The sequence below is a fragment of the Solea solea genome, chromosome 12, assembly GCF_958295425.1.
Source record: "Solea solea chromosome 12, fSolSol10.1, whole genome shotgun sequence".
Lineage (NCBI taxonomy): Eukaryota > Metazoa > Chordata > Actinopteri > Pleuronectiformes > Soleidae > Solea > Solea solea.
The window spans coordinates 14,723,332-14,846,680 of NC_081145.1; the positions used below are offsets into that span (position 1 = coordinate 14,723,332).

A 123,349-nucleotide genomic window follows, 5' to 3' on the forward strand; every position below is an offset into this window, starting at 1 on the left:
TATCAGTAATTTCCTCGCTGTACATCCTTGATGGTTTCTCTGGGAACAAATCAATATTGTGCTATAATTGAGCGATGAGGGTGAGAAGTGTGAACAGCCTAATCATAATTAAGGAGCAGGTTTGCTGAACACGAGGGTGAACTAAGCCTCTGTAAGATAAACAATGTCAGCGAGCGATACCGCACCACGAGGCTTTGTTACAGCTTCCCCGCGATGTCTAAACTTTTGCGAGAAACCAACCAAAAGAAAGTTAAAGATCGGAAAATCTCAAGTAAAGCGCACAGTAAAGGAAACTCTCCACTGAGTAAGTGTTTATGCATCATGGGTAAGGTTGTGGAATCAAAAGAATAATAGCATCTTCCCGTAACCTGTAATATTACTGCATACACATTATTAAGGCCATAATTAATCCAAATATTCACTTCCAAAGTCTGCAACGTGATTCACACGAACTTCAGGAACCACTTAAACAGGAAGCAGGTGCTCCCTCAAAATCCACCTGCTGGCACTTAAAGCAATCACATATAAACAAGCTCGTACTTAATGACTCCTTTCTATTTGTCTCTCACAAGCACACACACACACACACACACACACACACGCAACACAAAAGCAACTTTAATGTAGTGGAAGAAAAGTGGCAAACAGATTTGCATCACTACGCCACATTATCTGACGGCACCCTGAAGTGATTTGTTTTATGCACGTTTGGCCTTGAAGTTAGTGTAGCAGGTTGTCAGCGATGATAGAATTGAGGTAAATGGCGTCGACTGAGAAAACAACAACTTTGCTGAGGTCCCCACTTTGAGTTGGGAGAAGGGGAAGTGCTTAACGCAAAAAAAAAGGGTAATTTTAATTGTATCGATTCAGCCATACAAATGTAGAATTCTCTTCAGAAGTGTGCGAGTCAGCAGAGTCTCTGTCTCCTAATGCAGCCAAAAGGAGCTAGTTTATTTTGTAAAACCCCTCAACCCAGGGAGACAGCGCACAATCAGAGGACGGGCTTTTAGTTTTGCATGATCCAACACAATGCTGTGAATTTCTCCGACAGAGGAATGTGCAGATTGTTCAAAGCCCTGTTTTAATATGATCAGCATTGCAAAACGCAAACAGGAAGATAAATATGAATTGTTGAACTTGCAACTTCTTGTCATTTGTCAGGTGGGGAACAGCGAAAGGGGCCCTTTCTGCTCTTTTAATAGCTGAAAAGCAGTTCTTTGTGACGGAACAAATGAGGGAGCTTCAAAGATGCATTATCAGAAAATAAACCTTGCCAGGGAAAAATGAGAAAGGATGGACAAATAACCTTCAATTATTATTACCTCAAGCTAAAAACTCCTTGTGTTGCAGAAAAGGAGAGTGAAAAACATAATCATAAAATGCACTGGCTGTTTGAGAGCGACTTACATGCCAATAAACTGCCTTTGTTCAATTGCACATAATTAGTCAACTGGATCTTTGATCATGAATAGTTTATTGTTCACACACAATCATCAAAAACTAATGCCCTACAGTATGTGGCTGCCTGCTCATTCATTTATAAACAAGCAATCAACAGCTACCAGCAGTCACAGTGTAATCACATCTTATTAACTACTATTAAATCTAGTAAAAAGAAAAACAATTAGGAGAAATAACAAAGAAAGTATATACTGACATTAAGACACGTCAGAAGTTAGGATGAAAACGGCACAGTCACTGTCAAATTCAGTTATTCATACTACACTTTAATATGACAGCACTTAAAGGTCCAGTGTGTAAGATTAAGCTAAAAATGATTCTAATTCGGCACAAAGTAAGGATAAAGGAATTATACTTAAGTGTTCCTTCCCCCAGAATGAGCCTTTTATAATTATATCAGGAGCCGGGTCAGCTCTACAGATGCCGCCATTTTGGATCACCGCATTTTTACAATAACCCACAATGGACACACTAAACAGGTCAACTTAAGGTCATATAGTTTCTACAACACACTTGGAAGGATAGCGCGAGGTGAGGGATGTTCAACGTCACTCACACACTGTACCTTTAATAGTTTAATAATTAATTTCTCTTCATAATGAGTTCATACGTATTTACTTAACATAACTTATGCAGCGTCACTGGTACACATGGATGCACCACCGCTACTATTTAATTTAGACAGTGTAGATTTGTCACATTGTTTTAAAAGCAGCGGATTTAAAACATAAAAACATGGACATTATACTATTAAGCCTTCTTTGTGTTGATTTTCTGGATTCGTGCACGCGTTTGTATTTCCGTACTAAACACACCACATGGGCTTGCAGAAGTGGTTGTGCGTGTGATGTTAAAAGACAGTGTCTTTGTTCACACTTTGTAAGGCTGCCCAACATTGACATGTCGTAGAAGGCAGGGCCGGTCGGATGGGGATGGTCATTTCCCAGGTGGGTCTGGGCACACTGTGAGGGATGGGCCCTGTGTGGCTGTCACAAGACATTACAAGACGGCACACACTGCTCCGCGCACACCGCCAGCCCATGAAGATGATCACATTTGATACACAGATGACATTCTATCCCTGCTGTGACAACACGGGCTCATTTTTCTGCCGTGACATCCATTGCTGTGTGGGTGTTATTCAAGTCAAATCTATCATTTTAATGGAGAAGTAGTCAGACCTGAGGATTATTTGAGGGATAAATATATCATCGCCTCTTCGTTCGGTATCGACCGAGCGTCATTGTGCCATGACTGACTCTGCTTTCAAGACGAATGCCTTAAGATCCCAGAAAACATCCGTAGATGCGATAGGCCGCCCCATATGATGTGAACAATCATTTGCTGTGCAATCGTTTGCATAGGCTTTAATAACAGGCTCTTTAACATAACCACAGAGGTATAATGAGCGGGGTAATTATGCTATCCTAAGTGGGTACAAAGAAACAATAGGCCCATCAATTAAAAATCCTCAGGACTGCTCTTGTTTAGTGCCACGAGTGTAACAAAGTGAATTGTCCGATGTGATTTTTACATTTTGTAAATGTCTTAAGCACAGTCGATCTGACGAAACTCCAGTTTTCCAGTAACCAGAGCACAGGGGCACAATGGCGTATTCCAGCATATTGCTTAAACCACGGCCTATGAAAGCACCACTAATTGCATCTGGGATTTGGTTATCCAATCCCACAGTGCATTGCAGACGGGCGAGGATCAGGGGGGTGAATTAGAAGATGGCGGGGTGAAGCCTCTGCTTGCTGAAGCCTTGACAGTGCTTTGTACGGAATGATTGTTCTCCAGACAGCCGATGGAGGTAGCAGTGCATGCAGAGTTGTTTGAAAGCCCAAAAGGATATGCGGCTGCATCATCAAAGTCCAGCAAGTCTTCCATGTGTCAGGGAGAGATTAAGCTCTTCCAGAGAGGGCAACGCCTCTGATCACTCTATTCAATCGATGGGATTTGAATAAAGGAATAAAAGATCAGGCATTGTGTATCTGGGTGCTGTGCAACCACTCGATAGGATGAAGGCATGTTAGAGCTGTAACAGTGACAGACGCCATCAATCACAAGTTCCCTACACTAGTTAGATAAAGTTGATATTAGCCCTAAATAGGACACATCTGTTTGTTGCTGCACACACTCTGACTTTAATTAATTCTCAAGTCATTTTATTTTTAGGCGCAGGGTTTTTTTTATTTGTTGCTGCTCCTGTACATGTGCACGAAAAATGTAAATTGCATCCTTCCTTTGCTCACAGTGAGGGGCTCACAGACACTGTGATGCCACAAATTAAGCACAGACACACAAGTTCACTCGCACAGCAGAGCACACACGGACACACAAGCACAACACAAACACTATGAAAGTCACTATGCAAACAAACTTTGGTCTGGTGGTCTGCTGGTGGTGGTGGTGTTGGCTGATTGCTCTGTCATTGCCCAGTGTCTCCTCCACAGCCTGTGTCAGAAAATAGCTTCCTTTCTGCACTTTTCAAGAGAGAATGAGTCTATTCCCTGGAAATTGAGTTCAAGGGCAGGTCTGTGCTAACCAGAGAGACACACTCTCACCAAGACCTTGGCTTCAGGTCCTGGAAATGGCCTTGCACGTTTATGACCGATCTGAACACGTACAATGTAATGACCAGGAGCCCTGACTCCCCCACATCAGGCTGAGGTGTAATAATCCAATTCAGACTGTCCTTGCCATCCACCACTAATTGTTCTGACCGTCGCCCCCATTGCATTCGAAAAAAGCGTTTAGTTTTCACGAGCCGCAGTGTGTTTTATCGTCTCAACCGACACTCACATTTTTCCCTCCGTATCGTATTGCCTTTCTTAACCTTATCCTCCCCTCTTTTCACTCATCATGTCCCACAGTAGGGCATAATTACTAGAATCATTTGCCTGGCTTTGTGCTCCTATTATTAGCCAGACATTTAGAGCCCTCACCCTGGTCAGATGGTCAATGCTTGGGGGCAAAATGTCACACTACATGGGCACAAAAGGTAGCCAAACAGTGCCTAGTAAGGACCAGGTGCCAGTGCACTAATACCATTTGGCGACCAATCACTATTGTGGCGCGCTGTGCTTGTTGATACACTACATTAATTGCTAGTGGTTTCAAGCAACCATCTTAATTTAAGCACCCTTAGCCAAGGTGTGTGCACTCTGTTGTGCACGGGAAGCCATCGTGACAGTTTTCAAGATGAGTTATTTTGTATCCTTGAATGACTCCGATGAAGACACAATAACAGGGAGGAGAAAATGTGTCTGCAGCCCACATAAAAGATTATGCAGCAACAAAGTTGTAACATCATTACGATGGCTTTTCATCATTATGCAGCATAAGAGATAAGGCCTTTTCTGTAAAAATTGTTTTAAAATAAATATTCTTGGCAATGAAGCAAGCCTCTTTAATGATGTTTTGAAACTTAGTGTTCACTGAAAAGAATTTATTTGATTGGGATTTTTGACATCCAGTTTTGTCTTTCATTCCTCCGTTGTTAACATGCATCTACAGAACAATTGGTACTAACTTTGTGTCCAATGAGGCGCCAGTGATTCCAAACCAGTGGCACTAATGAAGCATGTCTATTTGTTTATTTGTTACAAATGAATTTAATCATACCATATCTATTAGAGCCACATGAATGAGAGTTGTTTTTTCCCCTCGATCCATCTATTATTTAATGAACAACTGAATAAACTTCTCTAAATGGGAAGAGAAGTGAATATTATAAATTAAACACTCCCCGTCAACATCAAATAGCTGTTTGTCCAACAAGCAGTCCACAGTCGGGCCGCAACTAACAATTATCTTCATAATCGATTCATCTGTCGATTATTGTCTTGATTAATAAAGCAATCTTTGGGTCCTTAAAAGGTAAGAATGCTATGATGGTCTCAAATGTCACATCATCCACAAACCCAAATGATGGTTTTAATGATTTCTTTGTTTATATGAAGCAAAAAAATGGAAAATATTCACTTTTAAGAAGCTGCAAAAACAAACATTCAAACCAATTAAGAAATGGATTGTTGACTAATCATTGCAGCCCTCGTTCAAAGTTCAAACCAGATTAAGTTGTGGAAAAAGGTCAGTCTCTGTGTGAAAAATGCAGCAGTGATTGGCCATGTGATTGCAAAAAAAGTTTAAATGACAGTCTATAGTAGGGTAAATCTACCTCTCACGTTAATAATAATGTCAATAAAAAGTGAATGGTCTCAACCCGCAAGTTTCGGGTATTCTTCGATAGCACATCCGGTCAATTCTGTGAATTACGTTCCCATGTAGTGGATTATAGATGATAAACTATGACACATTATGAGATTGACAGCTGGTATCATCTAATAGCGGTCTGGTTGCAGGTGACATCTTTGAATTTCCAGCTGCAGAACCTCAACATGGCACGAGTCAAATCCCAAATCTCAAGGCTTCAAAATGGGAGATCAGATTCTTATGAGACGTCATCACTGGTTGCCACTCTCACAGAAATCATTACTTTAAATGACACCTGGGATAAGTAGTACAGTGTCAGAATAAAGCACCGTAATTGATTTATTGGTTTGCTTTTTTAGAGGTTAGGTTTGATTTTCCCAACCCGGGGAGTAAAGAGGATGAAGGCCTCTCAGGGTATGGGTCAGGCCTCCTGCAGCAGCAGCTTGCCTCCTGGATAAGAGGAGCAGAGCCCAGTCTCTTTACTTACAGCCCGCTGGAGCAAAAGGTCGATGCACACCTGAACCCTCCCCAGCACTCAGTGGGCCGGCGGACCCAGCAACACACAGGACAGATGACCTGCTTTGACCTCTCCTTTGCTCTGGGCCCCTGGGACTCCCGCCAATAAGCCGAGGGAGCACTCACAACCTCTCTGTTAGCACACCCTGGCCCCTCATCACCTCGGCTAGTGTTCAAAAACACACACATGCGTGCGCACACACAAACACACATGGTACAATGTACACATAAACAAAGGCACACACTCAGACATTATACAGGGCATCACATACAGCCCCATGCAAACACAATCTGTCACACACAGCCATGTAGTGCATCTCGACCCTCTCGCCTGTGTGTCTCTCAGACGCTCTCTCTCTCCCCCTCCTCCTCATCCAGTCATGTGTGTCAGGTTGGTGCTCTGCATTAAACTGGTGCACATCTCCATCTGGTGGACAGAGCTTGTGTCATTGTGAAGACAAAAACACTGCGAAGCAAATGTTCACAAGTCAGACAGGGGGACCGATACGTGTTTGTGTTTGTGTTTGTGACACATTCGACTTCAATATTGCTTCTCACAAAGTCGGCAACGGCAACGACGAATGTATTTTCCGTGTGCGCGCGGCAAGAGACGCTGTAAACAAAATATGTTCACTTGTGAAAGAGTGTGTCCACATCCACAGACTGCCAGGGTCAAAGAGGCAACAGGGTGACTTTATCTTGAATGTCACTTTGTTTTTGGTTGGTTAGGCAGTGCCCTCTCTTGGATTGGCTTCTCGGTTGAAGGCACAGGTGAGGCCCACAGAGGAGTCGCCCCCTCTCTCAACTGCATTTCCTCTGCTAAAACAGCCCTACATTTTAATATGCAACATCTGTGCCGGGAGAGCCTTCCAAAATGGCTGCTCCTTGGAGGATGACGGTAGAGTCTGCTCAAACTTGGGGTTGGGGCATTTGGTACTGCAAGGTTCTGCACAGATGTTAGCATTCACAATGTCACTCTGTCCTTTGCTTCAGTACCCAGGGAGGTCTATTTTAAGGGAGGGTGGTGTGTTTTTCTTCCTTAGTTCCCTGAGATCACTTTATCTGTAACCATGAATGTAACAATCCTACATAGACTTGTTCAACTAAAGTGGGACTGCTGTCTCTAATCACCAAGGTATGAAGGAGCTTTCTGCTTGTTCATTTATCATTTCCTTTGGTACTAATTCATGGCAGCTTTCTATAAAGATGTGTTTACAGTACGTACACATTAAAAAAAAAGATAGAATTCGATAAGGATACCAAGACAAAGCCACCGTTTTCTTTCTAACCAGTTGTACTTGTATTAGAGAAACATTAGCTCAGTAACACTGTTACAACCCTAACTCGTTGGGAAGGGGAAATAACATAAATTACCAGATGGAATTGGTTTGGCAAAAATTAGGTGGTTTTATTAACACGGAGGGTAAACTTAGAATAAATCAATTACAATAAACCTAGGGAGGAGGTGGCTATTCCCAAAATCAAAATACCAAAAACACATCAAAATCAAAACACCAAACTGGGAATAGCACCCCTAAGTCCGATTTACCAGGGACAGGGTTTAGTACCAAACAAAACACCGGCTCAGGGCCGTCAACTTAGAATACACACACACTTAAAACCAAAAGGAATATCTCAAATCAAAATCTGGCGCGCAGGCCGAGCCAAAGTGGCTAACAAACAAACTAGTATTCACAGTAGTCAAAACTCACAAATATCGAAGTGAATAATCAAGAGCAGATACAAAATCAGAGCAACAAAGGGGTCAACTGTTCACTTGGAAGCACAGTGCCCGCGAGTGAATCTCTGCTGCTGGTTCTTAACAGGTGTGATGGTGAACGAGCTGAGGCAGGATTGGTTTAGGTGAAGCTGGAGCCGGGTGACCCAATCACAGTGCAGGGGACAGGCAGGCCGAGGCAGGCAGGTGACTTGGTGGAGGAAGACCAGGCAGGAACCAGAGCCACCAATCAGGAGCAAGGGCTGGCACATGTCTTCTGCATACTAACACATGACAGACACTGGTGGCAGGGCGTCACAGCCAAGGGCCGTGACACCCCCCCCCTTAAACTCAAACTAGCAAGTTTGTCAACACTAACCAAAATATGACATACACACAAGATACTTACGCTCTGGACAGGGCATCGGCAAACATGTTTTCAGACCCTTTCTTATGCTGTATATTTAAGGGGAAATCTTGTACGAGGAGAGCCCACCGCATTAGACGCTGATTATGATTATACATGCGCGACAAAAACACAAGTGGGTTATGATCGGTGTAGACGAGAACTGGCGAAGGACTGGACCCAACATATACCTCGAAGTGTTGTAGCGCGAGTAGCAAAGCGAGGGTTTCTTTTTCGATGGTGGAATAGTTAGCTTGGTATTTATTGAACTTATGTGAATAATAGCTGACAGGGTGATCTATTCCTTGCGCATCTTCCTGGAACAGCACAGCACCGGCCCCGACAGCGCTGGCGTCAACTTCTAGTTTAAAAGGTCGAGAGAGATCAGGAGCAGCGAGAACAGGAGCATGGCAGAGGAGTGACATAACACTGTCAAAAGCATTTTGACACTCCTGAGTCCATTTAAAATCGACCTTCGGGCTGAGCAGAGAGGTAAGAGGGTAAACGACTGTGGAGAAATTGCGGCAGAAATTTCGGTAATAACCCACCATTCCTAAAAATCTGCGCAGCTCACGCCTGGTGGTGGGAACGTGGTAACGAGTGATGGCTTCTACTTTGGCATCCACAGGTCGTACCTGGCCCTGACCCACTTGATGTCCCAAATAAATCACTGTAGCTTTCCCAAACTCGCACTTTGCCAGATTGAGGGTGAGAGAAGCTTGTGCCAGACGTGTAAATACTTGTCTTAATATTTTCATGTGTTCATCCCAAGTGGAAGTGTACACAACGAGATCATCTAAATATGCACTGCAGTTAGGGATGTCACCCAGGACCTGGTTTACTAGGCGCTGGAAGGTGGCTGGAGCATTACATAGGCCAAATGCCATGACATTGTATTGTAAGAACTGATCAGGTGTCACAAAAGCAGATATTTCCGAAGCGCGTTTGGTGAGAGGGACTTGCCAATACCCTTTCAATAAATCCAACTTACTAACATAATTCGCATTCCCCACATTATCCACACAGTCCTCCATCCTAGGTAAAGGATATGAGTCGGGGACTGTCACAGAATTTACTTTGCGAAAATCCGTTACAAAGCGAGATGAACCATCAGATTTAGCTTCTAACAGGCAGGGTGAGCTCCACGCGCTTGAACTGGGTTTCGCCAAACCGTGCTGTAAAAGATAATCAGTTTCTTTTTTCATTAGAGCACGTTTTACGGGGTTGATGCGGTATGAGTGCTGCTTTATGGGTTTTGCATCCTTCACATCTATGTCATGCTGTATGAGAGTGGTCTGCGTGGGAACATTACTAAGCAGACATCTGAACTCTGTCACTAAGTTAACCACATCATTCTGCTGGTCGAGAGACAGGTGGGAGAGTTTTGTTGGCAAGACTTCTAACATTTCGGTGTTGGGCAGTCGCGCACTTTGCGCAGCGGGGTGAGGTGGACGCAACCCATCCTCATTAACGGGAGCGTCAACAGACTCTGTTGGGCTTCTCACTACCGCGGGTGCACAGAAAACAAGTGGAGGTGGCAGTTTAACGGACTCAAACGGTGCAGTCTCTCGAGAATGGTACAGTTTTAGCATATTAATGTGACAGACTCGGGATTTACGCCGTCTGTCAGGTGTGCCGATGACATAGTCATATTCGTTAAGACGCTTGAGGACATCATAGGGGCCTGAAAACTTTGCAGAGAGAGCTGAACCTAATACCGGGAGTAAAACGAGGACCTTATCCCCGATTCGAAACTCACGCTTCGTGGCGGTCTGATCATAGCGTTTTTTCATGCCCACTTGAGAACGAGTCAGACATTGTTTGGCAACAGCATTAGCTCGAAGCAAACGTTCACGGAAATGACTGACATACTCTGCCACTGTTTTATCCGCCGACGCTGCAGACAGCAACAGGAATCGCTCCTTTAGTGCTCTGAGCGGTCCACGCGGAGTGTGACCGAAAACGAGCTCAGCCGGACTAAAACCGAGCGATTCCTGCACAGCCTCTCTGGCAGCGAATAGCATAAATGGGACACCCTCATCCCAGCTCTTCCCTGTCTCTAAACAATACTTACGCAGCATGGACTTTAGTGTCTGATGCCACCGCTCCAGTGCGCCCTGAGACTCTGGATGATAAGCGCTTGACACAATGTGTTGGACATTTAATGTTTTAACCACCTCTTTAAAAAGCCGCGATTGAAAATTTGTGCCCTGATCAGTTTGAATGACTTTTGGGAGTCCGAAAGTAGAAAAAAACTTAGTTAGCGCCTTGATAACATGGTTAGTGGTTATTTGGCGCAATGGAACAGCTTCGGGAAATCTGGTTGCAGCACACATGATGGTTAACAAATATTGATTACCAGATTTTGACTTAGGGAGAGGGCCAACACAGTCAACGATGACGCGGTCAAAGGGTTCGGTTACGGGAATAGGATGCAGTGGGGCAGGTGGTATAGTCTGATTAGGTTTCCCGGTGACTTGACAGATGTGACAACTACGACAGAAGCGAGAGACATCCTGTTTTAATCCTGGCCAGAAAAAATGTTGTAACAGGAGCCGATAGGTTTTTGTAACGCCAAGGTGTCCGGACCACTGGCTCTCGTGTGCTAATGACAAGACTTGCTGTCGGTAACAAACTGGAATTACGATTTGGTTTACGGAGTTCCAGTCTGAAGTATCATCACTGGAAGGTGACCACCTACGCATTAGTATGCCTTGATCCATAAAATAAGCTACTTTATCCCGGTTAACCTGCTCCGTACTTACCACACTAGCAAAACACTTCTGCAATGTTGGGTCAGTCTTTTGCGCAGCACCCAACCGATCACGGGTGACAGGGAAAGCAGTACCATCAGCAGGTGGAGGTTGCGGAGCAGGGGGCTTTAACGCTTCCGCCTGCAGAGCGTGAGGTGTGTCAACATCCACCTGTTGAGTCATCTGGGTGTCATCTGAAAAAGCGGACATCATCACAGTGTCATTCAGAGAAATTTCAGGACATTTTTGCAATTGTGCCCGAGTGATTACACAAGCGGGATACAGACCAGAGGATGACGTTGGCTGCTCGACTAGGTCAGGGATATCTAGCACCTCCAAGGCAGGGGTCACTTTACCACCAGCCATATCATTTCCCATTAACATGATAATGCCTTTTATGGGCAAAGCAGGACAAACAGCAACAGGAAAGGTACCTGTTATTAAAGGTGACTCGATATATATACGATGCATCGGCCTAGGGATATAACCCATTTCTATGCCACGCAATGCAATACTGTATCCACACGAGGATTGCTCTGAGAACGGCAACGCACTGGCCAAAATCACCGACTGTGAAGCACCGGTGTCGCGCAAGATGGATATTTGGCTCTTGTCAGTGGACTCTCCTGTCAAGGAAACATTCCCTTTAAAAATAAAAGGGTTGAAGCACAGATCAGGTTTTTCAATGGCGCAGGGAGTGAAGACATGGCGACGGGTCTCTGACTGGATTAAACCACTCCCTTTTGGTGGAGCAGAAGTTTCCTGGTTTTTACGCTTCAGGGTCAAACAGTCTGCAATGACATGTCCAGTGCGGTGACAATAAAAACACTCTCTACTTTCCTTCTGGAGACTGGAGTTTTTAACAGTAAACCGAGGCTCAGCTGATACAGCTTTGGGTCTCTCACCGGCTGCAGTGGAAGATGTTTTGTGGATTAACACATATTCATCAGCTAGAACTGCTGCTGAGGTGAGTGATGTTACTTTTTGTTCATTTAGGTACACCACAATGCGTTCAGGTAGACAGGTTTTAAACTCTTCCAACAGAAGGAGTTCCCGTAACGAAGTAAATGTATCTGCTTTACAGGCTGTACACCACTTATCTAATAAGGTAGATTTCTCCCGAGCAAACTCAACATAAGTCTGGGAGGCTATTTTCCTTTTTTGTCGAAACCTTTGGCGGTAAGCCTCGGGAACCAGCTCATAGGCTTGCAAAATGGCAATTTTCACATTTTCATAGTTAAGACTCTGTTCAAGGGGAAGTGCAGCCACAATCTCTTGAGCTTTTCCCTGCAGTCTACATTGAATTAACAGAGTCCAAACTTCAGGCGGCCACCGTAACGCCGTAGCAATACGTTCAAAAGCTGCAAAGTATGAATCAACCTCACTCTCCCGAAATGTTGGCACCAAGGACACATGCTTGGTAACGTCAAAACTATCAGTGGATGACAGGGGATAAGAATGAGGCGCCGCTACTCGACCAGCAGGTGCGACCTGAGCCTGAGATTGTAACTCTAGCTGACGCAACCGTATGGCTTTGTCGGCTTCAATCTCTAGCTTTCGAATTTCCAGCTGTCTGTCCTGAGCTTCCTTTCTTTCCTGAGCTTCGATCTGTAGGCGGGCAAGGCGTACCTTTAGCCGCGCCACATCACGAGAGCTAGAACTACCACTGAGGGTAAGAGCATCGAAGCGAGGAAGCGTGAACGGAGTGTCCCCCCGTGCACCTTCGTCATCACCTCCTCCGACCTCAGGAGTAGGCGGTACTTTTCCCACCTTAAGGCTACCCACATTGCCTGCTTGGGCGCCATCATGAAGCTCAGCTGACACCGGCAACGCACCAGAGCTGTAGGATAAGCGGATCACGCCCAGCTTCACCAAGTGATCCACTACTTGAGCTTTAAGCTCCTTTTTAGCAATTTGCTTCGGGAGGTCGAGGTTATAATGACTCACAATTTGCACTAAATCACACTTTCGACATTTATCAATTTGATCCAAAGAAGGATCAACCAAAAAACTTTCTAAACTAAAACTGTATCTGGACTCAGCTGCCATTTTTACCCACACACACTATTTAATTATCTATAAATTTACCCACCAATTAATTAATACAATTTTTGCTTCCTTTTTTTTTCAAATCCCGGACGAGCCCCCACTTATGTTACAACCCTAACTCGTTGGGAAGGGGAAATAACATAAATTACCAGATGGAATTGGTTTGGCAAAAATTAGGTGGTTTTATTAACACGGAGGGTAAACTTAGAATAAATCAATTACAATAAACCTAGGGAGGAGGTGGCTATTCCCAAAATCAAAATACCAAAAACACATCAAAATCAAAACACCAAACTGGGAATAGCACCCCTAAGTCCGATTTACCAGGGACAGGGTTTAGTACCAAACAAAACACCGGCTCAGGGCCGTCAACTTAGAATACACACACACTTAAAACCAAAAGGAATATCTCAAATCAAAATCTGGCGCGCAGGCCGAGCCAAAGTGGCTAACAAACAAACTAGTATTCACAGTAGTCAAAACTCACAAATATCGAAGTGAATAATCAAGAGCAGATACAAAATCAGAGCAACAAAGGGGTCAACTGTTCACTTGGAAGCACAGTGCCCGCGAGTGAATCTCTGCTGCTGGTTCTTAACAGGTGTGATGGTGAACGAGCTGAGGCAGGATTGGTTTAGGTGAAGCTGGAGCCGGGTGACCCAATCACAGTGCAGGGGACAGGCAGGCCGAGGCAGGCAGGTGACTTGGTGGAGGAAGACCAGGCAGGAACCAGAGCCACCAATCAGGAGCAAGGGCTGGCACATGTCTTCTGCATACTAACACATGACAGACACTGGTGGCAGGGCGTCACAGCCAAGGGCCGTGACAAACACAGAGCTGTGTTTGTGCTGTGCTTTCACAGAGAATTGGGAATATTTTCTGAGCCGAGATGCCATGACCTAAAGGCTGCTTGTCAGTTGGATTATTCAAGTGATTCACAAACACGACTCAAGACAAGACTGCTGAGAACCAGTGAGGGACAGAAAGGACCGAAAGGGAGGGAAAGCAAAAGAAAGGAGAGGGACATGTAGGGTGCCTAATGCATCGCTTACACAAAGATGTTCATATTTAATGCTCATCATGGAGGCAGGGTTTGAGCATGGAAGACGCTTCTGCTATTTTCCCACACCCCTTGAGCCAAGTCCTTGTGACAGCCCTCCACTGCATCCCGGCAAATTATCCGCATGAGCTGCAGCGAACAAAAACAGCCCAGTGCGGGGGAAGTGAGGCCCAGCCTCAGCTCCACTCCTGTGATGGGAAGACACGTCACTTTGCATCAGCTCCAACCCTCCAAACCACATCATCTGCAAGTGAGGAGAACAAGACCGCTCTGTAGGGGGAGGACAATTGAAGACAACAGGGCCAATAACAAGAGGAGAGGAGAGGAGAGGAGAGGAGAGGAGAGAAGAGAAGAGAAGAGAAGAGAAGAGAAGAGAAGAGAAGAGAAGAGAAGAGAAGAGAAGAGAAGAGACACCTGCTCTCTAAGTGCAATTAAACAAGTAATCAGAGGAATACAAACAAATAGAACCATGATATCAATTTCTATAAAATATTTGATCCAAATGATTAAACATAGCTCTGAATTTTAAACTGCAGTGTGACAAATGAATCACTTAGATTTGCTAAGTGAACACAGTTTTCCCCTGAGCACAACCGTACAATAGATGTGGGGGGAAAAAAACATAATTAGATAAGCAATAAAAAAACTGCACCTCATATGCAATGTGTGTTCTTTTATTCTATGCTAATAATAAACTCTCACTACAGACATCTGATCCTCAATCATGCCGCTTCCACTTTGATGCAAAGCAGTTAAACAGAGTCACGGCACTCTCTGCTGGACAATGCTAAACTTGCAAGACCTGTAATCTGCTGAAGGCTTTTTTTTTTCCTTTTCTTTTTCCTTTTTGCCTAACTGGGTACTACCGGATTTTAGATGTTTAGAAAAGTACAGATGCTTGTGGCCTCTTTCTCAAGGATATTTTCCGACGGCCAAGGAGAGCTGAGAAAAATTGAGTAACACCAAAATAAACCTGTCTTCCAAGATGCATGTGCTCCAAGCCTAAATTGGCCTATTTAAAGGCATAACCATGGACAGCCTTTGAATAATATTGACTTGCAAAGTATGCTGAGGTCAAGGACAGGAAGCTAGACCATGCTTGTTGGCACATCAGTGGTGGAAAGTAAACCAGATACATTTAGGACTGGTGCAAAGAAAAGAAGAAGAAAAAAATAAAGTAAAGAACTCGGCTGTTTTTGCTACACTCTAAATGACAGACTTTGTTAAGCAGGAAACAGGACAAAACAGAAGAGACATCACTTATTTATGTGTGGTATCAAGCAATATTGTAATGCAATTGCTAAGAATGAATTATATTATTTAATTATATTTAATTAAACAGCATTGTCATCTGTCTGTTACTTTCATTGCACGGCGCCGCTATTTTTGCAACCTCATGAAATCACGAGACGATAAAACTATTGCAGCCAGATCAGCTGTGGGATCTGTTACAGTACAGTACGTGCTTGTGTTTTGCCTTAGGTCATGTTGTTTCGGATTTGACACGAGTTGATAAAGTTCATTATATTGTATAATGTTAGTGCAATGGTAAAAAAAAAAAAGCTAAGCTGTGGAGGAAAATATGGATGTCTACATCAACATTTACTGTACATGACGTGTTTGTTGTCCATTAGCCCGTCATCATTTTACTCTACTAAAAACCTAATACTTCCGCACTGGTCTGATATTTCTTGAACACACACACAGAGAGAGTTCATGCAGGCTGTCTCTCTGAATCATTGCTCTCTTGCTGCAAACCACTCTGTACAGCCGAGCACACTATCCATATTCATGTGATTTTTGCCGGAAGGCATTGGTGTCTACTAAAAATAGCATGGTGAGAGAAAGGGTCTCACACTGTGTGTTCTAATATTCACGAGCCCAGTCGCGGTGATTGGTTGTAAACATGCGTCTCTTTGCCGAGAACGTACTTCATGTTGATGAGTGAACACCTTTTTATTGGATGTGTGTTTATATCGTGTAAATCATTCATTTCTTATTGCTCGGTAGAGAGATGGATGGATTGTTGCATTTGTCGAAATGCTACGTATGTATATGTGTGTCATGTACATTAAAGTTTGTTTTCAATAGATGTGAAAGCCATAACTTAATTAATTACATTTAATTGTTTTGTGGCAGTGAGAGAGTATATTAAACATCTAAATTCATGAGCCACACTGGGCTTCCACAAAGACAAAATCTGGATGAACTGTGGTGGTATCACCAGCAGATGGCAGCAAACGTTAAGATAGTGTGCAAACAACCACATCATCAGAGTTGGTTGTGCTCCTGACATCTTCAGCATGGTTTAAACCATCATTATTGACATCAACTGGCCATTTAGTGAGCATACAATCTCCCACCCAAATAAATCAATTCATTCCCAATATATTTAATTTATTTCTTCACTATACTATGAGTAAAATATCCTACTTTAAGCGTGATTCTTGATCACACTAGTGTACTCAAATGTTCCTCCAAACACTGGTGAGGTTTTTAAACCTGTAGAAATGAGTAACAGAACATCCTGTGCTAAATTTAGGGGTTATTTGCCATTCAGCCAAAAACGTCACATACAGGTCTTCTCGGAAAACAAAAAGGAAACGTGTGTTAAATTGTATGCAGGTCTGAACTAATGGGCTAAGGGTGCAGGTCATTTCCGTTTTGAAGAAATAAAAAAAGGCTGCGGTGCCCCAGGCTATAGATTTAACTTCACACAAACAGGACACGGAAACTGTGACAGTGTGTCTCTGAGCCCGAGACGATAAGGAGGGGGCTGTGTAGATGTGCATTAGTCAAGGACCTCTCAAATCAAAGACGGACCAGGTAGACATACATTCATTCATATCACTGCAAACATGTGCCTGAGTTAAGGTAAAAACTACACTACAATATCCCATTGACAAAAGGTCACCTGCAAAAGGTTCAACCATGTGGAACTTACCATTACGACCTGTACCATTTAACACCTGATCTCTGACAACAAGGGGAGAATTCTTCCTTAGTTTATGCAGAAATACTGCAGACGATGGGGTCACCCTGTTACATGCCGTCTACACAGTGCGCAAAAGATTATATATCAGAGAGCATCTCCTTACCGGCCTTGTAGAAATTCAAGATTCATACTGGTAAATGAATCAAGAAATACATTAAGAAACGCATGTTGCCATGTTAACACCTCCTTAGACACCGAAAGGGGTTTTGCTTTTCTAATATTGTCATCACTAGTAGGGCAAATTTCTACCTACAGTATGTGAGCAAAGTTTTAACATCGATATAATGGCCTTTTTAGGGCATGTTGGCTGCAACTCCGCATTTCAAAATGACCCTATATGTATATATGTATATATTTATAGGGTATATATATTAATGTCATATCTTGTCATCTGCACAACTGACCCTAGTCCAGTCAGACATAAACCACAAACACACGTGTACGCCGTCTGCACAGTAGTCCTAACACGCTGACATGTGGACCAACACATGCTGTTCCACATGGTGTGAAACACAAAACCTGCTGAAATCTAAGGGCTGTGGCCTTTGAGGCTCACACATTCAATAGAATGCATGAGGCTTGAGGCGTGATGTATCTCACAGAGCGAAATTGGACACAATCATTCACCAATAAAATCAATTAAGGCTTTGATCACAGTGGCAAATTAGTGATTCAGTAAGCTTTAAGTAGATTAGGATAATTATATTGCAAATCAAAACATGTTTTCTCCCCTCACTTGGCAATGTGAGAGCAGAGCAGAAGAGCAAATGAAGCAAAGAATCATCCAACACTGCACAGATAAAGGACAATGAGATGATGTGGGTCCACAGTGTAGAGACCAAGTCTGCAATGACATCAGCGTCAGATATGTTTTGGTTTACATCATCAGTGTCAGCTCGCTGTTGTGAAATAAATGCGGATTTCTTTCAATTATAACCGATTTATTTTGACTTGTTGCTGCCAATACATAAAAAGATAATACCCCAGAACGAAAGTGTGATAAAATACAAAAACCTGATATTAAGAATTATACTTTAAAGTAATAGTTGGAAGCCAATTCATATTGAACAGATTTCTGACTAAGAAAATAGACACAATGTGCATGTGTTTATCCTTGAGAGACATCACTTCCCACAGGTTATACAGTGCAAAGATAATTCTTCTTCCCCAACTTCCAGGTTGCATAGTGGTAGCTCATCAGATAGTCCACAATCTATGGTGGCATTAAGTTCAAGATGTATACAGTTACAGACCAGGCCTGTCCCATTAAGATGGTTGTGAAGAAGTTACATGGACTGAAATAAAAACTGCCAAATTTACCAAAATGTTGTGATTTGTGTAATCCTGCACTCGGAGAGCACAGACCTCTCCCATAGTTTTCTCAGAAGCGTAATTCCTAATTCCTTCAAGCATGTTTTTCATGCTTCAGATTCAGATTTCTAACAAACATATATATATATATATATATATGTTTGTTAGAAATCTGACTAAAAAGACTAAAAAACAAGTTCTATGTATGAATATATATTTATATATACATTAAAATTATTATTTATTTTATTATTTTTACTTTTAAGTAATAGTTCAGTTAGATCAACATTTCAATCCACACTCCATACCAGATGGTGGCGGTAATGTACCAAATCGTTTTTTGCCAACCGCCATTAAACCTCAGAAAAGAAAGAAGAAGAACACACGTGCTCGTCTTCACGCAGGTGTTTTTCAATCAGCTGATGACCGCTGATTGCTTCCTCCTCCTCTCCTTATTTAAGCTTCCTCCAGCCAACAGTTCCGGGATGTTACTTTGAAGAGAAGCTGCACGAGCCATGGAACGAAAAAAACAGACGCGAAAAAAGTGTCGCTGCTTAACTACTGAAGCAGTAGTTCCGGGAGAAGGGGAACTTGTGGCGGTAATGCAACAACCGCCATAAAACCTCAAAAAAGGAGGAGAGCGAAGAAAAAAAGAAAACTACCGCGGCGTGACGTCAGACGCCGAAACGGCGGCCACGTGCATCAGCTGCAGCAAGGCCCTCCAGGATGGCGTGTTCGACCGGGTCCAGATTGGTGGTCTGTCCAGAATGGTGAGTTACTTATGTCAAGTTATCTTAATGGTGACTCTGTTTGGTCAATTTTCTTTATCTGAATTGACAGCCGTTTTGTCTGGTTACAGCAGTTAAATCATTGGTTTAAATGGGGCTGCAACTAATTTCTATTTTCATTAACCTGTGATTTATGTTAATGTTTAGTCCATAAAATGTTAAATGTTGTTCACTGTTTCTAAATTCACTTATATTCTTAAATTATTTGGTTTCAATGATTGATGAAACTCAAACACTTAAACCAATCCATTATCAAAATAGACAAGACTAAAACAAGTTAAAATGGCTGCTTTGCTATGTTAACTCACTGTTCCATTCGCGGTCATTACTATTGGGTTTTTCACTGGAAAGACTTATTTGTTGTTTTGTTAAATATTTAAAAACAGATTCAGGGTTATACATGTCTTTTATAATTCTAAACTTTTAATGCAGTCTTTAAATAAAAACTTTTTCCTTTTTTTTTTTAAAGGAACAACCTGCTTCCTGCTCACGGAGACCTGGTCGGACCCGCCATATACAAAAGCCTGAGGCTGTCAAAAAAAGGTGAGTGACACCTTCAGAGATAATTTACTACATCATTCAAAATGTTATGGCTAATTTTCATAATGTATTTAACTGATGTATATATCATGTATATCAAGTTGTATGTGTTTTTAAAGAGTGTGGCTGTATGAGGGACTGACATTTCTATACTTGAACTTAAAAGGCATTCCTTAAATCTTAATCAACTTTATTCTACATCACTTGTGATTATGTTAATTTCTTTGTTTCACTGTTAGAGTAGAATTTGTGCTGGCAGCAATGTTTTCACTGAAAGTGAGTCTTTATATCTCAGGCTGGGTGAACCATGTCTGTACCTCATACAAACACATTCTAGAACACCTTACCTAGTTATTTTACACCTGTAACAATATGAACTTGAACATTGTCAAGGCTGGAGACTGGACTCAAACATTTTTTTGTTTGTTTTTTTTTTTTTTCCCCCAGATTGATCTTCATGAAGCTCGTCAAATAGTAGGTTTCCTGATTTAATTCTGGGTGGCCGCTGTGTCCCCACTCTTTCTTGGCCGCCGTGCCTACACCTCTCTGCATTGTCCAACATGGACAGAAAGGACATGGCCACGTTCTTGCTATTCTCCATTCTTCCATCTGTCAAATAGCTGAGGGTTGTACATGGGGCATTTGCCACAGGTTGGTTTTGTATGTTCCTGTCCACTTTATTGGGTGGTCTGATCTGGTCCTTGTTAGTTATATTTTTCTGGAACTGCTGAGCGAGTGATTTAAAAGAATGAGGTGACTGATGGAGTGTTTGAAATTCTCTCTCTGAATGAACAGGTTGTGTGTGACTGAGATACCTGGATTGAATAGTTAAGATGGTCTGAGAATATGATTATGTTCAGCAGTTCACATTAAAGTAGATATGGTTTCTTGAAAGGCTTAGATGCTTGATAAGTTATAATGCACTAACATTTCCTTTTTAGGTCCGTCTACAAAGGGTGAGTCCATATTTTTTTATTCCTCTATGGAGGCGTTTTCTTGCCTTGCCACCCTTAAATACTTTTACTTTCCAACTGATTCTTAAGACGGTAAGTTACACGCAGGCCGCGGGCCATCGCTCTTCCGGCCGCCGTGTCGATCTGTCGTGGCTCTCTTGCCTTTCCTTACTTCTACAAGGAAAAACAAATATCAACTTCAACCGTTTTCTTCAGCACTAAAATATAGTGATATTGGAGGACCAGATCTTAAATGAGGTTTAAATGGATGTTGGTGTACAGTTAAAGCTAGATGGTAGGAATAAAATGAAGGTTGTGCCTTGTACACTCTGTCACAAGGCTTAGACTTCTTGGCCGCTGTGCCTTTTTTTTTTTCCTCTTTTCCATCGTGGCCATTAATCTACCGTTAGCCCTAGAACGTTAAAATAGATTACCTGGCTTGGATGGCAGCCCTGCCATTGCCTTTATATGGCCATACGTCCCTTAATGCAAGTAGGCCGTGATTGCTAACTGTGCCCGCGCCTTCGTGGTCTACTTGTGTTATTGTATGTGTGGCCTTGCGCGTATAGTCATTTTACATAGGCAAACATGGGTGCCTTCCGTGTCCATGCACAGTAAGTGAACTAACCTGTACTTTTCTTCTAGCATCAGTCAAGAGGAGCACCGACATCACTGCATGTCCACCCTAATTAGATTGCGTTTTAGTTTAAACTAACTTTAGTTTCTTGCTTGGCCGCCGTGCCATTAGGTGTGTGTGTGTGTGTGTGTGTGTGTGTGTGTGTGTGTGTGTGTGTGTGTGTGTGTGTGTGTGTGTGTGTGTGTGTGTGTGTGTGTGTGCGTGTGCGTGTGTGTGCCGTTAATCTGACCTTGACTGACGTTAATCTGACCTTTGGACCAAGACTAACACTCCAATTGACTTCACTGCATCAGAAAGGGGAACAAAATTTATGCTGCAAGATGCACACCAATTAGACAACAAGCAAATTCAAATTCCTTCTGAAACAGGTAAAATTTTTATCTTTCAGCTAAGTATTAAAGGCCTTTGCCACATGATCTTTGTGGGTAAATCGTGTCCACTCAATTTATAAAGTAAATTTGCATCTAAACATTTACAATGCCTGACACAATGGCATTACAATGTATTTTTTTGTTTTGCGTTACTGAGTGGAAAGGCCTTTATTTACACAATGACGCATGCCAAGACTGCTGTCATGGCATGTGTCACTGTCTCTCTCTCGCTGTTCTGTCTGTCTCTCTCTCTCTCGCTGTTCTGTCTGTCTCTCTCTCTCTCTCGCTGTTCTGTCTGTCTCTCTCTCTCTCGCTGGCCTGTCTGTCCTTTGTCTGTCTGGTGTCTCTGTCTCTCTGTCTGTTTATCTTGCTGTCAGTCTGTCTTGTGTGTCTGGTCTCCGTCTGTCTGTCCTGTGTCAGATTTAGTCACTTTTTTAGTCTCAACTTAAATGGATGATTTTAAAGTTGATTTGTCTTGAGGCGTCTGATTTCTGCAGGAAATTATGGTACCTTATTTTGAAATGGCTTTAATTTAAAAATGTAATTTTGGTCTTGAATCTCATTTATCATAGTTGCAACTTGGACTGTTGACAAAGGTGGAAGCTGATGAATCATGTAGTAAATGCATGAAAGTTTACTGTAGCTTGTTTAGAGTTCTTTCAAAGTGCTGTAAAAGTGTAGTAATTGATTATGATGAGCGAGACCAGGTCTTCCTTTATTCTCAACTAGAAATAGCTTTGATAAGATAACTGGTTCCTGATTTGATTATGAAGCTAAACATTTGATTTATATGCAAGTGTAGTCACATTAGATTGTAGGTGTTATTCAGCCCATGGATAATATTATGATATATTTTAAATCTGGCATTTGTTGACACACTTTTAATATCCATTTAAGTCTTAAACTTTACACACTGCCATCAGCCTTTGTAGTCACTAACTGAAATAGAATTCAATATTAATGCTGACTTGTCTCACTCTGCCAAGTTTATTTCCCTCTAAAGGAGTTGAACCTTTTTGTGTTCATAGTCTTTTTGCGCGTCATGTTGGGAGGCCTCCCAGCAGGGGATTTTTATCTTCCCCTGCAAAACTATGCGTTACTCGCCTTAGGGATGCAGGGCTATCCTGCATAGTTTCTTTCAAGAATTAGATTGTAGGTTGCAGGATTAGAGCGCGTTTCTTTTCTTTAGGAGGACACAAACCTGGCAGAGAGACAACTCGGATTATTTAAGTGAAAGTTGCACCAAATATTCTAACTTTATCTTTTGATATGACTTGAAATAAAACCTTTATTCTGTGGGCTGAATTCAGACAGAATTTGGCTTTATGTTAAAGATTGTTGTGTAAGTACCCTCTTGTAGCAGGAGTGAGCAGCTGCAGCTTTTTAATTTATTTTTCGTTATTTGATTTGTTTCTTGGATTGACTTGGTGTCTGGAGCTTTGTGGTTAACAGTGATCATGTAAACGTGTAAACACAAATGGTCGTTTGCCTCTTATTTGCGAAGCTGGCAGCTGGTTGATATGATAGGACATTATGGCTTGCCCAAAATGGGATTTTTGATAGAGCATAGGGTTAACACCTCACCATGCACTAGGTATTTAAGCAACCAAGTGTCTGTAGTCCGTTATTACCCATGACTTTCTTTCAAATTTCGCAATTTAGGCAGCTTGTAGAATCATTAGGAAGATGCTTAATCCCAATGTCTTGGTTGGTTGCATGAGAAACTGCTATCGCTTAGATGTGTTGGCGAAGTTCCTCCTCTGATTTTTGTAGACTTGTCCTAAAGTTTCTCTCCGCTTTAACTCTTGTTGAGCTATGCATTAAATGATTCCTCCAACTTGTCTCCATATCAATTTTTTTCTCCCTGCAGCCTTCCACCACCCACTGCTGCTGTTGCATCTGCTAAAGGTAGCTGTATCCTGATTCACTGCGTCTTCATGTGTTGGGTAAGAAGTGTCATTAGACTACTGACAATGTAAACACCTTTTAAATGCTTGAACTAATTTACCCAAATGGTTCATCAGTTTAGGACAGAAAATCATTGAATTTCTTGGGGTCAGTAACCTGACCTCTAAATGTTTGGGAAACCATGCAAAAGATCGTGAGCTCTCTGCATGACCCAACAGCATCGATGTTTGAGTGATTTAAGTGCTCAGTTTTTAAATCAGTCAAGATTTTATGAGCTGGGTCTTCTTCACACAACAGAGAACAAGGTAAATTGAGTCGACTCGTAACATGGTAAGGCATATTGTCCTTCCCCTTCTTCTCTGTGTGTGTGAGGAAATCTGGCCACGGATCCTGACTGAGTGGCATACCATGGCTGTGCAGTTCCCAAAATCAGATAAGGATCCATCTGATTTTGTGACTCAGCCTGTCATGATATGCATTTATCTTCCTCTGAAACAAAGGATTGGAATGGACAGGTTTGTAGTGTAAGTCACATCACATCACTTGTAGATGGTGAAGCATTTGTTTAAATTGGAGTCAAGCATTTTCAGGTGTCTGCTTTGTCAATACTCTGGTGCCACGTCTTGCTAAACACATGAGAAGCTCTGAATTGTGAAACTGCTGCCTCTTGCAGATGTTACAACAGCAATGGCTGTTGAAAGGCTGCAGGGAGAGAAAAGGAGATCTGAGGACAGGAAAGTGGAATTGATTTCATGTTTAGCAAAATGAGGGTTTCAGCAGAGGACCTTTTTGTGGCAAGGCTACAGAATCAGAAGGAACGTTTGTCTGGGCAACTGGGAGATTTACAGTTTTTCATCCAGCCAACCAAGACATTGGGGTTAACATCATCCCAAATGGCTGGCAACGATTGCTTGTAACTGTCAGTGTAGGACAGGAAAGGCAGGTATAGGTTAGGGAGGGCATCCATCGGTGAGCTCTGACTGGATGTGAGGACCTGTCACACTTGACCAGGTGAGCTACCTGAAGATTTGTCATTTGTTTACTTCTTTTTTTTTTTCTTGTGACTTATCAAATTCTTCCTTGTTTTGAAGAGATGAAGGCTGCAGCACATTCCTGGATCAGAGGACTCCATGTTGGACACCACAGCCTGGAGAAGTCCCGTCCTGCATGGCTGCGGTGATGACCTCGCCCAAGATGAACCGACCCTTCTACGACGAGGACTTTGCCCAATATGAACCGACCTTTTCCGCCTCTTTTCCACAGAAGTCTTCAGGTACGTTCTTTCAGATGGTACTCAATATGTTTAATCCATATTTACTTAATACTTAAGTTTGCTGACTCTTATTTATTTATTTTTTTTTTTGTTAGATGTTGGACCTTGCCAAACTGGTCACATGCCTCAATGGCTGCTACGTCACTCTGCCCAACCGGACATGGTCACCGAGATTTTTTAATTTTTTTTAAATGGACTTTAACCCCCCTGTCCCCACTGACCCACAACCACACGACAAAACACTTTACATGTGATGCATCACCAGACTAAAATACAGACACTGCTACTTTCAGCCTGTAATGTTTGACATTGAAAACTTGTATTTATTGCCTTCTTTATATAAGTAAAAGTTTTGTTCTTAACTTTATGGTTGACTTGTATTTTTTCTGTGATTCTGTGATGAATGTTATTTTGACAAGTTAGTGCTTTGAACTTAAAGATGTGGAATTCTTTGAAAATGAATTGCACTGATCTGTTACTGTAGACTTGGCACCTTTTGACACTGCTCCAAGTGTTCAGTTGATCTTAACCAGAAAACTCAAACCCTATATGGATTTGTACAAGGTTTTAAAGGGAATATAATAAATTGGACTCTAAAGCATGGAATGCTATAGTGGATGGTGATGCTGCTACTTGCACCCATTTCACAACTTCCTTACTTCTAGCCACTAACACTAAATATGGCTGTTGCATAAAAATATGCCACTGAACATTAGACTACTTTGCTTGAAAAAGCCTTCTTTTAACTGCAGATGTATTCTTACTATTTTATTTCATCTGGTGTTTCATTTTATCTTTTAATTCTGTCTTTACCATTTTATGCTTAAAGGTTTTATTTTTGTACTATGGAAAACACTTTGTAGAGTTGTTTTGAAAAGTGCTATTCAATTAGTTATTTGAACAGTGTTGCAGTACCATTAACAACAGCAGCAATATGAGCAGCCACACATGCAATGCTAAGATTTCTGACTGCCTCAGCCTCAGGTATGTGATGTGATGAATCACAGCCAGATAACGCTCCACACATTAGTGCAGGAAAATATTCAGCAGTTTAATAAAACACCAAACACAAGTGTGAGGCACAGATGTACAAGATGTTTCCCACAGTAAAGATCAGACCTGGGACAACCGAGCGGTCGACAAAGAAGTCAGTGGCTTGTGGCAAGCTGCAAACACTGATGACCCAAGATGGAGAGCGGCGAGGAGACGATTCTTCCAGTCTCAGCATCCAGTGCATCATGAATTCGACAGGAAGTAGAGATGACCGACATTTTAGTTGTGTGATGACGCTTTTGTGGAGAAGGAGGCTGATTATTTTTTTTTTTTTTTTCTAATCAATTCACCAGTCAATTATTTTTTTCGATTCCTTGGACCAGAAAATGTTGATCATTGTTTCTCAAACCTGGAAATTATGTTCTCAAATGTCTTGTTTTGTCCACAAAATGAATTAGTTTGAATGATTTGTGTTATATCGAACAAAGAAATTTAAGTACCACAAGCGGTACTAGTTATTTTCAGTGCTAATTATTCTAATATATCTATGTCACGTGATCCACTGACTCCAACTCATAATGCCACATTGTATTACCACTCCAGATGCCCAGGTTGTCTTTTCCAAGTGATGGTCTCCTCTGAGTTGTCTGACAGGCTCAGGATTGTGCTGTCATTGCACGGCTTGGATGATGTTGGAGTGAAAGTCACTCGTTTCCATGTGGCTCCACAAATTGGTATAGCCCCTCCCGTTTTAGTTTGAGCGTCGCTCTGAGGTTAGAAGCACGTATGCATGATTTTAGATTTTACCTTACATCTTACAGATAGATTGTAGTCAGGGCTGCACAGTCACAGGCATAGAGATCACAGCTGCTTTTATCAATAGAGAAAATGTAATGCACTAACATTTGGAAGCACATCCCCATTCAAATGAATATCGAGGCAGAGGCAAGCGCTGGGTCCCGAAATGGCAAACCTAACTTGAAAAAGAAAATATAACGTGTGTGACACAGTATAGAGAATTTGGTGTTCAAAGTTGCTATTATTCTGTGAAACACAACTTGGAATATGCACATTATTGAACTGCATTTTATTTTTATAACTCCAAACACCTTCCTTACAAAAAAGAATAAATGAAATGTATTAAGTGCAAAGGCAGCCAGTTCTTCACATCGTATTTATTGCAGCCGTCTCTGACTTTGGCTGCCGAGGAAAAACCGTGTATATGTTATCTTGAAAGTGCAGTCTTGGTGAACATCAGCCTTCTCCACTCACTGACAGTTGTGACTCACTCGCACTGACTGACGCTGCACTTCACCCTTGCTCTGTATCAGTCGGTTGCCCAGTAAAGCAGTTTGGCAAACAAAGAGCCATCACCTAGCTCCACTGTTTACTCTCAGTTAAATATTGTCATCCATGGTGCGTTATAATATTAACAGCCCTTTTGTAAATCATATGACACTGTGTGTCCACGTATCCATGATGCGGCCTTATATAATGTCATTATACACTAGAGTGAAAGACATCTTTCAACGCTTTCCTATTGGTGAAGCCTACTTTTAACACATTTAAGCATCACTAAATTACCACAGGTCTCTTGTTTTACTATGTATTATTTGTACTTATTTACTCATGTTCTACTGCTTTATCCTCCACACGAGGGTCACGGGAGGCTGGAGCCAATCCTAGCTGATGTAGGGTACACTCACGACAAACACACAGAGACAAACAACCATTCACTCTCACATTCAATGAAGAGTGTCCACTTCATTTAATTACCAAATTGCATGTATGAGGAAGCCAAAGTACCCGGCGAGAACCCACGCGCACACAGGGGAGGACATGCAAACTCCACACAAAAAGACCCTTGATCAAACTGGTATTCAAACCGGTGACCTTCCATTCTGTGAGGCAACAATTCTAGCTACTGCCACACCGTGCGGGCCCGGACTATTTTTAGTGCTGCAAAATTATAATTAAAATGTATTTATACGTTCTTCAAAATGAAAGCTTTATAGCCTGTGTATGTTTTAAATTAGACTTAGAATATCTCAAAGTCAAGGATGAACAAAGTTAAGCTCCTTTGTGGTTTGGATGTTAGCTGTGTAAGTGGATCACAGAAAGTAGGACAGTAAAAATGACACAGACAGTCCTAGTTGTGTCTCGGAGCTGCTCCCACCGAGGGACCCTGATCAAGCACCAGACTGTATATGGACTGGACAGACAAAAAGTAGTGTATAATGGCCACATTATGACAAAGCATTGTCATTGTTGTTTGCAATTCACCCTCTTAATAATCATAAAAATGTAAGTGAAAGTGTCTCAAGAGTTCAATTTCATTCAAGATGTTTCAATCACACATAATGATGATAATAACACATTTGATTGAATCTGAATATTATGACTCATAGGTTATTCCTGTTGCTCTTTTAATGTTTTAAATGTGAAACAAACTAGTGTAAAATAATGTTATATTAAATGCATCCTGAATGTGTGTTTGTAGCAGAGCAGGTTGTATTCACAACACAATGCACACCTTGTCCCTCACTTCCCCGTTGACGCACAGAAAGGATGTATGTCTATTGACGGCTGGCTTTTGGATGCAAGTGGGAACACGACTGAAACGAAGACGCATCTGAATCAAACAGACAGGGACAGCCTATCAACTTAGGGTGTCGAAATAAAAGCATCTCACACATGAAAGGCAGTATCTCCATGGTTTCCCCTGGAGCTGGGCCCTGTTGCCATGGGAATGGAAGGTGCTATTGGAAGAGGGAAAAACATAGGAAGACAAGCAGGGGGGACTGTGTCATCTTTCCATTTACCAAATATGACTAGAGTTTAGACATGCAATAATTCTCCTACCATTGCAGACTTGTTTGTTTATATAATAAGACCTTCTTTAAAGGTAATTTCCTAACCAGCTTTAGTTATTTTAAGAATAATTGTCAATTTCTTAACATTAATCAAACACATTTAGTGACATGTGTCCCTTGCCACTTTACAGATGAGCTGTACTGTGTGCCTAACTATGTAATGTCTATTCAAACAATATAAAAAACCATGTCCTGATTGGTCCTAATGTAATTAACCATGCCATCAGCATGTGCCTGTTCCTGAGTGTGGTTAGTCATTAGGGGGGTAACTGGCGAGGGGAACACGCACAAATGACGTGTTACACGAGGCCTGATGATGAATTTTTATTAGCCATTACCTCTAACTGTCATACTGTCCAGATTCTCAATAACCAAGCATCGATGCTTGTGTGAGTAATTGCTTTCCAGAGCCAGACAATCACGGTGCTCAGAGGGCTCTCAGTGCTGAGTCTCAGCACCTACACACACACACGCACACACACGTACACACACGTACACACCAGAGTTGTACAAGCTCAAACAAAGTATCGTAAGTCTGATCAGATGTGAGGAAGTCTCACCTACAGTGTGTTTGGTTGTTATGTACCAAACAGGTCACGGTTGGACTGAGCTCCACACAGAGCTTGGGTTGATTGAGTAGGTGGTGTAACATGGGGCAGGTGCACGGTCTCAGTGATTAGTCTGCTACATGCAGACACAGCATCGTTTGTTCTTTGCCTTTTGTAAACTGTGGATGGCTGTACAGATAACAACTATGTTAGGCGGCGGGTCACGTAAAGTTGACTTTGTGCCATAATTAAAATGACACAAGGAGAAAGGATGACCTAAATATTCAGTCGGAGACGAATGCCAATAAAGTAGGTCATATCATCAAATCAGGTATGTTGTGTTATTAGATACAACTGACACAAAGAAAGCATCGTCGGCCATTGTCAGGATGTGGGTGTATTGATTGTGTGTGTCTCAGTTTGTGTCAGATCTTGTCATGGCTACATCATGTGATGCGTCCTCACACACGCTCATGACGCAGGTATTGTATAGCCTTCTCATTACTTCCACCTATCTGGTATTAAAGCTGAGCACCAAGGGCAGAGTTTACCAGGATTTAAGTGGGGGTCATAAATCGCAATGACAGCCCTGAAACAACACACTCATCATCATCATCACGGAAAGGTTTTGATCCCTTAACTCAATACTTACATACTTACAATACATACTACAACTTTGTGTGCTGTAGTGAAAATAGGATAGAAAAATCCTGCAGTTTTTTTTATTTATATCACATTGTGTGTGTGTGTGTGTGTGTGTGTTTAAAAAAAAATCAATGCACGTACATGTACATATATACAGACGTTTTATTTTGTTTCTGTGTAGGTAAAAGTTGACAGGAATATTGTCAACAGGGGAGAAATAACTTAATGTTAGAGGATTTATGTCAGTCACCCATTGAACATACAGTCAGATTAGGTCACACCTATCATTTGGGGCAGATAGTGTCACTGCTCACTAAATAAATGAATAAGGGAACACTTAATTTTTGAGTAATTTTAAATCCAGCCTTATAAGGGTTGGTGATTTTGGTGTGGTTGGATATTTTTTTTTTTTCAAATCATTTTGAACAAAAAATTATCAAAAAGGATTTAGATGTGTGATTCAAGTGTTACCCAGTAGATATTATACTGAGAATATGGGGGGGGGGGGGGGGGGGGGGAGTGACAGTGGTGGTTTAAAAAGTCAGGTAAAAACACTCACTCTCACACACCATGATTTACTTCCTCTTTAGTTTCTAGAGGCCACTTATAAATATGTATTCCCAGAAAAGGCCAGTCCTGAGGCTGTTTTAGTTTGATGCATCATTGCCCAGTTTAGGCAACTAGCCTGAGGCTCACCTGATGGCAGGCTAGCTGGATGAATTGCAGCGAGAGATGGATAATAAAGTTCAATGGAGGTGTGCTGGCTTTTGTCATTCCAAATCCAAAACAGATTTTACCCTGAGCACATGAGCGGGTGGAGTACATGGCCCCACTCTTGTCTACGCAGGTCAACAGTGACATTTATGTTGTTTTTTAGGGGGTAGCCACAGTATTAGAGCCTGGTAAAACACGATAAGGAAGCCGGTTTGAACACACGCAACTCATTTACGTGGAAATCTGCTGGGAAATAGACGAATGAGATACGGGCACAGGAAGGAGATGGTGTTCATTTCTGAGTTAAAAACTAAATATTTTCATTTTAAGAAACAAGAAAACAGCGGTTTGACTAACGAGTTGCGTCGAGGTGAATTTGTGAAATTGATTATGTTGAAATCCAGTTGTTGGCAATATCAGCTCGCTGCCTGCTGCATGCATGGGCAAATGCACTGGGGTGAAAGAGAGTAACCAGGCAACTGCTTTCGGACACTTGAGATCAAGCCAGCGCACTTCCTCTGTTGTGCTTTTATATTCACGATGGGCAGCTCTTAGGGAGACGACAGTGTTTCCTACAGATAATATTAAATCACTTTAAGTCGTTAGTAGAGTACAAAACACTGCACCACACCCCCACATATACACTATGTACTTTCATTTCCAACGTGTTGATGTGTATGTCTTTATATTATCAGTATTTTAGACTTGTCACTGCTTATTTATTTGATGCTTTTATTCATGAAAGTAGAGCAGTAAAAAAAATCCTCTCAGTGGTTGACCAGCAAGGGGGAATCACAGGTAATTCTTATTTATTACAGGGTGTTTCACAGCTAAGTCAACACTCAGTACAAGAGTGTCAAACACTATCAGCCTCCTTACAGGATCTGGGAACACATCCTGCATGGAGAGGGCTATTGTTAAAAAAAATGTGGGTTGCCTGAGTGCGATTTGTGTCGGTTTTTCTGTCGGCGACATGAGATTACAGAAACATAATACCCTTATTTCCATCCAAACAACATGGATGAGATTGCAGGTCTTTGTGGCAGCGCTGGATATTTAGCACAAACTAAAAGTGGATCACAAGCTAAATTTGTCCAGAGGCTTGTCTCGGCGGCACAATACCAACTGTAAAATCTCATAAAACATTTGCATTATAAAGCGTGCGTCATTATTGCGCCATTGAAAGCCAATCTCCACAGCAGCTTTATGTTGTTGGCAGCGATATCTATTTATACAGTATTCATGAACTCTTCCCATCTCATCATTTTACTGTATGATGTTTTGTTTCTCGCCGCTGCATAACCAGCAGTTGTCCCCCCCATCAGAGCTTTTTCTGAGCCCTGAGAAACCTATTAATCTTTAACTAAGAGTCATCGTGGCAGCCGGTGCTTTTAAGCCTGATCTTTATTGCAGCAAGCAGCAGGATAAACTTGCCTGGAGTCCACATTAAGAGCTGCTGCTCTGTTCACTTGTGCAAACATGTATGTATACTGTGTGTGTGTGTGTGTTTTTTTTTCCTTTCTCTTTTTTTTTGACTTCACCATAAATAGAGTTTGTTTGGCTTTGTAGACGTCAGAAATACAGGCCTGTTTAATCTTTATTTGTTCATTTTTAAGCATCTGAATTATATCCTGGATGATGATATTTTCAATCAGAGCTGTGGATTGTATTATTGTGACTCAAAAGAGTAAAATCATTTTTTGAATGAAAACATGAAAATAACTGCTGTTCAACTAGCTTTAGTTTAAATATAACACCATGTGTTTGTATCATAGTGCGTGTCATTGTATCTGCTCTGTGTCATAGCTGATTAAAATGAAGCATACGCTGAAAACTCCCCTCTAAGGTTTCTGGTTCCTAATGATATTTTTTAATCAGTGTAAAGGTCAGAAAAAAAAAAAACAACAGGCTTAGGAGAAATATGAGATGGTGGCTGTCTCACTCCAGCTGATGTTGCAGCCATACTGACACATCAGTGGCTAAATTGGTCTTTTAACATTTTATGTTTTTGTTTAAGAGCTAAAGTAATTCACTTCTTGGTAATGTTGTGTTTATTTGGCCAAATAGGTTCCACTGCTCTGGCTATTTATTGAGAAACCTATAAAAGACAAACAGCCTTAGTGTTTTTTCATAATTTATTAATTATAAAATCGTTACAATACAAAAATGAAAATAAATAATTCAGTTCATAAATAGCATGATAAGGAAGTACTTAGGCTCAGAGGGTCACAATGCTAGAAAGTGGCAAGTCACAATCCCCGAGCAGATAGTCTCTTTTCAGGGTGGACATTTTGTTCACCACTTTAAAGCGAAGGGACCGCTGGCTGAGGTTTTCCTCGGAGATACCATCAAAGAAGAAATCCTCGTTGAAGATCGGATTGCGGCTCTTTCTGATGACTGTGCTGCGCTGCTTCTGGACTTTTCCGGGGATCAGACAGAGGCTGACGCTGCAGTTGATAATCTTTGGATCTACAGGGAGAGGATAGAGGCCCTCGGCACTGATCAGTCGGACGCGTAGTCTTTGGTTATCCGAGCAGTACTCTGCTGAGAGTCTCAGGCTGCCATCTTTCCCTATGGGCACCATTCTTTCTTTCATGACTTTCTCTCTGTTCAGAGTCAAGTCCATGGGGAAGATGCTGGGTGGTGCCAGGCTGTATTTGCTGGGCAGGCCTTCAACTAAGCCCTCTGACGCTCTCCTCATCACATTGGGGCTGTTGTCTGTGGAGCTGCCTTCATCTGTAGATAGGGAATTGTTCCTGGACACCATTGCCTTCCTCATGTTTCTTGACAACAGTAGTTCATGACTTAGTGCTTTGAAGAGGGAAGACTTCGCAGGACACCTGGTTAGCAATGGTGAACTGAAAGGAGAGGATTCCGTGGAGGAAGTGGTATCGCTGTCCAGAGCAGTCTGCCAGCTCAGGGTGTAGCATCTCGGGGAAAGCCTGGAGGTCAGGGTGTTCAGACCAAGAGAGGACGGAGAGGAGGAAGGTGAGATGGAGGGAGAGACTCTGGAGCACATGCTGGATCGACTCCTAGGCAGCAGCAGTGGAGATGAACCTGGATCAGAGTGGAAGAGTGACTCCTTCCTCCTGGTGTGGGGGCTCTCCAGTAAAGTGCAAAAGCCATAGCAGGTCTGGGCTTTGGCCAGGTGTGGAAGGGACAAGGCCGCCTGACTCAGGGGATCTGCATTAGTGGTCTCCTCGTCACTGCAGCCGTCATAGGGGCTCTCATCCACACTCTCCACCTGGATGATGTGTGGGTTGAGCGGTTCGTGGTGTGTCACCTCTATTTCAGGGCTGGCCCTCTCACATGGCGACACTTTGATAACACGAGGGGCTCTGCTTTGCTCCGTATTCTTTGTCTCCTGCAGAGATGGGATGGTCGGGGGAATGCAGAACTCTGGGATGTTATCGGGGGTGATGACATTAGGACAGAGGAAAATCCGCTTGGGCTTTTCGCCAAACATGATGTCACCGATTTTAAAGCTGAGTTCGGCTGATGGGACGGGCAGGTTAGATCTCTCCACTGACACACGGATCTTCTCCACCACCCACATGGGTCAACTGGCAGAAATGATGAATCTCTGTCGAATAAAAAGAACAACTCTATGAAGTATTGTATGGCGTTCTGAATTAAAATACATACATAAATCGACTGCTAAAAATAAGGTTAGGAGGATTGTCTTACCTTATATTATGAGGAGTTGAATAAACCACAAAGTTCTCCCAAACAGGGAGCAACAGGTTGTTGTGCAAAATCTCTGAGGGTCTTCTGACAGGAGGTGGAGGCTCTCTCTTGTCAAGTGAGGCACATCTGTGGCTTTTTGAGAGACGCAGGCAGTTTAAATGAAGCAGGAAACCAGTGAAACTAGCACACGCCCCCTGTTCTGCTCCATCATGATCCTCCTTCTTTCCTTGGTCACTGGTTCCCATGGAAATATCTAAAACACAACAGAGCTCAGTGGCCCTGTGTTAGCCATCGAGATAAGTTCACTTCCACATGACTGAAGAACTGTTTTCAAACAAGTGGCAGGCTTTTAATCCACGTGTTTGTTTTTTCATGTATTTAGGTGTGACCCTGTTCTGTGACGATAAAAAAAAAGGTGATAAAAAAGAATCTCTTTTTAAACATTTGAAGAGCGAGTGGCTGATAAAGCAAGTCTCTATCTAAAAGGTGAAAACAATGTTAATATCTGTTTTTTTTGTTGATCTATCTATCTAAGTATGTGAGTTCTTGCTCATCATAATTTGGGAATCTTTGTATCACTGCCTCATTGCGTCACTTGGAAAGTTGTTATCACTTCATTCACATTGGTGTGTATATATCTGGTAACCTTTCAATTATCAGGCTCTTAACTTGGATTTTGAAATGATGCTTTGTAGAGATGAACAATAGATACTTCATATATGTCATGGGTTTTTGCAACTTATTTACTTAGAAGATTCGTCAACCTTCTTTGAAACATTTTAATGTCAGTGCTACCCTCTTGTGGTGGATCACGGAGCAGCTCTATTATGACTAAATCACACCTGGCAGAATGGCAGGTATAAGTTCTGTAAGCGTGCAGTGAGAAATGATAAGGATTTTTTGTTGTCATTCCAAGAAACCTTTTAAAATACACTTGGATCCAACTGACAAAAGAGTCACTTCTGTTGCTTTTATACATTTTGAATACTACCACAACAAGGACAGGTAGGCCTGTTCCACACGGACGAGTGACGCGTTGGAAAATGCTGCGCATAGGACAAGGTTCAAGTGGAGTAACTCGGTTACCATGTGTCACCAAATAATCAAGCGCAAAGTGATGTCAGTGCTAACAATAAACCAGGAAAGTGTCCTCAATGGGGTCTTCTCAGAAATGTTTTCCAAAACTGTTCCAGCCACATCTATTATTCAAGTGCATGTCTGGTTCATTGGGAAACAGGATTGCAGGAATGTGATGAATGTGAAGTCAATTATTAATATGGAATGTAAAGAAAAGCAAATATGAACTCTCATCAACACCATGAAAACCATCAATACAGTTATACGAGATACATGTATTTATCCATAAGTGTCTTTACCCAAAATGTGTGAGTACGTTACTGAATATTAAGCAAAAGTATTTTGAGATCTCTTACTATATTGTCAGTGTTCTGTTCATGCTCTTGAATGATGCTTGATAATCTCCTCTAGGGGGCAGTATATGTCTAGAAAACAACCACTGCAAACTGAAAGGGAGGTGTGTTCTACATTAAATACAGGCTTCTTAATTACATAAAACGACTGCAAATGTGTAGATAATCTCTTTCATATAGTGAATTCAATATATGATGAATGCGCTCATTATTCATTTCAGCTTGACCTCTCTGACCTTCCAGCAGAAACACATCCACCCACCCATACATACACGGCCATGTTGCCTGTTCCCTGCATGGTGCTGTGTAATTAATGAGCCCAGGGTTTACCCATCTAAACACCAGTATTAATCTACCACTCATATTGATTCTAGCCTAATAATGATATATTTGTGTATGTGTTCCGGCTCCGCTGTTAAATGTAGGACTCCTCTCACAGTTTTGATTCTAAATGGTGAAGAGTGCATTAATATAAACAGCAAAACAGGAGTTTTTATAGCATTTTAATAAAGAAACACCTTAACATAATGTGTCTTTAATGGGGGGATGAAATGAAACTAAATGACAATATTTAATGCGTTATCTGCTGCTTATCTTGTTAACGGTCGCAGAGGGAAAGATCTTAAACTAATCCGAGTTAATATCGGGCAAAAGGATGTATAGACTTTCCACTGAGTATAACAATCCCTCACATATTCAGCGATGAGAAACCGACCTAAAATACTGACATACACACAGTTAAACTGTGATTTGGACTAATGGCATTCCTGTTGTGAGCCAATGATACTAAGCACCACAATAATGGCCCCGCAATATTTCATTTTGAATCATTTATAATATGTTACTTCAGTTTGGTTTGAAAAGACACACATTTGGTTAATGTATTTATTTCATTTGAAAAAAATTAGTTCACTTGAGGTTCACATTCATAGATGGACATTTTTTTGAGTTATACTATCACCATTTAATCACTGTCTACATGGGCCCTGCGCTGTGTTTCTTCTTTATGCAGCCATAGAAAACTATTAACAAGATACTTGTGTTTGAATAGGAGATGGGAGTATATTCTTAAACACGAAACAATATCTAGTGCTCTGTGTTTATGTTCTTTTGTAGGAAGTCTGTTTAACTTAAATCAGTTCATTTTATTTAATGTAAAAAAAAGCTGCTCCCCCAGAGTATTTCAAGCTGTAGTGCGTAAATTAATACTAGACTACAAGAAATGTCTGTTAGATTAGTTCAAACGATGCTGATTTAGACACAACGCTCTCTGTATGGCTCAGTGGGGTTTAGATCTAGTGTCCACCAGCGACATTCCCGCTCTGCACACAGGAAGTGAGTTATTTTATGGCAAGGCAGATGACGGCAATGGCAACCTTGCACGAGTACAATTAGAAGGGTGTACAGAGGTTGGATTATGACAACAATGACATTACCTGCTCAACAAAAAGAACACTTTCTTGTCCCTGTGCGGTTGCTGTATAATAATACACACACACACGATCCCTGCAGGTCTGATAGTATTGCTTGATAGACCCCAAGGACACAGCACACAATTTTTTTTTTTTCATTGTTTCTGTTTCAAGGCAAAAATAATAAAATCCACAACAACAAACATGATCAATAGCTACACAGTGCCGCTTTTAAAGCCCCATTAGTCACTTCATCCCAGTGCCAGGTCTGATTATACAGCTGTATTAAGTTATAACTTTGGCTAAATATACTGTATCAGGATATTTCTGCCTTTGCATTTGATTTCATCCAGTGAGTCATCTACTCATTTATGTACATGTGTATTTATTTGAGTGCATGTGGCATCCGTGTTGTGTGGAACACAGCAGGTGCACTTGACTGCACACATTCAAAAGGGTTCAGCTCATTCATCGAAATGCCCCCTTTATTGTGAGTTCATCTGTATGTGCGTCCGTGCGTTTAGTACACAGGGTGCTTATTAGGCCTGGTTAAAAAACAAAAAGTCACTGTTTTAGCATTAAAACCTCTGCTGCTATTGTGGGGATGACACAGCTGTGTGATTATCAGACACCGCGGGTGAGTGTGACGCTGCTTCCTTTTTCGGCGCATAGATATGAGACGATTTTTTTCTCCCCCCTCTCTCTTCTACCATCTCTCTCTCTCTCTCTCTCTCTCTCTTCTCCCACCTCTCTCTCTCTCTCCCTCTCCACTGTACGATAAACGAGGAGGGGCTTGATGCCGTGGAGGAGGCAGGCAGGCAGGCAGGCAGGCAGAGCTGACCCGCTTTGCGGTGTGTGTCGCCAATCCTACATCCCAGTCCGCCTGCATGCATTAACGAGCGCCGGACATCATCAGGTAGGATTCCGACTTTATTTCCGTGTAAGTTGTGTTTGTTTGCTCCTTAAAACGCCGCGCCTGCTGCTGCTGCTGCTGCTGGAGGTGCTGTGCAAACGCCCCCCCCCCCCCCCTCCCCACACCACCCCCCCCCCCTCCCCACACCACCCCCCCTTTTTTAATCACACTCACTACGAGGAGGCGGACTCGGTGTGGGCTCAGCAGGGGCGCTGAAAACATTTCATATGTAGACCTTTTCTCATGGTTGGTGTGATGTGCTCCATCCCTCGGACGCCAGGGTCGGTCAAGCCTCATCTGGTGCCTTGTTATCATCAGCCACTCAAGTCTCTTTCCTCGCCTGATAATGTGACTGACTGCTTTTGACATTGACAGATAAGAGGTGAAGAACAAGATGGATTGACCTACTTGTTTGGCATTGCTGCTGCTGCTGCTGCTGCATTTCTGGTAAATGTTTGTGATTTTGAAATGAGCAACTAATACCGTAATGCCCGCCTCTGTGATGAAATGTGCTGTACAGTAACTTGGACTTGACCTGAATGTTCTTGGATCTGCTCTAAAGCTAGCACACATGATGTGAGACTGTAAAAAAAAAAAAAAGGGCAGGCAGGGATGAAGCCTAACCGCCAATTGGTTGGTTTCCATTAGCCTGTTTTTATGTATGTTTTCAATTTGTGCACAAACAAAAACCCCCCAATGAAAATCTTGAAATATCATTAAAGGTTTTTAAAGGAAGGGAGAAAGTAATTGAAAATAAGTGCAATGAAAACAGGGAATAAAGCACGACCTAGATCCAATGTGTTACATTTAAGTGGTTTATTTGCACAAAAATAGTAAAATGGTCTTGTAGCCTTAGAATAAGCCTTTTACAGGTAATGTTTAGGCAAGGCTCCATTTTACGTAGGCCGCCATCTCACACTGCAATGTTTCTACAGCAGGTTGAACAAACAGATCTTGTGTTTTGCTCTTTGGAGGAAAAAAAACGTCCCGCTTTCACGAAGTAGAGCGACATCCTTTCTGGTCTGCTAGGGCCACCATCATTCTGATGCACGTGGGGAAAGCAAGGGCTAAACGAATGAGTCCATCGTTTGTTACGATTTGTAGTCTCCACCAATCATAAAATGTCACCTTGCATTTCAGGTATGTGTGCACTGATGGAAACACCAATAGCTCGGTTTCCATGGCAATAAATTGCAAAGGAAACCTAGCTTCTGGTTTGCAATAAATGTGGGCACCGTAGACGGATGACAGTTTATAATGGCCAGTTTGGTTTAGGGTTGTTTTCTTTGCAATCCTCTTTCCTGGGGATAAAAGCGATATTTTCCAAGAGGAAATCATTTGTCACGAAACCTGTCTTGTGTGCCGAGATCAGAGGACACACTCACCTGGCTATGGATCTTTTACTGTCTCCAAGACACCAGCAGGGAGGCTGTGCTTGCTCCCAATGAAGGACATATCTGCTTAACAGGCAGCCTCTCCTGCCTCACACGCGTGCGTCTGTGCTGCACTTGTGAAGACGTACTTTATGAGCTGTGACATGTGCTTGTTTCACACAGGAAAGGCCCAGTAAATGTTGTTCCAGCCCAGTACCTGAGTGCATTCTTTTGAGGAGCAACTGTGCAAGAACTGGGCTCACTCACTCATGTCAAACCACACGATAGATTCATATTATTCTCTTTTGACATCCAAGGAAGGACGCTTTTGGCTGCAATGGACAACTGTTTGAAATATTAAAAACGCCGCTGTGTGAAGCAGCTGACAGTTTATTGTGAGAGGCATCTTTAAAAGTGAGGGTCAAATCAAGGAAACTTTACTTACTTGGATGATGTAACCAAAGGTCATGCTGCCTCTTTAAAGCTTTATACAGCAAGGCACGGCTGACGCACACAGGGATTGAGGCTGACTGGGAGTACCCTACCCGTAGAAATGTACTCCCTAATGGTACTATAAGGTACCAGTCAGTGCGGGGTGAAAACATTCATCGCATGCACAATAGGAAATGTTATATGAGCTCCTGCATAGTGTATCTAAAAGCACAACGATGGCGAAAAAACTGCTAATATTGGATCACCATGCAGGATGTTTAGTTTCTCTTAGGGAGTTTATATCATTGATACAGGACAGTAGGTTCTCTCTCTCTTTTTGTTGATGTCAGTCAAGTAAATGCTGACGATTAAGTAAGGGGTGGGAATCACAGGGTACCTCACGATACCGATAATATCACGATACTGTGATCATTCATTTATTGCGATACAATCATATAGCGTTACATCACGATATCTGTCTAATTGAAGAAAACAACGTCCGTGACGGGTTAAAAGTGCAGGATTTCTCTATGTATTCACCACATAGAGAATAAAGTGGATAAGGTGTATGTGTTGAACATGGATGAGGCGTCTCGTGACGTAGCTTTCTCCGCCCATTATCCCGCTGTAAACTCCCTCTTCCGCCCAAGTTTCGTGACGCCTGTTTACTTTGGATCGCCTTCATTTATTAGTTAAAATGTGGATATTTGTATCGATGATCGTATAGCACGAGGAAGGGCGGCGGTTTATATGGCACCAAATTGTTATTTTGACCCATCCCTACTATCTAGTGAGCGCACATTACTCTAGTCTCACATGTGAGCAGGTTGGATGTTGACGGTTAATCAGACATCACCACTTTTACATGCTATACTTAGCTTTAGATGTAATGGACGGAGGTCTTTGTTGTACCTTTTAATAGGACCAAATCTGTGCAATTCATTAGAGCTGCAACTAACGATTATTTTCATAATCGATTAATCTGTCGATTATTTTCTCGATTAATCGTTTCGTGTTCTGAATATGAGAAAACCTTAAAAAGGTTGATCGGTGTTCGTCAAACCCGGAAATGATGATGTTCTCAAATGATTGACTTTTGTTATCCAGATCAAAGAAAATCTTCACATTTAAGAAGCTTAAACGATCGCAAATCTTGTTTTAATCATGAAAAAAAGCTTCAAACCGATTATTCGATTATCAAAATAGTTGTCGATTCATTTAGCAATCGATTAATAATCGATTAATCGTTTCAGCTCTACAATTTATCACACATGTTGACACCCCACCATCATGCAAACATGTTCGTGTTTAAGCTTATTGTGGGCAGGTTTCAGTGTGTCCGTCTTAAAATGATTGATGCAATAATGAATGCGAACGCTTATTTATAAAATAATATATAGTTATAAACAGGTAAAGTGTGATATGGATCTAGATACAGATTTTATTGCTGGCTATGCTTGGAGGAATTTTTAATGACAATAGAAAAACCGGTCCCCTATATGCCTTGCTTTTACTGTTTGTTTTGTTCTTTTTTTCACTGGGACAACTTGATTTGTGGCACCTAAGAAGTATATTATTCTGAATCCAAAACAGTGCAGAGAAAAGCATTCACTTAGGATCTATTGTATTTTTCTGGCAGGGCTGCTTATTATGACACGAGCTTCTGCAGCATCTTAATGATAGTGATCGAACGGAACCGCTAGGAACACAAAAGTTGTTGCCCCATTAAATAAATAAAAGGTTTGCTGAATGCCCAACTGTCAACATATACGAATAGAGAATATTTGTCAGTGCTGGACAGGCTTCATGAATCACAAACACCTTTCTCTGATGAATGCTTTTGTGTTTTGACTAGCCATGACAGATTGCCTGGTAGTGTGTGTGTGTGCATATAATGAATCGATCTGTCTTTTTTGAGTCTCTGGATGGACAGAGTTTATGTAAAAGAAAGGGTACATAACATCGGGGCATTCAGATTTATCATTTTGTGGGAATACTGAAGATGCGCAGATCTTAAGCTCGGGAAAATTTGCACAACTTTGACAGTCTTTACCGATTTTTGAAAAGACTTGGAGCACACGCTAACCGACTGGTTTCAACAGATTTCTTTATAACCTGATGAGGGATCACGCGCTAAATGATTTGTCAAACCAAAGGAAGTCAACTGAACACATCACGCTCTCGCGAAAGACGGTTTGTTGTTGTTTGTGCAGCTATCTGCTCTGAGAAGAAAAGGCATGTATGGGTGAAGTCATGGAGGAGTCGATGTTGGCGTCGTCGTTCAGATATTCCCGCTACTTCCTGTGTCCCGCCCACTCTTTTTCATTGGCTGTTGGCAGCATGTGTTTGCAGTTGGGTCGGTAATCAGTACACACTACATCGAGTCCGCTCAAAAAATGCTTGGTTGACTGCGACTGAGGTCGGGTCGGGTCTTTTACCATCAAACACTTGTCAATCTGAGTCTTTAGCCCTATCATACTAACAGACCTTTGTGCCAACTAGCCATGTTGACTGCCCCCATCTAGTGCCGACTAGTGCAGACTCTGTCCAACTGTGAATCGTGGGTAAAACTGGGCAAATATTGTGTCCTGTGAGTACCCAGCTTTAGCTGTTATTCACTGCACCCGTTGGTTCACGATATTCACGAGCCCTTTGTTTGCTTATGTTTTATACAATAGTAAAGGCACCCCTTAAGAATCGACAAGCCCCACAGTTCACTGATAAAATGAGATCACATCTCCACCAAAGTCGCAAGCTCACATGCAGTATTCATCTGCCAGTGGCAGCTGATAAAGACTTGCTGTTTTATCAAACACAACACGACCCAAGGTTATGAAACCAAGATTGGCCGGTTTGTAATGTATGTGCCAAATGAATCTTAAACCCTTAGAAGTCGATGATATTGTCTTTTTTTTTTGAGTCTCGTGAAATATTAAATACTGCTATTTCCCGATGCAGTGGTAATTAAAGCTAAGCACTTTTTAAATGGTGCCCCTTTTCCCACTCATTGCCTGCTATTGAGGAGGCCATTACCGCCGTGATTCTATATTATGGGAGGCTATTACGGTTATCTCTGCTACAACAAGTTAAGTTCACACTTTCAGCACCTAATTTACCGGGAATCACAAGTTTTAAACATGACCTTGACACGCGCTGCACTTTTAGTCCGTGTTAATTCACACCCTGCAAACCAGAGAAAGACTTTTTTTTAGCAGTACAATAAATAAAAAGTGTCATGCCATTCCATTACATATTTTGACCTACAAAGTGTGGAAGTCAAATTGTCAACTTTATTCCTGGGCTGTTCATTTCGTTAGAGCGTGATTTTCCTGTCAGCTGTTACAGTTGCTCCGTCATCGGGAATACGTTCCTGGACGGAATTCCCCAGGAAATGTTGGGAGTTGAAGGGAGGGAACGCTTTCAGGGCTTTTCAAGTTACTCCAGAGTGTGATTGTTGAACCATATTTAATGCATGAGTGTGTGGGAGGTGGAAACTAAAACACACCCCATGCTGTCACCGTGACCCTGCCTTTGTTTTTTTGCCTGTAACAAGGAAACACAGCAGAGCTCTCCTAGGTTTCTTTTGTTATTTGTTTTTTTTGCAGCGCTGTCTCTGTGATCACAGGCTCTTTAGGGCCTGGCTCGCCTCCAGAGCTGTTGCTATTGAACAAGAGGTGGATGCATAGGTTCCCTGCCGTCAATCTGAAAATCGTTTCAGATACATATATATATATATAAATATATATTATTATTATTTTATTTTTTTTTCCCTTATGTGTTTTCACGTTTAAACTAAGGCTGTCCTCAATTGTAAAGAAATATTCAACTGAATCAGATTCCCTACATTTATCTACAGTATCTGCTCTCATGTGGCATGTTAGTGGAAAATAATTTAGTTTTGCTGGTTTTAATTTGCATCATAATTACTAATGTGTAAAGCAGCTGCTTTTAGAGTCAAAGTAGACCTATCTGCTGAGTAGAGAGACCCGGTACTCGAGGCCTTACAGCGTTTATTATTATGATTATACGGACGGTAACACAAACAACTGTATACTTTCCTCACAAAGCTTGGCAGTGGAGAGTGATATAGTGCTTTCAATGTGCATGAGGTCTAAACTAATGGACTGTGCCACTGATGGGTATGCCCACTCAAAAAAAAAAAGTGGGTCATACTAAGTAGATTCCAGCAGAAGCGGTGGAACAGCCTGTGGCACTCCTCATCAGTAGGTCAAACGAGATGCCGCTTTGAAGAAGAAGCGGTTGACAGGTCTGACCTTCACTTTCAAGCACACGGTACACACTTCCAAATCGGGTTAGTGGCATAAGACAGAAGTTGTGTGATTTAGTCTGAACCAGTCTTTGGCTGCTCTTAAATTGTTGAATATTCGTTTTTTTCTGCTCTCTGTATGCGTCTGTGTTTCGATGGGGGTTTTAATACCTGAATAGCATCAGAGGGAAAAAAATGATTGTCTGCTGTCGTGTGAAGGCCTTTACTGGTTTTCATCTTGTTGTAGTAAATTCAAGTAAATTCTACTTTCGACAGGATGTTCCTGCTGGAAAAGACATGAAATCGTCTGATTTGTTTTTTTTAGAGAAAGAATGACCAGGTTTCTCGAGGAATATGACCCCCTCTCTCTGAGGTAAAGTGATTATCTGTGGGGAAAGATCATGTGACAGCTGTGCTAAGAGTCATGTGATATACAGCCTCCTCTGGAAAGGGAGAGTAGCTGAACTAATACTGTTTTTGTCTCGGCTTTATCCGTTTCCTTGTGTCTCTAAGTCTAAGCGACGATAAGAATCTGTGTGATTTTTTTCTTTTTCTTTTTCCACCCGAGTACAAGCAAAGCTCATGTACTCTACAATCTTCAGTGCCCACTTTGGATTTAAATGGTCACGTTATCTGTGGAATACACTCTCTGTTCAGTTAAAATGGCTGCTCAGTGTATTGTCACTCTGTTGTAACCTGCCCAGCTTTTTTTTTTGACTCTATTGTGGACACTTTTCTGTATCGAGCTGCCAGAAACTTTGTCTTTGTTGAGAAGAGCGGATGAGGTCACACTCTGCAAAAGGAGACTGCAAACATATGTGGTCTTGTTTTGCAGTCACTGTCTCTTGTGACTTATTATATTATCTGTTGAAATTCTTATGAATTGCTTCATTCATAATAGGAACTTTGGAGCTATAATTAGTTCACAGAGTTCACTGTGTATGTTGAGAGCTTTAGTATACAGTACTACCACTGTATGATTTTTTTTTTTTTGGGGGGGGGAGTGGCTAGTATCACACAGCAAACACATTAGAGGTGTAGTTTCAAAGGCTCTTGTGATTTTGCCGCCCTCATCAGCATGCTGGGAGTCCTTTTCTTTGGCAGGGGGTCTCTCAGGAACGCCACAGGATCCAGAGGTCAATGACAGCGGGGCAGAGATCCTAGTGATTGAGCTTCTCGCCATTGATCCTCATCAATGATACATCACAGCCAAATGCAGCGGAGTGGTGGGGTCTCTGCACCACAGCACAGGGAAGACATTTATCGTCCGATGAGCTGAGTCATATTTGACTGAGTCTGAAATGAAGCCAGTTGGTGTGTTTAGTGTCCATGATGATGGGAGATGTTTAGAGGATTGCATCGTTTTCTTTGGACCGTGAGAGTAAAGGCGAGCCACACTGGGGGGGGCGGAGCTGAGAATGAATAACAGACAGATAAAGTAAACACAATCATATTGCTGTGGATTTTAGTTTTTTGGTGGAGCTGATGAAGCCAGTGGTGTCACATCAGGGTTAATTGAGGGCCAGTGGGTCCTTTGCGTGTACAGCAGCTGTTAGGCAGATTTTGTGACTGCCTCGGGGAAAGGACTCTCCTGTCTGAAGAGTAGCACTGAAATTACTGCCATCCTCTGCCTTGATCCTCTGCAGACGGTGAGGGTTGCTGACCGAGCGAGAACTCCCTCTCTCGCTCCCTCTCTCCCCCCCCTCTCGTGCTTTCGCTGCTCTCCTCTCAGGCTCACAGCTATGTAGTGTCAGCACCTTGAGCCTCAAAGCAAAAAAACAACAACTGTGGACGGCTTTGCTCTGCTCTCTGACACATTCATGTCGAAATGATTTCGTATTGGCCTGGCCGAAGTGCATTTAGCAACTGGAAGCTGTACTGTATAAGCGATTGTGTTTTCTTAGCCTTGTATACTCAGCTTGTCAGCAGTGCAGTGACCTTGTGTTAAGGGCAGAGAGAATCTCTGGTTACCCTCAGTGGAAGGTAATGGCTATAGGATTACATCCATTGCTCTGTTTTTGGAAATTGAATGATTAAGTTGACTCAGGAGTTTGTAGGGATGCTCATATAAATGCTTTTTTAAGATGATCATTGGCGGGGTGGCGGGGGGAGAGTAAATTTAGATTTAGCATAGCCCAGATATATACGCCTCCTGTTCAGAATCATGGTGAAGAAGAACTTTGTATTTCACCAGTCGTGTGAATTCTTAAACTGAAAACAGAACTGTCTCTTCAGCATGCTCTTTATTACCCGATATTAACCGTATTAATGCCAGTTACACAGATGGATCTTCCAAAATGTAGTGACAGGTTGTCAGCTTATTATTGTTAAGGCTGCACTACTAAACCTTTTTTTAATTTTTTTTATTTAACTGCAGCAGATAATTGTTTTCAGTGGAAAAAAACACACACAAAAACTATTTTTGATCATGATGGATCATTTAACTGCTGAAGAGCCTCTCTCTCTCTCTCTCTCTCGCTCTCTCTCTCTCTCTCTCTCTCTCTCTCTCTCGCATACAGTCATAAGGTGATTGCAAAGAACAAAACGGAGTTAAAAGGGATGGAGGAGACTGGTATCAATTTCCCGTGGCATATAAAAGTCTCCAAGATTTGTAAATAGGCAGCTCATATGTTGGCGGTAAGAACATAATTAGGTGATAATATGCTCATGTTGTGTTTACGGCTTGACCCCACACCGCCAAAGAGAAGACTCCGTATCTGTCAGACATGTGGTTTGCACTGGTGGAATATAAATGTAATTATTTTATTTAGGCTGCTTATGATTTTCTAGGCTGTTGCAACATGTGGGAACGTTTTGAACTCCCTTTGTGAAGTGAATGTATAAAGTATTGCTTGTCAGATCTCACTTGACTATTACAGATTGCAGCCCTTTTAAGATGCTGGAGAGTCTTTGAAGGACAAACGCTTGCCAAAGGTTCCCAGTTAATTATAGTTCATGTAGTAACATTTTGTGTTATAGGATAACAGTTGCATCTGTCCGCCCTCATAAATGTGTTGATGCAACCCGAGCCCGCGTGCTGATCCTCTGAATCGAATGCGACATTAATTCTTGGAGTTCTTCTTCAATTTAAGTCACGGTGGGTTCGTGATTGGTCTTCTGTCAGAACAAAAACTACAGTTTAATCTTTCCTCAGAGCAGATTCTAATTTAATCTATCTCAATATATATATATATATATATATATATAAACAATATTTTACCATACCATACGTCTTAGCCTTCAGTAATAACTAAATAATGCTGTGGAGAAAAGTAGGTATGTTTACGTCATCCGATCTCGACAGATGATGAAAGACGGCACATTTGCACAGTCGACAAAGACAGCCAGTACCGGCTGTTTACCTTCATTATGCTCTCTGATTTAAGTCTGTTGTGACACCTGCTTATGAACCTGTGCAGTGCTGTGCAACCGTTATTCGATAGAGTTATGGTGTTATTTACGGAGGCCCTGTTGAGTTCACGTCGCAGCTCTGAATCTGAATGTCGGAGTCGGCGAACCACCCGAACAAGTGGCCATCATTTTGTTGATCATGATGTCCTGCCTGTTGTATACGCAGCATGAAATGAATGGACGCCGCTATAAATAGGGCAAATCTGCATGTGCTTGCATGTGGTCCATGCAAGCTTCCCCGTGCACTTATGCTGAATGAGTCGGTCAAAGTGCACTATCTGGACTTCTGATAAATGATTGAAATATTAATTGGATACACCGGTGGCTGTGCAGTCATTGGCTCAGTTGCTTTGATTAGTAAAGTTATATCCTGACGCTTTTTTTTTTAAGCATATTTAACTTCAGTTAAAGAAGTTTTGATCATTTCTATCAGTGCAGCTGGCATAGGCGAAAGGGAACGCTGTTAATTTGGATTAACAGACGACATTTTCAACATCTTTCTCCATTAATTTCATGGCATTTTCGAAAAAAGCCTTTGCTGCCGAAACGTTCATCTTGTCTGTCTCTTTTCGCTCATGACGACCTCGCATCGCTAAATGTTTCATGCTGTTATTGCATATGCTTACCTTTATCATTATTTAGAAGGCTCCAGCGCAATAAGCTGTATTTACTTTCGCGAAGAAACCTCTCGTACTGATGGCTGTGGGCAATTTTCCCAGCAGTGCTTGCAGTTTTGCTGCTCTTGCATATTATTTCTAAGAGAATATATAATGTGAAACAAACCAGATAGACAACAATCATCAAGACAAGGGGAAAGCCTGAGAGGTGCAATTCTCTGAAATTGAATACAAGAAAAGTGTTGAAGTTGCAGACAGTTATCTTTTTTTCCCCCCCGCCTAATTGAAGATGCTGTGTAGATGTTTAAAATGATACAGTGTTAATTTCTTGCCATTGTGTTACCATCTGTTTATTCCACTACATGGCAGCTGTTGGCTTCCCCCTATGCTTAGTCTTCAGTTTCCCCATAAACGAGATAGATGGACCTGCGGCAAAGTGGGGAAACTGCCCACCCACACTGGACATGCCGCCCCTGATGGGTTATAGGTTGAGATAACACGCTTTCCACTCAGTCTGGCGGGTATAGTGTCCTATTACATAATCAGGTGTCAGTGCCAGGCTGAAGTCAAAGGTCGGTCGAATACAGATGACCAAGACTGGTGATCCTATGATGTAGGTTGACGTGTAGCCCGGTTTCCCTTTAGTCATTGTTTCCTTTCACTCATTTGTTGCCCCTGTGTCTCATTCATTACCCATGCTTTCTGCCCTTTTCATAACCTAAAATCAAATGTAGGCCTGCCACATGTGGGATTATTGATGCTGTTATTTAATGACTGTCAGGATTTCTGGCGTTTATTTGTGTGAAGAGCTCATACTGGGAAACATGCACTGTATTTACAGTCTGATTTGATTTCCCTGTGCCAGTGAAAAGGCTATCATAAATTACAGGAATCTCATGGAGTGAGGCTCTGTGAAGCTGTATAAAGTCCCGACTGGGAGGAGGGACAAAGAGACATTGGAGGAGGCTGTGCTCTGAAAGAGTGATCTGTATGCAGCTTCAGTGGGAGACAGTGTCCTCGACACATGGCACAAGCTCAGAGACTTGGCTTAAAATGTCGCTGGCTTGTCATGTTAGGCAGCTTGCTCTGCTCACAGTCACCATCGGTCGACGGTGCGCAGAGTCCAGCGTTTCTTCATCTTTTTAAACGAGTGAAATTGTCTTTCATTCAAACTCGCAGCACTAATGATTCGCTGTCGGTGTCTTCTGTGCACATACCGGGTCTGCACGTCCTGCATGTCACAATGAGACGGATATGTCTGCTCCCCTTTGGTGCAGAACCATGGGACTAATTGAATTACACATCCCCCTTCCTTGGCTTCCTGGTCCCATGGGAGTGCACAACTAATCATTTGGAATCTCTGTTTTTCAGAAATGGGGGGGAGGGAGGGGCGATATCAGTGGTTCTTCGATGACCAACCAACTGTACGGCTATACAGGGCTGCGAGTTTTCCATAACATCTCCATAGCTACCGTAGGATTAGATGTCATCGCTCCAGAAGGTTATTAACCTACTGACCTCAAAAGGCGGAGGTCATTGCACAGCTGGTGGCCAGATGTACCCCACATATGCTGCGTTGCTCGTTAATCAAATGAGAGCTTTCGATTTCGAAGTCTTGCTGATGACTTTTCCTCATGATTACAACACAATTAGCAAATTGTAAAAACAAAGCTCTGTTTGAGGTTGTTCTTAGCCAGTTTGAAAGAGAATTTTTTAATATTTTTGATGGTCCCTCATGTGAGTAAATAACGAACTGATGAGTGACATTAAAAGATTATGATGCGCATCTGTCGCAATATTTGCCATTCTATATTTGAATGTAATTGTATTTATTTATTTATTTAGCCAGGAAGGTCCCAGTGAGATATACAATCTCTTCTTCCAGGGAGTCCTGGTCAAGATAGGCAGCATAGATAGTACAAAACGTGACAGAAACAAGACAATTTGAGATATAAAACTCACGACTATAAAATTTAAAAGGAGTTAATTAAAAGAAAGTAAAACAAAAGAGATATTATAAATTATTATAAATGATATTATAAAGATGTAAAGTGCAGAACGATACAGGCCATAGTCATGTAAAACAACAACATGTTTCTTTCATGACGGTCTATATTCCATGACCTGCAATTAGTATATAGCCCTACTTCATATTAGCATTAAGTATTGTTATGGAGAAGATGTTTGTGTTAATGCCCATAATACATCACATGCACTTTACCTTGTCACAAAGGATATTCAAAATTAAGGATTAAGACTGAACCCTATTAGGCCCAGATTACTTAACTGAAACACTGACTTCAATCAATGACGTCCAATCAAACTGACACATGAACACACTGAGTGCAGTGAGAATGAATGCAGTGAAATTATAATTGATTTTTGTGTTACGTACTGTATGCCCTGAAATAATTAGTCGCTGGTCATATGTCGTCTACCTGCCTTTTCTGGTTATAGCCATAAAGTTCCTAATGAATTTGTGTAATGGTATTTAGTTGAGATCAGCTGAAAGCTTAGAAAATCAGACACTCATCGTACTTTACAAAGCACCAGAGACCGCTCTTTATTCCTTTCACACATTTGTAAAGATGTGGTAAAACACAAGACATTAGGTGTCTCTATCTGTTGCTATTATGAATTCCTCCGTCTGTCGGTGGCGCTTCCTTCGTTGCCCTTTCATAAATCAGATTTACGGCTACATGTGTAGTGCCCATGCTAATGAAGTAACACCCAGTGCGGAGACACAGCATTGATTTCATTTCCTGCCTCTCTGGCTGCTCCCTGGGTAGCGAGAGGGCGATTACATTACAATGTCATATAAAAGGAGAGATTAAAGAATCCGCATCCAAGTGGAGTGTCACAGGTGTGTGTGTTCAGCCTCACAATTAGATGTGGAAGTGTAAGAGAGACCAGCAGAGATGGTGCCGAGGACCGCGAGAGCTTCCCCTCTTTCTCTTCAGATCTGTGAAGTAGAACTTTTTTGCCTCGTTAACCGGGGTTGGATGTGGAGGCTGTCAGCTTCTCCCACACGTCTCTGCCAATGAGTCGGGTGTTACTCCCGCTGTCAGAGAGTTGTGGCCGAGGCGGCAGAGAAATGGATGGTTTGTGCGGTTATTAAAGTACAGAGGAGGTCAGAATTCATTGCCTGCCGCCATGCTTGCCTGACCATGTGCTCACCCAGAGCCTGCAGTCTTTTCCCCCATCGGTGGCAGAATGACTAAACAACGCTAGACACCAACATCAAACAATTTCATTCCTTTAACTGTGTACATGAGTGTTAAAACAGCATTTTTTTTGTTGATAAATACTATATTATTTGTTGCATGGTGTTCCTAGGCATTATTACAAACATAAACTGTAGTTTTCAATATGAATACTGTCAAATTAAAGTTAAATTAAGTGTGTTGTTCAATGGTAAAACCTCTAATTAACCAATTTGCTGATTCGGAAGAAATTAATCACAACAATAATAATAATACTAACCAACAAGTTTAATGATCAACAACTGACTTTTATTGTTTAGAAAGAAAAATATGTTTGATCTGTCCCAAAAGTGTGGACTCACACAGTGACACTCTACATTTAATGTCTTTGGGCCGTTTTAAGGATGTTTCACTGTCTAATCCTTTATCCGTTAGTAATGATATCGTAGGATTCTTCGTGTAGGCATGTGATGACGGTTGTATGCCAAGCGTTGCCATTAACTCACTGTAAGGCACAGTCTTGTCTTGTTTTGGGACTTCATCTGGAGAAATGTAGAACTTGAACTCACTGTGTTTCCTTTGAGGTATGGTAATGCTCGTGTGAAGACCAAATGCCTTAGATATCATTTTCCAAGAGCAACATCAGCATCGCATCTGATCCGTTCATCTAGTCAAGTCTGGAGCAAATGCATTTAAAAGCGTGAAGTGCATTTCTATGATAAGGCACTGAATGTTGCTGGACCATTTGAAAATCTGTTCTCGTGCCCCAAGCGCATTACTGCTTTGCTCCTTTTTCTTTTTCTTTTCAATTGCCATCTACTATGAGAGATGCCTTTATTTTGGTCTTGGAAATCATGTGCTTGTTTGTGTGGTTTAAACCTTTACCCCACTAAACCATTTTAAGTGTGTGTTGTGTTTTCTTTTAGAAGAAACATTGTGGACTTGCTGAGTCTACCTCCTGACTTATATATGATCTGATATTATCTCATCTGTGCTAAATGCTGTAGAACTCGTGCTGTGCTTCACTCCTCAGATTTATTTGTGCCGGGTTACTGTAAGGTTGCATTTTACAGCCTAAACTGAATATATGAATTTCAATTATGTTGGAAAATGTCTGTGCTGTAATCCATTTGACATGGCACAGCACACAAGTTTTGTTCTTTTGTGTTAAAGTGCGGGGAACAACAAACTTCACCTGCTGGTGCACAAGACACAGCCTGTGCCAGATCATTAACTGTGTAAACATCTTTTCACGTTTGTTCCTACGGTAATAGAAAAATAGAAAGTTTTAAGTGCATTTTTCGCCTTCATTTTACAGAAAATGTGAATAAGGGACACAAAACAAGAGTGTAACAACTGGAGCAGGGAGTGGACTCAGACGCAGGACAGTCAGACGCAGGTAGTAAAGAGGTTTGGTACGCAGGCAGTCAGGAAAAAGCAAACAAATCAAAATCCCAAAGCAGAGGTCAGAGTCGAAGAGAATAACGAGGGTCATATAGTAAAAAAAACTGAGTCGACGAATTGGCAGAGACCAAATGATGAGGGTAGGCTACTGCAGGTGTGGCTAATTGGACACAGGTGAAAGTAATTAGGGTGGAATTATGACAGGAAGTAAAGTGATCTGCAATGAGAGAAGATTAGTTAGATTTCAAAATAAATCAGGAAACTGAACAGAATTAACAGATGTTACAAAGAGTAATAAATAAAAAAAAAAAACTAAAAAAAAACTACTACTATTGCTCATTTATTCCATGGGTATATTTTCTTCTGTGACCGTACAAAGAAGCCAGTTAAAGCTGTATTGAGCTATGTTCCTTTAATTACTATCCTTGTCCATTCTTCACGGGCAAGAACTTAGTGACATAAAATGGTAAGTTAATAATTCCGGATGCTCTGCAGAAATGTTTAAGAGGAGGATTAAAGGACTAAAGTGAGGCTACATTGTTTAAAAGGGATAAGAAGCTTTTGTGCAGATATTATCATCTCTTTGATGTGCTGACTTGTAGAGTTTTTTTTTGGCGTAGTGTTTTCTTTGAGTGGAATTCAAACCCACAAAACTGTCTCAGTGGTAGATCATTACCATTTACCCGTCTTATTTTGTTGTTACCCTTTTCAGTGAATCATAAAATGCTGTGAATGAGAATAACATTGTGAATAGGCTGGTGATAACAAGCTATGTGTGTAGGTGTGTTTTAGTGTGGAGTATTTAGATCATAAAATGGTATTATAGTAAGTCAAATGGCAGAAATAATGAGAATTCATGTTATCAACTGGCCCCGCCTAACTAATTACAAGTGTGTCAGTATTAATGAGTTGTGCGCTGTGTGGCAGTAATGAAGCAATTAATGAAGAAAGCACGACACTCAGTGAAAAGTGCTGTGCCGTACATCGCTTCTAAACACGGCTTCGAGAATGACCTCTGGTCCACTGACTATGACCGTCAGCCAAAATGTTAAATTCACCGTTGTGCAATCAAATTGTGTTGTCATGCTTGATGAAGTGATGCGATGTGAATTATAACGTTTGTTTTGTTTCGAAAATTGGCCAGAAACCAGTAGCAGAGTGTGAGACTTCAGTGATCCTCAACTCTCCTCCTCCTCCTCTTTTGAAGGCTACTGGAGAAGAAACCTGCAGCATTGTGAGACAGTGAGCCGGTAGGGGTGGGAATCACAGGGTACCTCACGATACAATATGTACCAGTGCCCGATAAAGCGGTAGAAGATGAAAGTGATCGTGTTCATATCTTGATCATCATATTGCACTGTATTATTCTTATTACTGCTATGACTATTATTATTATTTCATTTGATATTCATTTAAGGACCGGGTAATTTCACAGTTTCAATAACAATGTTCAATTTTAGACTTGTTGACATTTTCCTCGCCCTCCAACAGATGTTTTGTCTACAGTGGGCAGCGTATCAGATTTGGATTGCAGGGAGACAAATACTGTAATTTAGTTTATTTACTTGAGCGTCGAAATAATAACTTTCATGTTGACAGAGGACGGCTTATGCAATTTATTCATCAGTGTTCTACATAAACTTGAATTACATAAAATGTTTGGTTCTCGAGGTGCACAGTTCATATGCTCTATGTGAGCAAAAAGAATACACATGAGTCCGGTCATTATACAGGACCTCCCTCACTGCTGTTTAAATGGCGTGTTGCAAAGTTGCGCTACGAGAAAATGACAAGTACTGTCACAAGCTTGCAATCTGACTTTTGAGTCCAGTGAACACATGCACTTATAGCTTTAGGATGGGTTCTTGCTGTTTTTGCTGAAGCATCGAAAATAAAAAATGTTAATCTTTAATTCAGTCATCTTGGAACTCCAGCAAGAATATTAAATTGGTTAGAGGGTCCCTAGGCGAATAAAATAATATGATGAGGGTAATAATAGTAGTATAGAAGGTACAGATCTTTTTATTAACATTTAATTGTTGAATACACCATTTTTACGATATTGTCAACTGTTTTCAGCAAATTCATAAATGTCCAGTTTCATCACGTCATACAGCTAAAGTGTGCGTACACATTCACAAACAACAATGTTAATGGAATGATGAATTACCCCGTCATTTGAAGCGTTTGTGTGAACTATGAGCTATTATTATGACATTCAGTACGCCTGCAACTGCAGAGATGCTTGTTATTGTGTATTTTATACAATGGTCTTTAGTCGCTGTTGAGAATGATGAGTCTGTTCATCATAATTAAAGCTATAGCTGGCAGCAAAGGGTCCTATATATATATATATATATATATATATATATATTACAACAGCATTGCTGTGTGTGACAGAGTTAATCCCATGTTACTTCATCGAACATGCACTTTCTTAAAAGTAGCCTGGAGCATAACAGTCTGGCAGGAAATCCACATGTGAATACTGGATGGATTTGTCTTTTTTTGTTTGGGTAAACTCAGTAGGCTAAACTACTTAAACTAAAAATAAACTATTTCATCCATGTCTGGAAATACTCCAGTCTCTGTAGACACTCACTATGTAATATAATATAATATAATAGTGTGTGTGTGTTTGTGTCTGTGTGTGATTGAATGAATGAAGATTTGTAGAGACAATCTGAAAAAGAACAACTCGCAAATCGGTATTAAAGTATTTAAAATAATCTATAGATATCTATATATAGATATATATATATATCTATATATAGATATCTCTATTTTTTTTTATCAAAACCAAGCGCTATGGGGCAAAACAAGACAGCTCAGTTTGGGGTTTGAATCCAACTTTAAAAGCCTTTCTGTGTGAAGTATGTTTTCTTCAGATTACAGTAAGGTTAAGTGGGGTCTCTAAAATGACCGTGTGTGTAAGAGTGAGCATGAATGCTCGTTTGTCAGCGTTGGTCCTGTAATTGTCTCGGTGTGTACCTGCTTCCTTCCTCATGTTGTCTGGCATTGGCTTCAGTTCCCCTGTGATTGTAAAAGGATAAGTGGTATTGATAATGGAGCGAGAATTGCTATGCAGAGACAAAATCTTGTTCATAAAAGTAACTAATGTGTATTATCAATTGAATGCATTTGCAGTCCGCTTAAAGGAACCATATGAGCCGGATTGGCTCTTGGGTATATAGTGTTTAAATCAAGGACGTAATGTCTGAACTGTTCACTTAAAGAAGAGTGATACGTTACTTTGGGATTCTGTCAAGCACATATTCCACCTAGGTAGGAGTATTGATGTTTCAGTTGTCATCATTCTCTTGGCATTCTAATGTGTTTTTTCTCAGGGCTACCCCTTAAATCTGCTTTTACCTTAAAACAAATTGCAATTTCCTTTTCTTATCCATTACCATAATGATTTCTATAGCCAAGGAGTTCTTTTTTTTTGCTATGCCGGGCCAGAGCCGCTTGGCATTTATCAGCCAGTGAGAGTCATCGAGTACGGTGGGTTTGTCTGCATCCACATTAGATGTTGTGCAAGCAACGGCCTCTAAGCTCATTACATTAATCAGGTTAAAGAGAAGGGAACTGGGGAGCACTTGGCCTGCTATATATTTCCTCTGGACTTCCCCATTGAGATGAAGAACCTCTCACACAGGCTCCAACAGAGCTACTGGGACCCGCCTTTGCAGATGCTTGCAACTAATGATCAGCTCCCACTGCTTCTGTTTGTATGAAACCCGCACCGGCTTATTCAACTGTATCCACGCTGTCATAATGACCAGTATTTCATTCTAAAGGACGTCTGACATGCAGCCATTTTCTCTAGGTTTGTGATTAGTTTTCACACCTGCGTCCTGCGACTTCTTTGTAGTTTGTAAAATGAAAAAGAAAAACACTTCTCTAATTTCTGCAGAACGAAAGTGTAAAAAAATGGTGAATGTGTTTTATAAGAGCAACATGACTGTGTGTGTGTGAGAGAGAGAGGTGTTAATTTCTCTTGTGTTGGTTTTGGTTTATTTTAACTTTCGTTTTGTCATAAAAGCAGTGATACAGCAGTAATAGCCGTCTTGCGTATTGCCCTGGATTTGTTGAGTATTTTCTGGTATAAATGAAACCACTGAAATCTTTAACACTCACGGCCATTCAGACTCATGAGAAAGTATGGAACAAGTTCAGTGAAAGCAGTTTTGATGCACTTCAAACGACTAATGTGACATTTTATCCTGTGTGTGTGTGTGTGAGCAGCCATTGAAAGCACCTCACTTACCATCTTAAGAACCACTAATGAAAGTCAGAGCATTTTATCATTGTTTAGTTTCTTTGGCAGACTGCACTGCGCTTAGAAAAGGCCACATTTGTTCCTCCGTAGCTGACAGAAGCCACCTGACCTGGGAATTGCCCAAATTGAGCATCGCCATGGCAACCAGCAGATGTGGAGCATGAAACAGTGAGACAGTGAGTCCTTAACTAGGCATGGCAGTATCTCTTACATGCTCCGCTCAGGATCGTGTGGCTCCTCGGTCACAGTATAGGTCCAGCTGCAAGCTGTGTTCAGAGATGTGCCGTGTTTCCCCTCTGTCCATATGGCACGGTGCTAAAAGCATTGCACACCAAGAATTTCAAGTAGTCATCATGGTTCTCTCAGTTGAGCCTGTGTTGCACAATATGTTAAGGATATCCATTCTGCATGTGGGTGGGTGTGTGGTTACTTAACCAGATGTTTGTGACACGGAGTGAAGCCAGAGATGTTTGTTTCTCGTATTTAGAAACACATGTTTAGGGGTGTGAAATCCAGGAATAATTACTACTTTTTGACATGTCCTAAGCACATCCAAAGAGTGGAGAGTAACTAGTTGCAAGTCTTATTGTTTCTGCGCCATCTTTTATAGATGTTCTGTCTTTTCAAGGATTTTATTTTGGAGAAGAAAATAAAAAAAAGGAATTTCACTCATCAACTCAGCCATGCAAGCATAACAGGACTAAATGTCTGCTATTATAATGTTTACTTTCAAATACCCCTTCGTTTTTATGGCCATGCTGTGAGACATTACTTTAAAGGTCCCGTCCCATCCCCCCCCCCCCTTTAATGTTTTTATTGAATTATGGAAGTGGTGTTTTCACTTGAAATGAGAAATCCGATTATTATACGTAGCATCTCTCTTCACTTGGGGGATTTCAGCGATAGAATTTACCAGAAAAAAAAAAGACGACCTTGTGCAAAACATGTTTATCTTTTAAGCACTTTTCGGGGAAAGACACCCAGTTTCTCGGCAGGCGTCCCGTGCACGGCCTCATCTCGAGAAGAAACCCCTCTCTGAAGTGGACAGTATTTGTCTGAAGGAAAGTTGTTGTGTGTATGCCTTCTCTGGCCATTTTAAACACTTGGTTCTCCTGTGCCTTTGGTCCTGACTGAGAGGAAAAACAAAGCTGCGAGGAGCTGCAGTGATACTGAGCTTGGAATGTACTCCCATGTTAACAGAATAATCGAGGTTTTTGTGTGTGTGCCTTGGCCTTTGAATGGCTTGCTTTCAACTGTTTTTGTTGTCCAGACTTGATTTTGACCAGTCATTCATCATTTTTGGAGGGAACACGCTCGAGTAACCTGTTTGGTTAATTGAGTGGAGGGAAAAGGTTCACGCTTCAGTGCCTTCGCTATATGTTCTGCCTCAGCCTGTCTTTGTATGTGTGCGTCTTTTTAACTGCACTGTGGGGATCAATCCACCTGCCAATGACTCTCCCAGCTCTCATAGCAGCTTAACCCACAAAATGTGACATTATGATTTTTTTAGAACCTTCAACAAAGCGACAAAGCAAGTAACACTTTCATTGCGATGTTTTTGAATTTTTCAGATGCCCTCTTATCAAAGTGAATTAGTGCTGTCAGTTAAACACGTTATTAACGGCGTACCCATTTTAACGGCGTCAATTTTTTAACTACAATGTTTGCTAGGCCAAAAAGAACTTTCTGCCTCGCAAACTTTGTAGTTTTTAACTAGTAACGTTAGGAAAACTACAACACCACACCGAATCTAGCTAGGCCAGAAACAAAGAGTAGTAGGCTAACGTTATGTTTTGAGTCCGCCGTCTCCAAGCGGGCTCTCCGTATCCAACATCGTTTCTCGACGCACTCCCCACATCCAAGTAATGATGTATGCAGTGCTACCAACCCAGCTGGCAGACCCCCGAACCGTAGTAAGGAGACCTCCGAAGACCGCTAGCTCCTTTAGCTCGGATTAGCCCATTACGGCAACAACACATTAAACCACGGGGCCCCGTCTGCGTTGAAGAACGGCACTTTATTCACAGCACTGCAGGCTGACACACAGCCTCTCTTATTATTGTGCGGCTCTCACGGTAAGAAGAGGAATAACTCAAAATATGCAGGGTGACAGAGATATTGTCTCAATAAAAAAAAAACATTTGCACAAAGCGAGCCGATCCACTTTTTCTTTGTTGATAAGAGAATTAAAATGAGAAAAAATAATGGGACATTTAGAATGGATGAAAATGTGCAATTAATAGCGATGAATCGCCAGTTAGCCATGACATTATTGCGATTAATCGCGATTAAATATTTGAATAGTTTGACAGCACTTAAGTCATTGTCTGCTAAATATTTTCCATGTAGCCTATTTGTGACAGATTTAGCTGAGAGCTGTCACAGTGGATGAAATCTCTCTCTCTGACCTTGTCTGCTTGACATTTAAAACGGAAACCCTTAAATCACTGCTGCGTGTACCCTATATCAAAACAACTCTGCCCTTGGGTCCACATCTGCAACTAACCCCAGAGTGGATGTGGCTGCTGCTGCTGCTGCTGCTGCTGCTGTCCAGCCTCATATGTCCAGGAAAAGGTGGGCACAGCAGCAGCCATGGCAACTGTGGGTAGAGCCGCTGATCTGGAAACAATCGGCCAACAACATGGCCTCTCCCTGAACCTCCTCTCATGCAACAATATGGTTTCTCACTGTTGACAGGGGACTTTATGGTCACACACACCACTTCGATATGTCCATAGGATTATCTAGGCTCACTGGTGCAAGAGAAACTAATCGGAATTGCACTAAACGGTTAAAATCTAACTAAATCTTCGGTGCTGCTCAACGAACCAGAACAGTGGATCTCCGCCGTTATGTTTCACATTTTGTTCTTTACAGCGTGCCAGAGGATGTAAAATGTTGATAGAGTCCCTCGGTGTATCGCACTTTGGAGTGAAGCCAGTGCATGTTCCGTTCCACTGCTCTTGATACTGTAATCAGCATGCGAGTGGTTGCAGGCAGTCGGCTACTGAAGTATGAGAGAGTGAGAGGCTCAGCGCCGGGACAGCAGCGCCGGCGGACGGGAGATTGGAGTCACCTGATTTACAGGACACGACACTCTGGACAAAATACACTGAGTGTGAAAGGCAGACGTGTGACAGTGTCGTCTAATGTGGCCCACTGCAGGATGATAAAGTTATTTAAGTCAGCGAAGGCTGCTGTGTTTGTATTGTGTGTATACGTGCACGCTGTTAGGCTTCCCAATTTCCCATTGGGCAGTGAGCTTGTACACTGAAACACTTTGTGTTGAAAGGCTTACTTCAATCTTTAACACAACATTATGTTGCACTCTTGTGTGTGTTCCAGATGTTACTCATGTCGTGGGGACCTAAATTCCAGATGTTACTCATGTCGTGGGGACCTAAATCTGTTCACACAGTCACATTATGGGGACTTGTCTTTCCTATGGGGACAAAAAGCAAGTCCCCATAATATAAATTATTAAAGTTTAAGGTGAAGACGTGTTGTAAAGTTAGGGTTAGGCCAGTAGTATTTATGGTTAGAGTAACTCTCCAGGAAATCGATTCAAGTCAATGCAATGTCCTTTAAAGTCATGGAAACCAGACTCTCTGAGTGTGTGTCTGTGTGTGTGTGTGTGTGTAGATCAGAAGTGTTGCCTCTGGATGTCCTCATTAGACACAGTATTCAGATTATCATTAATGTTGTCCAGTTCCCTTTCAGAATTCATTTTAGATTAGCAATACTGCAAAATAGGCTATTTTGCTTTCACACCAAATCTTAAAGAGCAGAATTTGAAGGCATTACTTTTTTTAAATTAAGAATAAGAATTATTGCAAAGGTTGCAATCTAATTTTCCCTTTTCTTTTTTTTAAACACTGTTTGCCTTTATCTCGCTGTCAATTTTCCATTCATGTTCCTGTTTCCAACACGTTTGTTTCTCAGTTTTTATTTTGCATAGAAGATGGAACATTTAAAAAAAAATCCCTGCAGTGGTGAATCAAATTGGCAGATGAATCTGTTTAGATCCCAAATTATTTTTAAAATGAACACACCGATATTTGTCGCCAGCTAATGGATAAGAGTTCTTACATGTGTGTGTATGGATTTCTCCACACCTACGGTCAATTTGGTCTAAGTTGACCGTAGGTGTGGAAGTGAATAGTTGTTTGTCTCTGTTTTGCCCTGTGATGGACTGGCGACCTGTCCAGGGCGTACCCCTCCTTGCGCACCAGCAGCCCCGCGACCCTCATGTGGAGGATAAAGCGGTAGACGACGATGAGTGAGTACTGAACTACTCCATGCAACAAAGCCTTTCTGAACACTTTGTAACTCTCTCTTAACCTCGACTTACTTTCCAGTAGTTTTTCAGTATGCAACATTTTTTTTTCTTTGTGTTCTTCATTTTGTTCCTTTTGTTTTATTCCACCCATGTTTTTTACTAAAGTAATGTTTTGCAGGGGTGCTTTTATGACAAAAGGCTGCCTCGGTCCGCTTTGATATTCATGTATGTGTGAGGAGTGTTAAACTGATGTTGAGAGACACAGACGACGGTTGGCGTCTCACTGTGACCTGCAACGATTTCGTGAGCTCTGTCACTAATTATGGTTTAATGACGTGAAGTCGTTCCCCTGCACTTTCTTTATCTCCCCGTGCCTGCGTGTCTACATTTGATAAAATTGCATTTCAATTAATGTCATACTGTGTTGGTGCCACAGAGCTCTGCTATCACTCGGATCAGGGGAGAGTTGAAGTAAGAGGCCTATTAGCACAAGTCTCTCTACTGTGTCTCTGTTTATATCATGACTGAAAGAATCTCAAGTGTCAAAGTGAGTGTAGCACAAAAGCTAGAACTGATCTGAATTCCCCTAACATGTCATAATATACACACATACCTAATTACCTTAATATTTATACTGTTTTTTGCTCCTATTGTTTTGCACCAATGATCAAAACACATTTCTTTGTATTGTGAAGCCTCGATTTGGCCATTAACCGGATTCAGATTATTATGTTTAGATGATAATGTAGTGCACAAATAAAGCAGCACGATTCTGAATCATGCTGTCAAACAATAACGATGTAAATAATGATTAAATGATGATCCCACTCAGTCATGGGCGGTTTCTAGAGGACATAATTACAGTACTGCACTGTTTTTTTGGTCTGTGTGTCTGCGAGCAGCATGACTCAAAAAGTGAAGAATGAAATTAGATGAAAATTCTCTGGGGATGTGGTCCAATGAAGAAATGAGTAGATTTTGGTGGCGATCCAGATTCAGTGATACAAACTGAAAACAATTGTGAAAACCGTGTGAGATAGGAGAGTGTATCCAGAAGCTGAATGTACATTTTTCTTAAAACAATTGTTAACCTTGCGAGACAGAGGAGAGCATTGGCGCTGTGGCAAACGGAGCGTCCTTGCTTAGTTTGCATTCTCTGATTTTCTTCTCTCCATTTTATGAGGTTCACTTATTATTCAGTCATTCTGGATGAATGATAATACAGTATACGTCGTTGTTGTCCTTTTCTAATTATTATTATTGCTACGTGCGTCCGTGAGATCAAACACTTGCATTTTCTCAACCCTCAGTATTTCTTCATTAAAGATAATGTACATGTCTCAGACATTTAGTGAAAATAAATGTGGGTTTATTCTAAAAATTAATACTTTCTTGTGTTGTTCAGATGAGTCACTTTGTCACTGAGTGAAAAAAAAAAGCACCATCATTTTCAATTGCTAATGTCACCGCTGTTATTTATACTTTCAGATCGGGGCGAGCGGCTATGATTATGTTTCGGTGAGAAACTCTGTATGTGTGTGTGTGTGTGCGTATTTAAAGCATAATACAAAGTTGGCTGTCACTGTATGTGTGAACTGGAAGTTAAATTGCCTTTTTAAAGCAGGGTTGTAAAGTCAAGTATACAAGGAGATTATGTAACCGAAATTAGAAATCCTACTCTGGATGTAACTGTGGGGGGGGGAATGCTTTCCAGATTGAACACTCAAAAGAAGTTCAACATCAGAGCCTCTCATATTGTTCGCAGCGAGCAGCAGGCAAACCTGTGTGTGGACTGAGCAGTCGAAAGCCACTTGACAAGCAGATGTTCAGAATTTTACAGTCATAAATTCAGCTTACACACAAAACATTTTCTTTGGCATGACAAGAGTCGAGTAAAAACATGTGGATTCATGGTATGTGTTCACATGATGATGGTTCATGTGAGATGCTCACATACGTCTTCATTTCTTTCAGCAAATGATTCTACGTCAGTACTGGACTCTCGGAGTCCCAGCATGTTTCCTATCTTTTTTTCTCACTTTTTTTGTCTGAAATTGTCATTAGTCAAAAGCCAGATGTAGGACTAGAGACCACACTCTGCAAATGCCGCATTTTATGGTTCTGATATATGGTTGATAAGGAAAATGAAATCATGGACTGAGTCCCTTGGTGTGTTTTTTTTTTTTTTTTTTTTCTTTTTTTTGGGGGGGGGGGGCTAATCTGCACTGTCAGATGCAACATCTGTGTGAGTGAGTGAGTGAGTGAGTGAGTGAGTGAGTGATGGAGCAGCTCATTGACTGAATGAGTGACTGCAGATGCTGGGTGGAACTCTCCTCCGCCTCCTGCTCTCTGTCTGTTACTGCCTGGAAGCTCACTCTTCACGTGAGGGATGGTGAATTAACTTTGTCTTAGCAGTGTTGAGAAGCTTTTATCACCGTAAAAAAAATCTAAGGAGTGTCTGTTGTCGTTGTTGTTGTTGTTGTTTTTAGGTCACTACGTCTTGGCTTGCACAGTTGAACAGTTTCATGAGTAAAGACCCAAAGCTGCCAAAGAGTCAACGTACGAATCGCTGCTTTTCTGGCAGGCACACTTGCACTGGTTACCTGTAAAATATGTAATCAATAAAGAAAGAATCACTTTGTTTTTAAAGCTCTTAATGGTTAAGCTGTTTCCAGTTCCACACTCTCACACTCCCTGAGGGACTAAGGTTTCACTGTTGCTGCATCCTAGCTCTGAATTGGTTTTCCTGTCGCAACCCTGAGCCACGACTGAATATTTTTATTGCATGACATTGGATTTTATCACCACACTTCTTATTCCTTTTATTCATTTACTTTTCATTAATTGGTTATGCACTTTGAGTGAGTGTGAACATTCCGTCCTTTTAAATAGGTGACTTGTGTACTGTGTATTTGTAATTGACCTCAGGATGGCAGGATTATCTAAATCCATATAATCTCCATAGTAGGTTACTAAAGCAAGTTTATACTGTAACTGTTTTTTCATATTTATACCCAGATTAGATTTGCACTATCTTCGGGAATACCTTTTAAAGTCTTCCGAGATTGTGATTTAAAAATGGATTTTAATTTATTTTATTCAAAACCATGTGCTGTATGTTAAAGGAATACTTCACCGATTAGCATTTAGCTTTGTATTACTAGAATAGGGCTCGTATTTTTGAAAAATTGTGCTTCCCAGCCTCAGTTTCCCCTGAGTTGAGAAATATCTTCATTCTTTTCTTTGTTACGTGCCCACCAGTGACACTTGGTCCTGTTAGCGTAGCTGTTAGCAAAGATGGCGGACACTGTTTACATTCTGGGAATGAGGTCCCGCCCCCCTATGAGTGGGTCTAAAAAGTGCAGAATTAGCGGTGCAGTTTCAAGCCTCAGACGAAGTGTCACTAGTGGGCACGTACCAAAACAAAAGAATGTAGATATTTCTCGACTCAGGGGAAACTACGGTTGGAATCACATTTTTTTTAAATACTTAACCTATTCTAGTAATACTCGCTAAATGCAAATTGGTGACGTAGTCCTTTAAGGTATCAATGAATGAAGTGAGTCTTTTAAGATTTGGCCAATCGGTCTCGCTCATTGAGTTGCATCTGCTGTGGAGTCTTTTTCAAACCGTGCTGATGCTGGAGGATGCTCCACCTCAGGAGATATTTTTAGTGTAAGAGGAGCTGCTACTCTCTCCCTCCCCTCGACAAGGGCAAGATTTTTATATACGTCTATACCCTCAAATTGCAGTGGCAAAGTGGCTCATGGCAGCAAACGTATACACCAATTTGCATTGAGAGCAAATTCCTTTTTTTTTCTTGAGTAAAAATGCAGTGAAATAATACTGCATAAATGATTATAAAATAGAAGGATAAATAGAAAGGCTAAGCTGTGCTTCTTATTCCGCTGTTTCCCGCAGGAGCAGTGACTAATTCATTCATGACACGTATTGGAGGATATGACGAGGGTGGTGAGGTGAAAGCCTTTGACTTATTAATTATTAGATGTGAATTCAGGTAGAATCCAGATTTGGCAGATGTTCTCTGCAAGGAAGTGAGCACCAGGGTATCTTGATTAAATAAAAAAATGAATTAAAAATAAAGGATATCATCTCTGCAAGGCTTGTGAAAGTGGTAATTTGATGCATGTAGCAAGTGAAAAGAAGATGTGATAATAAGTTGTATTGTATTAGCTGTTGTTAATCTTCTACACGAATTCACCTGCAGCGTGAGTTCTTTTTTCCTTCGGTGCACCATATTTATATTCACTCCATGTTTTTAATGTGGCGAGATGACAGAATGATGTGCTGCGTGGACGAATATATTATTTAGAATTGCTGTAAATCAAATAAGACTCATCATCAAGATATATTTAAGTCGGTTGATTTGCGCCTTCCTCTTGTGTACTTTCTGATTTACTCATTCAAATTACGACGTCAAGTGCTCATTGATAGCCGAGCAGTCGTTAAATTTAGAGGCAACATCCTCATGTGCTGGAACGCTGATGATAATAATGATGAATTATTATATTGCCACACTTGACCTTGACTCTCCTAAGGTGGAAGTGGAACAGAAATGGATCGTTCCGGATTTCACTAGTATTGGATTTGAATGCACACATGCTCGAAGCAAGAGCTCCTGTTCGCTGTCTTACAAACCACAACCCAACTGTCTTGTGTTCCAGGAATATGTCATGGTCTCGGGAGACATTCTATGGCGGTGCAGGAACCTGACCTTGCTTTTCAAGCAGGCCGAGATAAAAGGCTGCCAGTGCAGCAGGATGTGACGAGGAGAGAGAAGTTTAGCCAATTAGCATTTCGTCAATGGACACATGATTTAATCCTGCTGTTCTAAGCAGTCCCTGGGAACTACTGAGGTCAAATTTACACTCATCCAAAAACATACAGCATGCGCAAATTACACAGCAATAACAGTAATAGCTGGCCAGGCGGAAGAGTGTTATTTTTGAGGTATTATTGAAGCTGCAGTCAAACTGTTTTCCTGCTGCTTTACTGACTGTTTCACATGAGCCGTGCAGTTATTTTCAGTTGCATCACTGCTTGTTAAAGTCTAATTGTCGTCCTTTTGCAGTAGCGGTGCTTTCTTGAGCGTCGCTTTCCTAATGTATCCCTCTTCCCCGCAGTGGCTGTGTTTGCATCTGCATCACGGCTATTTCTGTTCCTCCTTATTGATGCTGCCAAAGCAGAAATAGTCTAAAATGCCTTGTGTGTACAGCACTCTCGCGTATTATCTCTGAAGCTGCCCTTTAAAATCCTGAGAAATGTGGTTTGGTGCTTTGAAAATGAAGTATACATCATGACTGACTTGTTATTCACGTTGAAGTTGCTCACCTAATTTTTTCCAGTAATGTAAATAATTCCGAGAGGCATTAGAAGCATTTGGACAAGTTGATGAGGAGATGGCTGGATTGGAGTGTTTGCACGAGGATTCTAGAGAAAGAACAAAAAAGTGCTTGCATGCTACTGTAAGCTTGGAGATTATCAGTCTCCTTCTGGGTTTCTTCATGTGGTTTCTAGTAGTCTAGTCTCTGAAGTGAGTGATCCTATACTCACAGATGCAGAGGATGTTTATTTGTTTCCTGATTTGCTTTGGTTTTCTTTTGTTTCCTGATTTATTTAAATGGTTTATATGAATATTGTAACCAAAGCTTCAAAAAGATACTTCTGTCCTACTGAACAATGACGTTGTTATGTTTTTCTGTTTTAATTTAGAAATTGTATTTAGTTGTGAAGTGTCATACTTCTCTATTTCATTATTATTATTTGTTTTCTTGCCTTTTACTGACATTTTTTCGAAAAAAAAATTCATTCAAATTTGAATAAAAAAATAATTTATTTGTTATTTCATTCATTCATTCACTGTTTTGTTAGCTGTAGACTAATCTTACTTATATACATGTAGGCTCATTGAGAAATTTCAGATATAGTACAAAAAAAAACATTCTGTGTGCGTGCGTGTGTGTGTCATACACATTGACCTTATGTAGAGCAAAACCTGGTCCTAATAAGCCAGAACCAAATTTTTGAGGAGCCGGTGAAGTTTAAGGCTAAGATTTGAATTGTGGTTAGGGTAATTAGAGTTAGCCATTAACTAGTTATGGTTAAGGTGCTAGTGCTTTGTTTAGGCATGTCCAAATAAATGGAAGCCAATGCAGTTTCCTAAGACGATGCTCAAACCTATGCGTGTGTGTGCGGGTGTGTGTATACATTGGGAGCCGACATAAGTGCCCATGTGTCCTGCTGTGTTGTCAGTCTGAGGTCTCCAGCTGTTTTTCTATAGAGGAGAGAATCTGAGGAAAGAGCGTGATGACAAAGACTCGATGGGGCTTCTTCTACAGCCTGTGCAGAGATGAGCTCATGTGGCGCCATTCCCCCTTCTCCTTTGAGCTTGTCTTTCCCACTTTGTATGAAGAGAGATTCAGGCAAGGAAAAGGGCCTATTGGAGAGGAAACCCATGGCCGTGACAGAATGACAGTCACAGGCGGAATCATTCACAACCAGATTATAGAAAATGTACCTCTCAGATTTTTGTCTGCTGTGGCTGCGGACGAGACGTGAACCCTGAACACAAGAACTCTTTGTGTCCAAGACTGACTGAGATCTGAATTGTGCCCGTGTAAAGGTTTGAACTTTTGGCCTCGCGTCCAGCTATGGAGGGAAAATTCTTTTAGTGTGGAGTGGATTCTGAAGCGGAAACAATCAATTGAAAGGACAGTCTCCAGAAATAACTTTCAGCTATTTATTTGAATTCACATTTTAGGACAAAACCCAAAAGTATATAAAGACATTTAATAGTATACATTTAATAAATACTATTAAATGTCCATTACAGCTTATTTTTACTGAAGATCATTGTAGGTCGTACCATTTCTTTTCAAGACAAATGATTTGAATAGGCCTAATTAAATATAATCAGCAGATTAATTGAAAATGCCAACTGTTATTAGTTGCAGCCCTGTATGTGTCTTTTATCACATCAGAATGTTTCGAAATGTTAAGCTAAAAAAAAACACAGGTTATCAACGGCTCTGTTCAGTTCAACTAGGACAATGAACCTGAAACTGAGGAAGATAAATGGAAATCAGCCATGTATAATTTTATTATTCACACCTGTGCATTTCATTTTTTGACCATGAAACGACGCCCATACGCCGCAGGAACGTGAATCTGTGAAGGTGGTTCTCCTTTGGATGTTTTCATTCATGTTCACAACACGGCAAAACCCTAGTTGTTGTTCTATAGAGAGGAAGGAGACCTTCCCGATACGGATGACCCTATTCATCATCTCGATCCCTCTCCCTGATAAAGTCAAGGTCACGGAGGAGGACAGTCTGCAGTGTCATCTCCGTCTCTTCTGAGCAGATTCGCTCCTAATTGCGGTGTGTGATAAAACACCCACTGATTTGTCTCACAGTGAAGTCATGGTGGAAAGTGAAAGTTGGGAGAATAACGATGCAGCAGTGGAATGTCTTCTCTTTTTTTTTCTCCTTTACTTTCCTTTCACTTGGCTCTTGTTATTTTTGCCGTTTGAAGAGATTTGCACATTTTTCCCCTCGCTTTTCTGCTGAAAGGTGATGTAGTTTGCCTCGGTTCGGCTAATTCTACACATGCTTCAATCGGGCAGATGCTCGCCACACATGTAAGCCTTTTAATATCAGAGCAGGAGGAGAGAGTGAGGAGCTGCCGAGACGGGAGCGCAGCTTATACCGTACAGTAAATTTAGTTACATAGATGAAAATATCCCCAAGGAGATAACTGTGACGATTTGTTCTGTGCCGTGTGGTGGGAGGCTTCCTCTTCACACCTTCAAGTGTGATTTTTCTATGAGAGTATAATGTCGGGATGTTAACTTGACTTTCCACACTCCGCACCTTCCCCCTAATATTTATACATATCTGTTTTCCAGGTGTGTTGGTCCTCGAGGCCGTGATACAAGTCATCAAGATGGTGGCCTTGTCACTGAAGATCTGTGTCCGCCAGTGCAACGTGGTGAAGACGATGCAGTTTGAGCCGTCCACGCCGGTGTATGACGCATGCCGAATCATCAGAGAGCGAGTCCCTGAGGCGCAGACGGGACAAGGTTTGTGGATGACTGCCAAATGGTCCCAACATACATAATCTATCCTTTACCTAGTGGCAATCTATAGGCATTTACATCCTGCTTCGTGTTGTGTTTCAGCATCAGACTACGGCCTCTTCTTGTCGGACGACGATCCCAGGAAAGGAATCTGGCTGGAGTCGGGAAGAACCCTGGATTACTACATGCTGCGTAATGGCGTAAGATTGAGTCCTATAGTCTGAGGTGCACAACCAACGGTGTCACCTATCACCTGATAATAGGATTGATGTTTTCTACAGAGACATGAGTTATGTTCCCTCCTCCCCTTGCCCGCTGTGACCGATTGCGGTTTGCTGTCGAGAATGATCACAGAGGTTGTCGGTGTCGTTACTCGCCTGCTCTGTTTTCTCAGGACGTCTTGGAATACAAAAAGAAACAAAGGCCGCAAAAGATCAAAATGCTGGATGGAGCGATTAAAACCATCATGGTGGACGACTCCAAAACAGTCGGGGAGCTGCTTGTCACCATTTGCAGTAGAATAGGTAAACGATGGCTTCGAGCCACCGCTAATATGAATCTTGAAAAGCTGTCATCTGTAGCTTGAATTATTCATTCTCTGTGTTATTTTTAGTCCAAACTATAGCATGCCACTCGAATTTACACTGAGCAGCGTTGTGTTACTGTGTTATATTCTATACTATATTCATTTAGCATGTGTTAACCCATTCTGAACATCCCATAGAACATATAAAGTCACATTTCTAAGGTACACTGGACATGATTTATTATGTCCATTGAGCTTGTTTCTGAATGTTTAAGTCATCCTCCCAAGGCGCAGGCTGTGCCTTCTTTGTCTGACACTGAAGGTTTCCCCCAAGCTGTATATTTCAATTATGATGGGCCGCTATCAAGCCCATTTGTTTAAGGGAGGAGAGCGATGTGTGTCTGGCAGATCGCTTTATTGGAAAATATTTGTTTTGGGTAAATCTTTCTGCTTGGCTTCTTCTCCTCCTTGGTTTGCATTTTTGATTTTTCTGGCTCTGTACCAGCTTTCCTCCGCTCCACACTTTTTTATAACTGAGAGGATTGCTTTGTTTTCTGCGACTGCAACAATTGTGCCAGTTTGAGGCGGCCGCTCCTCCACCTGTCCACCCGTCTAAACGTGTCCTTTTACAGGAATCACCAACTATGAAGAGTACTCCCTCATTCAGGAGGTGACCGAGGACAAGAAGGAGGATGGAGTGGGGACACTGAAGAAAGACAGAACGCTGCTGCTCCGAGACGAGAGGAAAATGGAAAAGCTCAAAGCCAAACTCCACACCGATGACGACTGTGAGTGTGAAGTTTTAGTTTTTTTAATTGATATCCTGATTACTGTTTCATTCTTTCGCAGTAATATATCCGACTCGGTGCCATCATGTGGTCTCGTTTAATGCATGAACGTATCAAAAGAAGTTTAAGTTTAGTAAGTTAAATGAAACGACCACTGTTATCATTCGCCCAGAGGACACCAATTCAATTTTTGAAACTCGTGAATATATAAATCACCCGTTTAACCTTGATTGAAAACGAAGTCTTCTCTCGGCAGAGAAAAAAAAAAAACGACTCAAGATATTCACCTCACTGTGATTAATTGTCTCTCTCGGTTGATCCGTCACCTCTGTCTGATGTGTTTTCATCCCTCGTGGTTGAATTATCATTTACCTCCAGTAACATCTGTGCTAACTGTGTGTTATTGATTGAGCAGTGAACTGGCTGGACCACAGCAGGACGTTCAGAGAGCAAGGAGTGGAGGAGAGCGAGACTCTGCTGCTCAGGCGCAAGTTCTTCTACTCAGACCAGAACGTGGACTCGCGGGACCCTGTTCAGCTCAACCTGCTCTATGTTCAGGTGAACTTTGACACCCACACACACACACACCCCTTGAAGCTGACATTGCAAACACAGTGGAGAGATTTTTCTCCAAGCCTGAAAAATGTGCCCTATTCAGCAGAGGAGACAGAACATGTAACTGGAGTGTAATTAAATTAAATAATTGCATTTTTGTGTGCTATTTAGTTTTGGCTCGATCTAGACAGATTGAAATGTAGTTAGCTCGGATGTGATACTGAAAGGCTTGTTTTGACGTGTTGGTTCTGTTCCTTTATTTAGCCGAACAGCATCACAACAATGTAAATCCTTGAATATAAAAAACTTAATTGCTGCATATTTAAAGTGGCTGGTAAGGGGTTGTTTCCTTTACTGAGGCTCTAAGGAAAGAGGATATTGCATCATTGCACAGATTGTAAAGCCCATAGACAAACAGTGGGTTGTGAATTTGGGGCTATACAAAAAAAATTGATTTGATCTGAAAACACTGATCTATCATCACCTTAAGACGTAGAGCGATATCAGCACACATTTGGAGTCCGCTTTGTATGAAGTTTAATGCTCACTGTCCTGTTAGTTCTATTTCTGTCTCCCCAGAAAGTTATCTGCCTCTATATCTAGTAAATACTTTGCCAGCTGGTCACTACTAGCTTTACTTGTGCACTGAAAACTGCTGCCTACAGAGGCTGTAAGTATTTTCATGTGGGAGAAGACGACCAGAACATTAAATTTGAGGGCAAAACAATGACATTAAAGAAGCCTAAACTCTGGAACTGCAGAGTCAGGTGATAACACTTCATAAGCTCCCCCCCCCCCCTTATTAAGTACAGCTTTAGTAGTCCTCTATGCTTCCCAACATCACACTGCTCTTTTTGGCGTTCAGTTGAAAGCAGGCAATCTTTATCATATCAACACTGCTGCTTTTATTCCATTGTGTGCTCTAATGTTACATACAAACCCCCACGTTTAACATTGCTTTGGATGCATGCAACCTGAAATAACTTTCTGTGAGTCAAGTTGACAACGCCATTTCATGTGCACTGGAATGCAGCATAACCTCAGCGCCCTAAGATCTATGCTCTCATAATTGACTAAAAGCGGTGTTGATCAAATATGTCTGATACGTCATTGGTTAAAAACTTAAACAAGGCTTCCATGTGCTGGCTATGCACGGGAAAGCAGTGCTGCTGCTGCTGCTATTGTTGGCCCTCTTTCTGGCTGCGGCTAACAACGGAAACGCAAAACAGCTTTTAATTCTGAAGGGTCAAAAGACTCCCAAGTTTGTGTCGATTTCACCTTTTTCTGCACAGACATGTACCCAAAGTTCGTTGCCAACAAAAAAACTCCCTGATGCTGCAAGGAAAGGGCAGAAATAATGCAGATACTATTCATTTACTTGGTATGATGGTATGATGCTATGTTCTTTTGCCATTGTATGGCTATGAGTGCAATAAGTTAGCAAGGTATTGTTCTGGGATTTTGAAACAGATACTTTTTTCCTTTCCTGTTATACATATATATCATGATATATCATAAATTAAATAGTCTTACATACCATCATTATCATGGACAACATTGTATTGTACTGTAGTAGTGTGTCCGTGCTATGGAAATGGAGCTCTGGCAAAAAAAAATAAAGCAGACAAGAAGGAAATTAGCACTGATGAAAAACTAATTTAAACCTGGGGTTAAACTGTGTTTTTGACCAGTGGCAATATACCCACTTCAGCCTGTTAGTATTAGGGGATTTTGTAGGGGGTTTAACTGACAGCCAGTTGTTGTTGGTATGTTGAACACCCTTCCAAATCTTCCTACGATCCATGAACTTCCAAGAACTTCAATTCTTTGAGCTGGCATAGCATTAACTCAGTCTTTTCATCAGTCCAAAAAAAGATGCTGTACAAGATGCTGTTTTTGCATTTTTGCGGAGCATGTGCAGAGTACACAGGCCAGCTTGAGTACGACTGAATTGCATTATCTGGGTGTGCTAGTCTGACTTTTTTTTTTTTCCAATTTCTGTATTTTAAAAGTCCAGTTTTAGTCAAAATTCAGTTTATTCTAATGACAAGTAACTGATTCAGTGAGATTGAAGGGATTTGTTTTTAAGGCCTTGGGATTGTGTCACGTCCTTATCCAAACTGTCAGGAGTGGATTAGTCCTATGTGCAGCATACACACAGTACATGGAAGGGAATCTACTGGAGAGTTTGGCATTGTGGGGTTTCATCTTCTTCTTCTCTCTTATTTGCTATTTCTGTTGTGGCGTGTGTTAAGATTATAACCTGCTCATACAAATTTGCTGGCACCAGGGAAGTTTCCCTGAGTGGAGGGGAAACTTGAGGGGAGTCAAGTGTGCACACATGACTCTGCTCACATCAGCCCCTTCAGCCGGGGGAGTACAGCTCCCCACTGACACCTGGTCTCAGACAGCAGTGTGTGAGACTCCCAAACACAGGTGGACGCTGTGAGACAGACACAGAGCATAGGAAACTGAATATCTTTGTGCAAATGACTTGCATAGACGCCGGCCCCGAAGAAAATGCATGAGCTCTGAAAAGCTGTGCTCAGAGTACAGAGTATATTTGAGTAGTGCCGTCATCGTATCAGTCCTTGTTGCCTGCTGAACGTGGTCATAAGAAACATGGAGTCGTCCGCCCTCCGTGTTTCCCCCCGGCTTCTCTCCGCCCATCTATCTGTCTGCCCCTGTTCTTCCTCTCGATCTTCCTTACCCTCTGTTTCCTTCCCTTCCATTTTGCCTGTCTCCATCTCCTACACATTCTGACATAATTGCACACATCTCCACCCTCTCACCCTGGCACAGATTACTGCACAGTGCACATCATGCTCTCCCCTCAACACACACACACACACACTCATATTTCCTCTCACAACAACATCCCCACCCCCCTGCCCCGCCTCCTTTTGCTCCGCTGTCCATCCCTCTGTCTTCTCCTCGTCCCCTCGCTCTGTCTCACACACATTCAGACGGTCACACAGGCTGATCACAGAGACTCTTAGCATGGCTGTGGCTCTAATTTTTATTATTGTGTCAAAAGGCCAGAGCAGAGAGAGCTATAGCAGAGGGTAGCATATTACCCCATGGCTTCTTTTCCACATTCCCCCCCCCCCCCTCTTGTCTTGTACATTAATTACACACACACATGCACGCTTCTTTAATATCCTGTATCACTCACAATCGCCCTGTAATTGTGTGAACCTCAGCAGAATTCAGTAATTGAATTCAGATTCAGCAGATGGTGGGTGGTGTATTTTCTTCTTTTTTTTCCCCTGACCTCCCTGCAAATCAGCGATGTCTAAAACTAGCTTATTTTTATTAGTGATGTGAAGCTTCCATGATTCCATCCCTCTCGCAGCCACATCCATGCACACGCATGATGGAGGCTTTGCCAGTAACAGACTAATCTCCTTTACTACTCAGCCACTCCCTCTCTGTCATTTGTACAATGATCTGGGTTTGCACCGTGTGATGGGATAGTCCAAATTATGAACAAATGAAGTGTTGTGAATAATACATAGTATCCGTACGAGGGAATCTTTAGTGCTGCTATCTCATCCTTCAGAGTGTGTAGTTGGATTCAACTCACTTGGCTTTTGATAGTATTTGTGGCAGTTTTTGAGACATAATTTGCTTTGTCGGAAATAAGAACAGCACGGATAAATGGAGTGAGATATGAACCAAAGCCAGTTTAGTTCAGCACTTGGTTGGTGAATGACCGATCACAGTGGCGGCAAATTCACATTACATGTGCAATTTATGCTCAGAATAACACTGTATTATTATCCAAGCCATGAAACATTTACATAATAATTTAGATTAATCCCTTACGCATATATTATTGGCAACTGTCCTGCTCAAACAGTGTGAATTCAGTTGCTCTTACCTCAGTGGGATAGATAGGGCGAAAGGTGGGGTACCTCTCTCACACTCACACTTATGATCAGTTTAGAGTGTCGAATTTGCTTAATCGCCAAATCTGCATGTTTTTAGACTGTGGAAGGAAACCCATGTACACACGGGGAGAACATGCCACGCCTTCACTGTGTTGTCTATTGAAAAATGTAGAAGAATGATCTGAAAATAATATTATGAAATATTGTGAAATGACTCCCCACTGATCAATTCAGTGTCACAATGTTATCCGTTGTGCTTATCAATGAACAAGACTAATAGCTATATGAAAATGAAGAATGGCCCACATGAGCCCCATGTTCAGTATCTGATTGGCATCAGCTGTTTCATTCATGCGTAACAATCGCTGACTCATCCACAGCTCTGTGATGGTCAGCTGACCTGTAACTCCCAATCACATTCTGGCAGCATGGCCATCATGACCTGACACTCATCACTTAGTTCTGCTGATACACACTTGACAACACCGTCTGTTAAGCCGCGCCACGTTCCATATCAGCCTCAACACACAGATTAAAGCCTTTTATGGCAAAGTTATCTGCATAACCATTTCCTACGTGTATACGACACATGGAATGAGCACAGTAACTATTATTGCCATCATTTTCTCCACCTGTAACTATGCTGTATACCATTAGTATGCAAATCCTCTTGATAAAGGTGATTATATCCAACAGTATCTTTTTAGTGCGCTCCAGTTTGTACTTTTGTACAACTCCCAAGTCCCACTATTATTAACACACAGTGTACATGTAAAAGATGAATAACATTCGCATGCCTGTTGTTGTGTTATAATCTTCATTGTGTCTGTTTGTCATCGTTTGTAATTCAAACTCATAAAGGGGCCTCCACAACGACAATTTAGTACCTTAATAACTAAGAGCCTACTGCTTAATTTATCCACTGATTTAAAAAAAAATGAGATCCATTATTCCTTGAATCCTTCAACACAGAGGTCTCAAACTCGTAGCCCATGGGCCACATGGGCAGTATTATCAAAAACATAACTAAAATATAAACAAAATAAGCTATAATAAACAAACTATTCTATTAACTACCACTAAGAACAAAAAAATGTAAATAGCTCCAACGGTACTTTTTGTTTTTGCTAATGCTACTTATTGTTTGCTATTTTCCTGAACAGTAAGCAATGTTTTTATTTACGGTTATATCAATCACATTTGTAAATGTATGTAGCAGAAAATAATATGTGTTATTATTACATTGTTTAGTTCAGTTCTCATTATAAACATGTTTTTTTTTTTATTGTAGCCTCCTGTCTATCCTTCTATATCATAACAAACACTGTATCTTTGAATCATGAATGTCGTTATTGCGTTATCATGAATGAATATTGTGAATATTATGATTTTCCCACGTCGTTATGACCGGCCCCCTCAAGACCAGACTGGACACTCATTGGCCCCCCAGGTCGTTTGAATTTGAGACCCCTGCTTTAAAATGATACACAGCTATAACATTGTGTGCCAGAGTGAGGGGCATGTGTGAGGCCTAGATTAGGAGTCTTCTCGTGTTCGCTAAGAGTGTATATACTCCTCTGTGAATTAGACTGGGGAAAGGACTTTATTGTGAGTGCAGGAGATTGTTGTCCTCATTACAGCAGTAAGCTCCTGCTTAGTTTTTCATTGATGTAATGGGTTGTAAGGAGTCGGGTCCATGCTGTGTGCACTGATATGCTAATGCTAAAAGCACTGATGGAAGCTTTCTGTCAGTGAGACCTCTCAGCTTTTGGAGTCATTAATTTTGCAGCGGTGCACGAGAGACGGGAGTGGGAGAGGAGCGATAGGCAGAGCTGACTGCCCCCTGGAGAAAAACAACACATACTGACAAACCATTTGAAATATGTCAACAAGGCCTCCTCCCTTTCCGTCTACCTAAATTGAGAGGATTATGTAGACATATTATATAGACAGTCTGGCTCAAAATGCAGTGAAACCTAAGTGATGTCTCAGCAGCACTGAACAGGCATTTTTCTCTGCTCAGTAGAAAAAACAACATTTAGTCATTAGATTTCATACCAACATATTGATGGCCAATCTAATACAAATGGGATATCATGATGCATTTCTGTATTGTTTTTTTTCTTTCCCTCAACACATAATGGGCTGTGATGACGTATTTCATTGTCACAAACGCGTCTTATTTGCGACAGAACCATATTTAGGTGTGTGAAAGGTCTACGTCCATCTATGATGACGAGTTCCGAGCTCTAGACACACACTACAGCCACTCCTCTGATCGTAATTTGATTTCAACTACCTTGTCCTTATGTAATTAATGGTCCGGAGAGTTTACGTCACTGACATGCGTAATACGGCCAAGAGGAGAGGCTTCAGAAGCTGAAAAAAGGGTTAGAAGAACAATGTGATTCTGTTTTTCAGACTGGAAAGTGGGATCAAAGGGATTCGGCAGCAACACGTTCAAGATAAAAGAGGGCCAATAAGTGCTCATTACAGAGATCTATTGGGTGACTTTTGGATAAATCTCTGGACTTTGTTGTTGCAACGTCTTCCTGTAAGTGTGTTTTATCCTCTCTCATACCTCCCCCCCGCCCCCTCATGTCTCCTTCAGGCTAGGGATGATATATTGAATGGATCCCATCCCGTCTCCTTTGATAAAGCCTGTGAGTTCGCAGGGATCCAGGCTCAGATCCAGTTTGGGCCTCACGTGGAGCACAAGCACAAGCCCGGATTCCTAGAGTAAGCTCTCTTCTTTTTTTTTTCCTGCATTCAAACTTACTGTTGTCAGCTGGACATATACATTGTCATCTCCTGCTTCAGTACAGCTGGTTACTTCTGGGATTTCCCCCAGTTGAAAGCTCAGGGGTGATGTCAGCTGTTACAACTGTTTTTTTATATATATATATGTAAGCAGTATAGAGCAAGAATGACCTCATATGTAGAGGCATGTTAATAGAATAAGAAATGCCTGTAGCTGAAAAGAGTAACCATGTAAAAATGTAATTTATCCCCACAGCCTGAAGGAGTTCCTACCTAAAGAGTACATCAAGCAGAGAGGGTCCGAGAAGAAAATATTCCAAGTATGTGTAGTATATCACTTGAATGTTGCATTTAAGTAAAAAAAAAAAAGTGTTAAATATTTGACATCCTGCACAGCACATAGTGATTATAGTCATTTGTTCTCTGTAGCAACACAGATTGACAGAATACAACACATGTAGACGTGACATTTAGATGTAACAGCTGCCGTCTCTGCAGGAACATAAAAACTGTGGAGAGATGACTGAGATTGAGGCAAAAGTGAAATATGTGAAGCTGGCCCGGTCCCTGCAGACATACGGGGTGTCCTTCTTCCTGGTGAAGGTAAGAACTCAGATTGTAAACAAGTAAAAGAAAGAGAAATGTGTTCAATTTCATCTGTTTCATTAGCACAAACATTATGCTCCCATTTCCAAAAAGTGTTTATTCTCTTAAAGGATAATGCATTTTAATAATGCTTTTTTTGTCGCCGTATGGGCCATCCTTATAGAGCTAAATGTATTTTTGCATTTGCTGTCTTTATTTTGATAAATGCAGTTGCGTAAAAAAACAGAAAACATTGTGAGAGATGAGGAAAATGAGACGTGGACAAGGTTTCTGCACTTATGTGTCCTAATCATGTAGCTATTGGGTCACCCCCAGCCTTCATTTTGATTAGTTGTGGTAATGTAATGCACCCACAGAGTGCATTGCGTGACAGATTTTGAAACAGCGAAACATAACAAAATTAGAGGAAGCACTCAGAATAAGTCGACCCCCCCCGCCAAGGCCACTCGGTTTCCCACTGTGTCGGTAAACTCCCCTGTTTTGCAAGGTCAACATTTTGTCGTGCAAAAAAAAAAACCTGGATTTGTATCCGGATCCGGAATCACAACCAAGATCTAATCATTCCTTTGTTATCATTTCATCTCCAGAAAATTTGGTCCAAATGTGGCCTTTGCACAATAAGCTAAGCTGCTCACAGAGAAACGCCGCCAAAAACATAACCTCCTTGTTTGAGGTAAAATGAAATCTGATGAGATCAGATAATCGTACGGAAACAAACCTCAAATCCAAGAGGCTCAAGTGATGGCCAACAGTATGAAAAGAAATTGTGGTCCCATCATCACGACTAATCAGCATGACAGATGAAATCAGTTCCGAGTGGAAGCTTTTACACTCTCAGTCAGTGCTGTAAAATGCTTGTGACAATTCTGTTCTGGTTTGGCAAAAACAAAAGTAGAATGGAAGTGCTGCACGCGAGCGAGAAGAAGTCGCACCCGCAGGAATTAAACACTCAGTGACAAGCGGCTGATTTAGAAACTTGGAGGACGGAGGGTTTCGGTTGCCTGCTGGGGTCTTAAATGGATGATAAATTGAATGTTTGGCTTCACATTTCTAGCCCACTGTGTGTGAGAGCTTGTGTATGGAAGAGCGCATGTGCGTCCACATGTATGGTTTTTTTTTTGCTTTCGATGAGGAGATTTATTGATGGACATTTCAAGACTCCGTTATAAATAATTCACTCCAGCCGCACTCTGCTCTTGATGCTAACAGAGGCAAAAGCACAGACCTGGCTCTGTGCTCAAGCACATCTGAGCCCTTATTATTTCTCATCTGACAGCCCGTAATCACTGCTGATTTAAGGGTTGCCAAGTTCTCTGTTGCCGTAAACGTCACAGATTTGAAAATACCGATGGAAGTGTATTCCAACAGTAATCAAGGAGAATCATTTAAAATTGCGCCGTACCTCAGATGCCCACTTCAGATAAGAAAATCAAACTTCCTGCTTGAATACTGCCTTGACAATTATTGTGACGTGACATAAAACAATGGAAGTTTAAAATAAACACTGCGTTAAGATATCACAAACACTTGGATAATGTTATCTGTCCTTGTGTTTGACAGCCCTCAACCTAGAAATCCATCTACTCATTGGCCTCCCCCTTATTCTCGTAGCTTTCTATTTTAACCCAGCGATAAAACAACAAAAGCCCGTAGATATAAGGTGTATATATTTTAAACTCCCCCATCTCTATAACCCACTAATTTCTCTATTGCCCTCTGCGCCCTTGGAAGAGAGCCAAGTGTAGGCTTGGTCTCTAAAGTGAGCTGTAATAGATTTCCAGTGGGCAGAGTGTTGGAGGGCACCGGAGTTGGTCAGGCAGAGAGCGGGTGGAAACACCATGATGGTGTGCTGACAGTGAAGCCCGTGGAGTCTCTGCTCAATAAAGCAGCCATTAAACAATGCTGAACTCTGCTGGGTCACTTCACAGCTGCCCCTTCTCCTCCGTGTAAGGGCTTTAAGTCACAGACACGGCATTGTGTATATCAACAATAGCACCAGCAAAAAAGACACCGTGATTTTTTTTGCGTTCGCACCTAAAAATGAATCATCTTTGTGGGCGTGTGGCGCCGACATAAATGCTGCCTGATGTTTTCCTATCTGACAGGAAAAGATGAAGGGTAAAAATAAGCTTGTCCCGCGGCTGCTGGGGATAACCAAAGAGTCAGTGATGCGAGTGGAGGAGAAGACGAAGGATGTGGTGCAGGAGTGGCCTCTGACAACCGTCAAGAGATGGGCTGCCTCCCCCAAGAGCTTCACCCTGGTACTGTGTGCATCAGGCCGTCAGGACTAGAAAGTCAAATAATGTATAAACTGCACATATTCAGCATTCTGTGCTTCAGGTTTCATTTTCCAAAGTAAACAGCATCCTAAAAAGACCTCCAGTGTTGAATGTTTTGAGCATGCTAGCCAGCTATTGCATCCGAGTTAACAATAGATGCTTGGGGAAGAAATTGCAGAACTTGGATTTATTATTTATCTGAAAGCTTTTTTTAATATTCTTTCCCAGCTGTTGGCAACAACACTGCTGTCTGTTTTCATCCAGAACTGGTGAGAAGTACCTCATTTAAAGATGGCTGATTATGCTAGTTATGCAAAAAAAAAACATACATATCATCTAAGACGTACGAAAATATTCTGTGGAAAGCTTTGATTTAGACTACTTCTCATTCTAATCACCTCTTTGGAGAAATATGTTTTATTTTTTTTTGTGAGGGGTGGAAATAATTAAAATGCTGCCAAGAATCTGCCAGTAAAGCATTTTCTTTCCTTCTGTAAGTAGAATGTAAGGCTCCTGTTAGGTTTAAAAAGTTTTATCAATACCACACACGTACGTTACCTTTCTGTGACTTTTATTTTCCGAATATTTAATCCATTAGGATTTTGGAGAGTACCAGGAGAGTTATTACTCCGTTCAGACGACAGAGGGAGAGCAGATATCCCAACTTATCGCCGGATACATCGACATCATTCTCAAAAAGGCAAGTAGTGAGACTGTTTGCGTTAATACGGCACGCGTACAGTTTTTGAAAAAGTGTGCTTCCCAACCTCAGTTTCCCCTGAGTTGAGAAATATCTTCATTCTTTTCTTTGTTACGTGCCCACCAGTGAAACTGTTAGCGTAGCTGTTAGCAAAGATGGCTGACACTGTTTACATTCTGGGAATGAGGTCCCGTCCCTCTACGAGTGGGTCTAAAAAGTGCAGAATTAGCGCAGAAGTGTCACTGGTGGGCACATAACAAAAAAAGAATGAAGATATTCTTTTTTTAGAATAGTATTTTTAATTTTTCAAAAATACTACCCCTATTCTAGTAACGCAAAGCTAAATGCAAATCAGTGAAGTATTCCTTTAAGTTTCTATTCTTCACTGTGATGTCCGCGGCTCCACAGAAGCAGAGTAAGGATCGTTTTGGTCTTGAGGGCGATGAGGAATCCACCATGCTGGAGGAATCGGTTTCCCCCAAGAAGTGAGTCGTGCTCATGTAGTTTCTCTATCCTATTGTCCGCACACTGCTACTGTTCTAATTCTAAGTCTCTAAGTCTTCATGAATTTAAACCTTGCCTGACTAGCGTATTTCCCCCAAGAGAGGAGTTAAACACAAAAACAGCACTTTGAAATTTAAAGTAACACTAACGCTGTTGTTCAATAATCTGCAGTATTGTTTTAGAATTGTGTGTTTTAGAAAATGAGTTCTTCCTTGTTTAATTTTTTGTTTTTGCACACATTAAGAGCACCAAAGCACCAATGTTTCTTTGTTCATAAAAAGGTGCACCACTCCAAGGCTAATATGTCGTACTTGGATATTATCTCATCGCAATTCAGTCATTCATTCATCAATATTGCTCAGCGCTTTCCTCGCGCCGCTTTATAACCAATAGACAATGGTTTGGAAATTAGGTTTTTACCGACAATCCACACGGCTCTCAGTGAAACCACTCTGGCAGAATAAGGCATCATATTCCTGCTGCTCAGGAGCCAATTTACTCGTGTTGTGGCTCTGAGCACAAAGACGTAATTGCTGCTTCTCAAAACAAGCCAAAATTAACCAGAAGAGGAAGGATCATCTGTTGAGCTGAGAATATGGAGCGTTTTCTTTACTATGTGTATTTTCTGAAAATACACACTCGCCTCAACTGTTTTTAATTACATTTTTGTTTGTAATGCTGGTTATTTTTTTCTATGTTGTGATCTCAGTTAATTATCATTAATGTAAACATACAACAGTGAATAGCCTCACACGTCAGCTTACAAAGTACAGTGATACTGTCAACATGTAGAGATCCTTTTCCTAAAAAATTTCTCGAGATAAAAAGAGCAATATTTATCATTTCAGCAGTCCTTAATGAAATAGTCAGTTTTGTTAGTTTGACAAAGTTTGATTTTCTCATTTTCATTTAAAACGTGCGTAAGTTGAAGGATCTAAGTTTGAATGCAGCCACACACATCCTTAATGTGCATGTAACAACTTAATAATGTGCGGATTCAGACAAAACTCTGGCTCACATTCAAATAGAGCTATTTATGAAAACACTCACAAAAATGCATATAAAGTCACACATTACATGTACGAATGTTCACTCCCTTTGTCTTTTTCCCCTCGGTTAGGTCCACAATTTTGCAGCAGCAGTTCAATCGGGTCGGCCGTGTGGAGCACGGGTCAGTCGCACTCCCGGGCATAATTAGGTCGGGATCTATCGGTGGCCCTGACACCTTCAATGTGGGCACTATGCCGTCTGCACAGCAGCAAATCACCACAGGGCAGATGCACAGAGGACACATGCCTCCACTGGTAAAATCAAAGCTTTCTGTCCCCTACAAATGCAGCTGTACCAAATTTAGAAATAATCCTCTCTGCACAATTTTGCATCATTCTCACAGTGTTTAATGCAAATCTGATAATATTCCTGTGAGTGAGATTGTCATGCTCACAGTAAGAGCTGCCTCCTGCAGTTTCTAGACATTAGGAAGAAGGTTTTGCTGTGTCATTTTCACATGACGAGTCTTTGTTGTTTGCTGTTGTCACAGAGTCTGGCCCAACAGGCTCTAATGGGGACCATCAACAGCAGCATGCAGGCTGTGCAGCAGGCCCAGTCTGACCTGGGACATGTTGATAATCTCCCTCCACTGGGTCATGACTTGGTAAGGATCCTCTCTACTTACTGCACATTTCCGAAAGTGTTTTCAGGAAAGAGTGTTGCATGGATAAATATTCGTACACATGCATCATTTATAGCAATTCCTCAAGTTCAACTCTTCTAACAAAAAAAAAATGAATGTGTGCTTTTTGGTATTACAGTCTCCAGTTTTACTTAGCAGGGAGAGCTTGAGAGAGTCGTGCATCAAAGTCTATCAGTTTTCTCAAATATAATTAAGATGTCAAAGTGACTGTAACTGTACAGGCTGTATTTAATGCCGACTGTTTCCAAAGCTGTAGGTGTCAAAGCCAGAGCCCTTTAATCCCACAGAAAAAAAAGTTTATATGAGCTGAAAATCACCCACTGTGATGAAAGCCAAGACCTCTCCTTTTCCTCCTCCACCCAAAGGCATCCAGGGTTTGGGTTCAGAACAAAGTGGATGAATCCAAACATGAAATCCACTCTCAAGTTGATGCTATCACCGCTGGAACAGCATCTGTGGTCAATCTCACTGCAGGTGAGCACTCGGGAGAATTCTCAACAGCATTCAGCATTCATTCAACAGCGTATCATGTTCACGTTTCATTTATTGCAACAGCAGAGTTCTGCTTTATGAGGAGTGAGCTGAACAAAGCTCTAAACAAAATGGTCCTTTTATAAATATTGTCTCTCTTCACCACAGTGTGTGGTTTAATAAATACAATTCCCAAGACCAAGTAAGTAGTATAGTACTCACTGAAAAAGTGTCCATTCACCATTTTCCACTGAAGATTTAATATAAAGAAATAAATCTGACTTATAGGCCCAGTATGTAACATTTTTGTCAGGTGGTTGTTTTTTTTGGTTTGGCAGAAATTAAATATACTACATATTAGTATGTACGTATTAATATATAATTTTTATAGTTTGAAAAATAGTTTGTTTTTTATAGCCTTAGAATAAGCCTTTGTACCAGAAGTGGTTGCTCTATGACAGATAAAATGGTCAAAGTTTGCTAGAACTCGGATCAACTATATGACTAGTTTGTTCAGAGGTTTTTTCTCACACATTTCCAAAACGCTGCATCATAACCAGCGGAAGCTCAGCTTCAGTTGGGACAACAAAGAATAGCTGTTTTTTCACGGCAGTGAGCTCGATGGTGATCGGACACAATGCGGCAAAATTGTCACTTCCAGAGAAGCTCAGTATCTCTGGGAATCAATGGAGCAGTGTGTGGGCGCGTACGCTTGACTGATGCATGATGATTGGAAGAACTGTCTGGAAGGCGGGAAAAACTTTTTAATTGACAGTGTTTTAGAATCATAAAAGAGAATTTGCGAGTGAAGTCGAGAAACAAATAGCAGTCGGTTTTTTGTTATTTGCTCGGCGATATAACCCATTTCTGTGAGTACATATTATACACTGTAAATAAAAACAAGATTAGAGCATTTCCCTTCAGTTTTACATAATTGCATAACATTTAACAGTTCTGTCATTGCCCCGTTTGAAGACCAGCAACCGCCACTCATATGTACTTAGGGTGACCAGAGAGATTTTGTGGGACAATGCGAGATGCAATTATCTAAGATAATTTTTCAAAAGAGAAGAATAAAAAGTATAACAACAGTTATATAAATAAGTAACTAATTAAGTATTTGTAACTATGGCTGCAGCTTTTTCCTTTTTTTTTTTACAACTACTTCCACAGTCTGCTTATCCGTGTGACTGTAAGTGCTGTACGCCTAGTTAATTCAGGGACTGTTACCGTGTCTGCCTGCCCACAGTCTTTGGGTTCCAGTAGAAATGTCTTCAGAGATCCACACATCACAAGCAAAAAACTCAGTTTGCTTCACCTAGTTTCCCCATTTTTTGTTAAAGCTGCATCTTCTTTTCTTTGCCTATTTTTTTTTCCGCAGAATCTTTTCAAAAATATGTCTAATTTGCGACTGAGTCGAACTCATGATGACGAAAGGGAGGCCGTGTCCTGTTTTTGACAGGTTGACTGCCATGAGTCTAGCAGCTCCATGGTGACAGCCCCCCCCCCCCCCCTTTTTTTTCACAACCATTGGAACAGATGTAAATTTTTAGAAAAGTGCCAGTCTAGAGCCAATTAAAATGCGGGACATGGGATGTGAGACAAGGAATGCTACTGCTGTGCACTCCTGCACAAAGTGGAACACCTGGTCATCCTATATGTACTTTAGGCAAGGGTCATGGTTCAACAGTAGCCTGAACAGAAAAAACAGCCACAGTACGCGCTGTGTGTTTTTAACTAAAAGCTTACAACACAAATGAAGAAGAACAACATCCTTTGGGTCGCAAAGGCCACCGTTGTTCCTTGACATGTGTTGGTAAGAGAGGAGTGAGTGGAGAAGCCCTTTGTTTGTTACAGCCTGCAGTCCAACTATTACTATAACTAATTCTAATACAATGGACCCTGAATAGCTCTTTCTCTTTCTCCTCGTGTTGCTTGGCACCACGCCAGTCAAGTTCCAGACTCTTGCAAGGTTTTAATCTTACCTCGCCATCTGTTTGCTTGCACCTACGCTGCCCCTTCTACCGCACGCAAAGTTTTTCTTCTTCAGGGCCACTTGCTGCATCAACCTGCTCATGTCTGTGGAACCACTGCAAACTGGCTCTAATTATAAATCTGACATGATGTGTGTGTTACAGTGAATGGTGAGCGAGCTGCCCCTCCGTGGGTTAGCTAAATCAATGTGGCAGCTGCAAAACAAATTATGATGCACAGTGGGGGTGTAATGTGTAATAATGGCCGCCCGTCCTCCACAGGTGAGCCCACGGAAACGGACTACACTGCAGTGGGCTGCGCCATCACGACCATCTCGTCCAATCTCACGGAAATGTCCAAGGGCGTCAAACTGCTCGCAGCGTTAATGGACGATGAGGTGGGCAGTGGACACAAGCTCATGGGTGCTGCCAGGATGCTGGCAGGAGCTGTGTCAGATCTTCTCAGATCTGTGGAGCCTGCAGCTGCAGAGGTGAGATGCCCACTGATTACTTTTTGTTGACTTTGAACTTCCTCCTCCTCTGTAGTTCTGGTAGCCACGTAGCTGTCCCACTGAAGCTGTTTTGAAGAGGAATTTTCTCAGATGATGTCTGATCCAGAAGTCTGTTTTAGATAATTCCAGGAGGATTGTGTAAGAACAGGCAAGGCCGGTGTAATGAATGTGGTGATGTCATCTCCACACAGCCCAGACAGACGGTGCTGACTGCAGCAGGAAGCATTGGACAGGCCAGTGGGGACCTTCTCCGTCACATGGGGGAGGGCGAGACAGATGAGAAGTTCCAGGTTGGACACCACCCACTCACGGTTTCTATGACAGTGCTGGCCAAACAGGAAGCCACACACACACACACACACACACTCATTTTCTCTTAAAAATGTTAATGCACACTTATGCAATCACCTCAGGCTTCATTATTACACTGTTACTTTATGTTGATTTTACAACAATGTGTCAGAAGAAGTGCTTTTATCATGTAATGACATTACACTGTCTCAAACATGCATTAACACATGTTTGTCTGAAGCTTTCAAATCTATCTGATGTATTATTTTACATTTAAATTTATTTACCTGCTACCAAAGCCCTAGATGTCCCTTTTTAGATGTTAGTGGCAATTCATGGAGAACAGGGGTCTCTCTTCCTTTTTACTGATACACATCTGCTGTTCACTGTGCATGAGTTTCTCAGTATTTACACTATATGAACTGAGCAAAATGAGCTAAAAACCTTTTTAGTCCTAGTCCCTTCAGTCACATTTGCACAGCTGTGCTGTGTTTCAGTGAAGGACACTGATTCATATGTTGCAGGACACTCTGATGAATCTGGCCAAAGCAGTGGCCAATGCAGCTGCTATGTTAGTACTGAAGGCCAAGAACGTGGCCCAGGTGGCGGAGGACACCATCCTGCAGAACCGGGTGATTGCAGCTGCCACTCAGTGCGCCCTGTCCACCTCACAGCTGGTCGCCTGCACCAAGGTATTGAACTAAAACGTGTTCCTCACTGCAGCCGAGTAGGTACAGGACATAACGACAGCAGGGAGTCCTCCAGCATGAATTAAGTTAGCATACATCTACCAAGGTCAAATAACACATATTTCATCAATTCGGATAGGAAAATTAAAGGAAAAGGACAGACGATTTCAACAATATTTTTGCGAAATTGATGAAACAGTTTTAGGATATGACATTATGACAATATTAAATAAAAGTGATTTAAAAAACAATACTTTTTTTAGATGAGAAACTAAGGAATAACCATTCAGTTGTTTCTTTTTGAAACTTCAAGTTGTTCTTTGGTTGGACGGAACGAAAATTATTCTAGAATATCCCAAAGTAGCCCTGATTCTTCACAAATATGTGTTGCAGGTGGTGAGTCCAACCATCAGCTCCCCAGTGTGTCAGGAGCAGCTTGTCGAAGCTGGGAAGCTGGTGGACCGATCAATGGAAACGTGTGTGAAAGCTTGCCGCTCAGCAAGTGACGATGCCGAGCTGCTGAAGCAAGTCGGCACAGCAGCTGGTGTGGTGAGCCAGTCTCTCAGCGACCTGCTGCAACATGTCCGCCACTATGCCAGCTGTGGAGAACCCATCGGACGTTATGACCAGGCCACGGACACAATTATGAACGTGACGGAGAATATTTTCACTTCTATGGGTGATGCTGGTGAGTTCAAGGCAACAATCCAAACCTGTTTATTCACAAAAGAATCTGAACGGCAAAAAATAAATATAAAAGACACACCCGCACATGGTCTACCTGATTTCACTTTGACATTTTCTGTGTTTTGACTGCAACAGAGAGGGCCTAAGGATGTTGTTCATACTTGTGTCCAGATTAAGTCATCTAAAAACTCCAGTTCAGACATTTTCAAAGCTCGGGCTATTTGTTATGGTTCAAGCAATGAGGCTGAAGAATTTCTAAACCCAGCCAATTCTCAAGGGGTTGTAGGAAACATGTCATCCAAAACCACTACAGAGCCCAGAGTCTGGTCCCAATCAACATCAGGGAGGCTTTAAAATTTAAGGGAAAACACATGACCTAGGCATTTTTGGAAGGACAAAAATGTTTTATCTTCTTTAAATCAACAAAAAACAAAAAAAAGAAGAAAAAATAACAATAGATTCAGCATTCAGTGATTACGGCTCATATAGAGCAATTGTTAATCCCCAAGGCCACGGGGATGTAGATTGTAATGCGCACATGCATCGGAGCGCATATAGACTTCTCTGGGTGAGTTATTTAAAGATGTAGGTGGGTGTTTGGGAGACACATTTTTCTTAGAGCAGGTGTGTGTGGGGGATGGTTACATATATCCCGAAGACATTCACTTGTGCGAGGGCAGATGACTCACTAGACAACGTACAGCTGTAAACGCACATAAAGGTGAAAGCAGTGGTGCGGCTCCCAGGGTTACGGCACCTCTCACTGATGCCCTACTGCTGAGTGTTATGACGAACAATCAACTGCAAAAAGGCTCACTTTAAGTCAGCGTTGGATCGAGAGACGATGTGATTCACTTAAGCAATTCTTGACGAAGCAAATCCAAATTAACAATGATTATTTAGTCTTGACAGAACTATACACAGTGTAAAAGTCTTAGGCTACCATTAGATTTGTTGTTTTTAGCAATGCTATAATGTACAGTATATGTGCATACAGTATATAATACCCCCCCCCCCCCCCCCCCCCCAGCTTTTACAGGTTAAAGACAAGTAAGTTAAGGTTAGTGTGACCTATCCTTGAACTTGAGCTAAAGTATGACCCTGGCTCTCGAAGCTGGAAGGGAACTGGAAGTGGAGTGGAAATATTGGTGTTTGTCCTACTATTACATTGGATTTAACAGTTTGTAGAGAGGTTTGTGGGGAAAAATAATCATCCCACAAATCTAATAGTTAACAAATTCTGTCGAAATTGGTGCAAATCTACAACAACCTGCACAATACACGTTAAAGGACCCATCATATCAGCTTTGATTATCTTGATGTGAGAGTATGGGCATCTTTTCTGTGTGCATAGGTGAGATGGTGCGTCAGGCCAGAGTGTTGGCGCAGGCCACGTCCGACTTGGTCAACGCCATGCGATCTGACGCAGAGGCAGAAGTAGACGTCGACAGCTCCAAGAAACTTTTGGCTGCAGCCAAACTCCTGGCCGATGCCACAGCTCGGATGGTGGAGGCTGCGAAGGTAAGAGAGTGACATGTTCACCCTCTCATTGCAATGCTATAAAAATATTAACGATAAGCATTTTATCCATTTTGTTTTCCTTTTTTTTTACACTGAGTGCAGTGTTCAAAGATCTACTCATGTCTATTGCTTTCACTTGACTGAATACACATTTTGACATTACTTCGTGCACTAACTACCGGCATCATTTCACATCCCCAATAAAAAAAAAAGAGTGCAGCGTTAGGGGCTGTTAATCAGCCAATGGAACTGTCAACTAGGATATTATCAGTGCAAAATACCAAGACATGTGAAACTCTTTCTATGCTCCTCAGATGTTTTTGATCAGTGACACATTAATTATCACATCATTGCCGTTATCAAAAGCAAGGGGGACTCTGACACTGACAGTTTCCAAGGAAACCGTCAAGAAGCAGACAAGAGTTAAATGCCTCTTTGCATCTCTTCTGTGGCACGTAAAACCAGAGTTGTTAAACTTTCATTGCCATGGTTTGCCAGCGGTTGTTTTAAGCCGTGCATATACAGTATGTGTCATTGTGTATACTGTATGGGGTCCATGTGTGTGTGTGTGTGTTTGCGCATCTGCGTCTGTGGATTAATGTGTTTGTGTGTGTTTGTGCATTCTCAGGGGGCGGCTGCTTACCCAGAGAATGAGAACCAGCAGCAGCGGCTCAGAGAGGCTGCTGAGGGGCTCCGTGTCGCCACTAATGCTGCAGCTCAGAATGCAATAAAGAAAAAACTGGTCAACAGGCTGGAGGTGAGTCATAGGAGTCAGCAGGTTCTCATCTTTGCCTGATGTGCGCTTAATCAAAACACAGCCCTCCTTCAACCCTTAACAGCAGTCATGTCACACTAACATCTCACCTCTACATTTTGTCATTGCTGTTGTACAAATAGAGCACCTGTTTTCAATAAAAGGTTTCAAAACGTAGGCCAAGAGGAAACACACACACAGAACAGTAAAATGCTTCAACGGTTATTTGTTCAGAAGTGTCCCATTTAGTATTTTTGTCCGTTTCTCTTTCCCGTTGCAGTGACGAATTCTTCTCATTAGTGCTGTGAAAGAATTATCTGCCCGCAAAGATCTGTGTGTAGCCCTTGGTATCAGTTTGCCCCTAATGATTAGCCACCCCCTGCTACAGAGAGTTCAATTGTCAGGCACATAATACTGTACTGTGTGCATTACCCAGTGTTAGGATCAGTCTGGTGTGTGACATACATCTCAGTCCGCCTCCATCAAGGAAATATGTGAGCCAGTAAAGTGTCTCAAATCTGTGAAGTGTGACTCAAGTAATTATCACAAACACATTTATGTGCTAAGATCCCCATCATGTTACTTTTTTTCCCTCCTGGAACACTATTATACTGTTGATGTGCAGATAATCAACTGTGCATAGTGTGATACTATGTATAGAATGTAAAGCAGAGGGTACACTGTGCCAAAGATAAAAAAAAAAAAAATATATATATATATATACTGCATATTGTTCTGCACCCATGATATCAGTTCTACGTGCAGCTCATTCTCTTTTTTTCAGAATAATGGTGTAATTTATTCAATGTTTCTTTTTGCATCATCGCCTCTTCATCCACTCGGCATGAAGAATATCTTCAATCTTGTCACTGCTTCAGAGGTTGTGCTGTGTCTACACTTGAATTAATATGAGCTAACCAGTGTATTTTTAGCGGTTTGCTTTTGGGAGCACATTGTTTAAGCCACATAATACCCCCCATTTTCTATTATTACAAAACATTTTGTTATTTGACCGCTTATAGTTTGATTAGAACAACTCTAAATACAGGACCAGACAGCAAGATATTGCACAGAAAAGTCTCTCTGAACCAGGAGCCATTTTAGGAATACTTTGCAGATACCGATTTGCATTTAGCTTTGTATTACTTGAAAAGGGGTAGTATTTTTGAAAAATTGTGCTTCCCAACTTCAGTTTCCCTTGAGTTGAGAAATACCTTCATTCTTTTCTTTCCTTTCTTTGTTATGTGCCCACTAGTGACACTTGGTCCTGTTAGCGTAACTGTTAGCAAAGATGGTGGACACTGTTTACATTCTGGGAATAAGGTCCCGTCCCCCTATGAGTGGGTCTAAAAACTGTGGAATTAGTGTTGTAGTTTCAAGGCTCAGACCAAGTGTGGTGGGCACGTAACAAAAAAAAAAAGAATGAGATAGAATGAAGACATTTCTCATGTGGCTTCCATTTATATCTTCTCAACAGATAGCTGCAAAGCAGGCAGCCGCGGCCGCTACTCAAACTATCGCGGCTGCCCAAAATGCCGCTGCTTCCAACAAAAACACAGTTTCACACCAACAGCTCGTACACAGCTGCAAGGTATGATCACAGATTCTTTCTTATGTGCCTTTCTTAGTTATATATTTATAAAACCCTGTCAAATAACCTACTAGAAAACTACTATTGCCATGAAATGTTGGTACTTTTTTTTTCTCTCAGATGTGTTGATGTGGATTTGATGTTTGAATGCAGGCAGTGGCAGATAACATTCCCCAGCTGGTGCAGGGCATGAAGAGTAGCCAGTCACAACCTGAGGAGCTGGGTGCTCAGCTCGCCCTCATCATTGCCAGCCAGAGCTTCTTACAGGTGAGTCCTTACACCAAGACACAGCCAGCAAAAAGTCACACTCCATCATCATATACAGTCTTACACACAATAAAGGCTTTATTTTTATGATGTTGTTTTTCCGTCACCATCCCTCAGCCTGGAAGTAAGATGGTAACATCTGCAAAGTCAGCAGTTCCAACTGTCGCCGACCAGGCTGCTGCTATGCAACTGGGCCAGTGTGCCAAGAATCTGGCCACCTGTCTGGCAGAGCTCAGGACTGCCACTCAGAAGGTACTGTATCTGTGCACATTACTGTCGGAGTCAGCAGGATTCATCTCATGAGTAACTCTCCGCCCTTTATAATGGATGGATATGAGTGACATTTATGTGTGTGTGTGTGTGTTGTTTTGAAGGCCCATGAAGCATGTGGTCCTCTGGAGATCGACTCGGCTCTCAAAACAGTACAAACACTCAAGAGTGAGCTTCAGGACGCCAAGATGTCTGTGATCGACGCCCAACTCAAACCTCTTCCCGGGGAAACGGTCAGTACATAGAAGCATACTGTACATACTGTTGTCTGTGAAGTTCAAGTGAAACGTTATACTGAATATATCAAACTGAAGAAGTACTTACTTCTGACGAGGCAATCATGGCTATGAGTCACACTGTGTTTGTCTTTTGTGTTCCTGGCACTGCTGGAGAAGTGTGCTCAGGATTTGGGAAGTACATCTAAGGCTGTGGGCTCCTCTATGGCCCAGCTGCTCACATGTGCTGCGCAAGGCAATCAACATTATACAGGTAAAAGACATATATGCTGCACAAAGTTTGATGTTAACGCTGTAGTGTGGAAGTAGTTGATGTTGCTGCTCTGCCTCGGTTTAGTCTTGTGAACAGAAATGTAAAAAAAAGATTTATGCAACTACCAAACCTAACTGAGGGATTTTTGAGCAGTAAAATTCACTTTCTGAATCATCTGGGTATGTCTTTGTGTTTTCAGTCGCTCTCCAACCTGTTTGCAGCCGTCTCACTTAACCAACACAATGTTACTGTTGCCTCCGTCTGTCTTGACATAAAACAAATCACTTCCTGTGTGTGCGGCACAGATTTAAACACCGCTATACTGAGAAACACGGAGGGAGTTGTGTGGAGGTGATAGGCTCAATAAGCATCGTGTGAGCTCACTTGACAATGGATTTACTGTAACAGATATTTGTTTATATTGAAAAGGTACGTGCTACCCTTTGTAAGTACAAATATAAACAATCAACCTTGTTCATGTTTTTTGTAAGGACTGGATAGGATTTAACAAACAGAATGCATCGCTGACTGTAAAAACAGCTTTGTGAAATGGGCGTGTGGGAAAAGAGGAGGCAGAGAAAATAAATCTCCTTTATTTGTGCTCTTACTGTTGCCTTAAACTGATAATTCTGGCTCAATTCAAGATCTCAGGGGAGGAGAGATGAAGACAGAGAAAGAAAAACATTTTTAACAATGAATGCTCCCAAGCAGCACTTCATGTTGTGGCCCAGGGTGCTGCTCGCTACTCATTAATCTTATTTTCACTACATTTAACATTCCATCAGCAAATGGCTCCACTTGGCTTGCTAATGTAATTTGCTGCCCTTTTTCTTTTCCTCAGCTCTACGTATACTTAGTTAAGGGCACCTCCTGCATGGGGCCATCTTTATTATATTAGCTAATTTATTTAAACAATGAGGGCATTTCAGTATCAGTGGGGTACTGCTAGCCCCTGCCAGCTTGTTTGCACAATGCTGTTACAATTAGAGTAAAGAGAGGAAATGCACACACTCCCTCTCCATTGGTAATCCTTAGACAAAATGCTGCAAAGCAAAAATAATGACTTTGAATTTGAGGTGTTAAGTGCAGAGACATGGTCACTTATGATAAAAGGGATCATCATATTTGCTTTGTATATATACTGTATAAAACATACTGTACAGCGTTTATTGGATTAACTCGTGCTATTGTTGTGCTGATATATGTTTTGCTGTATTATTTTGTTTTCTTAACATTTGTCCATCTCATTGAAACCATCGGTTGTCACTTTGTGTCCTTTTATTGCTGGTTTTTCACAGGTGTCGCTGCCAGAGAAACAGCACTGGCTCTAAGGACGTTGGCCCAAGCAGCCAGAGGTGTGGCCGCCAGCACCAAGGAGCCGCAGGCTGCAGCTGCGATGCTCGACTCTGCCCAGTGTGTCATGGAGGGATCGGCCATGTTGATTCACGAAGCCCATCAGGCTCTGGTTCATCCTGGAGATGCTGAGAGTCAGCAGAGACTCGCACAGGTATATAGTAACCGTGATATTTAAGTAGAAATCACATTGCTCCACTTTCCACAACAACGTTAACGCTATTTTTTTCTCTGCTCAGTCTCTCAATCGCCTGGCATTCCTCCCTCAGGAGTGTGACAGTAAAGCTGCTCATTGTCCTGCAGCCCTCTAGAGCATAAACATATTGTTTGTCATATGTCTGTGACAGCAGCATAAATTGGTGACATGGATTACTGTGCACTGCCGTGATCCAAATTTGTATTTTCCCTTATAGCGTTCATCTGAGACTCTGTGTTGTCAAGCACATTGATAGGAGGGGGAGAGTGCTAATAGCGATCCATTTATAGACCGTTGTGCTCCTTTACAGGTGGCCAAAGCGGTGTCACACTCCCTGAATAATTGTGTGAATTGCCTGCCAGGCCAGAAGGATGTTGACATGGCTCTCAGGAGCATCGGAGAAGCCAGCAAGAAGCTGCTGGTGGACATTGTAAGTACCGCTCAGTCTTTTCCTGCGGGAGTTATTCACATTTGGTTTGGTTTGTGAATGTGAACAGTCTGTACTGTACACACACAAGCACCTCATGGTCTAACAGGGTGTTCCTATTTTACCTGCGAATGTTCATGGTCTACATTATGGCTAATTGAGTGTCTTGTGTTTGAAGCTCCCTCCCTGCAGCAAGACATTCCAGGAGGCCCAGACTGATCTGAATCACACGGCAGCCGAACTCAACCACTCAGCAGGCGAGGTTGTCCACTCCTCTCGAGGAACAAGCGGCCAACTGGCTGCGGCCTCGGGCAAGTTCAGCCAAGACTTTGATGAGTTCCTCGATGCTGGCATTGAGATGGCGGGACACACCCAAGTAGGTTCCATGATCACAAACCCACTGCTCACACTCCACCAAGCGTATCAAGCGGTTCAGTGATAATCCTCTGCCACCTGCATTTTACAGAGAGGAGAGTGCTGACCTTTGATGCACATAAAAGACGTAAATCCTTTCTTATTGAGCTCATATTTTTCGTGTCACTTTAGCGCCTAAGCTATTTAAGTAATTTGTTAATGAGATGTTTTATTCTAATTCACTTAGGCACATGATTGTCCCCTTGAGCACTAATGTAGTCAGAGGTAATGAGATCTTGTTCTGGCTATTTTGCTCATTAATTTGGAAACAAAAAATTGTCAGGGACTGGAGTTGATGTTGCATGACATCCAAGCTTCAGGCTCAAACGCTCCTGCTAAAGATGGGGAAAGAGGACACAGGTAGTGGACAGAAATTAAGGACATTCTTGTCAATATTTAGCCCCTTAAAGACCTTAATTATCCATGCATAATAGAGCTGTTTAAAGATCACTTGCATTGTTCTTCCCACACAGAGTCAAGACGATCAGATCCAAGTCATTGGCAATCTGAAGAACATCTCCATGGCATCCAGTAAGCTGCTGCTGGCTGCCAAGTCGCTGTCTGTGGACCCAGGTGCAGCCAATGCTAAGAATCTTCTAGCTGTGGCGGCAAGGTGCGATTATATGCAAATAGCACCTCATATGTATCTGATCGTGTCAATTACTTCTAATTAACGTCTTCCAGTGTTTGACAGTGTGCTGAATGATTGTATTTTAAATCAACCACCAGATTCACGCCTGCAGCGACTATACTTAAATGTCACAAAAGTCTCCCAGCTGCATCAGCGTGTCATTTCTAAGCTGTCTCTTTTCAACGTTGCTGCAGGGACTTTGTATTTTCACCCCCTTAGTGGAAAGAAGCCAAGCAGCTGATCCCGCGGGGCTTCAGGCCTGACTGACTTCTCTCTGTCTAATTAGGAAGATGGAAGCTTTGGATAGAGTCTGTCTGTGCTCAGCAAGGCTGAACACAAACTCAAGACAATCTTGGCTCTCCTGTGTCCTGTGTTTGCCTATTGCAGTGAGAGGCCATGCTTGACTAAGGGGAGCTAAGAGCACACGTGTGTTTATGTTAGTGTGAGGGAAGCCAGGCTGTGCATGCATGCAGAAGGGCACATGTGGAAGCTAAAATAGCCTGTATGTGTGTGTGTGTGTGTTTCAGGGCAGTGACAGAGAGTATTAACCAGCTGATCACGCTCTGTACCCAGCAAGCTGCAGGACAAAAAGAGTGTGACAATGCCTTGAGGGAGCTGGAGGTAGACGTCTTTGCATACACTGGACCATACACTAATAGACCTCCTTCACTAAAAGCCTTATTTATTATGTCTGTTAACCTTCACTGCATTTCTTTCACCAGTGAATAAGTGCATACTTTCACCCTTGCCTTCCATCTATTTTGGATTCAATTACTCGTAAAGAGACAATCACAGTAATTGATCATTGAATTTAGAACCATATTAAGTGCCTCAGATTTTGCATACTGCATGGCGTCATTGTCATACCAAAAATGACAGTGAAGCCGTGCGGTTAAAAGCCTCGGTTATCAAAATGTATCATGGCAAGCATTTTACAATCGGCTTGATTTACATTTATAGTGTCGGCTGTTTCAGATCTAATTTATGCAGCTGATGAAAATGTGTGGTTATCAAACGCATTGAAAATTGCGCGACGGCGCGTCTATTGCAGTTAGAACCATTCTCTGTGCACAGGCTGTCAGAGGACTCCTGGATAATCCCAACGAGCCTGTCAACGAACTCTCCTACTTTGACTGCATCGAGAGCGTCATGGAAAACTCAAAGGTACGGGGCTTTAAAAAATAATTGTGTGTACAGTACATTTAAATTGTCAGAGATACTCTGTAGTGCAAGTGTAGTAGACGGCTAAAGATCCCATTTCTTACTCATTTTCTCCATCTCTGAATGCCTCAGGTCCTAGGAGAGTCGATGGCAGGTATTTCTCAGCACTGTAAGACTGGTGATGTGGTCGCCTTCGGGGAGAGCGTGGGTGTAGCATCCAAAGCTCTGTGTGGACTCACAGAGGCTGCAGGACAGGTGAGATTGGCATCCTTCTCCTTTTATAAACCTGGTCCAAGTTTTGCGTAATTTCTTTTTATTAAACGGGCGCCTCCTAGTGTGAATTTCAGTCCGGAAATCAAAATAAAAGCTGCAGTTCATACAATTTGGTGATTTTTGTTGTTCAAGATTCAAAAGCTTGATGGCTTGTGAGTATAGGCTGTCTCTGAACTTCCTGGTTTCCGGTGCTGATGCTCTTGAACCGTCTGCCTGACAGCAGGGGCGTGAAGAGGCTGTAGCTCGGGTCAGAGAGGATCCGTTACGCCTTTCCTCCTGCAGCGCTGTCTGTAAATGTACTGAAGGGTCTGCACCTCTGACCTGGTGATGCGCTGCGCTGATTTTATCCCATTAAACTGCTGAACAACTGAGGTTTTTTTTTTAGCAGTGAAATCCCCTTCTAAAACTCTCGGTCTCTGTTTTAGTTCATGATCTAGCTGTGGTCTCGCTTTACTAGCACATGCTTGCTGTTGCTTCCGTCATGACATGAAACTAATCACTTCCTGTGTGCAGTACTGTTGCTGGGTGAAAACGAGATCTAAACACACAGTCAATTCAGTTGACAATGGTTTGAATGTAATGAGCATTCGTTTTTATTAATAAGGTCTGCACTACATTTTTAAAAGAGTTTTAAATGCCATACATCCATGCCTGAGGAGAAATGTTTTAAAAAATGTATACAAACCATGTGGGGCCTACTTACAAGGATAAATGACGACGATTAACGTCAGATCAACTATTGATCAATTGAATCACTAGTAAAACCAGACAAAACCGCTTACAGTAAAATGATAAATAATGAAGAGATGTTTATTGATCAGTGGAATAGTTTTGCTGTTCCAGACCGTCAATTTGTCCATTCTGTCTTTAAAACAGAGCTTCTGAGAAAAGCAGACACACTGGATAAATTATTATCAGTTCATTTTAAATTGAACAAAGAGTCTTTGAGTCCCGACAGAATTCCTGACAGCGTTTATGCCTTTGTGCTCTCATTCTATTACTCCAGCTTAGAATAACATTAGGAGACTGTAAAAATAATTTAAATTAAAACCTAGCGCTTTGATGTTTCACCAGACAATGATCCACACACTGCTCTATATTCCCCGAGATAAAAAGAAAAAATCAATATTTCAGGAAGACTGATTTCAACTGGCATTATCCTTACGTCTCTCGCTCTCAGCCGCAGAAACAGACAAGCTTTATTTCTCTGAGGAAAGGTCCCCCTATTATCCACCATGTATAGCTTATATGATTCTTTGTGAATATATGGGTTGGTTTACTTGTGTACGCATGTCAGAGTTGTGTGATTTGTCTGATGATTTGAGAAGAATAAAAGATATCAATGTAACTGTGTTCCTTTTTTATCTGCTCTGTAGGCTTCGTATCTTGTCGGCGTATCCGACCCCAATAGTCACTCAGGACACGAGGGGCTGGTTGATCCCATTCAATTTGCTCGGGCCCACCAGGCTATACAGATGGCTTGTCAGAACTTAGTGGACCCAGCTAGCAGTCCTTCACAGGTAAGATGTTCCGATCTACAGCTCGGAAATATGAACAGAGCCAGTGCCTAATGTGTCGTGAATTAAATGGCTCATTACATTATGAAAACCTTTAAATCAACCTGAACGCCATAAATAATTGACACATCATCAGAATGCCTGATTTTACACAACTCTGCTTCTTGTGTGATCGTGTTTTCAGGTCTTGTCCGCAGCAACAATTGTAGCCAAACACACCTCGGCTCTGTGTAATGCCTGTCGCCTGGCTTCCTCCAAAACCTCCAACCCGGTGGCCAGGAGACAGTTTGTGCAGTCAGCCAAAGAGGTGGCCAACACCACGGCCAACCTTGTCAAGACCATCAAGGTCAACTCTCCAACTGATCAAAACGTTGAGTGTAAATTTCTTACCGAATTCATGCATCAATTGAGGAACGGTGGTCATGCGTGGAATCCAACTGCTCACAAAAAAGTACAGCCAAAATAAACAGATACTGTAATGGCATCGTTTTCTTTCAGGCCTTAGATGGAGATTTTTCCGAGGAGAACAGAAACAAGTGCCGCGTTGCTACGGCACCGCTCCTTGAGGCTGTAGAAAACCTGTCAACCTTTGCCAACAACCCGGAGTTCGCAAGCATCCCGGCTCAGATCAGCAATGAGGTATTCATCCTTTTTGATGCTTGTTTGTCATGGCCCAGCCAGACTTCATTTTTTAAATTCAGTTCAGGTGGTTGCGACTGACCAAACCGAATCTAAATCAATAGCAATCTTTCATGCCGTGTGCTGCTCTCAGAATCCAATTTGTACATTTTTTTCCGCTCATCCTGTAGAGGATATTAAAGTGAGTCTTCAGAGAGATTTAACAACTATATTTGTGACTGTGTGCACTCAATCCCCTTCTTATGTGAGCCGGCACCAAAAGGTTTGTACAGCAAACATGGGGAGGAATTGGATTGAGCTCCAATTTTCCTTGTTCTTTTAATATCGAGAAAAGACTCTTGGAGGAAAAATGTATTTTTGTATTTCAGTCTGAGCCGAACAGTTTTTGCACAGTCCTCTGAAAGCTTTATGGCTGTAATCTGTTGGAGGGCAGTGTTTAACGGCACTCTCTCACAGCACAGCTGCTCTAATCTTCAGCTTGTTAATCTAATTGTCGAGGGAGACAAGACTAAAGGTGTTTCTTCCTGCATCTGTGCAGAGCTCTTCTCACCCCTCCCTTTGATTGCACCTTTGATCTCTCCCAAATAGTCAAGACATTTTAACCGATCCGTTGTGCCAGTATGTCCTGCACCAGTATGTCATTCAGCTGTTGTTTCACTTGCAGTACCCTCATTATTTCCATAGGGCTCGGCAGCACAGGAGCCTATTGTACGTTCCGCTCGCTCCATGCTCGACAGCTCCACTTACCTTTTGGAAACGGCACGTTCACTGGTCCTCAACCCCAAAGATCCTCCCACCTGGTCCATACTCGCGGGCCACTCCAGGACAGTTTCTGACTCCATCAAGAGCCTCATCACCTCCATTAGGTTTGTATTTATAACACCCACGGCCACTTCTGTCTGTTATCCTGAATTCAAGTTTGTATAAGTTTGTTAACTGTCGTTGGAAAAGCCTGCGGAGATTCCCACCGCCTTGTAACAGATTAGAGAAAACGACAGTAGACTTGTTTTATCATATTTTTGTTACACAGTGTAATTGTTAGTCACCTTCTGTGTCTCATCTTCAACATTGTCCCTGGTGCTCCGTCATTTTCTTTTTTTCCACTGACCGCCTCCATTAAGAAATCTCTACTGGCTTTTCTTTATGAACAACTTCATCCAATTCCTCCTCGATTAAAATGAAGATAAAGTAGCAGCAATGCTGTATAACAAATGGCAGAAGGGTACACTGATCAGGGCAATACAGCACTGACAGAGATGGAGGATCAGTGTGCGCATCATGCACACGAAAGAGATTCTTTACTGAAACATAAATTGAAAACGTCTTGCAACTCTTAAGTTTTGTCTCGTGATAATTATCAGAAGTGCAGCAGAGTATAAATCAGGCTTTAGAGTAGCCTGCCTTTCATTTAGCACTGACAGACCTCATTTTTTTAAGGATTAGTTAAGCGATTTGTGAAATGCTTTTGCTCACTGTCTTGCTGATGAGAGTTAGATGAGAAGATTGATGTCATTGAAAGTGCACAGGCGTGCACGTCCAGTTTCAGTGTTCGACAGGATTGACAAAACAACAAGCAGCAAAAAAAAAAAAAAAGGTTCCAGAAACTGACCACATTTTGGGACCCAAGTCACCTGATTGGTAATAAAGATTTTTTTTCTATGAGCACCAACTGGGGTGCAGATGTTTTCTGCTAAATATGAAGCTAAATCCATGATCTGATTAGTTAGGCTAAGCTTGGAGACCTGAATGGCCACTGGTTTGCCAGACCAGACTCTGGTAAGTACTTGCAGCATCTCAGATTCATATTCATCTACATATGACAAAATAAATATATGCTTATAAGCAATTTGAAGAGGTGCTGGAAATTGAGTCGCCCCTTTTTGCAGTTTTTATACTAAGCTGAACTAACTGGTTGTCCTACAGAATTCAAGGCGCTATCGTTGAATAATTTTCCATTGTACAGAGCAGTGTGATTTTTTTTTTTTTATTATAGTATTCCTTTGCACAAAAGATACAGAAATGTATTTGAAAAATGTTTTTCAATATATCTGGTGACAGGGACAAGGCCCCAGGACAGAGGGAGTGCGATTACTCCATTGATAACATCAATAAATGTATCCGGGACATTGAGCAAGCTTCACTAGCTGCTGTTGGGCAGAGCCTGCCTTGCAGAGATGATATCTCCATGGAAGTGAGTTCAAGTCCCCCCATCAGCTCTATCTTGTTTAAGAGTAAAAACTTAATGGGATCTGTCGTCTTTCTGTTGCTACTTAAATCGTAATTCTCTTCTGTTGTAACCGCCAGGCTCTCCAGGAGCAGCTGACTTCCTCTGTGCAGGAGATTGGGCATCTGATTGATCCCGTCTCCACGACAGCCCGAGGCGAAGCTGCCCAACTAGGACACAAGGTGCTGGTCTGATGATATATCCCTTCATCCCCTCTGGATTTAGAAAGAATCACCTATTCTGTCTGTTTTCTATCTTGTGACCCAATGCTTCCTCTGACAGTTCTCTAAAACGTGTCCTCTTAGGTGACCCAGCTGGCCCGTTACTTTGATCCGCTCATTGTGGCATCAGTGGGACTGGCTTCAAAGCTCCATGATCACCAGCAGCAAATGACCATTCTGGACCAGACCAAGACCCTGTCTGAGTCGGCCCTGCAGATGCTCTATGCTGCAAAGGAAGGCGGGGGGAATCCAAAGGTACCAAAATGAGCAGGTCAAGACTCTAATGTAGACCTACACAGGGCAGATATTTTTGTTTTTGGATATTCTGTTTATCTAATTACATTGATCAAATATAAACTGATTCAATTTGTGTTAGTTTGCGGGACGTTTGGAAAGAGCTCCTTCTGAACTGTCGTTATTTAATTCATTGGTTTGACATCAACAGTAAAACTCGTCAAAGGTTTTAAAGATGTTCTTGTCCAGGATCAGGTGGCAAATGCTCCCTATTAGTGTCGGAATTTTGTTGACACTTTTGTGTGCTTTTTCTTACTGCACATTTTTCACTTTTTTTTCTCTTTTTGCTAAAACTCAGCTGCCTTCATCACCAAAATATACCCAAAATAAGTCTTATTTTTTTTAGAATTAATACATGTAAGTACTCGATCACATACAAAGTGCAGTCAAGCCTGTGTAACATTTAATGAACCGCATCAAACATTCATCACACAGAGACTCAGTTACAGTGACAAGCAGTCAATCCCTTACCTTTACCATATTTTTTGTATTCTTATTTCATTATTGTATATAATATAATTATATTATATAATTATTACATGTTGTTGTATGTTTTATCTTGTTGCGCTGTGCTTAATATAATCCCTAACTTACTCGGCAAAGGGTTTTTACAGACCACAGTTTTTGTGTAGCCAGTAAACATCTTGAATCTTGAATTACAAGTGTCCTCTAGTGAGACACGAGTACTTACCAGCTGTAGGGACGCTCCACTGCAGTAAAGCTGATAAATGACTTTCTGGCTAAACCAAGGCAGTGTCACAGAACCGTTAATCAGCTGACTGTGTCCTCAGGCGTCACACACACACGATGCCATCTCCGAAGCATCCCAGCTCATGAAGGAAGCCGTGGACGACATCATGGTGACTTTGAACGAGGCTGCCAGTGAGGGGGGCATGGTCGGGGGCATGGTGGAGTCCATTGCTGAGGCCATGGGCAGGGTGAGTATAAGTGTGTTGAATGCATATACAGTAGCTGTGATAACTTGTTAGAAGTCTCTCTAGGGTTAGGGTTAAATAGATTTGAAATGGATTTTAGGTTTGATTTTATTAGTTTGGCGCTGCACAGTGGGAACACTGAGAGCATGTCCTTGTCCATGACTCTCATTACTCCATTAGATGACAAGTTTTAAATCCATAGCCCACTGATGACGTTAGCTGTCACTCATCCTGCTCAGGGACATGTCTCTTTGTTGACATTCTGGTTAATGACTGACAAGATCTGTATATACTCGGTCATACGTTATATACACTTAGATGAGATAATGTTTTCTTCATTTAAACATAGATACACCACTGTTAATTCTCTTATTTTGCACTATTCGTAAGAAAATGTGGTTAGTAGTACAGTTTTTAACAAATAAATACGACCAACAAACAAAACTCAATTGGTGTCAACACCTGGGAGATACTGAATCAGAGCAGGGACAGTCACAATCCAGATGTTATGGTGGGTTGGATTCACAAGTAATCACAAACAATGACTTGAACCAAAATTACAGTACTATTGTTCAACAATTAAGATTACCTGTAATTAACACAGAGCATTTAGGCAGCTTTTTTCCATTTCTATGTTAAAATGTATAAAATGTATATACAGAGGCAGCCGATAAGAATGTGCAATATAGAGTCTCTTATCTAGGCAATCTGATGAAAATGATTATTTATTATTTATTATTATTATATTATACAGCTGAGCAAAAAGTACTAAAAAAATGGAAATATGTCACAGTTCAAAGTTCACTTGAAAAAATGTCTTTTGAGCACCAGGGGTTGAGAGGAAACATCTGTCATCCAACTATAGCTAGATAGGGTGGGAATGGTGTTGTGAGTATATTATGTGTGTGACAACAGAACATAGGATAGTTCTCTCATCCCCACTATTGAATAAATATTAAAGGCCTAACCGTTCACAGCTGGACGAAGGGACACCACCTGAACCTGAGGGCTCCTTTGTGGACTACCAGACCACAATGGTGAAGTTCTCTAAGGCTATCACCATCACCGCCCAGGAGATGGTGAGTGCTTGTACCAAGGAGCGTGTGCTTTCCATTATAAGATCAATAGAGACATCTTCCCCCTTTTGCTGATGATATGTATTCTTCTCTAGATGACTAAGTCGGTGACCTGCCCGGAAGAACTTGGTGGTCTTGCCTCTCAAGTGACAGTGGATTATGGACAGCTGGCACACCAAGGGCGTCTTGCTGCAGCAACCGCAGAACCCGAAGAGGTAAGAAGCCATGCAGTCTCTTTGTACAGCATGAAGGATTCAACACACCACTGTTATTACCCTAAAGTGTCAGCTGATAGATCTGAGAGCATGCATTATATTTACACCCACACCAATAAGAGCTGATGGTTTCTTTCTTTCGTTCTTTCTTAAGACTTCTTTAGACAATGGGTGGTTTTCTAATTTGACTGTTTTCATTTTCGATTAGCGCGTTAAAAAAGCCTGAACAGAAACATAGTCAACTTTCATGTTTGAAGGGAACGGGAAAGATGGCGTTTGCATAGAAGGTAAATGCAAATGAGTGCATTTGAAGCAGATTCAGCGAACAAAGGATAACGTTTTAAAAATTCATGCCCAAAACATCACTCCGGCTTCTATAATTCACTGCACTGGAAGTGCAATGGAAATGGAGGACGGAGGATAGAGGCAAGGTTTGTGTTGAGTGATGAAGACACCCCAACATTCCACCATTTAGTGCAAGAAGCAATGAAATAAAGAAATGCCACCATGGATAAAGCGTTACTGGTGCCTTCTCCGTCTTCCGTCTGTGGTGGCTTGGACTTTTGCTTGTCACAGCAGTGGATGGAATCACACATAAATGCACACTTTCTTTTACCTTTTAGAAACGTACCCCTCTGCAAACTTTCTGCATATAGTATTAAAGAGCACAGCAGCAATGTTGTAACATTGCACTGGTAAGTGCACACCTCTTATCAATATCTTGTATATAACAGGCTGCTGGAAACCCTGCTGGTTACCATAGTAACATTGTGCTTCCACAAGTCCATAAGCCTATAGCGATGCTCACAGTGAATTACCACCCACCCATGGATCTCAGTCTGGAACTTAAAGGTGTAGTGCCACAGTGCAACATTCATCCTCTAAAGGGGGTGCTTGAAATCGTTTTTTAAACCGCCCACTGGATATGATTGTGATCGTGTCATGCAATGAGAGTATAAATTAGAGACGATTGGATGCTGTCTAAGCCACTGCCCGGTTATGCTTTCAGGTTGGCTTCCAGATAAAGACACGGGTGCAAGAGCTGGGCCATGGTTGTATCTACCTGGTCCAGAAAGCTGGAGCCCTGCAGCTGAGCCCCACTGACAGCTTCTCCAAACGGGAGCTCATTGATTGTGCCCGTGCAGTCACAGAGAAGGTAAGCTATGTGTACACCATCTATAGCATGAGGAAGCTTCTTTCTTTCTTTTTTTTTTGTTGACTTTTTTTTTTGTTGCCATAATTTGCAGTTTCTGTTGTTTTGCAGCAGCATCAGCACAGAATTTGCATTTTTAGGAAAACAAATTGAATGCATTTCTCTGGGACGCCACTGTATATACAGAATATTCTTGCTAAAATAATATGATAGAGAAGATAGTGTGCAAGACCAAGGAGGATTTCAGTATAGCTTCAGCCTTACCTTTGAACTAGTAAAGTCAGACGCATTTGCAGGCCATTTTAACTAGTAATAACTGCTGTTAAATTAACAGTCACTAGAGCATGCTCTCCACTTGATTCAGAGCTCATGTCAGACTTGAATAAATTGTGGTGTCTCATGCTTATCGATTCTTGATGCTTGTGTCTGAAATGTACGTTTGTTTATGAGAGGTGGACAGACACAAGTCTTCAAAAAGAGTCATTTGATTTGCAGAGTCAGGGTCATTGACTTAATATGATTGTGCAGCAGAATCTGATTTAACGCATGCTTAACCTCGCTCTCCTCTCTCAGTCCCATCGTCCTTCTTTAATCCAGCTTGTCCAGATGTTTCCCTCCAAACATTTGCAGCTTCACTTACCTGCTGTGTAGGGGAAAAATAAATCCCAATGAATAATTAAATATGTGCAGTTCATACAGAGACAGGTGTTGTTTATAGCAGCGTTACACTTCCAAAAGCAGCGTCTCTGTGTGCCTCACATGTTCCAGGTGTCCTTGGTACTGTCGGCGCTGCAGGCGGGGAACAAAGGCACTCAGGCCTGTATCACTGCAGCCTGTGCGGTTTCTGGCATCATTGCTGACCTGGACACCACCATCATGTTTGCCTCAGCTGGAACACTGAACCCTGAGAATGAAGAGTCTTTTGCTGACCACAGGTGCAGTGACTTTGACACATACAAGACAAGCAGAGCGAGACACAATGCTGACTGGGGAAAAAAAAAAACCTGGTCGCCAAAGAGAGCGACATGTGATGGTGTTAAAAATGGACCGTAGAAGAATAGGTTTCAAAAATAGAGGGATGAGAAAATGTCTATACATTTCATAGGCAGATAAGGGAATAAGTCTCAGTTATCCTGGATTTGTTCATTCTGTTTTTGTGCAACACTCCTGGTGCCTGTTTAGAAGCCTAACGCAGGTAGAAAGAAATCCACTGTGTCGATCCCTACGGGAGCAAGATTTCTACGTTGATTTCACCAAAGCTAATGTACGGTGTTCAGTGGCTCACTTAGAAGGACACCGCTCTATACTGACACTCATTTTACATAATATAATGCTCATAGAAATTTGTCCTTACTAAACGCACATTCTATTCAGAAGAGCAAACAGGTTCTTTCCATATTGCTGGTACTTGTGAGTGACTTTGAAGCAGATTGTGACATACTATGTCCCATCCCTCAGGGAGAGCATCTTGAAAACAGCCAAGGCACTGGTGGAGGACACCAAGCTGCTGGTTGCTGGAGCCGCATCCAGCCAGGACAAACTGGCCCAAGCTGCCCAGTCCTCAGCCAAGACCATCACCCAGCTAACTGAGGTGGTCAAACAAGGGGCGACCAGCATGGGCTCCGAGGACCCAGAGACACAGGTGACGGAAATGCGCAACCGTTTAAACTGAACGATATCTAACAGAACCACAGATGTTTCGCAGCTGTATGTTTTCCTTCTCTCAAACATATTTTAATCTTTAACAACGCTCAGTTATTACTTTTTAATTCTGCAGCATGAAGCTTTCCTCGAAGACATTTTCACTGAATTACTTTTATCTGCCTGTACATGCAGTTTTATGTTCTCTGCGTTACGTAAATGTAGGTTTGATCTGATCCACATTATGTCCTCTCTTTCCGTTGTGTGTGTGTGTGTGTGTGTGTGTGTGTGTGTGTGTGTGTGTGTAAGCCTCTATCTCCGCTCTGCACTAAGTCTAAAGTATCATGATGAGGTGGTAGTGATAAAGTGTTAAATCCTCTCCCTCGGGTACGACGGATAAACCTATACTCTGACCATTGTGCCACATTGACTCTGGCTCTGTCTCCTCAGGTGGTTCTGATAAATGCAGTGCGCGATGTGGCCAAAGCTCTGGCCGATCTCATCGGCGCCACCAAATGTGCCGCTGGCAAGCCGGCCGACGACCCGTCCATGTATCAGCTGAAGAGTGCCGCCAAGGTAAAAGGACAGACCACTCAAATAAATGATTTTTGTTTGATTTCTGGGTTGCTGTTTACTGATACCAGTGATACAGTTCTCCAGTTTATTATTCAGCTGATGCTCTCTTTTTATTAGTGCAGTTTTTAGTCTAACACATTGTGTTTGCGTGCGTACGTGCTTTTCCATGTGTAACCGACAATTCAATAACTGAGGTGCAACAAATGACCAAAATCTGAGACATTTGTTGCTCCTCTTTCAAACCACATAGTTAGTGGTGTGTGTCCAAGCAAAATATTGTAGTTTTTGAGGGAATAAATCCCTAAGAAGTCCAGTTAAAACATATTTAAGTATATAATACAGATAATATCAGTGTTGACCAACCTCCTTTTTGAGTTGTCCTTTTTCTGTTAATTGTCACTATGACTTTTACAGCTACCAATCTGCTGTGGAATAAAAAACCAAAGATCAGACCTGATCAACATCTACATTTTCTAGTCTTTTCATACATTTTCTGCAATTTTCCTCAAATGATTTGTTTTACTCACAACTGTCGCCCAAACCACAGCTTGTACAGTAAGTTTAATAACAGTTTGAGTTGGAGATTCTGGTGTTTTCTCCACTAAATAGAATTAGGGGCCACCCATGTCTCTGGTCATGTTGACAGATTGTGTCTGTTGCCGCAACATATGGTGACCCCCAGAGGGGACGTTCTCAAACCCCTGGTGATCATGTTGCTCAAATTACTAACCTAATGATATTACCGCCAATAGAGATGGGAATATATTTTCTCTTAATGATCACTGTCAGAGAATAAAATATATTACCAGAGCTTCTGTTTTTTTATTTTTTTATTTTGAAATCAACCTCTTGTCTTCCTTCAGCAGCTGAGTGTTTGATTTCCATGATATCAGTGAAGGTGGGCTTTGCAGCTGAGGAGAAAGAGCGCCACCTCCTGGCTTGAGTGTTATTCTCATTCTATGCTCTTTTTTTTATTTGACAGGTCATGGTGACCAACGTGACGTCTCTGCTAAAAACAGTGAAGGCAGTGGAGGATGAAGCCACTCGCGGGACGAGGGCACTGGAGGCCACCATTGAGTGCATCAAGCAAGAGCTGACAGTAAGAGTGCCTGACAGGCCAAACCACTTCTTCTGTGGGAGGCAGCTAAAGAGACACGACCTCTCTGCAAAGAGGGTCAGGGATATATACGTGGGTATTATTCTCAACAAATCAGGGGAGCTCCTTCTCTCTATTGTCTGTCCACCTCCTTGTCACCTTCCCTCAGCCCCGCAAGGTTTCTCACAGCTCTTTTACTTATCAGGGTCTGGGTTTCAGACACAGGCTGAGAGAAAAAGGAGATTTCCATTTTTTTCTCCCCCCTGTAATTTACTACTTATATTTATCAGAAGACCCCAAGGCTGAGAGGAGGCTTTAGCAAGAGCTGAATTCTTTTTTTTTTTCTTTCTTTTTTTTTTTTTTACTCACTATGAGCACATATATAGAGAATATAGTAAATTATATTCCTATTTAGAGGGAAAACAATTGGTATCATCCACCGGTCATATCACGACTCTCAAGGCTTCACATTGGAAGTTTGTTTTGCAACCCACATCCAGATTTCCCGTACCTGGGCCCATTCATGCCCGCACCAAAACATCTGTGTCTGTGGTTTATCATCATGTCAGGTGTTCCACTCCAAGGACGTCCCGGACAAGTCCAGCACGCCCGAGGAGTTCGTCCGCATGACGAAGGGCATCACCATGGCAACGGCCAAGGCAGTGGCCGCAGGCAACTCTTCTCAGCAGGAGGCCGTGATTGCAACTGCCAACCTGAGTCGCAAAGCCATCTCTGATATGCTGACGACATGCAAGGTGCCAATTCACACACCAGTCTGCCAGATCAGGCCTCACACAGGCAGCACTCGAGTGCCAGGGAACCTGTGGGTCCAGCCCACTGAGAGCAAACTAGTCAAGTCCACTTCATGGACACTCGTGTGGTCACAGTGCTTTTGAAGAAACCGACATTTTATTAGCGATATATAATTCACAATGGTTTAAAAGTACAGTGACATGAAAGTGACACATTTTCACTTTGCTACAAGGATGTTGAATAAATCTTATTATTCCTCCAGAAACAATGTTTGTGTCCTTTTTTTTTTTTTTTTTTTTAGATTAACTATTACGTTATTTTCTAATTATTCCAGCAAGCAGCGTACCACCAAGAAGTGAGCGAGGAGCTCAGGTACAAGGCCCTGCAGTTTGGCTCCGAGTGCACCAACGGATACATCAGCCTTCTGGAGCAAGTGCTGCAGGTTAGAGCATGTGACCGAAACATGTGTCATGAATGTTTAATGGAAGAAGCTGGTGTGTGTTTCTAGCTGTGGATGGGTGAATCCTGGTCTTTACCTGGTTTGTGTGTTTCGCCTGGTAAGATTTCACAGATCTAATCAACAAGATTATATCCTGTCAAATCTGTCCTGGCTCGCTGTGGTCTCATGACTGACTGCTTCTTTCTGTCAATGATGAGGATGTGAAGTTTGACACATTGTTTAATTCCCGAGCACCTATGTAATTCATTAGTTCATAATAAAAATGCTGCACGAGGAAAATGAGAACAAGTGTGCCATAAGCTCATAAATCCACACACCTGCATGTCTGCTATTTAATGATTAAATCGCCTCGCTTGCATAATTAGTTATTGGAATTTCGTGTTAATTGTGACACGCCATCAAAGCGCAGTGTTTTATTTTTGGTCGTAGAAAGAAGTGAGTCGTGAGAGAATACAACTAAGAACCAAATGTAGAAATAAATATATCTATGGTTTATTTTGTTATGTAAGAATTAGATTGTTTGGTTTTGATGCCGAACAGATGGTTTTTCTTATTATTATTTTGGTTTGTCACCGTCTTTGCTCTGTGTGTGTGTGTGTGTGTGTGTGTGCATTTGCTGTGGGCTCTTGTGCTTTCAGGTGCTGCTGAAGCCCACGCCAGAGCAGAAACAACAGCTGACCACACACTCAAAACACGTGGCCGCTAGTGTGACAGAGCTCGTCCAGACAGCTGAGGCCATGAAAGGTGAGGCCACACACACACACACACACACACACACACACACACACACACACTGTCACACACTGTCACACAGACTGTCACACACTCCTTTACCCTCGCAAGAGTTTGGCTTGACAAGTTAGTTAAGTGTGACCCCCTATTATCACTGATGTCAGCATTTTATGGTCCATTGAACACGCGTGAAAGTTGTGTGTATTTTTAATTCAAAGTGTTGGGAATTTGAATTTTACAGAGGCTTGTGTGCGATCCAACGTTATCATTTTCACTTTGGCTGTAAATTCTCAGAGACAACAGAATTTGATAAAGGATAAGGATTGTGATGATGCTGGAGCTGTGTGAAAAATATACCGAGTTACCGAGTCTCCATTCCTAATAAAGATAGGACGTACAGTCGATCACTTTAGAATATTGAAATTGCACCATGGAGCAATTGCCTTGCAAATTGCTCCAAAACGAAGCTGTGTAGGATTATTGTGACAGAAACATACTGGACTGCTTTCTCCAGAAACTGCACTGCCACGTCTGACAGGAGTATTAGATTGTGTTTGGGTGAGAATTAGATTTCAGCATACAGCCTGAGACTCAGCGGGGCTATCCACTTCACCTCCCTAATGTCCCATGTGTTCTCTCTTTCTCTCTCCACTGCTCTCTCCTGGCTGCCTCAGATGGAGGTAAGTGGGATATAGTGCGTTGTGTTCCTTCAGATCGCCTTACATAGAGTCAGGGAGGCAATGGAGGACCAGACGACCGGGGGGGTGGGTTTGGGGGTCGCAGAACAGATTTCCCCAGAGCTCAAAGAAATCCACGACAAAAACATTGTTCCATCTGCTTTACCAAGCTGTTCCCAAACAGTTCAGTTTTATAGGCACTTAAAAACCTACACATGGTAAATAATCTGTCAAGTGTGTATTTCTTTTACCTTTTAATTCATTCTGTTTTATTGTGAGTCAGTTATTTGGAGTATACAGAGCTCTGGAGCTGTTTAAAGACGTTGACGTTAAACAGTGCACGAAAAGCAACATGTGGTTTAATGTTGACCTTTTTTGTTGGTATATGAGATAAAATGTCGATCACCAGAATGATTCCTCTAGTGTTTTATTTTGAGGGTTTAAGCATGCTGTAACCAGTGTCTGAGCAGGTGTCGATCCCTTTGCAGGATCAGACTGCGTGGACCCGGAGGACCCCACTGTCATCGCCGAGACCGAGCTCCTTGGAGCAGCAGCGTCCATTGAAGCTGCCGCCAACAAACTCGAACAGCTGAAACCCCGAGCCAAGCCCAAGGTAAGTGCCCCTCTCAACCCTCCCCCAACTACACAGACACACACACACACACACACACACACACACAGCTTTTTGCCATTAATCAGCAGGAAGAACATGTGAGCCAAAGGTAGAAAAAGGTGACACTGACTTTGAAATGGAGTCGTCTTTTTTCCCAGTGACTGAGCTGCTATTTTGGTGTCATTAATGGAGAAAAATGTGTCTTTGTTACACACACGCTGCGTTGAGTCATACAGCTGCACCAGTGAGCTAACTAACAAAGCTTGGAACACTTTTTTGATCATTACTTTGAGTTGTGTTGCCAGGAGACACTATTACACATGGCCGGGTCCTCAAGCTTATTATGTTGGAACAAGTTCAAATGTGTGATGACCTTTTCTGAAACCGAGGGCCTCTGACTTATTGAACTTTATTTCCTTTGCGTTACCGCATCGCTCCTCGTTTCTAAACTGCACTTAGGGAGGATTTTACCCTGCCATTCACCTCCTCCATTACCAACCAAACAAAGCAGCCTAAACACATAATACGCAGGAAAAACAGACAAAACAATGGGATGCATGCTTTTGGACAGTGAACTGACCCTTTTTTTTTTTTTACAGTTCTGTATACATTACAGGATTGTGTTTGTGGTTTGTTACTGCATGTTAATTGTGTGTTTGTTTATCTGTCCCTGGAGACTGAATAGTTGGATCATGATGCTCCTCGTTGTGTGTGCCCCACCAATCCACCCCCTTCCCTCCCCCCCACTCTCTTCCTGTGCACAGAGATTGTCATTTCCACGTTTTCCCTCTGTGATATGAAGGGCTGCATATTTGGGTTAGTCCAGTTTTAATAAAGACCATATAATGCTCTGTCTCATACTATAATCCCGCAGCTACAGACTGCACTTATGAAAAGGGGGATTAGTGAGTGAAAGGGTTTCTCCTCTTTTGAATGTCACTGTCTCCCTCTAGTGATCTAATAGGAAGCAACTCTTCCATAGAGTATTTGAAGGGGAAATACCACGTTCTACATTGTTTTACTAACAGCTACGCCTCACATCCACAATTTGTTTTCACACGCAGAAGCAAAAATAAATAAAGTAAAGATTAAAGTATTGAACCGTTATTGTTCAAATTAGCATTTTTTAAACGTTTGATACTGGTATTTCAGTCCACAGATTATTCCTTCACAGAGGAACAACATATACAATTGTTAATTCAATATTAATCGTGTATTCGGAGATGGGAGTTAATGAATGAGGTATTAGGGCTGCAAGCTGCCATGTAATCGATCAAATTGTGCACGTGCACAATTAATTATTTCTCTAAAAACAGACTGGATTTGACTTCCTCCTTCTCTTCCCTCTTCATCCCTCCCACCCCGTACAGAGGGAGGCTTCTCCTGTTCTCGGCATGTCTCCCCGCCTTGTGTCCGCTCCTCCCTCCCCCCTTTTTTCTGAGCCGTTGTAGACCTTGGAAGCCTTCTCTGCAGGGCTCTGTCTGATATGTTTGATATATTAGGTTGTTATTCAGTCCAACTATATATCAAACATATTCCTACAGTGTCCCGCCCTGTCTCCAGCCACATGTGCCTTATGTTGTTACGGAGGTGTAGAAAAAAAACTGTCCTATTCAGAGGCACAGGCGGTCATTCGTTTGTTAATGCCACTGCCTCAAAAATAAACCTTTCAGACTGTGCCATGTGTATTCGTCCATGGATAATGCTCAGGGTTGTAGCTTCCATTGAGGATTTTGGTGGTTGTTTGTTTTTTTAGGAGAGTATGAGGGGGATTACATTCTGCAATTAAAGACTGGCACTTAGTGGATATTTTATAGGGTGATTAAAGGATTTTATAGTCTTCATGTGGATCCATTCTATTACTTTAAAGGTCAAGTGTGTAAGAATTAGTGGCATTTAATGGCGAGACTGTAGGTTGCAATAACAAGAGGACTCCAATGCTTTCCCCTCCCTTTTTTTCAAGCACATCAGGGAACTACGGTGGCCTTTGCAGCGTATATTCAAATTCTGCTAATAATCCCTCCCCCCCAAATGTTACACACTGGACCTTTAATGCAGATTAAGAAATGATTTACTCTTTTTCATTGAGAGTGAATGTCAGACAGTATAAGCAGACGCTAATAATCCATTTCACAGCGAATACATCACAAACATGTATGAATGCTCAGTCGCAGCGTCTCTGATCAACTCTGCATCTGACCTCGCAATTTATTTGCGCAATCTCGGTTGTATGATGACAATAAAGATTCTTTCCTTCCTTTCAAACCCTTTCCTTTCCTTAACTCTTAAGTTGATATGTGGTCTTCCCTTCCAGCAGGCGGACGAGACGCTGAATTTTGAGGAGCAGATCTTAGAGGCCGCAAAGTCCATTGCTGCGGCAACTAGTGCTCTTGTTAAATCTGCGTCGGCAGCTCAGAGAGAACTGGTGGCACAAGGCAAGGTCAGTTCACACACACACACACACACACACACACTTGGACACTCTGGGAAATCCACATGCGACATGATATTTAATGGAATATTTTGATTTTAGGTGGGATCTAATCTTGCCAATGCAGTTGATGATGGCCAGTGGTCCCAGGGTCTCATATCAGCGGTACGTGTCTGTAAAAGACTCATACATTCACATATAATTGTGGTGGATTAAAAGAAACCAAAATGAAAAACGCGTGAATCTTTGCCTGATGTAGGCACGTATGGTCGCAGCAGCCACCAGTAGCCTGTGTGAGTCAGCGAACGCCTCAGTTCAGGGCCACGCCAGTGAGGAGAAGCTCATCTCTTCAGCGAAACAGGTTGCGGCCTCCACGGCTCAGCTGCTGGTGGCCTGCAAGGTGAAGGCAGACCAGGATTCTGAAGCCATGAGGAGACTACAGGTGAGACTGAAATTGTCTGTGGGAATTCATTGTGTATGTTTATGGATCGATTGCGTGCTAACTTTTTTAAAATCGTTTTTTGCGAAGGCTGCTGGCAACGCAGTGAAGCGAGCTTCAGACAACCTGGTGAAGGCGGCTCAGAAAGCAGCGTTTGACAAGACGGAAGATGATAGCGTGGTCGTAAAGACCAAATTTGTCGGCGGCATAGCTCAGGTGAGACAAACTCCTGAAAGGGCTTCAGAGTGAAAATCAATCGTCTTGTGTGATTTGCCATTTTCACTGAATGTTTGCACTTCTCATTGACACGCGTTGAAATATCACAGTTGTTTTTCCGCAGTTGTGATGAGTTGCTGTGGCTCATCATCAGCTTCACTTCAAACCTGTTGTATATTTTTGTTTTTTTTTATTAGACACCCAGTGGTAACATTGAGCTGACTTTCTAGTACAGCAGATCATCTCCTTCTAATTCATCCCTGCAGAAATTTGACAGGTTGTTTTTTTTCCAGAACTCCAGGATGCTACAGGCAGCTTTACTTTTCATCCTATCTCAGTCTGTCAGTGCAGCTTAGCTGGACTTTAGCTCGTCAGTTTCTCCTTTTTGACCGATGAGACTCATTGTCTCAAAATCACTTATGTTTCATCTTTTCCTGCTTACATTTATCTTTCGTTTAGATAAAGATTACACGTTTAGATAAAGACCAAACAGTAAAGTTCACTGCTTTAATTCATTTTGAATGTATTTATATATGCTTTATTGTGCCATATTGATAAAATGACCAACACAGAAAAGCCATAGATTATATCAAATGTTTTTGTTGTTGTATACACCTCAGCTTTTGAATTTGAAGTGAAATGAAAGGAAGTGATCATTGTTTTTTATACTCATCATACATAAACACTATAGAAATCAATGGCGTACATGATTTTTTTTAAATGTATATATATATATATATATATATATATATACATATATATATATATACATATAAAAAAAAATATTTATATACATATATATATGTATAAAAAAAACACTCAGATTCTGTCCTTAAACACACGTTTGTTCGCCTTAACTGTAACTGCAGGGTCGTTGTCCTGTTAGATTGTTGCTGTAAGCAACTCCTTCACTATTGTCGTATGGATGTGTGAGACTTTTGCAGACTTTTTGCGTGAGACTTTTTGACCTCTAAGTCGAGGTTTGGTTTTAGAGTCAGCGTTGGAGTTGATGCTAAAAAAGAGCAAAAGGTAGATGTCAAAAAATATTTTTAGACTGCAGGATGTGTCTACATGGGAGTTGTGGCGTCAGTTCATATTGAAATGTAACTTCTAATAGAGTTTGTACAGGCTGCGCGGTGTGAGCTGAGCACTGCCGAGCTGTACGGTAGGTTTTTCTCCTTTGAAGCCGCCTGCAAGAAATGTGCTTAAAATAAGCGAAAGGCACATTAAGTGTCATGTGTCTCCTGTTTCACTCAGATCATCGCAGCTCAGGAGGAGATGCTGAGGAAGGAGCGAGAGCTGGAAGAGGCTCGGAAGAAGCTGGCTCAGATCCGGCAGCAGCAGTACAAGTTTCTGCCCAGCGAGTTGAGGGAGGACGAGGGCTGACTGGCTCAGCAGGAACCCAGGAACCGTGTTTGCTGCACTGACGAGATCCTGTTTGTCATGGGCTGATGTTGCCGGTGTACAAATGGCTCCTTTTTACTCTGCAGAGTAACATACGGCACTTGAAACAGGCCTGTTTAGTGAGAAAACAAGTGCCTGTGCTTTAGTGTGTGTGCGGGTGTGTGTATACGTGTGTGTGTGTGTGTGTCGACTTCGTGTGTGTGTGTCTGTGTGTGTGTGTGTATTTGTCAGTTCATCACGCTGACATTGAAGTTGTCACTGTTGTCAATATGAGCAAGTCGAGAGTGTGTGATGTGATAAACATTGCTTTGTGAGTGTTGACTGCATCGCTGACTGTTACAGTTGTGAACTGAAGATGTTACAAATGCAGAAATCCTCTATAATCTATGAATGTGCTATAATTGCTGAAGGTTTCCGAGCAAATAGAGATGAATTGGTGACAAACCTAAAGGTCCATAGCTTGTATCCTAACAGTCAATGTAAAAAAACAACAACAACAACAAACAAACTATGAATTGTAGATGTAAAAAAAAACAACCAAACATCTTTTGGTTGAAATAATTATTAAAAAGGCAGGAAGGAGATTTTTCATTTCACCACTGCTTTGCATGCACCCTATGGCTATACATATCAGTGATGCTACTAACCAATAGAGTAGTAAACAGAAAGGCACTTGTATTTTACTTATAAAAATGTGAATTTTGGGTTTGCTGTTCGCCTAAGAAATCATTTCAAATGTTGGGATTCTGAAACTAAACTCTGTCGTCAGCTTGACACCAAACAATGATTTGCTCTGATTAAGTAAATCAGATAAAATAAAATAGGGAGCAAATAACAAGTGAAAAAAAAAAAAGGCTAATAATAGCTATAAATATATTTATTCTTGAAAAAAAAAAAGACGTTTTCTAAGGAAAAAGTAGTTGTTTAAGAGCAGACAAGTGCAATCTATGTTAGAATCTGGACTTTACGTGACCAAATATGTTCCTTGTGCTTTACGTTGTGCTTTCTGTCAACCCCCCCCCCCCACACCCTCATATACGCACGTGTAGGGAATATTGAGTAATGTTTACATTTCTGGTCATGTTTGTTCTCCCTCTCGTGCTACACTACACCGGCCAGATTTAGTTTAAACACACAACCATACCGTTATTTACCACTAGTCACCCCCACTGTCATGGTGATGGTGTTGAGACCGACGGTCTATAGCAATATTCTCGCAGGATAATAATATAATGAGTGTCTACGTTGTTACAGGACGATTGGATGTGTGCGGTCATATTTGGCTCCGGGCTCTTGAATGAATCGAGCATACATTATGCACTGACGTTGCTCATAAACCTACGCACTGAAGACTATTTAAAGCTTCTGTTCTATTAAATGTGGAGCGTTCACTTAGCAAAGTAGAAGGATTTAGATTTGAGTTCCGGTCGAGGAAACAAATTCAATAATTCTATTTTCTTTGGTATATAAATGTGTTATATATATATATATAAACTGTATATTGCAGAAATGTTAAACAGTTAATCTCCTTAGTCTGTCCATGCCAATGTCTGGTCTGCATTGTGTACTAGTGCCTTACTTGAGTCTGTCCTGTGAGCAGCTGAAGATCAGGCTCGGTGGGAGTCTGAGTTTTCCTCTCTGAATCAGAACACGATGCCATTCTGATGCCCCGTCGGGGTCTTAATAAACTGTCACCTATACTCCTTTGCCATACAATACAATACAATGCCTTGGCTGGTGACCTACCTGCCTACAATGTTCTAATGCTGATATAAAAGGGCATCTGTGGATACCTTTAGGATTTAGAGACCATATCAGAAAACTAACACTAGACTGCATTCCATGAGCATGTGGCAATTTGTGTTCCAATACCTTCCTTTGTTTCACTGTCTGATTATTACTCTTAAAACAATACGTTTTTATCAGTACATGTAATAATTACCCTGAAGTATATTGTCTTAACTGATTTTGTCCAAGTATTAACAGAAATGGAGAAAGAAAAAAAAAAAGTCACTAGCTCTGTTATGAATTGGTGTTGTGCTTTCTTTAAGAGACTGCATTTGTTTTATGATTTTATGCTGTATGTATAATATTTATCTGGTCACAAAAGTATTTTTTGTATTCACAAAAAAAAAAATAAAAAAAAAGAGTTTCAAACAAGTGGTGACACTGTTTCCTGTCCGTGCACATACAGTAATACAGTAGCTGACGTTACAGATGTGGAGTGAGGGGGGGGGGGGCTGGTGCTGCATTCTTTCCAGCAGATGTCAGTATCATCCTTCACAGCTCAGTGTGGAGGGGTCAGTCAGTGGATGTTTGGAGAAATATGTTCTAGTGGAGGGATTGGCAAAGTTAGTCAGACCAAATAAGGACACAGAGGATGTGTTTTTTTTTTGTTTTTTTTTTTCTCCTTCTCTTTGTTCACAGACCAGACAGACCTTCAAGTATGCAGTAATTTCCATTTAAACGTTGTGGTCAAGAATGAGATTTCACTCCACACAGTTGCAAATCTAAAAACCTCTGTGTTGCTATTGATCTTTGTCAATAATCAATACTTTAGACACGGACACGTTATTCCTAACACAAGTGAATGCTAATAAAAGTGAGTCTCTGGAGGTGACTATAGCACCACAATAACACAGTGATTCATCCTAATGAACACCATATTTGGTTGTTGGAGTGTTTTTGGTCTCATACAAGGCCAGGCCACACAGTGAAGTGGGGGGAAACTGAAGCCATGTGTTTAACTGGGAGTGCCCATCTAACACTCACCCTCTCTGTGTCTCCCCTGTCTCCGTCTCAAGGACCAGGAGGATGTTTGTCTGGTGAAATCTGGCATTTGTACAGAGCTATCGAAAACCTCAGGAGATTAATGATGTAAAGCAGACATGTGGTCTGGTCAAGTCCTCCCTTTTTTATTGTCCCGAACCTCGTGATTTAAGGCTAATTAGTAAACCACTCACTAATCGCTAAGAAAAAATGAAAAGGAATTGCTTTTTACTGTAAATATTTCCATTTGGCAGAGTAAGGTAGCATGGTCAGCACACTGACTGCGATGATTAAGTAAGAAGAGTAAGGAGTTTGGGTTTCTCCTGCACTCAGCCACCCCTTCTTTTAAACTGTATCTCCAATTTTTTCCCAGGCTTCCTATATTTGTGTCATCTCTTCACAGGATGGACACAGGTATGGACTCTTAAGGCACTCACCTGGTCCGTCATACTGTGACGTGACACCATTAACCCCTTTGACCTACCAGAGACTCATATGGAGCGTGTTTGGAACCCTGCGAAAAATCTGGAAGATGCATGAGAGACTGTGTATGGAATCATGAAAGGACAGCTAGAAACTCCAGGGTGAAATAATACTGCAAACATTTAAAATTGCATTACGCTTTGAATATATTCACCCTAATGAGATAATCCTTAGCAGCAACGGTGTGCATGTCTTGCATCCTATGCTTCGCAGTGGCTTGTGCCTTGTCTAATCCCCACAAACCCGGCAGCCATTTAGCTCATGCTTTGTTCCATGCTCAAGTTCTCAAAAACTGAGAACATGTTAACCCAGAGCTAAAGCAAACAACAACCGGGCCATATCTCCATTTTAACCGCTTCACTGCCTCTTTAAAGCCAGCTGTCAGAGCGACAAGAAGATGGCCGATCGGGGATTCTTACTGTAAATCCTTTTGTTTATGTTATTCCGGTTTTGTGACGTGGACCCGTTCGGAGACGAGTTAGGCTCAGACGTGATACTGTGAAGGAATGGAGTCTTGTGCTAAGAACAGCCTTGGTGAAATGGAGAGTTGCCGCGCTCCGAAGCTACAGTATACAGCCAGTAATAGCATGTTAATAATACTCTTCAAATCTCAGTTTATCACTTTCCCTGTGTGCCTTTTGGGGAAACTGCCTCTTTACTTATATCACTTCACGGAAAAATTGTGAATTCTTTCTACTGTAAAAAAAAAAAACACACACACACACACAATAAAAGAAAGTGAATGAGAACTGACTTTTTTTTTTTACTTGGAACAGTGTTGGTATAAAATTATACAACGTCGGGAGGGCATAGTTGTCTTTCTTTACAACATAGAGAGAGGGAGAGAATTTCTGCCCTTAGCCGGTTTCCTCCAGTTCTGAAGAGAAGGGATGAAAGAGGAAGTGAGGTTTGGAAAAAATGCACGCAAGGAAAAGCTTTTAGGTCTAGGGCTGGGCCATTTGTCCAAAGCATTTTCTTCATAGACAACATCTAAATCTGACTGTTTTTCACATCTCTGTCAGACTCAAACATCTGTGAATAAGAGGTTATTCTTGAGTCATAAACTTTAGACAATGTGAGGGATGTTCCCCCTCCTTTGTCTTTTGTGGCTGTGTTTCAAGCCCACCTGCTCCCTGAGATTTTTTATTATGAAAGCTGTTGTCATGACCTGTTGTGATCAGTGAAGGCTGAGGAAAGGGGGGTTTAGCCGTGGATTTTCAGGTTGGTGGAACTGATAAAACAGTGGAGTCAGTTCATGTTTGGCACTGGTCCACTCTGTCAGGAAGTTTCACATAGTCCAGACCCAAAGATGGTATGGTAGAGGGAGGTAAGAAGGTACTTAACAAGCTATTACGAAAATTACAGAAACCTCCCAGAAACCGTCGAATTTGCTTTTCTCCCAATGTTTGTGTTACTTATCCTGTATTCTCTGTATCTAGCTGTATTTTCACCATCCAGCTCTACCCCGAGGATTTTGGCTTTTATTACTGAACCACAATTGTTGGCTGAAGTGATGAAAGCCATCATCCTCGGCCCATGTTTTCTCATGTTCTGTTGAATTGCAGGCACATGTTCCAGGCAGTGTTCCAGGGATGCTGTTACATGCAGTGTGTGGACTTAATGTAAGCACACCAGTGCTGCACTGGCAATTGAAATGCTCTTAGAAGGCTGATGTAAAGAAAGGCTGTTGAGTTCTAAGTGAGTGAGGTCAATGTGTTTAGTTAGGGCGCCTGCTGTTTACCCCTCCTCACATACCTGCTCAGAGAAGAAGCGCTCTCTAACATAAACCTGAAAGACAGCAGCTGATGGATCTTGGAGAGCCTTTTACTTCAGGTCTGGATCACTTGACTATTTTAGGTCATCAGGCGAGTTTGCCCAACATGTTGGCTCCATAATCCAGTCTGCAGCCGGTGATTTAATGAGAATAGTAAACATGACGCTTGTGATCCTTCGGAAGGTGGAGCTGTAATTTCACAAAACTCAAGCGTTCACAGTTGTGTAGTTCTAAATAATGTAGTGGTTGATTTCAGTATTTCTCCTTTCAACAGCGAGAGATTCTAATCACATTGAATTCAACCAAGTGGAGAGGAGAAACAAACCCAATGCTGTATATATATGTATATATATATATATATAATATCAAGCCAGTGTTAGGAACAGCTGGCAACTACACGTTTGTGAGAACCCTCTTATATACTGTAATATGGCAATAATGTATACAGTCCATGAGGCTGCACTTACACCAAGGTTGGACAAATGCCACTTTTCAATTGGATGCAGTGCCCATAGGGCCCCTTTTTCCAAAGTTTCTTGGAACACCCCTGCAAGCCAAATATTAAAGTGGTATTTCCAGTGTCAAATTGCACGGAATGTCAAATCCTGACCCATTCATAGCGCTGACACGCCTGTAATACGCCAGTATATTAAAGAACTGGTATTTTGGGTGTCAAGTTGCAGGAGAACATGTCTTGTATTCTAATGTAACGCCACATGAGACAGAATTCATCCTTTTCCATGGGATAACAGGTGGGAGGTGCCTCTGTGTGAGTAGTGATATAGTGTGCATCAGAGTGTCCATCCTGTGCCGGGGGAGAGTGCATTTCTCCAATGACGGCACAACATCTCCTTTGGCCCTCATGTAAAGGGGGACACAGTATTTCTCAGTCAGCAATGACAGCAAAGCTATATTCGGACTGAGCTAAGACTTCAGACTTGAGTGCTAATTTTGGACTCCACATGTAACTTCAGGCATATCCTTTAAGCGATATTATCTGACTCTTAGCGCTAAACACTCTCTTCTAGAGTTGAGCTTTTCTAACTGGTTTTATAGCGGGGGTTTTCTCTCGGTTTTCTTCGTGCCTGAAACTATGTGGAGAGTGAGCAGTGGAACAGGGGAACCGTCCGTCTCAGACTGTGCTGCCGACTGGAACTGATCTGCAGCGCCTCCTGGGATTTAAGCTGTCTAGAGTGAAAT

At 41.8% G+C, this 123,349-nt stretch overlaps 2 protein-coding genes and 2 long non-coding RNA genes across 6 annotated transcripts; 3 read left to right on the top strand and 1 right to left on the bottom strand.

The window, feature by feature from the left end:
* Window positions 1-18,870: 18,870 nt before the first annotated feature.
* LOC131470410 (uncharacterized) lies at window positions 18,871-21,549 on the top strand. The gene is made up of 3 exons (XR_009241885.1): window positions 18,871-19,256; window positions 19,744-19,817; window positions 20,262-21,549. It is a non-coding gene; the product is annotated as an uncharacterized LOC131470410 (long non-coding RNA).
* Window positions 21,550-24,357: 2,808 nt separating this feature from the next.
* LOC131470310 (uncharacterized) lies at window positions 24,358-25,281 on the top strand. The gene is made up of 3 exons (XR_009241878.1): window positions 24,358-24,694; window positions 24,775-24,956; window positions 25,052-25,281. It is a non-coding gene; the product is annotated as an uncharacterized LOC131470310 (long non-coding RNA).
* Window positions 25,282-32,894: 7,613 nt separating this feature from the next.
* c2cd4a (C2 calcium dependent domain containing 4A) lies at window positions 32,895-34,541 on the bottom strand. Its single transcript, XM_058646034.1, has 2 exons — window positions 34,417-34,541; window positions 32,895-34,312 (listed from the first exon to the last, which is right to left on the bottom strand). The coding sequence occupies exon 2, from the start codon at window positions 34,283-34,285 to the stop codon at window positions 32,948-32,950; it is 1,338 nt and encodes a 445-aa protein (XP_058502017.1). The 5' UTR covers window positions 34,286-34,312; window positions 34,417-34,541; the 3' UTR covers window positions 32,895-32,947.
* Window positions 34,542-38,052: 3,511 nt separating this feature from the next.
* Window positions 38,053-119,283, top strand: tln2b (talin 2b). 3 transcript variants are annotated; one of them, XM_058645136.1, is made up of 58 exons: window positions 38,062-38,174; window positions 38,547-38,618; window positions 69,367-69,540; window positions 69,640-69,737; window positions 69,932-70,061; window positions 70,696-70,851; window positions 71,267-71,409; window positions 77,911-78,038; window positions 78,316-78,379; window positions 78,558-78,662; window positions 80,771-80,926; window positions 81,543-81,644; window positions 82,053-82,129; window positions 83,269-83,452; window positions 83,689-83,802; window positions 84,207-84,315; window positions 86,568-86,776; window positions 86,989-87,087; window positions 87,613-87,780; window positions 88,171-88,465; window positions 89,819-89,985; window positions 90,614-90,742; window positions 92,217-92,330; window positions 92,484-92,597; window positions 92,715-92,849; window positions 92,972-93,099; window positions 93,253-93,356; window positions 94,655-94,863; window positions 95,216-95,335; window positions 95,511-95,708; window positions 96,220-96,359; window positions 96,905-96,998; window positions 97,452-97,541; window positions 97,671-97,793; window positions 99,188-99,331; window positions 99,513-99,698; window positions 99,827-99,967; window positions 100,652-100,833; window positions 102,026-102,158; window positions 102,272-102,373; window positions 102,497-102,667; window positions 103,498-103,644; window positions 104,619-104,720; window positions 104,813-104,932; window positions 105,942-106,088; window positions 106,854-107,020; window positions 107,544-107,727; window positions 108,177-108,302; window positions 109,285-109,401; window positions 109,968-110,153; window positions 110,486-110,593; window positions 111,250-111,355; window positions 112,509-112,633; window positions 114,948-115,073; window positions 115,167-115,229; window positions 115,324-115,506; window positions 115,594-115,719; window positions 116,977-119,283. In XM_058645136.1, exons 3-58 carry the CDS (start codon window positions 69,405-69,407, stop codon window positions 117,103-117,105), a joined length of 7,659 nt encoding a protein of 2,552 aa, XP_058501119.1. In that variant the 5' UTR covers window positions 38,062-38,174; window positions 38,547-38,618; window positions 69,367-69,404; the 3' UTR covers window positions 117,106-119,283. The 3 variants fall into 3 exon arrangements, with proteins under 3 accessions (XP_058501118.1, XP_058501122.1, XP_058501119.1); XM_058645135.1 differs by lacking the exon at window positions 38,547-38,618 and having other exon boundaries at window positions 38,053-38,174; XM_058645139.1 differs by lacking the exons at window positions 38,547-38,618; window positions 112,509-112,633; window positions 114,948-115,073; ... (2 more) ...; window positions 115,594-115,719; window positions 116,977-119,283 and adding an exon at window positions 112,018-112,474 and having other exon boundaries at window positions 38,053-38,174.
* The last annotated feature ends 4,066 nt before the right edge of the window (window positions 119,284-123,349 follow it).

What these genes read in the sequence shown, in the direction of transcription:
- tln2b (XM_058645135.1), top strand. Translation starts at nt 69,405, where the DNA reads ATGGTGGCCTTGTCACTGAAGATCTGTGTCCGCCAGTGCAACGTGGTG. An exon ending in CCGAGAAGAAAATATTCCAA is followed by an intron (nt 78,380 to 78,557) that starts GTATGTGTAGTA and finishes CCGTCTCTGCAG; the next exon opens with GAACATAAAAACTGTGGAGA. An exon ending in AAACCTCTTCCCGGGGAAAC is followed by an intron (nt 93,100 to 93,252) that starts GGTCAGTACATA and finishes GTTCCTGGCACT; the next exon opens with GCTGGAGAAGTGTGCTCAGG.
- c2cd4a (XM_058646034.1), bottom strand. Translation starts at nt 34,285, where the DNA reads ATGTGGGTGGTGGAGAAGATCCGTGTGTCAGTGGAGAGATCTAACCTG.